At 41.3% G+C, this 144,179-nt stretch overlaps 1 long non-coding RNA gene and 1 pseudogene across 1 annotated transcript; one reads left to right on the top strand and one right to left on the bottom strand.

The window, feature by feature from the left end:
* Positions 1–58,482: 58,482 nt before the first annotated feature.
* Positions 58,483–125,928, top strand: LOC134730168 (uncharacterized). The gene is made up of 5 exons (XR_010111838.1): positions 58,483–59,322; positions 61,335–61,393; positions 64,342–64,401; positions 123,892–123,993; positions 125,384–125,928. It is a non-coding gene; the product is annotated as an uncharacterized LOC134730168 (long non-coding RNA).
* A 3,365-nt stretch (positions 125,929–129,293) lies between these two features.
* LOC117978877 (ankyrin repeat domain-containing protein 18B-like) lies at positions 129,294–133,652 on the bottom strand (annotated as a pseudogene).
* Positions 133,653–144,179: the final 10,527 nt, after the last annotated feature.

Genomic DNA, 144,179 nt, shown 5'->3' with positions numbered 1-144,179 from the left:
CATCAGGAATTAAAATTCAGAAGAGGGTAAATGTATCTAATCATTTGAAAGTTAAAAATTAGAGGATGGAGGCAATATGGCTGAATAGGAACAGCTCCAGTCTACAGCTCCCAGCGTGAGTGATGCAGAAGACAGGTGATATCTGCATTTCCAACTGAGGTACTAGGTTCATCTCACTGGGGAGTGCTGGACAGTGGGTGCAGCACACCATTCATGAGCCAAAGCAGGGCAAGGCATCACCTCACCTGGGAATCACAATGGTTCAGGGAATTCCCTTTCTTAGTCAAAGAAAGGGGTGACAGATGGCACCTGGAAAATCAGGTCACTCCCACCCTAATACTGCACTTTTCCAACAGGCTTATCAAATGGCACACCAGGAGATTGAATCCAGCACCTGGCTTGGAGGATCCTACACCCACGGAGCCTCACTGTTTGCTAGCACAGCAGTCTGAGATCAAACTGCAAGGTTACAGTGGGGCTGGGGGAGGGGCACCCGCCATTGCTCAGGATTAGGTAAACAAAGCAGCCAGGAAGTTCGAACTGGGTGGAGCCTAACACAGCTCAAGGAGGCCAGCCTGCCTCTGTAGGCTCCACCTCTGGGGGCAGGGCACAGACAAACAAAAGACAGCAATACCCTCTGCAGACTTAAATATCCCTGTCTGACAGCTTTGAAGAGAGTAGTGGTTCTCCCAGCATGCAGCTTGAGATCTGAGAATGGGCAGACAGCCCCTTCAAGTGGGTTCTTGACCCCTGAGTAGCCTAACTGGGAGGCACCCCCTAGTAGGGACAGACTGACATCTCACATGGCCGGGTACCCCTCTGAGTCAAAACTTCCAGAGGAACGATCAGGCAGCAGCATTTGCAGTTCACCAATACCCACTGTTCTGCAACCACCACTGCTGATACCCAGGCAAATAGTGTCTGGAGTAGACCTCCAGTAAACTCCAACAGACCTGCAGTTGAGGGTCCTGACTGTTAGAAGGAAAACTAACAAACAGAAAGGACATCCACACCAAAACCCCATCTGTATGTCACCATCATCAAGGACCAAAGGAAGATAAAACCACAAAGATGGGAAAAAACAGAGCATAAAAACTGGAAACCCTAAAAATCAGAGTGCCTCTCCTCCTGCAAAGGAATGCAGCTCCTCACCAGCAATGGAACAAAGCTGGATAGAGTATGACTTTGACGAGTTGAGAGAGAAAGGCTTCAGAAGATCAAAGTACTCCGAGCTAAAGGAGGAAGTTCGAACCAGTGGCAAAGAAGTTAAAAACTTTGAAAAAAAATTAGACGAATGGATATCAAGAATAACAAATACAGAGAAGTCCTTAAAGGACCTGATGGAGCTGAAAACCATGGCACAAGAACTACATGACAAATGCATAAGCCTCAGTGACTGATGTGATCAACTGGAAGAAAGAGTATCAGCGATGGAAAACGAAATGAATGAAATAAAGCATGAAGAGAAGTTTAGAGAAAAAGGAATAGAAGAAATGAACAAAGCCTCCAAGAAATATGGGACTATGTGAAAAGACCAAATGTATGTCTAATTGGTGTACCTGAAAGTGACGGGGAGAATGGAACCAAGTTGGAAAACACTCTGCAGGATATTATCCAGGAGAACTTCCCTAATCTAGTAAGGCAGGCCAACATACAAATTCAGGAAATACAGAGAATGCCACAAAGATACTCCTCGAGAAGAGCAAATCCAAGACACATAAATGTCAGATTCACCAAAGTTGAAATGAAGGAAAAAATGTTAAGGGCAGCCAGAGAGAAAGGTCGGGTTACCCTCAAAGGGAAGCCCATCAGACTAACAGCGGATCTCTCAGCAGAAACCCTACAAGCCAGAAGAGAGTGGGGGCCAATATTCAACATTATTAAAGAAAAGAATTTTCAACCCAGAATTTCATATTCAGCTAAACTAAGCTTCATAAGTGAAGGAGAAATAATATACTCCACAGACAAGCAAATGCTGAGAGATTCTGTCACCACCAGGCCTGCCCTAAAAGAGCTCCTGAAGGAAGCACTAAACATGGAAAGGAACAACTGGTACCAGCCACTGCAAAAACATGCCAAATTGTAAAGACCATCAAGGCTAGGAAGAAACTGCGTCAACTATCGAGGAAAATAACCAGCTAACATCATAATGGCAGGATCAAATTCACACATAAGAATACTAACCTTAAACGTAAATGGGTTAAATGCTCCAATTAAAAGGCACAGACTGGCAAATTGGATACAGAGTCAAGAACCATCAGTGTGCTGTATTCAGGAAACCCTTCTCACCTGCAGAGACACACATAGGCTCAAAATAAAGGGATGGAGGAAGATCTACCAAGCAAATGGAAAACAAAAAAAGGCAGGGGTTGCAATCCTAGTCTCTGATAAAACAGACTTTAAACCACCAAAGATCAAAAGAGACAAAGAAGGCCATCACATAATGGTAAAGGGATCAATTCAACAAGAACTAACTATCCTAAATATATAGGCACACAATACAGAAGCACCCAGATTCATAAAGCAAGTCCTTAGTGATCTACAAAGTGACTTCGATGCCCACAAAATAATAATGGGAGACTTTAACACCCCACTGTCAACATTAGACAGATCAACGAGACAGAAAGTTAACAAGGATATACAGGAATTGAACTCAGCTCTGCACCAAACAGACCTAATAGACATCTACATAACTCTCTATCCCAAATCAATGGAATATGTATTCTTTTCAGCACCACACCACACCTATTCCAAAATTGACCACATAGTTGGAAGTAAAGCACTCCTCAGCAAATGTAAAAGAACAGAAGGTATAACAAACTGTCTCTCAGACCACGGTGCAATCAAACTACAACTCAGGATTAAGAAACTCACTCGAAACCACTCAACTACATGGAAACTGAACAACCTGCTCCTGAATGACTACTGGGTATATAAGGAAATGAAGGCAGGAATAAAGATGTTCTTCAAAACCAACAAGAACAAAGACACAACATACCGGAATCTCTGGGACACATTCAAAGCAGTGTGAAGAGGGAAATTTACAGCACTAAATGCCCACAAGAGAAAGCAGGAAAGAAATAAAATTGACATCTTAACATCACAATTAAAAGAATTAGAGAAGCAAGAGCAAACACATTCAAAAGCTAGCAGAAGGCAAGAAGTAACTAAGATCAGAGCAGAACTGAAGGAAATAGAGACACAAAAAACCCTTCAAAAAATCAATGAATACAGAAGCTGTTTTTTGAAAAGATCAACAAAATCGACAGACCACTAGCAAGACCAATAAAGAAGAAAAGAGAGAAGAATCAAATAGATGCAATAAAAATTGACAAAGGGGATATCAGCACCGATCCCACAGAAATACAAACTACAATCAGAGAATACTATAAACACCTCTACACAAATAAACTAGAAAATCTAGAAGAAATGGATAAATTCCTTGACACATATACTCTCCCAAGACTAAACCAGGAAGAAGTAGAACCTCTGAATAGACAAATAACACGCTCTGAAATTGACGCAATAATTAATAGCTTACCAACCAAAAAAAGTCCAGGACCAGATGGATTCACAGCTGAATTCTACCAGTGGTACAAGGAGGAACTGGTACCATTCCTTCTGAAACTATTCCAATCAATAGAAAAAGAGGGAATCCTCCCTAACTCATTTTATGAGGCCAGCATCATCCTGATACCAAAGCCTGGCAGAGACAAAACAAAAAAAAAGAGAATTTTAGACCAATATCCTTGATGAACATTGATGCAAAAATCCTCAATAAAATACTGGCAAACCGAATCCAGCAACACATAAAAAAGCTTATCCACCATGATCAAGCGGGTTTCATCCCTGGGATGCAAGGCTGGTTCAACATATGAAAATCAGTAAACGTAATCCAGCGTATACACAGGACCAAAGACAAAAAACACATGATTATCTCAATAGATGCAGAAAAGGCCTTTGACAAAATTCAGCAAACCTTCATGCTAAAAACTCTCAATAAATTAGGGATTGATAAGACGTATCTCAAAATAACAAGAGCTATCTATGACAAATCCACAGCCAATATCATACTGAATGGACAAAAACTGGAAGCATTCCCTTTGAAAACTGGCACAAGACAGGGATGCCCTCTCTCACCACTCCTATTCAACATAGTGTTGGAAGTTCTGGCCAGGGCAATCAGGAAGGAGAAGGAAATAAAGGGCATTCAATTAGGAAAAGAGGAAGTCAAATTGTCCCTGTTTGCAGATGACATGACTGTGTATGTGGAAAACCCCATTGTCTCAGCCCCAAATCTCCTTAAGCTAATAAGCAACTTCAGCAAAGTCTCAGGATACAAAATCAATGTGCAAAAATCACAAGCATTCTTATACACCAATAACAGACAAACAGAGAGCCAAATCATGAGTGAACTCCCATTCACAATTGCTTCAAAGAAAATAAAATACCTAGGAATACCACTTACAAGGGAAGTGAAGGACCTCTTCAAGGAGAACTACAAACTACTGCTCAATGAAATAAAAAAGGATACAAACAAATGGAAGAACATGCCATGCTCATGGGTAGGAAGAATCAATATCGTGAAAATGGCCATACTCTCCAAGGTAATTTAAAGATTCAATTCCATCTCCATCAAGCTACCAATGACTTTCTTCACAGAATTGGAAAAAACTACTTTAAAGTTCATATGGAACCAAAAAAGAGCCCACATTGCCAAGTCAATCCTAAGCCAAAAGAAGAAAGGTGGAGGCATCATGCTACCTGACTTCAAACTATACTACAAGGCTACAGTAACCAAAACAGCATAGTACTAGTTCCAAAACAGAGATATAGACCAATGGAACAGGACAGAGCCCTCAGAAATAATGCCACATATCTACAACTATCTGATCTTTGACAAACCTGACAAAAACAAGAACTAGGGAAAGGATATCCTATTTAATAAATGGTGCTGGGAAAACTGGCTAGCCATAGGTAGAAAGCTGAAACTGGATCCCTTCCTTACACCTTATACAGAAATTAATTCACGATGGATTAAAGACTTACATGTTAGACCGAAAACCATAAAAACCCTAGAAGAAAAACCAGGCAATACCATTCAGGACATAGGCACGGGCAGAGACTTCATGTCTAAAACACCAAAAACAATGGCAACAAAAGCCAAAATTGACAAATGGGATCTAATTAAACTAAGGAGGTTCTGCACAGCAAAAGAAACCACTATCAGAGTGAACAGGCATCCTACAGTATGGGAGAAAAGTTTTGCAACCTCCTCATCTTACAAAGGGCTAATATCCAGAATCTACAATGAACTCAAACAAATTCACAAGATAAAAACAAACAACCCCATCAAAATGTGGGCAAAGGAAATGAACAGACACTTCTCAAAAGAAGACATTTTGCAGCCAAAAGACACATGAAAAAATGCTCATCATCACTGGCCATCAGAGAAATGCATATCAAAACCACAATGAAATACCATCTCACACCAGTTAGAATGGCGATCATTAAAAAGTCAGGAAACAACAGGTGCTGGAGAGGATGTGGAGAAATAGGAACACTTTTACACTGTTGGTGGGACTGTAAACTAGTTCAACCATTGTGGAACTCGGTGTGGTGATTCCTCAGGGATCTAGAACTAGAAATACCTTTGACCCAGCCGTCCCATTGCTGGGTATATACTCAAAGGATTATAAATCATGCTGCTATAAAGACACAAGCACATGTATGTTTATTGTGGCGCTATTCACAATAGCAAAGACTTGGAGCCAACACAAATGTCCAACAATGATAGACTGGATGAAGAAAATGTGGCACATATACACCATGGAATACCATGCAGCCATAAAAAATGTTGAGTTCATGTCCTATGTAGGGACATGGATGAAGCTAGAAACCATCATTCTCAGCAAACTATTGCAAGGAAAAAAACCAAACACCACATGTTCTCACTCATAGGTGGGAATTGAACAATGAGAAAACATGGATGCAGGAAGGGGAACATCACACACTGGGGACAGTTGTGGGGTGGGGGGAGGGGGGAAGGATAGCATTAGGAGATATACCTAATGTTAAATGACGAGTTAATGGGTGCAGCACACCAACATGGCCCATGTATACATATCTAACAAACCTGCACGTTGTGCACATGTACCCTAAAACTTAAAATATAATAATAAATAATAAATTAACAGGAGACTTTTATACAGATAAATTTGCTTTGCATCATGATCAGCACTAAAGAGCATCATAGATTTAAACCATATTTACACAGTTAAAACAATGTAACCAAATATGCAATATATTATGTAACATTCTACAAGATGCTTTCAAACATGCAAACTGACCTTTAAAACAATTTTGCAGAAAATAACATTTCTAGGTAAGAGAAAATACAGACATGTGGTTAGGGCAAAATATTTCTGTTCAAATTACAAAACACTGAATGACAAATCACAGGATAGAAAAGAAGTATATTGTACCTGGAATTTGAAGTCTTCAAATTTATTTAGATATATGTATCTATGTGTATTAATAGAGACATATTTAACTGATTATAAGTTTAGAACATTTATATTTTAAAGATGTCATTCTTTAGAAATTATTAATATCTACAGGATTGCTGCAGATATTTTAATTTTAAACAAATATTTTTCACTAATGTGACCAGTATTTATGTCCTATTTCATTAAACAGACATTTCAAGATTTTTTAGAGTTAATTTTTAAAAATTAAGTATCGCAAATATTTCTGAAGTACTACCTTAAAAATAAAACTCTTTCCTAGCTTTTCATATAGTTAAACATTTTCATAATGACTAAAAAGATAAAAATAAATTAACAACCATAATTAAATTAGAATTCTACTTTTTATATCAGATGAAATACTATATAAAATGTCCAGAAAATCTAGTGTTAATGAGGCTGTGCAGCCTGGACATTTGATGTCTCATCTGTGGGAATTTGAACTAACCCAACCATTCTGAATAATTATTGGCTCTGTGTGTTATCAGTCTAGAGTCCTGAAACAAGGATCTTAATTCTAAAATAAAATCCTATTCTAAGAATATACCAAGGGTTGATAATCAAGGAAGTTTCAAAGTTATAGAGAAGAACCTTCATCCTAGCATTATATATGTAATCATCCATATAAACCAGATAGTGTTGAATGAAACTACAGAAAAACAAAGAGCCTACAGAATATGTTTCCCTTTGTGTACAACAGTAAATGTACACATCTATCCATGTAAAATTTTACATCTCAGGAGGATAGGTACCAACATGTTAACATGCTATATCTATAAGATAAGAAATTTTACTTTCCTACAATTTCATACACACACACACACACACACACACTCTCTCTCAAACACACATACACACACACCGAGGATACATACACACACAAATATATATATAAACATACATGTTTATATAGGTACTCACACACATACATATACACAGATGTTCAACAACTTATAATGGTTCAATTTATGATTTTATTTACTTTATGATGAAGCAAAAGTGATAGCTTTGAATAGAATATAACCATTCTGCTTTTCACTTTCAGTACAATATTCAACAAATTACATAAAATATCCAATACTTTATTATAAAGTGGGTTTTGTATTCAATGATTTTGCCCAATTGTCAGCTGATGTAAGAGTTCTGAGCACATTAAAGGTACGCCAGGCTAAGCTGTGATATTCAGTAAGTTAGGTATTAAATACATTTTTAACTTACTGTATTTTCAATTTATAATCAGCTTATCAAGACTTAACCCCGTTGTACATTGAAAAGCATTTGTATTGCATTAAACATGTTATATAATATTTTTAATTGAAATTACTGGCAACTTTTGAAAAAATGTAATGAAATAATGTGCTTTGCTATTGGTTAAAATGTTTTTGGGCAGGGTCAGTGGCTTACACCTGTAATCCCAGAACTTTGGTAGGCTGAGTTGGGCAGATCGCTTGAGGTCAGGAGTTCGAGACCAGCCTGGCAAACAGGGTGAAACCCCATCTCTACTAAAAATATAGAAATCATCTGAGTGTGGTGGCATGTGCCTGTAATCCCAGCTACTAGGGAGGCTGAGGTGTGAGAATTGCTTGAACTAGGCAAGCAGAGGTTGCAGTGAGCCAAGATCATGCCACTGCACTCCAGCCTGGGCAACAGAGTAAGATTCTGTCAAAAAAAAAAAAGAAGGAAAGAAAAGAAAAAAAAGTTTTTAGCTTCAAGTAACAGAATAGTCAACTAATTGAAGAAAAAAACAAGGAGCAACTTTGACCAAATCGCACAACAAATAGATGGTATCAATGCTTAGTTAATTCAACATGATCCACTTCTTTGTGATTCTCTTATCTTTCTACCTATGTTTTCAAGATGGCTATGGCATTCCCAGCCTTACAACTTCATGTGACAAAATCCAATGGCAGGAAATAAGTGACGGCATTTTGGAACTTTAAGGAAAAACTTTAAGAATTGGAAAACAGGGATGCCATATGTCCAGTAACATGGGATAGCCATTCCTAATTAAGGATTGCTGTATGTCCTGAATGACTTTCTAATGTAATGAAGGTGAATAACCTGCTTTGTTTAATTATACAATCCCAAATGTAACTGCCTAAGTGCCAAGTACTTTTGCATGGTTTTAATATGCCATGAATTTTGCAAGAATGAAACTACTATGTATATGAGAAAAGATGGTAGATTTTTTCATTTAGATACTCATTTCAGAGTCTCAATAGGAAAAACAGAACACACACACAAACTAAGATAATTTAACATGGGTTTATTTCCAAAGAGACTACTTACGAAAATGTCAGGGGAGAAGGGTGAAGGAATCACAGAAATCACACCCCACAATAACTCTGGGTTAGTAGCAGCAGGCAGAGTTCTGGGGAGTAAACTGCCCTGATCACACAAGGAAACACTAATTTTCTTATGAAAAAGATTGGTCAAGGAGACCTAGCAGAGAGGGAGTTTAGGCAATAACCCCCAACCCCATTTCCTCTTTCCCTTTAATCTCATGAACATGCATAGAAGGCAATGAGCAAGGGAACAGATTGAGATATTCAATATGGACCATTCCACTTGGACAAAAGCCAGTAAATAGGAGAGTATAACAGGGGACAAGGGCCAAACAGAAAGTATCTATTACATTTACCAATGCAGTTCAATCATGTCAAAAACAGAAATGGCAGTTTTGGCATTTGGTTATTCAATGAAACTATATTTCTAGCTTTTTATTTACAATGTTTCAAGTTATGGGTGAAGAGATGAAAACTTCATTATGTTCTATTGTATTTGATATGTAAATGTTCTGGCACAATTATATACATTTTGGATCATATATTGACAGTAAATTATTTCTCCTTTTTTAGCTTCAGCATAACATTAATATTTTCAACAACTTGAATGCATACATTGTGTTCTCACTAATAGTTTAGAATAGTGAAGGGGTCTTTGAAGAATTTCTTATGAAGTAGAGGCCTTGGGTCAGACAGAGCCGAAAACCATTGGCTTAGATTAATCACTATTTATCCTAGGGCTGAAGAGGGCCAATTGAAGACACAAATGTCCAATCCCTCTATGACCTTGGAGTTCTATGAAACAGAGAAATAGAGACTGGTTCTTAAGGAGGTAATAAGTGTGCCTTCTATGGTTTATAATAATATGCATTGTCTTAACAATCGAATACTTAAAAGTTAATGCCCTCATAATATGCAAAATTTTTAATAAGCACATTGGTCCCTGTGTTCAAGTAGTTGGTAATCAAATTAGCGAAGTATGGTAAGTCTTTTGAAGAGCATTAAACAGCAGAGAATGTAAGAAATTTGTCTCTATAATAGTGTGGGCCTTCTGTGTTTCCTGAGGGCACATTCATATGATCTAATAACTGAGCAGAGACAAGCCTAAAGGATAGTTTATGGTTTCATTTGTTTGTTTTTGCCAATTAACATACATTTCTAGATTAAAAGTCAACTATCTTTTCCTTGGGAGTCAACTATAGGAGAAGATAGTGAAAAGGCAAGGAAAATTACAGCAGCTCAACAGCTTTACCCTGGAAATATCTGTATTGTGTACCGCTATAGCCTACCTTTATCAGTCAGATAACAATGTCAAAGAGGCAAGCTTGGCACCATTGCTCTTAGTGAATCCCTGCTGCCAGCCTTTTATCCTAAGTGCTCTCCAAAGACCCATTTAATGGACCTTCCTGAAATTGTGCTCAGGATCAATATGAGGCTCATTGATACAGCATTTTTGGAACTCACCATTTGCTTATTGATTAAACCTGGGATAGTTGCCCGACTTCTATCATCTGAAATCCTCTCCATGACTTTCAAAATTACCAACATTGGTTCCAACATCATTCCTAGAAAACATTTCAGTGGAGTATATTTATCTGACATTTGACTGTATTTATAGCAGTAAGAATCTATGATGATTCCTCCCAAAATAATCCCACAATTACCCATTTTGGGTCACCTTTGAGGGTCTTACTCTTAATATCAGAGATCTGTTCTATACATTTGAGTCTTAGAAAAAATTACTAGCTTCTCTCTGAATTTAACTGAAGTTCCTTACTTTTATTCAGCCTGTTACCCAAATTACATAATATATTGAAGGCTAAAAACTGTCCAAATTTCTGATTACATTTAGTTAAAAATGGGAATATGACTTTCTTTTTCTAACTTGGCAAAGATTATGTTTTTTTCATGAAGAAATATAGGCATATTTAAACACTCAGGATCTGAGAATTTGAAATACATGAAACTTAGCAAGTGGTCTTTAAGTAGTTTTCATTTCTAAATTATAGTACATACCATTGAATGCTACAGAAGGAAAGACAATGAGGGATTACTCATAAACATTGCCTTTATGATATCCTTCCAAAGAAAACCAAGTGTCCCTGTGCTTGGACTCATAAAGCAGAAATTCTTACCTTGCTTTTATGTCACTAACAAACAATTGTGCCTAGTCATTTAATTCTAACGCTTTTAAGCCATCTAGAGAGTGGAGCCCCTAGGGAAAACTACAAATGGAAAATTCATTGATTTTTGATTTTGCTTTCATATGGATTAAATTTAACACTTTCTTGTAAACCTCTCCCTTTACAGATCATATGTGATGAATAGTTATCCAACTTTCTAGATGTCCACCCAGAGCTGCTTCCATATGAAGAGGTGGAAACGGATTCTCTGCATGATACTGGTTAGGATCAGGAACTGTTTTTTTTAAAGGAGATTTTTAAAATTTGTTTTCCTTGTACACATAGTCTTAATATTGTGTTGCTAACTGCCCTCTGGGAACAAAGTCATACCAATCACAAATACATTGCCTAAAGCGGGAGGGTTATTACTCTGCTGTGAATTCCATCTCCTATTATGTTTTAAAGATGCTACAAACTTGAGACATTACTATGTAGATGACATTCCCAGCAAATCCCCAAACAACACTTAATGAGATTTCAAATACCAGGATCATGAAACAGTAAGAGATATAAGGAAATAAAGAAAAGCACAGTATATGTGTAGAAGGCATTAAAACACAAATTTTATAATTATGAATGCATATAATAAGGAACAAGTTTTATTCTAAATAGCAATTAAATCAGAACTACGATACAGGGAATAAAAGTGAATATTAAACCATTGTACTAACAATAACAGAGCCCTTTTTCTGCTGCGTGATGGAATTTAGTGTTTACTAAGGAAGAAAAAAATGCAAGATATCTTAAATTTGGTACTTTCCAACAAATTTAAGAAATGTGTACACACTTGAGGAGACTTAAGAAGTCTCTGACTAAAAGACTAGAAAAGAAAAGCAGTGAAAAGCCAAATAAGTATTACTCAACAATAACAACATTTGTTACTATTATATTAATATTAAACACACTATTAAGGAACAACATTTCAGTTACTCACTGAGCCCAGAGTCATTTTTCATGAACCATTCACAACACTGAAAACCTATTGAAAAATGATTGAAAACAAAAAAGCTTATTACTTTCCAAGTCCTTGTAATGCCTTCTCATGTGTCATTTCATATAATCCTTATAACGAATCTATGGAATATATACTGACTTTATCTCTGTACAGAAAAGAAAACTGAATCACATTCAGAATAAATTGCAAAGTTCCCCAAATAATCAGTGTCATAGGTGAAATATGATGTCATAGTGTACTCAAGAGTAATTTAGGGAAGCAGTACAAATGATGGTTGAAAGCACAGGTTCTGGGGTAAATAGCCTGAAGTCAAAATCTAATTCATATCCTCAGTGGCTGTGTGATCTTGGGAAATTTCCCATAACTCTCTGTGTCTTGATTTTATAGTTTCATCCATTTTTGCCTCTCATATGAGCTGGTGAGCATTACACTAGTTTATGCTTCTAGGACACTGAAAACAGTACCTGGCTCTTGATAAATATTAACAATTTTGTTTCATTTTCTTCACCTTGAGTATTTCATGGCCAGATGGAAATCAATGTCAATATGAAAAAATGTTCATAATTCAGCAGGAAGAAATACAAAACCATATAAACAATTTTGTTTTACTGGCAAGTGTATTTGGAAGCTATGTTAAATTGAGAAGGGGAAGGCAAAGCTTCTAAGGATATCGATTAATCAATGACCGAAAGCTGATGAGACTTGTCTGGAATTTTTTTTGGAGACTCTGAGACTTAAAATTTTGAAATAAGGAGATGAATTGAGTAGTGTGGAAGAGACATTTTCTGAAGTCAGCAGAAAAAGGAGAGACAAATATGGTAAGGGGAAAATGGTACGAAGTAATAATATGAATGAAGTGCTTTCTAAAGTATAACACATGTAAGTTGTGTTAAATGTAAACTATCATGATTATATCATTATTGTCTGACTGATACAACTATATCCACCTCAGTTAGCCACATAAGATCAATTTTCCTATACCTTAGAGAATACCAGTAACCTCCAGTTCAGAAACAGCATAAATATCTATCCACAGCTGAGCAGACACATACAGCTAGCTACCAGATGAAATGGGCTATATCTTCAAATACTATTGTTTTCCGTTTTTTAACTGTGGCAAAACACACTCAACAATTTGCATCTTAACCACTGTTAAGTATACAATTCAGTGTCATTAAATGTATTCACAATGTTGTGAAAGCATCGCCACCACCCATCTCAATAATTCTTTTGTCTTGTAAAATTGAAATCCTGTACCCATTAAAAAGTGACTCCCCATTCCCCGCCCTCCCAGGGCAACTACAGTTTTACTTTCTGTCTTGATGAATCATAGAATATCAAATGGAATTTTTAAGATATTTACAATCTTTTGTCTGGAAGCGAAGTGGAAGTTAATATCAATGGCTATGCCTTCAGTGAGTTCTCAGACCACATTGCAATGCAGTTAACTATTTATCTTTTATTACGTTCTAGACCTGTTATTTCTTTCTGGCACAAAAATATCTTCTTTGTAGATTATGGCATTTACCTCTATCTCCACACCTTTCTGCGTCTGTCATCCACAGATCATCCGCCTCTTGCTTAGTCTCCATTTAATGACAATTTCTATTTAGTATACAAGAGTCTTTCCCCCTGCAATGCAATTTCTTCACTCTGAAAAGCTCTGACTCTGGCTACTGGTCTCTGTTATGTACTCATCCCTAGAGCCATGTCTTCAAATATTTCTCAGAACTTCTTCACATCTAAAAATCTAGGATTAATTTATTGCTCTCTGATTATATTCTTCTGGTATTTCAAGTATCCTGTATAACTTCTTCATCTGCCCTTGCTTTTCTTCTACATCAAGATGTCAAGTTCATGGACTTCCCAATTAATCATTTTAAAAATTTATTTCAAGCCTTTATGAGTCACAACAATGTACATATGTTCTCAGGAATTATGGCCCTACAATTTGTATATGTGAATAGTTCCTGTGTCAGGCATTATGGACATAAGAGTAAATAAATTCTAGCCCCTGCCTACAAGGAGCTAATTCCCAGCCTAAGACAGATTGCAAGCCAATAATATGCAGAGTTGTAAGTCTAAGGAAACTGATTCGGATGTACCTAATTCGAGCTGGGAATATCAGAAGAAAAACTTTTTGAAAGTCATGAGACATGAGCTGTGCCTAAAAGAATAAAAAATAGAGAGAGAAATAAGAATAAATAAATTAGGGAATGAGATGGGTATAATAGTAGAAAAAGGAAATCTCTTTAGATAAAACAGGTTATGAGAGTATATAGGAGGCTTATTAACTCAGTGTGGTTGGAGAAAACAGGTTGAAAGGAGAAATAGGGGAGAAAGTTACAAAGGGAATCAAATGTGTTAGTAGTTGAGGGAAAGGCAAATATTGAATACGACCCATAGATCTTGGATAACCCAGTGTTTGGTAGTAGCTTACATAAAAGGTTGTGACAAAATAACCAGAGATATTCGGAGAAAATAATAAATGAGTGTTATATTTCCTCTCAGTAGAAACCTAAAAAAAAAAAAATGTAATAACACCCTGATCTTTTAACTGACCTCCACTTATCTTGCTGCCTGGATTGGTATACATATTCCTCTGCCTGAAAAATTGCTCAACACTTTTGAAATGTTGTTTCTCACTGTTACACCCAGGCATTTCTGCTAACACCAGCTGAGTTGTAAGGGGCCCTCCAGGAGGCCTAGGTTGTTCTCCTTATCACATATATTATTTTCATTTATCAATTTACCCAGAACATCTAATGAAATATTATGGACACCAATAACATGAATACAAATATAGCTATAGACCCTAAAAAGTAAATTGATGTCTCTTGAAAGGCTGTCATGTCTTAGATGCTAAATTTGGAGTATGTGTTTCTAATAAATAAATAGCTTTCTTTAATCATTCTGATTTATGAATGTAATATAGGGGAGCAGCTTTTATTTCGCCCTTAATCTTAAAAAACAATTAGCCGGGTGTGGTGGCGGGCACCTGTAGTCCCAGCTACTCAGGAGGCTGAAGCAGAAGGATGGTGTGCACCTGGGAGGCGGAGCTTGCCGTAAGCCAAAATTGTGCCACTGCACTCCAGCCTGAGTGACAGTGTGAGACTCTGTCTCAAAAAAAAAAAGATCATACAAGGAGTAAATGATGATTTAGCATAAAACACAACTTTAGCCTAAAACACAGATCATAGGGCTCAAACTTTGTTATTTTATGGGATTATATTAACCTGTTAATATTCAAAATTTACCATTTCAAATGAAGAAATATTGGTCTGGGAAAATTGCCATTGCTTATACAGAAGAATGGAGGAATCTTTTTGAGAACAACAATTCTAATGATCTTTCTCATCCCTGGTTCCAAAACCAAGCTCATGGAAGGCCTGCATAGGGATAATGTGGAGAACATGCAAAAGAAATACCCATCACCAGCTCCTCAACTCAGAGCTCCAAGGGAATGGCCAAGGAAGCTGTATTGTCCTAAGAAATTTGGACTGTTTTGACTTACAATAAATCCTGCTCAATCATACGTATGTATACACACACACACACACACCCACGCACACAGACGGTGTTGTCAGTGAAGCCTCTAACAATGCATCTTGACTGGACAGATTTGACAATTAAATTGGCTGGAAGAAAATAGGCTTCATAAGTGTCACTTACTATTCACATTACACATTAAAAGGACATCTCCTAAATTAAATCTTGTCTATGATAAAAAGGCAGAAAATCATGACCCAAGGCTCATTTATAACTGCAGAAATGTTCAAGATAGACCAACGCTTTCTATATTTAGGAACTGACAAGAAAGTACAGGTCTTTATAATCTACCATTTTGTCCCTTTTGATACCAGGTGACCTTCATAATGCAGCCTATAGAGAATTGCAAGATTTGTCAGAGATTTCAGGTCTTTGGAAAGCTATGCTCTTTCACAAGAACAGCCATGGAAACAGGAAGAAAGTCAATTCCCACTTAAGGTAATCAGAATTTACAAATATTCCTTTCTTCATTGAAATCTCAATAGGCACTTCGATATTATATTTAATTAATTCTTTTGTTACAATCATGCATCACATAACAACATTTTGGTCAAGGATAGTGCACTTGTATGACAGTGGTGCAATAAAATCATAACACTGTATTTGTACTGTACCTCTTGTATGTTTAGACATGTATAGATACACTTACTGTATAGATATAAGTAACTATAGATATACTTAACTGTTGTGTTACAATTGCCTACAGTATTCAGTACAGTAACATGCTGCACAGGTTTGTAGCCTAGGAGGAATAGGCTATACCACCTAACCTAGATATGTAATCAGCTATAGCATTTAGGTTTGTGTAAGTAAACTCTGTGATGTTCATACAATAATAAAATTGTCCAGCAATGCATTTCTCAGACACACCCCTGTCATTAAGTGACACATGACTGTATTAGTTAACACTATGGGAACTTCATGGGAAATGGACACTCTAGCTCCACCATAAATATAAACGGTTTATGTCAAAAACACATAAAAACATAGTTGCAAGATTACAATTCCTTCCAGATATTTCATTTAGTACCTCCACAGATCACTAACTTCCTGAATAATATTCTTGTGTCTCCACTGCCTCCCATTTGATTTCAGGTCATTCGATCAATTGTCAAAGACGCATCCAACATTAACTTTCCAACTACTGGTTTGGATTGTGTCAACATTGTCATTCTGGGCCACAACAACACAAAAGGCTAACTCAGTGAGGTATCATAGACACTGATCAGTGAGATTTTGCTGATGGGTGGTACCATTTTTTAACAAGATCAAGGGTATTCATACCTTCAGGCATCTAGATAACATTGAAAAGGGCAGGTTCATAGATAAAAAGGGAAAGAGGAAGGGTTTTTGCAGTATACATGAGCTACCATGTCTCCTGTTTAACCTGAGTCTGAAGAGATTCAAAGTGCAGGTGCCATGAATGCCTCTTTAATAGCTCCATGTCGACTGATTTTCTGGGCTACACTTCCCAGCATTCAAATTGCTAAATGCATATAAACTACTAGTGAATATTTATTACCTGGATTTGTGCTTTTGAGTGACCTTATCTATAGTTATGTGCTTCAGAGATCCAACTTGGGGTACACTCCAAACTTTGATAAATTAAAGACCCTGCTTATTACTTGAGTAATGCTACACTGACAACTGATTTAGTGAATGCCACTGTGAAAATAATAAACCTCTTGGTGAATATATTTAGACATGTCTTGTAACCTGTACACATCTTAACCAGGGATGTTACTTGGTCTTTTTATGTTCAGGAGTGTGTGGAGATAGAAAAACATACAGGATTGTAATTGTTGCCTGTGAGACTAACAGAAAATTCCAGCTAGTGAAGTATGCTTATGCATGGCACACTTCTCACCAGCAATTTTAGGAAGTTCTACCCACAACCCATATGTCTTTTGATATGTGGGTTACCTTGGAGAGAGAAAAAGAAACTCTGAACACAAGCATGAAATACTTTCAAATTTTATCTAGAGTTGGATTTGTCCGAAAGCTTTTGTATAAACTTGCTTGATGAGCAACTGTTGTCCACTGGTACCTTCACTGTACAATCCACACACAACAAAACTTCACAACTGGACACCAAAATTTGCACTTTGTTTGGTAAAGTTGAATGAAAAATGTTGTCTTTTAAGCTTATGCTCTCTTATGAAAGCTGTTATTAGATTAATTTTACTCCAAGATATGCCAGTTGGAAATAACTTCCCATTTAATTTCACCAGCTCCCTGTGGGTGGACTAATTACTCATACATCACACTTACTCTGGTGGTGAAATGCCTCAAAAGAAGGTCTCCAGAGTGTTGCTCTACCTAGAAGGACAAGAATGAAGAGACATAAAAATCATTCATTAAGAAGGAAGAAGATTTTCCTTGCCTAGATTTTCACTTGTAGGATCCAATTTATTTTATCACTTAATATTTTGTCATGGTGGGCATTCATTTTACAAATTTGTAAGGTCAGTACAAATGGAAACTTTTGGAAATCAAACTGTAAATGTTCTGTAGACGTTGACAGAAATAGCTATTTGGAGCTGTGCTTTTGCCAACTAGACACTCTGAGAAAATCTGCTAGAGAATATTTTCAGGAAGTCATTGAACCCCCTAAAAATCAAGTTTATTGCTTTTACCATAAATATAAATAATTTATTTCTTATCAACCACTTTCAATATTCCAATAAGTAAACTTTATTGTTTATTTCATTGACATGATCTACATAGACACAAAATTTATCTTCTTTTTTGATTCATTCAGAAAATTTGCTGCCCGGAAAAGCCATGTTTTAAAATTACCACCTGTTTGATGATTTTTTTTTTTCATACTTTAAGGTTTAGGGCACATGTGCACAACGTACAGTTTAGTTATATATGTATACAGGTGCCATGTTGGTGTGCTGCACCCATTAACTCATCATTTATCATTAGGTATATCTCCTAACGCTATCCCACCCCCCTCCCCCACCCCACAACAGGCCCTCGTGTGTGATATTCCCCTTCCTGTGTCCATGTGTTCTCATTGTTCAATTCCCACCTATGAGTGAGAACATGCAGTGTTTCATTTCCACTTAAGTATCTATCTCTCATTGTCCTTTATTTTCACTTCCAACCTAGCTCTATCCCTTGTCTCCTTCGTGTGTCTCAGGATAAGTGCCCTATAACATTTTATATTTCTGGAAACCCTCCAATTTAAAGTTATTACATGTAAAAATAAAAAGTCTGTTTTAGTGAACTTTTTCTTCACAAATTATCTTTTCCTACTTCCCTATTAGACAATTTTTGTAGGCTCCATATGCTATTAATTTATATTCACTTTTAGAAGAATTTTAATCAAAAGCAAAATTCTTATGTAAATTGATTATATTCTATTTGGACTTCTATGTATATATACACACATAGCCACATACATATATGTAACTCCAGAGGCCTGCCTAGACTCTTTAATAACTGTATTGAACAAGAGCAAGAAAAAGCTGTTCAAATTTTAAACAAAAAGTTGAACTGAAGAGCTCACATCTTTGAACTAAATAGACACTAGTAGCCTTTAAAAATTAAACATTTCTACTGTTTTAAAAAATTATAGCCATCATAGTATGAGGCAAAAATGTAATAACCCGTTTTAATCCTTGCAATTTTGTTAACCACGGAGTCCTTATGCCCTAACTTCATTGGTACCCCTTTGAGATTAAACAGAACACTTAATTTAAAATTCTGATAAATAAATTAATTACACCATTTACTTGAGGTACTCTTTCACCTTTCAAGAAATATTTTGAGAATTCATTAGCTAAATATTGCTATAATGCAGGCTACTAATAAATGGAAATAATGAGTTCATTGTAAAGTTTAAACTAATGATGGCATGATCTGGAATTTTTGTTAACCTAGAAGACATAATTAGCTCTAGATGTGAAATGAAAGACAAAATCACTTCACATATTAGTAAAAAACAAATAATATAACTTTATAAGCTACTGCTGTTCTTTTGCTAGTAAGAAACAATGACACCTGTAATTAGGGAAGATTATGGAAAGGTTAAAGGTGAAACTACATGCAGTCTATCTACAGGAAACCTAAACTGTTTAGGTTAAGGAAAGGTCTGCGAAAGTCATATTAATTAGCAGGTTCACAGGAAACTAACATTTATTGTATAAATTCCATGGTAAAATATATTAGGGCTCCACGAACACAACTGTGCACCATCTGTGTTACCACACAGTGCTTACTTCTTTCAGTCTTTATTCATTTCTCTCCTAATGGTTTGTATGGTATTATTACGTAGTTCTAAAAACCTTCCATGAGGCAGAAATTTCATTTGATGATATAACTTCGAAAATAATGAAAAACAGTAGAAACTTTCCATTTTTTTATGAAGCAGAATTGTTGAATTTTCAGTTTCATTTATTTAATGTTACAAGATGACAAACATATTTCTTTATTTCCTTCTTGTTATTTTTGTCTAACATCAACCAAAGCCATTTCTTTCATGTGAAGGTGAAAACTGCTCATCAAAATCCAGTTTAAGCTGAGAAACAAAGAACTAAATTTTACATGAGAGATTATACACTGCATAAGTATAAAACAGGACCAGAAACAATGGTGGATTAGCAATTTTTAAAAAGACAAAAGCAGGTTATCATCAAATCAATTGTTACCAACACACCAATTCCACCTCTAGGCCAGAAAATTAGACACTTACCCACGGGAAAACAATGATTGAAGACAAAGTTCACCAGTGAAAGTTGGTTATTTTTTTCCATCCTTGCATCGACTAAAATGATATCTACAGTTCCTCTTAATACTTTTCTTACTTTCAAATATGTGGGTATGCTTCATTAGCTGAGGCCATGTTCCATATGTACATCTGGCTACAAGGGAAACTGGGAATGTGAGCCCTGATCCTAAAGTTTGTAGAGTATTTAGAAATTTGAGAATTCCCTCCAAATAAAGAGTTTTTAAAAACATTGTTAGACAAAAAGTTTGAATTACGAAATGTGGTAGTACCTCAGGTCTAACTCAAAAGCAGGGAAAAAAACTATTAACTCTAAAAAAAATTAAATACACATTTGATGGTAATGAGAAACAGAAAACAGGCAGAAATAGTAGAATATTCAACCACTGATGAAGTATTTTACCATTGAATAAAGAAAATTGCAATGATTTACATTTGCATCAATGCAACTTCACACCTGCTGACACTTCCCAGTCTGTGCAAAATTAGATGTCTATGAGTAAAGCGGTGAGTTTTACTAGCTTGAGGAATAAGAGCACAGAGTTCCAGGCTGACAGAAAAGAAGAAATGGGAAATTTGAATGACATGGGAGGAAATCTCACACAAATGATAGTCACAGAGGAGAATGTCACAGAGTAAAAATCTAAAATCAGCACTTAAACTTCATTCAGATATATGATGGCTGCTACATTTCACATTCATAAAAAGAGACTCCATAGAATCCAGCAGAAAACAACAGCTAAATTGCTAGTACAGAGCAGAGATTTCAACCATTGCATATAGCTCAGGAGTGAAAGTTTGGTGTTTGACTACAGAAAGAAGACTAATGTTAGAAAAGAGTCACTCTTCAAAGGAAAATAAAAGAGCCTATCTCTACAAAATATCATACACATAATCTAACATATAATTTAACCTGCCTAGACATAGAACCAGGAAAATATGACACATAACAAAAAAAGTAAACAATGGATTAAGACATTGAAATGGCCCACATGCTGGAATTAGAAGATAAGAAATTTAAAATAAGCTATTATAAGCATATTCAAGGATTTAAGAATAGATGGTCATAAGAGGGAATATATGGAGGATCTCAACAGAGAAGTAAAAATGATAAAGGGATAATAGGACAAATTTTAGAACTGAGAGACAGAATATCTTATATAAAAGTGTCATTTTATGCACATACCAGTAAATTAAAGATGGCAGAAAAAACTATCAGTGCACTTAAAAACAGATCAAGAACAATTTCCCAATACAGTTAATACAAAGGAGAAAAATAATAAAAATATGACCAGTCTAGCACTAATATAAATGGACTCCTAGAAAGAGTAGAGAAGAAAATGAGACAGAAAAAGCTACTTGAAAAAGTAAAGACCAAAAGTTTTCCTAATTGTCAGCATATATCAACTTACAGGTTTAAGAAACTCAAAGAACAGAATAAAAATATAGAGAACCATATGTAGACATACCATAGTCAAACCACTGGGCAAAAAAAGAGTAAATCTTGAAAGTAGCTAAAGGGAGGGAGAAAATAATTTACATACGTGGAAACAAATAGACAGATGACCTGTCATCAGAAATGACACTTTAAAAAGCAATGAAACTACATCTTCAAAATAAAAAAAAACTGTCAACTCCAAATTCTATAACTAGAAAAAGTAATTCTTGAGAAAATAAAGATTTATTCAGATAAAAGAAAGCTTCGAACAATTGTCATTACCAGACCTAGATACAAGAAATGCAAACGGAAATTTTTTAGACTAAAGAAAGATAACAACAGATGGAAATTCTGACCTACAGGAAACAAGGAGAAGCTCTAGGAATGGCATGTGGATAAACAGGAAAAAATAAGGCTTTTTTCTTTTAGTTTTATAACAAACAACTGATTGTTTAAATAAAAAATTAAGAGTACTATTGATAATGTATGTAGAGTAAAATATTCTAAATTAATAGCTCTGACAGGAGACTAAACGCAACAATTTTGCCACAACTTTTCTTTATGTTACATGAAAACGTTGACTATTATCAGTAAGTGGACTGCGATAAGCCCAGGATGTTTATTACAATCCCTAGAGAACCATCACATTATAAGACGATATTCTTCTAAAATGCCAATAAAGGAATTAAAATGGAACGCTGAATATTGTTCAGTTAATATAAAAAGGCACGAAAGAAAGAACAGAGGAGCAAAAAATGATGGAACAAATAGAAGATAAGAGCAAAATAGGCTGGGCGCGGTGGCTCAGCCTGTAATCCCAGCTCTTTGGGAGGCCGAGGCGAGTGGATCACGAGGTCAGGAGATCGAGACCATCCTGGCTAACACGGTGAAACCCCATCTATACTAAAAATGCAAAAATTAGCCGGGCATGGTGGCGGGCGCTTGTAGTCCCAGCTTCTCCGGATGCTGAGGCAGGAAAATGGCGTGAATCCGGGAGGCAGAGCTTGCAGTGAGGCGAGATCCCGCCACTGCACTCCAGCCTGGGCAACAGGGCCAGACTCCGTCTCAAAAAAAAAAAAAAAAAAAAAGCAAAAATAGTAGGCTTAACTCCAACCTTATCAATAATTATTTCAAATGTAATTTAAATACTCCAAATAAAACACAGATTGTCCAACTAGATAATAAAAGTACCTATAAGAGATGCATGCCAAATATTATGGTATAGATAAGTTGAGAGTTAAATAATTTCCAAGTGTACCAAAGAAACAACAAGCACAAGAAATCTTATGTGGCTATATTAATATAAGAAAAAGTAGACCTCCAAACAAGCAGTATTACAACAGAAAGCTATTTCATAATGATAAAATGTCAAGTAATTATGAAGATGTAATGCTGTATTGCTGATAGAATAACTAAAGAAAGTTAAGGTAAAATAATTTTGACAACACCTTGACCTAATCGATATTGACCAAGAAAACAGAATATATGTTCTATTATGCTACACATGAAACATTTATCAATAGGCTATAGACCACAAAATATCTCTCAAGAAGTTTCAAAACACTGTAATCATAGAAAGTAGGCTTTCTGACCATAATGAAAATGAGTTGAAATGGGTGAAAACAAGTTACCCAGGAAAGTCTACACTATTGGACGATTTAAATACACCTTAAAATGCCCTTTAGCTCAAGGAAGAAATCATAAGAAACACCTTAAAATACATTGAACTGAATACAAATAAAAATATACTATATCAAAATATGTGGGATAAAGTTAAGCAGACCCAGAGTAAATTTTTTGTATAAATGCTTATTCTAAAAAAGAGAAGTTCAAAACAAATGAACTAATTTTCTACCTTAAAAAGAAAATCTAAAACAAGAGAGCAAATTAAGTCCAAAACAAGTAGAAGAAAGAAAATAAAACAGAAATTAGAAATCAATGAGACAGAAAACAGACACAGGAGAAAATTAACATGGCCAAAAGTTAGTTTTGTGAGAAAGAAAGAAAACGCAAATTATAAATATCAGGGATTAATGAGATTGTACAGTTGTAGACACAAGAGACATTAACAAGATAATGGAATGTTGTGAAACATTTTATACTAATTTTCATTACTTGGATGAAAGGGTGAATTCCTTGAAAAAAAATTATAAAACAATTCACAAGATTAAATGGAATATATGAAGTAACTGACATTTATTAAAGTAATTAAATTGTCAAATACCTGCACATAAAAACATAAAACTAAAGAAATAAAAAAATAAGCAAACTCCACATCCAAAGAGTTTTGCTGGTGAATTCTTTCAAACGTTTTAAAAAAATAAAATGTTTAAATTATTTCAGAAGAAGGGGGAAATTCCAAACTTGTTTTATGAGTCAGAATCCTGATAGCAAAACTACAAAACGCAGGAATGCAAAATTAATTTCAACTTAAAGGGCTATCACCATTCTAATTTGTGATTCTAATGAATTTGGCTATCTTAGATACTTTATACAAGTGGAATCATACAGTTTGTCCTTCTGTGACTGATTTATTTTACTTAGCATTAATGTCCTCTAGGTTCATCCATGTTGCATATTGCCGGATTTTCTTGTTTTAAAGCTGAATAATATTCCGTTGTATGAATATACCACATTTTCTTTATCTATTCATCTGCCAATAGACATTAACCTTATTTCCACATTTTGATTAGTGTAAATAATGCTGCAATGAGCCTGAGAATCATCCCAATCTCAATTCTTTCAGATAAATAACCTGAAGTGGATTGCTAGATCATATGGTAGTTCTAGTTTCTTAATTTTTTTGAGGAACCACCGTACTGTTTTCCATAGAGGCTGCACAGTTTTACTTTCCCAGAAACACTGTAGAAGTGTTCCAATTTCTCCCCATTGTTAACACTCGTTATCTTTTTCTTTTAATAAGACCATTCTAACAGGCTTGAGGCAATATCTCTTTGTGGTTTTGATTTGCATTTCCCTGATGATTAGTGATGCTGAGCATTTTTTCATGTACCTGTTGGTAATTTGGATATTTTCTTTGGAGAAATATCTGTTGCTGATTAAAAAAAAACTCTCAGCAAGCTAGAAAAAGAAATTTTCTCGAAGTGGTGGAAAGCATCCACAACAAAACATATAAACAATATTATATTTAATTGTGAAAGTGTAAATGTTTAAACCACATAGATTAGGACAAGAAAAGGATGTGTGTGTTCATCACCTCTATTCAACATTGTACTGGTGATCCTAGATTGAGTATAAATATTTAGGGGATAACTATTGTCACTGAAGCCCAAATCTTGGTCATCCTTAGGAAAAAAAAAAAAAGTTGATTAGGTTGTATATAATCTAATTCTACTTGCTAATTTAATTTCTCTAAAATTACAGCTTGTATCAACTCTAGAATTTATTGGGCACCTCCTAGGACATAAACACTGGAATTTGGTGAGAGACATCAAATAGGAAAGAACCTGGCTCTGACATCAATTCAACACTCGGAGGGGGACACACGTTATGAGACTGACCTGGCCTCTTCATCTCATTAAAGGGGTTCTTGTTGCTGGTAACACAGATTAAAACTATTTCAATTACATTCAAGGTAAAAAAGATTAGCAATGATATGTAAGATGAAAAAATCACCCCGCAGGAAGACAAAAGTCTCACAAAAGGATATTTAAACTAGCCAACACTTTGAAATTCAGGCAGAGATCGTGCTTTCTGGGTGAACTAAAGTAGCAAGAACAAAGTAGAGGCTCCAATTCTAGGAAAAATGGACCCTAATAAGGTTTACAATCCAGAAACTCAAGATATCCAGACAGAAGGATGCAGTCTCCGCTTTCAAGGCCAATCCCCAACACAATCATAAACACAAATTTGATTGAGGAAGAAGCTTGCCCACCAGAAGATTTAGGTTATTACAAGGTAGAATGTGATAGAGAAAACGAGCATGGGACTGGAAACAAGAGGAGGTAGCCCCATGATTACAACTGGAATATATCTGTCAGAGACGGTGCGGAAATAAGACTGAAGAGAGAGATCCTTAAACCCCACGTGCCTTACATCAGGACTAATCCTGGACACAGGCTGGAAAGCATAGCCTACAGGTGGTGAGGGAGGAGGAGTGGGCTCAGCTGTGAGAAGGAGAAGGAAATATGCCTGAAAACCAGATACGGGTCTTGAAATCACACAGAGGATTTGGGCCTTTGCTGCTGTCTGCCAGCAGCTGCCAGTAGTTCTCACACTTTGGCTGGCATCAAAATCACCTGGGGCAGTGGTGGGGAAGCGGGGGGAGTGTTGTAAAACCACAAGTGACCAGGCAAAAAACACCTGTATGTTTTCCAATTCAGTAAGTACAGAAATATTAATTGGAAAAAGGTGGACGTCAGACATTGATAGTGCTGTGGACTGCTCCAGGGACATAAGCATGATCTTTAGAGAGGTGACTCTCATCAGTTGAGGGCAACCACTGGACAGAAAGAGGTCCAGACCAACCGTAAACAGAGACATCATACAAATACACTTTAGCAACCTCTCCAAATAACATGTCTCTTAGTGAAACTTAGGAGGTTGAAAGTTAAAAACATAAAATCCAGTGGCATTTATGTATCCTAGGCACTTACATTTGTCTGATTCTTCCAACTTGCCTTTGCTTGGTTAGAGTTTTGGGTAGACAAGAGGTGGATTTATATGTGCCATTGTGAGAACTTTGATACACTCATTTAGAAATTGACCTACTATCTTGATGTTTGAAAGCTAAAACCCAAAGAAATTTGTCTTTTTACATAAAACAAATTCAGCCCTTACCTTCCTTGTCGATTACATCTTCCACTAGCAGTAATAAAAAAGTAACAATATGCATAATCAAAGTATCTTCCTAGATCCTCTGTTGTGTTTTATTATTTTGTTGGGTTAAAGTAACTGTCTCAAAATTTCAAGGAATGCCTGAGAAGCAATTCATGTTCAAAGGCTGCCCTCTTGTGACAATGTGTTGTATGTTTTACTGTAAAAGTAACCTTATTTTACCTTATAACCTCTACAATCCAATTCATAACAACATAAAAAGGAAATAAAACCTTACATAATTTTGAATTTTAAAAAGTACCTTGTTTATATGGCTCCTTTAGCTAATGAATAGTCAATTTGGTAAATATTCCAGTGAGTTGAAGGTTTGAATCCATCTCACTTAACTAGCTTGATGGATGTATTTCTAATCCTATACAACCCACTCCTCTGCTTTTAAAAAATTAAAGATAGCTGTAGATTGAGATGTCAGTGACACAGTTTATAGAACATAACTTAGATTGTCATCTACATTACTGTAACTACAAATACCACCCTCAGATGGAAGAATAAGTTTTATCAGTGAACATCTCTAATTGAACTATAAATGGTGTATGTCTTCTGGCTTTTACAAGCTCTTGGTCTAACACAGGGGATATATGATGTAAAAATTACAAAGCAGGGTCACTCACGGTGGCTCATGCCTGTAATCCCAGCACTTTGGGAGGCCAAGGCGGGCGGATCACAGATTCAGGAGATCGAGATCATCCTGGCTAACACGGTGAAACCCCATCTCTACTAAAAATACAAAAATTAGCTGGGTGTGGTGGCACACGCCTGTAGTCCCAGCTACTCAGTAGGCTGAGGCAGGAGAATCACTTGAATCCAGGACGCGGAGGTTGCAGTGAGCCGAGATCGCACCACTGCACTCCAGCCTGGTGGCAGAACAAGACTCCAAATCAAAAGTAAATAAATAAATAATAAAATAGCAGTGACTATAATGTTTTGTGATGTTAAACTTTGGGAGCTTTTTTTTTCTTTCTTTTCCCAAGTGCCTTTCCCAGATCCAGGAGCAGAGTTATTCTAAGCTCACTGATGTAAAGGAATAGAAAGAAAAGGTTTGGTGGAAAACCTAATAACCTGCTATCTTTCTGTCTTTTGTTTTTTAAAAGCTTGAGCATTTGGGAGAATTTGGAAAGATTGTGGAGTAAGTGCAAAGAAGGAATTTGCTAACAAAAATTATATAGGGTAAAATGAGTTTTTTCCATGTTAGAAAATATCCACTCCCTACGCTCCTACACTCCTTTCCCACGGTTAAGAAGAGGAAAGAACAAAGGCCTCTTGGTGAGCAGTGGTGACTTAGGCAATTTCTTAGAAATATTCTAGAAGGCATAGTCATCTTTTTAAAAAAATAGCTACAAGGATATGTCTAAGCAGAAGGGACCATGGGCCAAATTACGTGTAGATTTTTGCATTCCAAATATGGCAAAGAAGAAGCAGGAAGCTGGGGGGCCTAAACAGGCCACACAGAAATGGACAAGGAAGAGGCCAGCAGCAGCTTGTGGGGACAAGATGTCAAGGCCCAAATGTTAAACCCACCAACCATCCTCCAAATTCTGGCTCTGTTTAACAAGGCTGCGGTCTGACACTAGATGCCGCCTCAGTGACTAAAGCATAATTTCCCGTCTCCTGGGAGTGTTGACAGCTCACTCCTGGCAACAATTCTCACAGCACAGTAAAGTTCCTTCATCCAAGTCCATGTCCCTTCTCAAGACATCCCACATCCGAGAACTGCTTGGTACAGAAATATAATGGCCTGGTTTTCTTGCTCCAATTCGAGGTCATTAGGTAAACTCACCAAGATCCCTGTAGAGTGGACTGCGGCCATGATAGTGATTGCATTCCAGCCGACTTCCTGCTCTGCCCAATCCTATTGCTTTCACTCTTCCACAGGTGTTGGGAATATCATTTCAACCTCCTTGCATGCAATTCTCCAACTCGGAGTCGGCTTCCTAGGACACCTGACTGGTGATATCTCTATCACTATCACGGTACTTAGAGGGGAGCATCTTAAAATGATTGAAGGCTAACTGCCCTAACAGCACAGGCAGATGGTGGCTTAAAATAGAATTTAAGTGGATTTAAAAAAACATGAAAAAAGTTGACATTGCACGCTCATATGAGCTTATGGATCAAACCATGTGTATGATTTCCAAGATCCCTCGTGCAGTATATATTTGCACTGTTTATAAATGACATCCCCTTGAATTGAATTCAGTGCAATTCAAAACAGTAATTTGTGGGAAAAATTAGATATGCAGATAGCCTGGACTCTAGAGAGGGACACATCATTTGGAGAATAATAGTGAACCGGCTGGTCTATGAGGGAAGAAAACAGAGTGAATATAGACTATCAGTGAACAACGATATTATCCCATGTATATTCAAATTAAGGTGAACTACTTTAGAGAATTGTGCCTTAAAAAGAAGAAGTATTTCCCTATATTTGAGTCCTCACAAGTTTTCCTACGATGAGTGCTTTTGTGATTATTTTGAATAACAAAGTAATATTTAAAGAAACTCTCTTGCCTTGAATGTACTTTACGTCAATTGATGTTGCATATAGAGAGCATCAGAGTCAAGCCACAAGAAAAGGAGGAACATAACTTAGCAAAGACTTAGAGGATTAGTCCTAATAGTGTGAAATCAAAAGTTCAAGTGAGGGAATAAAAGCAGCTTTTAATGATTACTTAAATGAAGTTTAACTCTGGCAGGATCTACAAGAAATTGGCAACCTTTGGCTTCAGTAACAGAAACTCAGGATATATGCCCTTCAGTGCCTTTGGATTCCACATCATATTGAGAGCGACTCCTTTAAACAAGAAATAAGAAACTTCCTGTGACAACATAATAAATTCAAAAAGTTCTGTAACTCAGACAATTTAGATAGAAGTGAGGACTTTGGCCTAGACAGCCCTGTTCACTCTAAAGATGGATTAAACAAGGAAAAAGATATTGATATCAAAAATTCAATCAGGAATTTGATTAAAGCATTTCATTAAATATGATAATTTCTTAGTATATTATCTTACATATGCAATATTCATGTGTAACAAATTAAATACAAGCAAACATTTGAGCATATTATCTGCAGCATAATTCACATATCAATTTACATATTCAGTTTTGCTCACATGAAAACTTCGATCTTCTCAATAAGAAAATTTGTGAAATCTTTAATTCCTCATCCCCAGGAATGTAAATAAATAAATATAAATATTGTAAGTCAGTGATTTTTTCCTAGGAAGACAGTAAAATTACTTTACACGCCTTCTCATTGTATACCTAAATAACAAACAGAGAAAGGTTCTCTAAAGGAAAAAGACACATCTTAGGGAGGAGAGCACTGCAATGGGAATATGCATGACAAAGCAAACTGTGTAGATTCAAATGGTAAAGAAGACAAGGTATTTAAAAGAAAAGCGATCAACCTGGAATTATGGGGGAGTAGAAAAAAATAAATAAAGGAAAAATGAAGAGGCTTATATAATTGTTTTGTTATAGTTATCTTTGACTATAAAGATCAACAACAAGGTCGATGTCAGTTGAAGTTTGAGCAGGTGGTTGCTGGATAGATGTCCTCACAGAAGTGTATTTTGTGTAAGGTTGCTATGGCCTTTGTGCAAGGTTGTGGATTTTGTAGTATTTTGTGATAGTTTGTATCAGACCTAGAAGCATGAGAACCCTCTCTTCAAGGCCTTCTCTGAATCTATTTGTCCAGGTTTTTTCTTTTCTTTTTAAAGATTAGTGACAGTTTTGATTCTGATAACTTTTATATCATGATCCCTAATTTCAAAAAAAATTAAACGTGTAACTTTTTTATGATGTATTTGATAGGCTTGGATTTATGAATCACCTCTACTATCTATAGTGGTAGATATATCTGAGCCTACTTACACAGCACTTCCATCAGATTTTCTCTTCAGTGGAATTGGAAGAGGGGGATTTTGGAGAACGGGATGAAGGAATTGTGCTGCATCAGAGGTCCCCACCTAACAGCACAGGGACTTTTTCTGTGCTCTTGCCAGGCCGTTGTATTAGGCTGATACAAAAGTAATTTTGGTTTTGTCATTGAAAGTAATGAGACCATCTGACTTACAATGTCTGTGCCATAACCAACTCCTAATAGCCTCCTAGGACAGCTTTGCCCTGACATACACTGTCCTGGAACCACGTCTGCTTTGTAACTCCTGAGGTAGCTGCCACCATGACCAATGCCTTCTCATCTTTACTCTACATGCAGGTAACAGTTATAATTATATATCTGTGTATTCACAGAACATTTAGTACATCTGGGACTTCTACAAAATTTCCCTAGCTGATTTTGGTGTTCTAGTGTCCTGGCAGCCCTAGCCATGAAGGGATGATGCTTTATCAGCATTACTGTTGAGTTTTTTGCTTTTTCTCACAAACTGATTCCACTTTTCCCACATACGTTTGACAATTCATTTGAACTCATTTATTCTAAACCCATTATTTTTTGTCTATTATTTAATAGGGTGGGGGGTGAGGGATAAAAGATAACAAATAAGGTGCAGTGTACACTGTTCGGGTGATAGGTGCACCCAAATCTCACAAATAACCAGTAAAGAAGTTATTCATGGAACCAAATACCACCGTACCCCAATAACCTATGGGAAAAAAAATAAAAAATACAATAAAAAAGAGTCAGAAAAAAAGAAAATAATCACTGTACTTACCATGACCCTTAGACATGGTGGCTAGCATTATTTGTGTCACCTAATAATATTATTATTTTTTCTTTATGCTAGAAACTAGCTCTGCTATTACAATCACTACTATTTGAAGTGTTACTAAATTAAATTAAATTTATTGTATCCTTCTGGACTCAGAAAGGGGGGTAAATGCTAAGACAATTTCAGAATATTATCACATATTAAAAGCATATTATATGGAGAAAATGTGATTTTAAAAAAATAGAAATTGGTAGAGAAACAGTTTTTGGGTCTCTTTAATTTCCGCACATTTTGCAAGTATGGACGCTGACTTTCTTGTTCCAAATGATTGTTTTCAAGCATGTTTGTATAGAAAACAGCCTTGGAATAGAAAGCCAGTACCTCCTTCTGGAACAAAGGAAAAGTTTATTTACTGTCTAGTATAATGCAGATAATTTCTCCCTCTTGGGAAGGGTACAGCCAAGTGAACTTCCCATAATACAAGTTGGGGTTTCTTGAGCTTGGGTTTTTCTTCCACAGTGTAATGTGCAGGTGCCACTTGGCTCTCTTTGTGTTATCCTGGGAAAGCTGATGGCTGTAGGTGCATGTTTATTTTGGGGTTCTCTATTCTGTTTCATTGGTCTTTGTGTCTGTTTTCATATCGCTACCATGCTATTTTGTCTATTGTGGCCTTAGGGTATAGTATGAAGTCAAGTAATGAGATGTCTCCAGCTTTGTTCTTCTTGCTTAGGTTTCCTTTGGTTGTCTGGGCTCTTTAAAAATCCATATGAAATTTAGAATATTTTTTTTCTAATTCTGTGAAAAACGACATTGGTTGTTTCATAGGAATAGTGTTGAATATGTAGATTGCTTTTGGCAGTATAGCCATTTTAACAATATTGATCTTTCTAATCCATGAGCATGGAATAGTTTTCCATTTACTTTGTCATCTATGATTTCTTTCTGCAGTGTTTTGTAGTTCTCCTTTTAGATATCCTTTACCTCCTTGCTTAGACATATTCTTCTTTTCGTTTATTTTATTTTGGGGGTTGCTGTTGTAAACAGGATTACACTCTTGATTTACCTCTCAGTTTAAACATTTTTGGGGTACAGAAATGATACTTCTTTCTATATGTTGATTTTTTTTAATCCTGAAAGTTTGCTGAAGTTTTTTTTTATCAGTTCTAGGAGCCTTTTGGCACAGTCTTTAGGGATTTCTAGGTGTAGAATCATATCATCAGTGAAGAGAGATAATTTGACTTCATTTCCTATTTGGATGCCTTTTATCGCTTTCTCTTGCCTGATTGCTCTGGCTAGGACTTGTTAAACAGGAGTGGTGAGAACAGGCATCCCTATTTTATTCCTCTTCATAAGGGGAATGTGTTGGGAGAAAAGTTGAGTGTTGGAAGAGAAGCTGAGGCAGGGCCATATGTTTCTCATTCACTTGATACACCATTTCCTTTCAACCCCTAAATCCTCACCACCTGTTTGTTTGAGCACCAACAAATAGCGTGGGCTCCCAGAGCTTGGGGACTTTGTAGACTCCACACTCGTGATGGTCTTCTGGTCCCACTTTCTCTCTCAAACTGTCTTTTACTCATTCCTTTGACTCTGCCGGACTTCATCACCCCCATGACCTAGTGTTGGGTCTGATCACCCCAACATTCCTGGCACCCAACATGGGGTGACAGAGACCCGGTGAAGGAAGGCTGGAGCATGTGAAAGCAGAGGACACAACATCAAAAGACACCCGAGGACATACAAAGATGGGGAATGAAATTTAGTACTTAGAATTTGTTATCACTCTTTAGTACAGTAAAGCAGTTTTGCCCATGGTTTCCAGAACAAAGGACTATGAAGTTGGATGAATGGGAGAGAATTGGAAGAGATTTTTTTAAAGGCATATAAAGATGGTGCAGAAATTCCAGTTTCTGTATGGTCAGTGTGGGCACTAATAAAGGCAGCCCTTGAGCCATTTCAAACAGATGATGACACAGACTCAGATGAGGAAGAGGAGGATGAGTGTAAAAACTAACTTCAAATTCTGAGTGTGGGGAGCAGCTACCAGAGGAGATTAAAGAAAAGAAAGAAAAACTTTAAAAAGTATGTTTTAGTAGCCCGTTGGCTCCACCTGCTGAATTAAGTGAATGGCCACCTCCTCTCTCTCCTCTAAATGGGTGAGAAAATAAATTAGCTGAAAAACTTACTGCTCCTGTAGTTACAACATTAAAACCTGGAGCAATTGGTGGTGGTAGACAAAATTCTATTCAAAAAGCTAAAGCCAAGGGAGACCTTGAAACATGGCAATTTCCCGTTACTATAATCCAGCAAGTAGGACAGAATATAGCTAATTAGGCTGCTTTCTCTTGTAAGTTACTAAAGAATTTAAGCAAGCCATTAGTCAATATGGACTGAACTCTCTTTTTGTGCAAACTTTATTTAAAAATATGGCTCTTGATAATAGATTACTACCATATAATTAGGATACTTTGACAAAACCTGTTCTCACTCCATCTCAGTACTTGCAGTTTAAAACTTGGTAGGCTGATGAAGCTCAAACTCAGGCAAAAGAAAACACACAAGTGCAGCCACCTGCACCTGTTTTCTTTGATCAGTTAATATGAGTTGGCCCTAACTGGCGTTGATTAGAGAATCAAGCACTAATGGAAGATGTTGCCATTGTTCAGCTGTGCTTCATGTGCTTACATGCATAGAAAAGGATAAATGTTACAGGGGAAAAGTATCCTTATTTCAGTTCTGTCTGACATGGACCTAAAGAACCATATATTAATTTTATTGCTCAGCTCCAAGAGGCTGTGTATAAAGTCGTAAATGATCAAAACAGCTCAGGATGTTGTAATACAGCTTCTTGCATACAATAATGCTAATGCAGAGTGTCAAACTGCTATTAGATCCCAGACAGAGAGGGCCCATTTAGCTAAATATATTAAGGCTTGCGATGGCATTGGAGATAACTTACATAAGGTTATTCTTTTAGCTCAGGCTGTGGCTAGATTAAGAGTAAGAAAAAATATGCTTCATTTCTCAGGCTCTTGCCTTAATTGTGGGCAAATTGGACACAAGAAAGGAATGTAGAAAGGAATTCAAATGACAAAAACTACTACCATCAATCAACAGAAAAGTCCCAATGTACGTCCCTGGTGTAAGAAAGGCAATCACTGGGCAAGTCCGTGTCATTCTAAATTTAGCAAAGATGGACAACCTCTTTCAGGAAATAGGAAGAGGGACCCGCCTCAAGCCCCTCAACAAACTGAGGCATACCCAGCACAGCCACTGCCCTTACAGCAATTGTCCCCCGCCTCAGCAAGCAGTGCTGCTGTAGACCTCTACAGCACAATTCCCATCTCCTTACTTCCTGGGGAGCCACCAAAGAAGGTCCCCACAGGAGTTAGGGCACCCTTACCCTGAGGAACTGTTGGGAACAAGCCTCCCCAAATCCGGCCATAAACTGGCCCCAAAACTGGCCATAAACAAAATCTCTGCAGCACTGTGACATGTTCATGATGGCCGTAACACCCACGCTGGAAGGTTGTGGGTTTACTGGAATGAGGACAAGGAATACCTGGCCCGTCCAGGGTGGAAAACCACCTAAAGGCATTCTTAAGCCACAAACAATAGCATGAGTGATCTGTGCCTTAAGAATAAGGGATACTTTTAGTTAATCTAATATCTATAGAAACAATGCTAATGACTGGCTTGCTGTTAATAAATACGTGGGTAAATCTCTGTTCAGGGCTCTGCTCTGAAGGCTGTAAGACCCCCCACTCCCCGATTTCCCACTTCACACCTCTATATTTCTGTGTGTGTGTCTTTAATTCCTCTAGTGCTTCTGGGTTAGGGTCTCTACAACCGACCTGGTCTCCGCAAGTGGTGCCCATTCATGGGGGCTCGAATACAGGTCAAAGGATCGCTGGAGCAACGATTGGAGAATGTGGAACTAGCTGGAGGACACCCAAGTACTCTTAAAGCAATCCCCGTGGTGAGTCAGAAGGGGAGCTCGGAAGCATCAGGGTAGCAATAGGACAAGCGTGGGCTGTGGTTCGTTCTACCTTGGAACTTTTTCACACTGATGATGAGGAGGAAGGAGAGTATAACAAAGTAACAGTAGAGGTTACAGACCAGGTTTATTTGTCACCTAAAGCTAAAGCAGAAAAGGAGGGAGAGGTTCATCCCTATCCTTCTGCACACCCTCATTATTATTTTGAAAAAACGACCCTCCAGATCTTTCTTTTCTGGAGGACACTGGGTGAAAAGTAGTTGCCCTGGTGACTGTTCGAGCAGGGCCATGAGCGACTGCTCTTAGTTCTATTCAGGCAGGAATACAGCAAGCTAGACAAAAGTGGGATTTAGAAGCTTGGCAGTTCCCTATTTGAATACACCCCCCAGATCAACAGGGAAATAGTATAGCTACATTTGAGCCTTTTCCTTTTAAATTACTCAAAAAAATTAAACAAGCTATAAATCAGTATGGACCAGGTTCTCCTTTTGAAATGGGACTGTTAAAGAATGTTGCTGTTTCCAGTCGGATGATTCCTACTGACTGGGACACTCTTACTCTAGCTTGTCTAACTCCTGCTCAGTTCTTACAATTTAAAACTTAGTGGGCAGATGAAGCTTCCATTCAGGCTGCTCACAATGCCTGGGCCCAACCTCAAATTAATATAACTGCAGACCAACTTTTGGGGGTTGGTGGCTGGGCTGGTTTACATGCACAAGTGGTCATGCAGGATGATGCCATAGAACAGCTTAGAGGAGTGTGCATTAGAGCTTGGAATAAATCACTTCATGTGGAGAACAATACCCTTCCTTTAGTGCTGTAAAACAGGGACAAAGAGAACCATATGTGGATTTTATAGCTTGGTTACAGGAGTCTCTTAAAAAGATGATTGAAGATTTGGCTGCTTAGGATATAGTGTTGCAGTTATTGGTTTTGACAATGCTAATCCTTATTGCCAGGCTGCTCTGCGACCTATCAGAGGGAAAGCACATTTAGTTGATTATAACAAGGCCTGTGATGATATCAGAGATAATCTACATAAAGCTACTTTGTTGGCACAGGCAATGGCAGGACTGAGAGTGGATAAAGGAAATACTCTATTTCCTGGAGCTTGTTTTAACTGTGGGAAGCATGGTCATACTAAAAAGAATGTAAAAAAAAAAAAAAAAATCACCGAGTCAGGCCACCAGATAGGGGAAAAAAACAAAACTGCTGATCCTGAAATATGTCCAAAATGTAAAAAAGGAAAACTTTGGACTAATCAGTGTCACTCTAAGTTTGATAAAGAAGGGAACCCGATTTTGGGAAACTCCCCGAGGGGCCCAACCCAGCCCCTGTTCTAAACCAGGGCATTTCCAGCTCAGGCCATTCCCTCACCCCCATACGTTATCTGTCCCCCACCACAGCCCATAGTGCTGCAGTAGATTTATGCTGCACAAAAGCTGTGAGCCTTCTGCCTGGGGAACCCCCGCAAAACGTCCCAACAGGAGTCTGTGGACCGTTGCCAGCAGGGACAATGGGATTACTTTTAGGAACGTCTAGTTTAAGTTTAAAAGGGGTACAAATACACACTGGAGTCATTGATTCAGATTACAATGAGGAAATTTAAATTGTGATATTTAGTTCTGTTCCCTGGAAAGCACAGCCAGGAGTGCGCATAGCACAGCTCCTGAGGGAGCCGTATGTGGGAATGGGAAAAAGTGAAATTAAATGAACTGGAGGATTTGGAAGCACAAATAAAAAAGGCAAGGCAGCTTATTGGGTAAATCAAATTACTGATAAACATCCTACCTGTGAAATAACTATCCAAGGAAAGAACTTTAAAGGTTTGGTAGATACTATTTTTTTTTTTTTGGTAGGAGTGGACATTTCAATTATTTCTCTACAGCACTGGCCGTCCATGTGGCCAATTCAGCTCACTCAATTTAACACAGTGGAAACTGCTAAAGCTCTAGAAGTGTATCAAAGTAGCTATACTTTGCATTGTGAAGGGTCCGATGGACAACCTGGGACTCTTCAACCAATTGCAACTTCTGTACCTATAAATTTATGGGGGAGAGATTTATTATGACAATGGGGAGCACAAGTTCTAATTCCATAACAATTATACAGCCCTCAAAGTCAACATATGATGCACGAAATGGGGCATGTCCCTGGTATAGGAGTAGAAAAAAAATTGCAAGATTTGAAAGAACTGCTTCAAATGGAAAGACAAAGTTCCTGCCAAAGATTAGGATACCATTTTTGATGGTGGCCATAGTTAAGCCTCCAGAACATATACCTTTAAAATGGTTAACAGATAAGCCAATTTGGATAGAATAATGGCTGTTAAGCAAAGAGAAACTGGATGCTTTAGAGAAATTAGTTACTGAACAATTAGAAAATGGGCACATAGCTCCAACATTTTCCCCTTGGAATTCTCCAGTTTTCATAATTAAGAAAAAATCAGGTAAATGGAGAATGTTAACTGACTTAAGAGCCATCAATTCAGTTATACAACCAATGGAAATATAACAGCCAGGATTGCCTTCTCCTACTATAATTCCAAAAAATTGGCCTTTAATAGTCACAGATTTAAAAGACTGTTTCTTTACTACCCTTTTAGCTGAGCAAGACTGTGAACGGTTTGCATTCACAGTTCCTGCAGTAAACAACCTGCAGCCTGCTAAGCGTTTTCATTGTTTCACAGATGGGTCTAGTAATGGTAAAGCTTCTTATTCTGGATCAAAAGGTAAAGTTTTCCAGACACCGTATACTTCAGCTCAAAAGGCGGAGCTTGTAGCTGTAATTGAGGTGTTGACTGCTTTTGATATGCCTGTTAATGTGATTTCTGATTCTTCATACATGGGTCATTCCACACAGTTAATTGAAAATGCTCAGTTAAGATTTCATACAGATGAACAACTGATAATAAAAACAAAAAAGGGGGAGAAACAGGGATTATGGTATAGCCCATACACAATTGAATCTTGCATTATTAACTTTCAAACTTTTGAGCCTGCCCAAAGGCCAGATGTGACCAGCAGCTGAACAGCATCTACAGAAACCAGCTGCAAAGACAGAAGCAGAACAACTGGTTTGGTGGAGAGATCCAATAACAAAAACTTGGGAAATAGGTAAAATTATAACTTGGCATAGAGGTTATGCTTGTGTTTCTCCAGGACCGAATCAACAACTGATTTAGATACCATCAAGACACCTGAAATTTTATCATAAGCCAGATGCTGAGGAAGAGAGAAAAAGCACAATCATCATTGAAATTAGAGCTTCTGGCTGGGCGCGGTGGCTCACGCCTGTAATCCCAGCACTCTGGGAGGCCGAGGTGGGCGGACCACAAGGTCAGGAGATCGAGACCATCCTGGCTAACACGGTGAAACCCCGTCTCTACTAAAAATACAAAAAATTAGCTGGGTGAGGTGGCGGGAGCCTATAGTCCCAGCTACTCAGGAGGCTGAGGCAGGAGAATGGCGTGAACCCGGGAGGCAAATCTTCAGGTTTTGCCAAGAATGACACTGTAAATGTAACAAAGCTTCTGTGCTTGTTAGTGAACACCAAATCAGCTACTCTCCTGTATTCGGAGATCAGGATGAAATGAAAAGAACAAGCAGGCCTGGCGCAGTGGCTCATGCCTGTAATGCCAACACTTTGGGAGGCTTAGGTGTGCGGATCACCCGAGGTTGGGAGTTCGAGACCAGCCTGACCAACATGGAGAAACCCCGTCTCTACTAAAAGTGCAAAATGAGCTGGGCACGGTGGCACAAGCCTGTAATCCCAGCTTGGGAGGCTGAGCAGGATAAGTGCTTAAATCTGAGAGGCGGAGGTTGCAGTGAGGCAATATTGCAACATTGCACTCCAGCCTGGGCAACAAGAGTGAAACTCCATCTCAAAAAAAAATAAAAATTAAAAAATGACCCCCAACCTTGTCTAGACTGTGGGGTTTCAGTTTCACCCCAGGGGGGTCCTGTTTGGGTTAGAACCCTGAATCTGGTTTGAGTTCATATCCTAAAGAATAAAGGGAATAAAGGCTGTAGCCACTGAGCTACTCAATCTGGTCTCGTTCTGGCTTTTGTTTGTCTGTCTGTATTTTTGGTCTAAATATTTGGCCCAATAGAGGTTAAAGGCTTTGATGTTCTCAGCAAAAGCCTTGTGAGATCTCTAGTTTATCTGTGTGCTCAACTGGAACAAAGAGACTCCATAAACTAGAAAAACCTAAAGAAAATGGCACGCGTGAAAAAATGAGAGCCAACTCCTGTTTCTTGTTCTGTCCACCTCCCTCTCTCACTCCTCCTTCTGCCTTTGCTGTGGTCCCATGGTGTTTCTGTCTTTCTGGGGACCTGATATTCAGTGTAGGAGTGAAGTCCATGATTTTAAAGCCTTCATGTCTCTGCTTTTTAACTCTGCCTGCTTTGCTGAGCTCTTATAATGAGAAATAAACCATTCAGAACAGAAACAACAGGGCATCAGAAAACCAACTTCAGGCAGCGCTCCGGCAAGTACCTCCCTAGAAGGGAAGGGCCTACTAAAGGAGATTTAATCTTGAAAAGGCCAAAATGAGAAGCTCTAACCTTAAGCTTGCTAGGTTTTCTGGGTCTCGAGCTGGCTATATATTATGGACCATTCTAGCCACACACACACACACACACACACACACACACACACACACACACACACACACACTTTTTTGAGACAGAGTCTTGCTCTGTTGCCCATGCTGGAGTGCAGTGGTGTGATCTTGGCTCACTGCAACCTCCACTTCCCAGGTTCGAGCAATTCTCCTGTCTCAGCCTCCTGAGTAGCTGCGATTACAGGTGTGCACCATCATACCCGGCTAATTTTTGTGGTTTTAGTAGAGATGAGGCTTCACCATGTTGGCCAGTCTGGTCTCAAACTCCTGATCTCAAGTGATCCACCTGCCTTGGCCTCCCAAACTGCTGGGATTACAGGCATGAGCCACTGTGCCCAGCCTATACATATATATATATATACTTTTTTTTCTTTTTCTTTTTGACACAGTGTCTTGCTCTGTTGCCCAGGATGGAGTATGGTGGTACAATCGCGGCTCACTGCAACCTCCGCCTCCCAGGTTTGAGCGATTATCCTGCCTCAGCCTCCTGAATAGTTGGGACTGCAAGTGCACACCACCACACCCAGTTAATTTTTGTATTTTCAGTAGAGATGGGGTTTTGTCACGTTGGCCAGGCTGGTCTCAAACTCCTGGCCTCAAGTGATCCACCTGCCTCAGCCTCCCATAGTGTTGGGATTACACGCGCACTTTAAACCTGATGGCCAAATTACATGAAAGAAAATTCAGAACTCAAATAGTTACTATTTTTAAAAACCCTAAAATGAAAAATTCTCAGTTCTTTTGCCTATCTATTTTTTTTCCCTGCCTACTTTGAATCTGCTGATTTGTCTACTGGTGTTGAGATAAGACTTACTGTCTGTGTTGTTACCAATTCAAGGTTACTTGGCTGAAGAAAAACAAAAGAATGAAACAATTCTTTATTTTTTTTCTCTTTTCAAAACAAGGTCTCACTCTAAGGTCTCACTCTGTTCCCCAGACTGGAGTGCAGTAGTGGGATCATAGCTCACTGTTATCTCAACCTCCCAGGCTGAAGCAATCCTCCTGCCTCATCCTCTCTAGTAGCTGGGACAATAGGCATGCACTACCATGCCTGGCAATTTTTTATCTTATTCTTAGCAGAGATTGGGTCTCACTATGTTGCCCAGGCTGGTCTCAAACTCCTGAGCTCAATGATCCTCTTGCCTCAGCCTCTCAAAGTGCTGGGATACAGGCATGAACCACTGTGCCCAGATAAAAGAGAGTTCTTTTATAAATACAAATAATTTAAAATGTATTGATAAAATAAAAATAGAAATGTCTTCAGAATTGTCAGCATACATTTTTGACTGTGTTTTATATTTACATTTGCTAGATATTTTAAGGTGCTAGGGTTTGGCATGAAGGTTATAAAACTATAAGCACAGGAAAAAAAGAATATTTGTTTATGTGATTTTTTTTAAATACATAAGACCAATTTAATACGGTTTGTTGAACAAAAATAATGGAATTTTCTGAGTTATTGGTAAAATACCCATGTATTTAACTTTGAAGTCCTCACTTACGTGAACACCTGATATTCACAGGCTATAACATGGTTAACAAGAGAAAAACCTAGAAATGATGACTAGCTTTGTCTAATACCTCAGTTCTCACAAATACTCTAGATAAACTGTCAAAAATAAGTAAATGTAAATGGATAAATGTCTATACAAGACATCTTAATGTATTTTTGAAATTTTTTTGAGACAGTGTCTCTGTCTGTCACCCAGGCTGAAGTGCAGTGGCATGATCACAGCTCACTGCAACCTTGACCCCCTGCGCTCAAGGGATCCTCCCACCTCAGCCACCCAAGTAGCTGTTAATTACAGGTATGCACCACCATGGTCAGCTAACTTTTTTTTTTTTTTTTGTAGAGTCAGCATCTCACTATTTTGCTCAGGCTGGTCTCATGATACTCCTGCCTTGGCCTCCTAAAGTGTTGGGATTACAGGTGTGAGCCACCACGCCCAGCCTATTTTTGAAATTTTACTTATGTTAAATTAAATAATAGATATTCATTAAATATCTGGGTTATTTCCAATTTAAAACTTATGTTTTAGCCCAGGCACTGTGGCTCATGCCTGTAATCCCTGCACTTTGGGAGGCCAAGGTGGGCGGCTCACCCGAGGTCAGGAGCTCAAGACCAGCCTGATCAACATAGTGAAACCCCATCTCTACAAAAAAATACAAAAAATTAGCCAGGTGTGGTGATGGGGTCCTGTAATCCCAGCTTCTTGGGAGGCTGAGGCAGGAGAATTGCCTGAACCTGGGGGACGGAGGTTGCAGTGAGGTGAGATCACACCATTGCACTCCAGCCTGGGCAACAAGAGTGAAAATCCATCTTAAAAAATATGTTTTAGGAACACATAATTCTAAATTATAAAATTATTCTCATATGTAAGATACTGCTATATGACAATTCAAGATTTCTTGCTTCCTAGGTTTTTTATTAAAATAAGGGTTACTAAGTGTTAATATCTTGGTAGATATATGTGATTAAGACTACTAGATACAAGAGAAACAATTCTGTATGCAAAATGTATACCGGTTTTTGTTTCAGAAAAAGTAAATTCGCTTAGAGATTTTTAAGGATTATTTTAAATTGAAGGAATAAAAAAGATAGATAAAACTAAATGTGTATAAAAAGTTGGGAAAGATGAAAAAATTATACAAGGTTATTAAAAGTTTATGTAAATCTTACATCGAGATCAAAACTGATTGAGATCAGATAGATTGTTTATAAAGTTTATTTAAATTAGCTGTAATATTAAAAACATAGTGATAAAAAACTAAAAATTTTGGTTAAAACAACAAGGTTTTCTTAAGGTATTTATTTGCTCATAATAAGAGGTAAAAAATATTGACTTTTAATCCTGAAAACTGTTACTATAAAAACTTTTCAGATTTTTATATCAGAAGTTCAACTTTTCCTGTACTTTCATGTTACACATGACTCACAGATCACATCATTTTCTCCTGTTCCTTCTTGAGAAGGAATAAAAGGCTTGGGTTTCCTGCTTGGATGCGATGATAACTCCTTCAGGTTTTTCATCAGGTCTAATTTTGTACTCTTGGCTTTTAAATATGTCTTAATTACTTCATGTAACCAGGAAACTTCCATGCTATCATTGTGAGCTATGGATCCCCACTGCTCTATGCTCTGGTTTTCCTGTTTACATTCCTTTGTAATATTATGCTCACTCATGACCATGGACACACTCTTTCTATGTCTAATTAAATTCAAGCCTCCTTATCATCGGAATTGACTTCCAAGTGATTTAAATTAGCTTCCTGTAAGAAGACACAGTTATGCCACAGGAGTTTTACCCTTTAAATGACTGGCCTGTAATAAAGATTTTAGGTTTTATCAAGATAATCCATGTGTTGCCTTTATTTTTTTTAATTACTTGGGAAAACTGAGGGTTTTCAGTTTTCACGTCCATGTAACATTCTATGTTGCTTTTGATGTCTTTTGGTTGTCATGCTAATTAAATGAATGACTGTACTTAAAAATGACATGTGGCTGTGTGCAGCGGCTCATGTCTGTAATTCCAGCCCTTTGGGAGGCCAAGGTGGGTGGATCACTTGAGCCCAGGAGTTCAAGTCCAGCCTGGGCAAAATGGCAAAACCCCATCTCTACTAAAAATACAAAAGCTAGCTAGGTGTGGTAGCAAGTACTCATAATCCTGGCTACTTGGGAGACTAAGGTGGAGGATCACCTGAGCCTGGGAGGTTGAGGCTGCATTGAGCCATGATTTCACCACTGCACTCCAGCCTGGGCAACAGGGTGAGACCCTGTCTCAAAAAAATAATAAAATAAAAAACAATAAACTGTCATTCTGTTTTGGTCAAATGTTTTCAATTTTTTTACATCTTTGCTAAAACTTAGTTGATAACATTGTATGGGAAGCATTGCCAAAAGATAAGTCTAAATCTTCTTTTTTTTTTCTCTGAGACAGAATCTTGCTTTGTCACCCAGGCTGGAGTGCAGTGGCGTGATCTAGGTTCACTGCAACCTCTGCCCCAAGGTTCAAGCGATTCTCCTGCCTCAACCTCCCAAGTAGCTGGGACTACAGACACATGCCACCACGCCCGGCTAATTTTGTATTTTTAGTAGAGACAAGATTTCTCCATGTTGGCCAGGCTGGTGTCGAAGTCCTGACCTCTGATGATCTGTCGAACTTGGCCTCCCAAAGTGTTGGGATTACAGGCATGAGCCACTGTGCCTGGTCTAAATCTTCTTTTGGTTACATTTATAGGTATATTATTAATATAAATATTTTAAATGTTATATAAATTATAAAAATCTAATATGGTATCAGTCATAATTTTGATGATGTTAAATATTCTCTAAAGTTGTATATGTATAGATATATTATTAATATAAATATTCTAAAGATTATATAAAATTTGTGGAAGTCTGATGGATCTGATGTGTTGCTGTCAGTCATGATTCTGGCTGTTATCTTAAAATGCTACATATAATAGAAATAACTAAATTTTCTCTCCAGTTGAGAACTTCCACTGGATTTTAACCAAAGGATATTCTAAGTTTTTTCATCCACGGTGATTGTTTAAAGTTCTTCTCTAAAACCCTTTACAGGCCGGGCACGCTGCTGGAGGCTGTGCAGGGTACGGTGCTGGGCATGGTGCAGGGCATGGTGGCTCACGCGTGTAAAAATCCCAGCACTTTGCAAGGCCGAGGTGGGTGAATTGCTTGAACTCAGAAGTTTGAAAGCATCCTGGGCAACATGGTAAAACCCTGTCTCTACAAAAATACAGAAATTAGCCAGCATGATGGTGCATGCCTATGGTCCCAGCTACTTTGGAGGCTGAGGTAGGAGGATGGCTTGAGTTTAGGAGGGAGAGATTGCGGTGAGCCAAGGTAATGCCACTGCACTCCATCCTGAGTGATAGAGCCAGACAATGTCTCAAAAAAAAAAAAGCCTTTACAATCAGCTATCATCTAAATTACTTTTAATGGAAAGGACTCTGACAAGGTCTCTTAAATATGGTTTCAGATAACTTTGGGGATCATACTGTTGGACTAGGAAAATCTTCCAAGACTGTAAAAAGCTGAATGAGAATTTCCAATTGAAATCAAGCAAAACACAAAAAACTGAATGAGAATTGCTATTTGAAATCAAGCAGAACAAGATTTAGTTACATGGGACTGAACTTATAAGAGAAGGAAAAGATTTTATTCATGGCCCTTCCATTGGAAACATTGTTGATTCTTTTTATGTTTTGTTTTCCAAAGTCAAGAATTTTTTTCTTTTCAGCTATTTTTAACTTACCATACATTAGATAAACTACATTGTGAACAAAAATTTGAGCCATTTATCTGTCTCTCTAACTGATTTCTCCAGAATTCAGAAGCCATTCGTGAGCATTCCTAAATTATGGCAATATAATTATTTGCATAATTTCAATAAGAATCTATTTTTGGTAACAGGATTCAATTGGAGACACTGTTTGTTTTATCAAGGCTTTAAGTCGAACGGCAGATACAACCAGCCCACTTTAAGGAATTGAGGTTGACTTTATAGCACCAATACAAAGCCCCTTAGAATGACTGGCTTGGTGTCCTGTCTACAAGGGTCCTTTAGAAAGTTGCTGTCCTTGTGGTAAGAAGCAAAGAATGTCACTTTCTGATGGGCCCAGGAACCTCAAGTTATTTGGTGACCTTGAGAAGAGAGGACTACACCCATTCATAAAAGTATTACAGGAGAGCTGGCAAGATGTCTGAATAGGAACAGCTCCGGCCTGCAGCACCCAATGAGATCAACACAGAAGGCAGGTGGTTCATGCATTTCCAACAGCTTCTACTGGGATACCCATGCAAACAGGGTCTGGAGTGGACCTCCAGCAAACTCGAGCAAACCTGCAGCAGAGGGACCTGACTGTTAGAAGGAAAACTAACAAACAGAAAGGAATAGTATCAACATCACCAATATCAAAGAGCAAAGGTAGATAAATCCACAAAGATGGGGAGAAACCAGTGCAAAAAGGCAGAAAACTCCAAAACCCAGAATGCCTCTTCTCCTCCAGAAGATCACAACTCCCCACCAGCAAGGGAACAAAACTGGACAGACAATGAGTTTGATGAATTGACAGAAGTAGGCTTTAGAAGGCGGGTAATAACAAACTCCTCCGAGCTAAAGGAGCATGTTCTAACCCAATGCAAGGAAGCTAAGAGCCTGAAAAAAAAGGTAGGACAAATTGTTAACTAGAATAACCGGTTTAGAGGAGAATATAAATGACCTGATGGAGCTGAAAAACCCAGCACAAGAACTTCATGAAGCATACACAAGTATCAATAGCTGAATCAATCAAGCAGGAGAAAGGATATCAGAGATTGAATATCAACTCAATGAAATAAAGCAAGAAGACAAGATTAGAGAAAAAAGAGTGAGAGAAATGAACAAAGCCTCCAAGAAATAGAGGACTATGTTAAAAGACTGAATCTATGTTTGATTCGTGTACCTGAAAGTGACAGAGAGAATGGAACCAAGTTGGAAAACACTCTCAAGTATATTATCCAGGAGAACTTCCCCAACCTAGCAAGACAGGCCAACATTCAAATTCAGGAAATACAGAGAACACCACTAAGATACTCCTCAAGAAGAGCAACCCCAAGACACAAAATCATAAGATTCAACAAGGTTGAAATGAAGGAAAAAAATATAAAGGGCAGCCAGAGAGAAAGGTTGAGTTACCCACAAAGGGAAGCCCATCAGACTAACAGTGGATCTCTTGGCAGAAAGCCTACAAGCCAGAAGACAGTGGGAGCCAATATACAACATTCCTAAAAAAAGAATTTTCAAGCCAGAATTTCATATCCAGCCAAACTAAGCTTCATAATTGAAGGAGAAATAAAATCCTTTACAAGCAAATGCTGAGAGATATTGTCACCACCAGGCCTGCCTTACAAGAGCTTCTGAAGGAAGCACTAAACACGGAAAGGAACAACTGGTAACAGCCACTGCAAAAACATACCAAATTATAAAGACCATTGACACTATGAAAAAATTGCATCAACTAATGAGCAAAATAACCAGCTAGTATCATAATGACAGGATCAAATTCATACATAACAATATTAACGTTAAATGTAAATGAGCTAAATGCCCCCAATTGAAAGACACAGACTGGCAAATTGGATAAAGAGTCAAGACCCATCAATGTGCTGTACTCAGGAGACCCATCTCATACACATAGGCTCAAAATAAAGGGATGGAGGAACATTTACCAAGCAAGTGGAAAGCAACAAAAGGCAGGGGTTGCAATCCTAGCTTCTGATAAAACAGATCTTAAGCCAGCAAAGATCAAAAGAGACAAAGAAGGGCATTACATAATGGTAAAGGGATCAATGCAACAAGAAGAGCTAACTATCCTAGACATATATGCACCCAATACAGGAGCACTCAGATTCATAAAGCAAGTTCTTAAAGACCTACAAAGAGACTTAGACTCCCACACAATAATAGTGGGAGACTTTAACACTCCACTGTCAATATTAGATCAATGAGACAGAAAATTAACAATAATATCCAGGACTTGAACTCAGTTCTGGACCAAGTGGACCTAAAAGATATCTACAGAGCTCTCCACCCCAAATCAACAGAATATACCTTATTCTCAGCACCACATTGCACTTATTCTAAAATTGACCACATAATTGGAAGTAAAACTCTCCTCAAGAAATGCAAAAGAATTGAAATCATAACAAACAGTCTCTCAGACCACAATGCATTCAAATTAGTATGCAGGATTAAGAAACTCACTCAAAACCTCACAACTACATGGAAACTGGGTGACCTGCTCCTGAATGACTACTGGGTAAATAACGAAATGAAGGCAGAAATAAAGATGTTCTTCAAAACCAATGAAAACAAAGACACAACGTCCCAGAATCTCTGGGACACATTTAAAGCAGTGTGTAGAGGGAAATTTATAGCACTAAATGTCCACAAGAGAAAGCAGGAAAGATCTAAAATTGACACCTTAACATCAAAATTAAAAGAACTAGAGAAGCAAGAACAAACAAATTCAAAAACTAACAGGAGACAAGACACAAATAACATCAGAGCAGAATTGAAGGAGATAGAGACACGAAAAACCCTTCAAAAAGTCAATGAATCCAGGAGCTGGTTTTTTGAAAAGATCAACAAAACAGACCACTAGCCAGACTAATAAAGAAGAAAAGAGAGAAGAATCAAATAGATGCAATAAAACATGATTAAGGGGATATCACCACTGATCCCACAGAAATACAAATTATCATCAGAGATTACTACCAAGACTAAACCGGGAAGAAGTGAAATTCCTGAATAGACCAATAACAAGTTCTGAAATTGAGGCATTAATTATAGCCTACCAACCAAAAAAATTCCAGGACCAGACGGATTCACAGCCGAATTCTATGAGAGATACAAAAAGGAGCTGGTACCATTCCTTCTGAAACTATTCCAAACAATAGAAAAAGAGAGAATCATCCCTAACTCATTTTATGAGGTCAGCATCACCTTGATACCAAAACCTCACAGGGACACAACAAAAAAAGAAAATTTTAGGCCAATATCCCTGATGAACATTGATGCAGAAATCCTGGATAAAATACTGGAAAACTGAATCCAGCAGCACATCAAAAAGCTTGTCCACCATGATCAAGGCGGCTTCACCCCTGGGATGCAAGGATTGTTCAACATATGCAAATCAATAAATGTAATCCATCACATAAAGGGAACCAACGACAAAAACTGCATGGTTAGCTCAATAGATGCAGAAAGGGCCTTTGACAAAATTCAACAGCCCTTCATGCTAAAAACTCTCAATAAACTGGTATTGATGGAACGTATCTCAAAATAGTAAGTGCTATTTATGACAAGCCCACAGCCAATAACATACTGAATGTGCAAAAACTGGAAGCTTTCCCTTTGAAAATCAGCACAAGACAAGGATGCCCTCTCTCACTACTTCTATTCAACATAGTATTGGAAGTTCTGGCCAGGGCAATCAGGCAAGAGAAAGAAATAAAGGGTATTCAATTAGGAAAAGAGGAAGTCAAATGGTCTCTGTTTGCAGGTGACATTATTGTATATTTAGAAAACCCCATCATCTCAGCCCAAAATCTCCTTAAGCTGATAAGCAACTTCAGCAAAGTTTCAGGATACAAAATCAATCGGCAAAACTCAGAAGCATTCCTATACAGCAATAACAGACAAACAGAGAGCCAAACTGTGAGTGAACTCCCATTCACCATTGCTAAAAAAAGAATGAAATACCTAGGAATACAACTTACAAGGATGTGAAGGACCTCTTCAAGGAGAACTACAAACCACTCCTCAAGGAAATAAGAGAGGACACAAACAAATGGAAAATCATTCCATGCTCATAGATAGGAAGAATCAGTATCGTGAAAGTGGCCATACTGCCCAAAGTAATTTATAGATTCACTGCTATCCCCATTAAACTACCAATGACTTTCTCCACGGAATTGGAAAAATATACTTTAAATTTCATATGGAATCAAAAAAGAGCCCGAAGAGCCAAGACAATCCTAACCAAAAAGAACAAAGCTGGAAGCATCATGGTACCTGACTTCAAACTATACTACAAGCTATGGTAACCAAAACAGCATGGTACTGGTACCAAAACAAATATATAGATCAAAGGAACAGAACAGAGGCCTCAGAAATAACACCACACATCTACAACCATCTGATCTTTGACAAACCTCAGAAAAACAATCACTGGGGAAAGGATTCCCTATTTAATAAATGGTGTTGGGAAAACTGGCTAGCCATAGGCAGAAAGCTGAAACTGGATCCCTTCCTTACACCTTATACAAAAATTAACTCAAGATGGGTTAAAGACTTAAACATAAGACCTAAAGCCATAAAAACCATAGAGGAAAACCTAGGCAATACCATTCCGGACATAGGCATGGGCAAAGACTTCATGACTAAAACACCAAAAACAAAGGCAACAAAAGCCAAAATTGACAAATGGGACCTAATTAAACTAAAGAGCTTCTGGACAGAAAAAGAAACTATCAGAGTGAACGGGCAACCTACAAAATGGGAGAAAACTTTTGCAATCTATCTATCCATCTGACAAAGGGCTAATATCCAGAATCTACAAAGAACTTAAACAAATTTACAAGATAAAACAACCCCATTGAAAAGTGGGCGAAGGATGTGAACAGACACTTCTCAAAAGAGGACAATTATGCAACCAACAAACTTATGAAAAAAAAGCTCATCATCACGAGTCATTAGAGAAATGCAAATCAAAACCACAATGAGATACCATCTCATGCCAGTTAGAATGGCGATCATTAAAGAGTCAGGAAACAACAAATACTGGAGAGGGTGTGGAGAAATAGGAATGCTTTTACACTGTTGGTGGGAGTGTAAATTAGTTCAACCATTGTGGAAGACAGTGTGGCTATTCCTCAAGGATCTAGAACTAGAAATACCATTTGGTCCAGCAATCCCATTACTGGGTATATACCTAAAGGATTATAAATCATTCTACTATAAAGACACATGCACATGTATGTTTATTGCAGGACTGTTCACAATAACAAAGACTTGGAACCAACCCAAATGCCCATCAATGATAGACTGAATAAAGAAAATGTGGCACATATACACCATGGAATCCTATGCAGCCATAAAAAAGGATGAGTTCATGTCCTTTGCAGAGACATGGTAGAAGCTGGAAACCATCATTATCGGCAAACTAACACAAGAACAGAAAACCAAACACCACATGTTCTCACTCATAAGTGGGAGTTGAACAATGAGAACACATGGACACAGGGAGGGGAACATCACACACTGGGGCCTGTTGGGGGTGGGGGAAGGGGGACGAATAGCATTAGGAGAAATGCCTAATATACGTAATGGGTTGATGGGTGCAGCAAACCACCACAGAATATATATACCTATGTAACAAACCTGCACTTTCTGCACATGTACCCCAGAACTTAAAGTATAATTTTAAAAAGTAGCTTAAAAAAGTATTACAGACACAGTCTGATGCAAATCTTTGACTTGGCTAGCTTCAAGGCTCTTAAAAGTCTAAGATTCCTTATTTAAAATGTCCAACAAAGCCAATTTTAAGAAGCCTATATGGCCAATAAATATTCTTGCTGCACTTTATGGAAATAATCAGGCCAGGTATGATAAGACTAAAACTTATTTTGCATACAAAATTGGTCCTACTATGATTTGTCTTTGATAAAATGATGGACTAGAGAGAAAATTTATGTTCCAAAATAAAACTATGACGTATGCTATTAGATTCCAACCCTGATCATTGTTTTAGAGTTTTTATTATTTGCCTATAATTTGGGCTGAATCCTGAATTATTTCCTGGCTCCAGGTGTTCCCTAGTGAATCTGAATATAATATATTTTTTAAAACTTGTTTTATCCTGTCAGGAATGAGATGTATTTTCTGAAGGACTACTTAAACTAGGAATTACAATTCGATTGTTATGATTATAGAATCTCGGGATTTCTCTTCCTTCTTGTCAAGGTCTTTACCTGATGTTTGTCTCATTAAAAAAAAAAAATGAGACTGATTACACTCCACTCAAGACTGAAGACATGTAATTTAACCTGTCTCTGTTACCAGTAAACCAAAGCCTTAACTTTCAGAATATGACAGGGACCCTGTGTGGTCCCTGGATCAACCACCCATGGGTTTATGAATGTGTTGACTGCTGGCATATGAGAAGTAATTGTCTATTAGGTTATGTGACTCTTCCTTTTTCTATTTATAACTCCAATGTTTCTGAACACTGAAGTAATTCATCGAAATTACTTTCCAGGATTAGACAAACCATACCTGCACAAAAAGGAGATGAATTTTGGCCTATGTTTGGCAGAAGTCATTTGCAATGCTGGGGAGTAACCTCTCATGAACGTATAATTAGAAATCTGTCAACCACTCTAGGTAACTTAGCAAATGAACTAGCTGAAGCCATAGCTACCAAACAAAGATCTTTAGACTCTTTAGCCAGGATAGTCATGGATGACGGAATAACTTTAGGCTACATAGTGGTGAAACAGGGAGAAATTCATATGGCAGCTTGCTAACACATCATGTTGTGTTTAGATCCATGCATCTTCTGAAGTTGAAACACATGTAAAAAAATAAGACAATATGAGAATTAATTATGACAAATCCTAGGTAAGAGGCTGAAAGAGCTGTAACACAAACAGGGCTGAGACATGCCCCTTGCTAGCCACATTGTGGGCAAAGAGAAGGAAAGAAGAGCTGTGACCCTTTGGGAAGCCCAGACCTGGGAGCTCCCCGAGCCAGGGCTGTGATTCCCTCTTTGGGGCCCTGTGGTTCCTGGTATCTCCAAGCTTCTGGGTGCCACTGTGTTCCCAGTGTGCCAGCTGTGGAAGCTGCTTGCGGTGCCCGTGGTCCAGCCACAGCCTTGTGGAGAGCTGGTACCCATGTTGGCACCTGGAGTTACCTGCCCCACTGCAGCAGCCAGGAAGTCTGACTGCACAGTGGCCACACCCCATGCTCGCTCACACACCCCTTGCCACTCCGAGCAGTCTCCCTTGGCAAACATGGGATCCAACCTGGTAGCATGAGCTGAGCACAGCCTGCCAGGCTGAGTGGGCGGGGCCCAAGCAAAACTCAGGTAAAGCTGCCACCAGCCATAGAGTTTTCTGTCCAGAAAAGTGACACTCCAAAGATCCCGTAACACCGCTACTCTTCCCAACCTCTGGAAACTCTCAGTCTACTCTCTATCTTGATGAGTTCAATTGTTTTAATTTTTAGCTCCCACAAATGTGTGAGAACATGCAAAGTCTTTCTGTGCCTGGCTCATTGTACTTAACATAATGTCCCCTAGTTCCATCCACGTTGTTGCAAATGACAGAATCTTATTCTTTTTCATGGCCGAAGAGTACTCCATTGTGTACATGTACTACATTTTCTTTATCCCTTCATCTGTTTATGCACACTTAGGTTGCTTCCAAATCTTGGCTATTATGAATAGTGCTGAAATAAATATGGGAATGCAGATAAATCTTTGATATACTAATTTTCCCTCCCATGGGTATATACCCAGCATTGCTGGGTTCCTGCATTGCAGGATTGCTGTATCATATGATAGTTCTATTTTTAATTGTTTGAGGGACCTCCATATTGTTCTCCATAGTGAATGTACTAATTTACATTCCCACCAACAGATAAAGAGGTTTCTCTTTTCCCCATATTCTTGCAAGCATTTGTTATTGCCTCTCTTTTGCATAAAAGCCATTTTAATGGGGGTAAGATGATATCTTATTGTAGTTTTGATTTTAAATGCTCTGATGATCAATGATATTAAGCATCTTTTCATATACCTATTTGACATTTATATATCTTCGTTTTTGTTTTTGCTCATTTTTTGAGACAGGGTCTCACTCTGTCACCCAGGCTGGAGTGCAGTGGTATGATGATGGCTTACTGTAGTTTTGACTACCAGGGTTCAAGCAATCCTCCCACCTCAGCCTCCTGAGTAGCTGGGACCACAGGCATGCATCACCATGCCCAGATAGTTTTTAAAATTAGTTGCTATGTTTTTCAGTTTGGTCTTGAATTCCTGGGCTCAAGTGGTCCACCTGTCTTGGCTCCCCAAAATGCTGGAATTACAGGTGAGAGCCACTGCGCCTGACCTGTGTGCCTTCTTTTGAGAAATGTCTGTTCAGATTTTTTGCCCATTTAAATAATTGGATTATTATTTTTTTTCTTATAGAGTTGTTTGAACTCCTTATATATTCTGGTTATTAATCCCTTGTCAGATATATAGTTTGCAAATATTTTCTTCCATTCTGTGGATTGTCCTTTCACTTTGTCCATTGTTTTCTTTACCATGCAGAAACTTTTGAACTTCATATGATACCATTTGTTCATTTCTGCTTTGGTTGCCTGGGCTTTTGGAGTATTACTCAAGAAATCTGTGCCCAGACCAATTTTCTGGAGAGTTTCCCTAATGTTTTGTTTCACTAGTTTCTTGTCCTTGATTTAAGTCTTTAACCCATTTGGATTTGATTTTTGTATATAGCGCAAGAGAGGGTTCTAGTTTAATTATTCTGCCAATGACTTTGGGAGGCTGAGGTGGGCAGATCATGAGGGCAGGATATCGAGACCATCCTGGCTAACACAGTGAAAATCTGTCTCTACTAAAAATACAAAAAAAAAAAATTAGCTGGGTGTGGTGGGGGCACCTGTACTCCCAGCTACTTGGGAGGCTGAGGAGGAGAATGGTGTGAACCAGGGAGGTGGAGCTTGCAGTGAGACCAGATCGTGCCACTGCACTGCAGCCTGAGCAACAGAGCTAGACTCAATCTCAAAAAAAAAAATTATTCTGCCAATGAATATCTAGTTTTCCCAGCACAAATTGTTGAAGAGACTGTCCTCTCCCCCATGTATATTCTTGGAACCTTCATTGAAAATGAGTTATTTGTAAATGTAAGGATTTATTTCTGGGTTCTCTTTTCTGTTCCATTGGTCTATGTGTCTGTTTTATGCCAGTATCATGCTGCTTTGTTTACAATTGCTCTGTAGTATAATTTAATGTCAGGTGATGTGATTCTTCCAGTTTTGTTCTTTTTGCTAAGGATGGCTTTGGGTATTCTGGGTCTTTTATGATTTCATATAAATTTTAGGATTTTTTTCTGTTTCTGTGAAGAATGTTATTAGTATTTCAATAGGGATTGCATTGAATCTGTAGATTGCTTTGTGAAGTATGTGTATTTTAACAATATTTACTCTTCCATTCAATGAACATGGACTATCTTTCCATTTTTTTTTGGTGTGTTCTTTAATTTTTTTGCATTGGTGTTCTATAGTTTTCATCGTAGAGATCTTTCACTTCTTTTGTTACATTTATTCCTAGATATTTTATTTTATTTGTAGCTATTGTAAATGGGATTACGTTCTTGATTTTCTGCTTTAGATTGTTCATTTTTGGCATTTAGAAATGCTACTGAGTTTTGTATTTTGATTTTGTATCGTGTGACTCTGAATTTGTTAATCAGTTCTAATAGCTTTTTGGTGGAGTCCTTAGGTTCTTCCAAATATAAGATCAAATCACCTGCAAACAAGAAAACAATAATAATTTTACTTCTTTCAATTTGGATGCCCTTCATTGTTTTTCACTTTTCTGGATTGCTCTAGCTAGGACTTCCAGTACCATGTTGAGTAACAGTGTTGGAAGTGGACATTCTTGCCTTGTTCCAGATCTTAGAAGAAAGGTTTTCAGGTTATCTCTGTTCAGGATGATACTGGCGGTTGGTCTGTTGCATATGGTTTTTATTGTGTTGTGGTATGTTCCTTCTAAATCTAGTTTTTTTTTAGGGTTTCTTTTTATCACAGGGATGTTGGATTTTATTAAATGCTTTTCAGCATCAATTGAAATTACCATTTTTTTTTGTTCTTCATTCTGTTGATATGATGTGTCACATTGATTGATTTGCATATGTTGAACCATGTTGGCATCCTTGGGATGAATCCCACTTAGACATGATGAATAGTCTTTTTCATAGAATGATTTTGGAAATACTACAGCGTTCTCTGTTTTTTGGAATAGTTTGAGTAAGATTGATAGTAATTCTTCCTTCAATGTTTGGTAAAATTAATCAGTGAAGACATTGGATCCAGGCTTTTCTTTGCTAGGAGATGTTTTACTATGGGTTCAATCTCATTTATCCAGTTCTTCTAGGTTTTTTTTTTTTTTTGAGATGGAGTCTTGCTCTGTCACCCAGGATTGAGCTTGATACAATCTCAGCTCACTGCAACTTCTGCCTCCCAGGTTCAAGTGATTCTCCTGCCTCAGCCCCAGGAGTAGCTGGGAGTACAGGTGCACACCACCATGCCTGGCTAATTTTTGTATTTTTAGTAGAGATGGGGTTTCACCATGATGGCCAGGCTGGTCTTGAACTCCTGACCTCAGATGATCACCTGCCTTGTCCTCTCAAAGTGTTGGGATTACAGGCATGGGCCACGGTGCCTGGTCATTACTTGCAGGTTTTTCAATTTATTGGAATATAATTGGTCATAATAGTTTCTAATGATTCTTTGAATTTCTGCAGTATCAGATGTAGTGTCTCCTTTTTAATCTGTGGTTTTATGTATTTGAGTCTTCTCTCTTTTCTCTTAGTCTGGCTAAATGTTTGTTGATTTTGTTGATCTTTTAAAAAAATATTAACTTTTCATTTCATTGATATTTCATATTTTTCAATTTCAATTTCATTTATTTCTGCTCTGATCTTTGCTATGTTTCCTTCTACTAATTTTGGTTTTGGTTTGCTCTTGCTTTTCTAATTACTTAAGATGCATTATTAGGTTGTTTATTTGAAGTTTTTCTACTTTTTTGATGTAGATGCTTTTTGCTATAAACTTACTCCTTAGTACTGTTTTTGCTGTATCCCATGGTTTGTTTTTTGTTTTTTTGTTTTTGTCTTTTTTTTTTTGAGACAGAATCTCTCTCTGTTGCTCAGGCTGGAGTGCAGTGGCACAATCTTGGTTTACTACAAGTTCTGCCTTCTGGGTTCATGCCATTCTGCCATCTCAGCCTCCCGAGTAGCTGGGACTACAGGTGCCCGCCACCATGCCCGGCTAATTTTTGTTTTTTTTTATTTTTATAAGAGACAGGGTTTCACCGTGTTAGCCAGGATGGTCTCGATCTCCTGACCTCATGATCCGCCCGACTTGGCCTCCCAAGGTGCTGGGATTACAGGTATGAGCCACTGCGCCTGGCCTGTATCCCATAGGGTTTGGTTTGACTTTAAAGCTTTTCTTTTCTCAAAAACTCAGTGTCGTGGTACCGGCTTCTAGTGCTTTGGGCAGTGAGACCTTTTTACTTGATAACAGTGGTAGCTGGGAAAACTTGGCAACATAAATAAATAAATGGCATCTAGATTGGAAAGGAAGAAGTACAGTTATCTTTATGTACAGATGACATGATCTTGCATTTATAAAATCATAAGAAATTTACTAAAAAGTGTTAGGACTCATGAACAAATTTAGGAATGTAACACTATGTAAGATTGGTATACAAAAATAACTGTATTTCTTTACCAAGAAATCAAGAATCCAAAAATGGAATTACAAAAATAAATCTTGTTACAATAGAATTAAAGCTGGGGTAACTTTAACATAAGAAGCTTAAACTTGAACACTAAAAACTACAATACATGTTTAGTGTTGGAAACACCCAGGTACCATCCCTGAGCCTTCTCTCCTTGGCTCTGAGGAATTTACCTTCATGGGGTGAGGAATTGGGTTGCATTCTTGGCTTTTACATTATATTAGGTGGGTTCAGGGTGAGGTATCTGCAAGTCAAATGAGTATTACAATCTCTACTTTAATGTATAAGAGACTGAGGACCACAAAGAGAGAGAATGACAATCCATATCCTGGGAGGCGAATTGTCAGGCACTGATTTCCCCTATGTATACCCTGTCAATCATCGTATATTCAAAGGATCCCCAGATACCTTACCAATAGGTGTTCAAGAGAGAGGTCTGTAATCTAGGCTTCTGAGAAAACAAGGCTAGAGATTCCAATATTGGAGACAACAGGGCTCTGGGAAGATTAAAGTTGAGTTTTCTGGATCTGCAGAATAGAGTCACTGAGGACCAGTTGCAAGATCAGAGGAGATGAAAGAACAAGTCAGGTCATGCTTAGAAAAGAGAATACCAGGGATAGCTTTTAGGCAAGAGTCACACTGAGGAAGGGCAGGTTCTTGGCATCGCTCAGGAAGGAATCCAAAAGCAAGCCTGTAGTGGAAGAAAGCAGCTCTACGGAGGCACTGGCGGTGTTACAGCCCTGCGTCTGCTCCTGCAGGGCAGGGAGCCCTCCGTGGGTTGTGCTCCCAGAGTAGCAGCCTAGGGGTGGCTTGCAGTCCTTTTTATATTTCACTTTTAATGGCATGCTAATTAAGGAGCGGGTTATTCAGAAAGAGCTAGAAATGGGCAGTAACTTCCAGCTGTTTCCATGGCAAGGGTTGGGGACTTCCCGTGCTGCCATGGCATTGGCAAACTGTCATGGCACTGGTGGGAGCATCTTCTGGTGATCTGAGGCTTGAGGTGCTTTCGCTGCCTCTCCCAGTTTCATGCGTGCCTCTTACCTGAAAGCCCTTCACACCCCCATCTACCCACCTACAAAGTTCCCTGCCCTTTCACCCCACCCCCATTTCACACGCACTCCCACATCAACCCTGAGCATTCAAGCCTGCGTTTCCCTGTTAGGAACCTCGGTGGTAGCCAGGGCTCTGAGAAACCCCTAGGCAGAAAGCCTTGCCTAGTTTGTGGCAGAAATCAGGGAAGGATACAAATTTCAGGTCTTTCTCACAAATAAATAAAGATAGGGAGATTTGATTGATTGATGGATGGATGAAACGTGGGAGTTTACGGGCAAATATTTATCAGACACTGGAAGGGTAAGTTGTCACAAAGATTATGGAGTGCACCTGTCTTATGACCCTGTTAGCACTAGAACATATTTTCTAACTGTGTAAATTGAAGGCTCACAAATTAGTTTAGTGAGAGAAAAGATAACGGATTAGAAGAGAATTACCATATTCATTAGTCGTGTTTTTAAAATTTTAAAGTAAAATAGAGACATGATTTTTTTCACACTTTCGAATGCATCTATAAAAAATAGACTTGAGGGCTGGGCGCAGTGGCTCACGCCTGTAATTCCAGCACTTTGGGAGGCCGAGGAGGGCAGATCACGAGGTCAGGAGTTGGAGACCATCCTGACCAACATGGTGAAAACCCGTCTCTACTAAAAATACAAAAATTAGGCGAGCGTGGCGGCGAGCCTGTAATCCCTGCTACTCAGGAGGCTGAGGCAGGAGAATCGCTTGAACCCGGGAAGCGGAGGTTGCAGTGAGCCGAGATCGCACTATTGCACTCCAGCCTGGGCGACAGAGTGAGACTCCGTCTCAAAAAAAAAAAAAATATGTTACTCATTAATAGCATAGACCAATTGGCCTCTATTGAAATTTCTCCTTTATTTTCACAATGTCCCAGGCTGTGAAATCAGGATTTAATAAAGAACCAGAATGCCACATCTGTGTCACCTGGGTAGGGACCAGTCCAGAACAATTAAGTCCGGGTCTCTGGGTAACTGGACTCAACTGCTGGGCTAAACAGAATGTCCGGCGTGGGTTCCTAACGGGGGACCACAGAGCCTCATGGGAAATGTAGTGTCACCTTCCAATGATGTTACCATCAAGGACTTTGGGAACCAGCTTTTCTCTCTGCGCTTGCGCCGCCCGGCCCACTCCGCCATTTTCCTCCGGAAGTGGGGCACACAGAGGCGGTCCTGTAGCTGGGCCGGCTTGGGGCTTGGTTCTATGTCCCTGCGGGTCGGTGCGAGGGCGAAGAGGAACCCGTGGGCCTCGGGGGATCCCGGGGGGCCGGATCAGTTCCCCTAGTTGTGGGAGCAGACGCGTGGGTGCATCGCGGGAGGGCAGGGCCTGAAGTGCAGGTGCGGGCCGCGGACGTGGCGGGGGCTGGGAGGATAGGCGTGGGGTCCCGGCAGTGAAGCGGGTTCTAGAGGCGCAGGAGCGGGTAGGCGAGGCCGGTGGCCCTAGGCCAGGAGTCTGCAGGCCGCGCTCCTGTCCTGCCGCTGAGGGACCCGGTTACCAACCCCATGACGCTCAGTTTGCCCATCTGTCCCAGTGCTAACACACAGTTCTCGGGAGACGTTCCCCATTCCCAGAGGAGTAGTGTGAAACGCGTGTGCCTCTAGTCTTAAACTTGGCGTTTGTATTAGTTGGGTTTCCTGGTGTCTCTTTAGCAAGTGAAATTTCTGGTTCCCTCCTTCATTGTGTGACCTGCCTAGTCCTCCTGGGTTGCATTTACAGAAGTTTATATGAGACCTAGTTTCCAGGGAAGAACTCACTGATTCCGCGAGGGAGATGGCGTAGTGGATAATGGTCTTCAGCCTTAAGGGTACTTCAGTCTTAACTGTGTGTTACAAAGTTTGAAAGGGAGGGTTCCCTATGAATAAGAAGCGCACTTGAAAGAACAGCTGTCTGGTCTAACCTCTCACTGGTGCTTCAGAGGAGGAAAAAAGGTCACAGGTGAGGATCCCAGTTTTCCTCGCTCAGGAAATATTAATTCTACTCCCTAGAATGCACAAGATTTGCAAAGACTAGGTGATAGTAGAAGGTTTGGATGAACTTTCAGAAGGTTGAGGTGAATTCAGCTGAGAAGAACAGGCAAGGACCTAGGAAATATTTCTTATTTGAAGGGGCCTGAAAGTGTAGTCTGGGGTACAGGAGTGACCTTTCATACTTGAGAAGATTAAAATACTCTCCAAACACAGTCCCATTCCTTCAACCTTAGCTCGTTTTTCCCAGCGTATGAGATATATTAAACCTAGTCCATCACCAAATTTAGCATTAGATTGTGAAGTTCTATTGATTGTATTTGATTTGTAATTTGTAAATTTTCTCCCCCTCCGTAATTTTGTTAAAAACACAGAAGTGAATTCTGTTCACTTAGGTGTAACAGTTAATACTTGCTGTTTAAGGAACTAATTAAACCTTACTGGCTTATAAAAAACAACCACCATTTTATTTGTTTGAAGTTCTGTGGATCTGCATTTTGGTGTGGTGGGTTCAGCTGGGTAGTTGATATATTTGTGTTGCCTGGATCACAAAAAGTCCTTAGTCACCTGGTACCTTGACTGAGCCTGGTTGGTTTAAGATAGTTTCCTTCACAATCTGGTGGTTTGTGGTGACTCTTGGCTAGGCCCTGTGTCTCCAACAGGGTAGCTCCAGACCTCTTCACAATATGACTGTGTCCAAAAAGGGAAGAACCAATGGATATTTGCATCACATTTTCCATTGTCCATTCACTGGACAAGTCAGATGGAAAAGCCCAATTTATTGTCAGAGCATAATATGAGGGCTTGGATAGAAGGAAAGGTGTTATTGGGAAACATGAGTACAATGGTGTACTGTAGGAAATACATATTATGTACATTTTAAAAAATGTAATTGTAGGCCAAAATTGCTGGTTTGCAAGATGCACTTTCCATGATGTTGAGGTATAGAAAAGCAAGATGTACTGTCATGGGAACACTCATATGAAGTTATTTGTGGAATCTACATATTAATAGGAAAATAGTTAATACAGCCCAGTATATTTCTATAACACTTACTTTAGTGAACTTATAATGTTTCTTTGCATTAAATTTTTAGATATCTTTAGATAATATTGTTACTAAATTAGTAGGTAATACATATTTTTATTCAAAAATAAATTGTGCATCTAATGTCTACCAATTAATGTACTTGTAGATGTACCTTATCTTGAGTCTTTCCTGCCCCTAATGAGGCGTGAAGGACTCTTCTCCTATGGGGAAGTTTTTCTTTTTCAGGAGGGAGGAGGGCTTTCCCAGGTAATGTGTCTAGAGTGTTGGGCAGAAGAATCTGGGACCACACCTCACCAGTTCTCTCCTTAATCCACGTCATTTGCCTTCCATCCCAGCTATGTTTCCAGTGTCCTCTGGGTGTTTCCAAGAGCAACAAGAAATGAATAAATCTCTGGTGAGTTGTTTATTTGTTCTTCACTTTGTTTTACACTGTATTTTCTGAGTTTATGGGTGTCTGTGAATTAAAAAGGAAAAGTAGAAATAAGGAAAACTCAGGTTGAAGGAAATATGCATAAATAAGATAAACTGACCTGTAGATATAGGCAGGTTATAAGAGCTTAGAGTTGTCTAAGTTGGGTGCAAATTTTCCTCTGATCTTTCTGATGCCAAGACAAAAAAGGCAGTCATATTTGTTACGTGATTGGAATGGAACCTGAGAAGAGAGCATGCTGTGTTCTTGTGGGACAGGAATGTTTGTGTGCACCAAGTCTAAACCACGACCTTCATTGGTAACATAGATTATGTGCTTAAACATATTTCACACCGGCCTGGCAGTTAACACTTGTAGTGTTGTGCAGTGGAAACGGTCATCTTCCGCTAAAGCATGGCATGTTGTGCAGTGGAAATGGTCATCTGCCACTAAAGCACAGCTTCCATCGTAAGGTATGCTCCTTGCTCAAAGAGTGTGGTCCCAAACAGCTTTTGGGAGGTTCTCCTTGATTCATGGATGAAACCTGGAACATCTTGAGGACTGAGTTAACCATAGGTCCTTAAATAACTCTCCACACCTTTTTCTTAGTTTATCTCTACATGCAGGGTGTGCAGCAGCCTGTTCAAAGTCATATTTTCTGGGAAATATTTCCAGTGTTTATCTGCAATTTAGCCCACTCTGTGTAGTCTTAACTTATTTCTTCTAAACTCACCATTAACCTAAATAGTAATCAAATTTAGGGGGGCTGTATTTGTCTTACTCGAGTCTTCTACCATAGTTGAAACTGTCGTACCCAAGCGAGTTAGAGAGAAATGCCACACTTTGAGACGAATTCGGGAGTCCTTTATTAGCTGGTGACTGAGAGACGGCTAACACAGGAAATACTCTCGGCCCTAAAGAATGGGCTAGATTTTCTTTTATACATTGGTTTAGAGAGGGGAGGGGGGATTCCAGCTGCAATAAACTTACAGAAGAAAAAACAGACAAAAAACTTAAAAAGACAGATGGTTACAGGAAAACAAACTGTTCCAGGTGCAGAGGCTTTAAATTCACCACAAAGTAATGAGTGAGGGGGCTCTGGGCATTATCTGCCAGACAAATGTGGGGGCTTTATGATATTATCTCTGGGTAATTTGCTGGGAACTGCGGACATCACTTGCCTCAGCACTTTATCAGTTAATTGCACTCTTTGATATGTTGAAAATCAGCTTGCACAAGTTAAAGTCCTTGAGGAAAGGGGGTGGGTAAGGAGCCCTTGATGTCTTGTAAATGAAGGAGCCAAATGGAGTTTGTCTGGTTTTCTCAGCTGAGGGAGAGTCTATTCATATTAAAAACAAGGTTAGCTATCTAAGGAAGAGTCTATTCATGTTAATACAACGTTGGGTATTACAAAACGTCTGTTCATGATCTGGAAATTCTTCCGTGTTAGTTCTGTTAAAAGAAAAACTTTAAAGGAGTTTAATTGAGCAATAAACGATTCACGAATCGGAAAGTCCCCAGAATCACAGCAGATTCACAGAGACTCCAGCACAGTCATGTGGTGGAAGAAGATTTATAGACAAAAGGGAAGTGGCATACCGAAATCGGAAGTGAAGTACAGAAACAACTCAGCGTTTGCCTTATTTGAGCACAGTTTGAACATTTGGCAGTGCCTGAGTGGTTGAAGTTTGGCCATTGGGATTGGCCAAGATGTAGCTGTTGTTTGAGGTGCATACACTCAAGTTAGGTTTTCATTCTTGTTTACCTATTAAGGTAGGTTGCAGGTCATCCACAAGGACTCATATATATAATTACGGAGTCCTTCTCAGGACATACTTAGTTCACTTTAACAATGCCTTCCCTTTGGTTATTTTCTCAATTTTGAGAGTTTGGCTAAAACTTCAGTCACTGGTGTCACTATTACCATTGCAAATGTACTTATTTGGTTTAGAAACCCACTGGGAAATAGAACAGTGAGATTTGAAAAGGTGGAACAAGGACTTGAGTAGAAGGTGTCTTCTTATGCTGGAACAACCTGTTTACAGGAGAAAAACAAAACCTGGTTTGTTCTAGGATTTATGTGTTCCCTTAAAGTCTTAGTTTGATTATGTTCCATTTAGCATGAGTGACTCCATTTTGGTTTGGTTTGTTCTGTTGGGACCTATTGCATGAGCTTAGTTCAAAACAATTGCCTCCCATAATTTTGCTTAAAAAATTCCTCCTTTTGGCTGGGCGCGGTGGCTCATGCCTGTAATCCCAGCACTTTGGGAGGGCGAGGTGGGCAGATCACGAGATCAGGAGATTGAGACCACCCTTGCTAATACGGTGAAACCTCATCTCTACTAAATACACAAAAAAATAGCCAAGCATGCTGGCGGGTGCCTGTAGTCCCAGCTACTCAGGAGGCTGAGGCAGGAGAATGGCCTGAACCCGGGAGGCAGAGCTTGCAGTGAGCCGAGATCATGCCACTGCACTCCACTCTGGGGGACAGAGCAAGACTCTGTCTCAGAAAAAAAAAAAAAAATCCTCCTTTTCAGTCAAGTTCTCACTTAGTTGAGAGTGTGACCAAAATGTAGGGCCTTAGCCTCACTCTTAGTTACCATTGTTTTGGGTTTCCGGTTTAGCACATCACTCCCATTGTTTTGGGTAATGGTTTTAGCACGTCACTCCCATTGTTTTGGGTTCTGGTTTTAGCATGTTACTCCCATTGTTTTGGGTTTCTGGTTTAGCACCTCACTCCCATTGTTTTGGGTTCTGGTTTTAGTACATCACTCCCATTGTTTTGGGTTCCGGTTTTAGTACATCAGTCCCATTGTTTTGGGTTTCTGGTTTAGCATGTCACTCCCACTGTTTTGGGTTTCCGGTTTAGCATGTCACTCATAGGTTACGGTGTCCTTATGGTTGCACATTTTTTTAATCTGTTATCATTCCAGTTGAAGAGATACCATTTGACATTTTAGAGATGGCTGCATGCAAACTCTTAAAACATTTGAGTAAGTACAGTGCACCAGGGAGACTCTTATGACTATTGGGATAACACCAAGAATTTGGTATATGCTCCTTACTCAGGGTCCCCATAAATCAAACCACCTAAAATCAAATAGATTAAAGAATGAATTAGATAAAGAGTTTACTTGCTTAACTAAGTGGGTTTTTTTGTTAACTCCCTACAACCAAATCTTTATAATACCCGATGTTTTCTCCATATGGCATGTTAGCAGCTGCACAGATACTTAAGATCAGAGTCTTATGATAGTAGAGAAGTCTTGATCTGTGATCTTGGGAAAAGCTGTTCACATTAAGGATGCCATCTTCTTCTGGGGGGGAACTGTCCTTGTTAGCTTTACCTTAAGGGTTCCAAGGGGTGTATGGTTCCGAGTGTGGAGGGACCCTTCTGAGTTGTAAGACTATGAACCCAAAGTTTAAGGTTTTAAAGTTTTGCTGTCATGTGGATGGCAAGGGCAGTCCTCTGATGTTCTCAGAAGATCCAGTCATCAGATTCTAGATTGTGAAGGGGTTGGCTGTCCTCTGTGAACCATAAAAGGCTTTCTTTAGCTGGTGAAAATACACTTCAGCATAGTAATCTACTGTTTTAACATCAACCCTCTTGCATGGAAGAGCTTCTATACAATCAGAAAACATGCACTGAAAATGACAACTGAATGAAATCCCTTTATAAAATGTTTAAATGGCCCATCAGGTAACCAAATGTACCTGAAGTTTTGATTGTTTTCCTAGAAATATAGGTTTGACAAACCAAACATTGATTATAAACTATTTTAGCAATTTAGAGATCACCACAGCAATATGTTTAATTTGGATCATTTTCTCTTTCCATGATGAGTTATGGAATGCAGAACTTTTAATAACAAAAGTTTTAAGGACTTAAGACGGACCAGGTGGCCATCCTGGTTCTTCATAAGTCCGTGCTTAATTAACATTGGACTTACATCCTCTTGAATACCAGCTGTTTCTTCAAATTAGGTGCATGGCACTGGTAACTGATGAGTTATAGGTAATTTGGCTTAGACCATAGAGTTTATTTAAATTATATATCTAAACAATTTCAATATTGGAGATTTAGCATGCAAATCTGGCAAAATATTTCCTTGATATTCAATTTTTGTTTTACTTGGGTTAGCAGTTTTATAAACCAGTTGGTCTTCTTATTAAACTTTAGGATTTTTTTTTTTTTTTTGAGACAGAGTCTCACTCTGTTACCTAGGTTGGAGTGCAGTGGCACAATCTTGGCTCACTAAAACCTCCGCCTCCTGGGTTCAAGTGATTCTCCTGCCTCAGCCTCCCGAGTAGCTGGGATTACAGATGCATACCACCACACCAGGCTAATTTTTGTAGTTTTAGTAGAGGCGGGGTTTCCCCATTGGCCAGGCTGGTCTCAAACTCCTGACCTCAAGTGATCCACCGGCCTCAGCCTCCCAAAGTGCTGGGATTGCCAACATGAGCCACTGCACCCAGCCTAACTTTTGAGAATTCTTAACCAGTCCAATTATTGGGGGATCAGGGAACTTATGGGGAATTTTTACCCTTGATATTAAAGTTATTAGAAACCTGTGTTCCCGAGTGTTTTTCATGGTCCTTTTCATTCTTTCATGAATCTTCTATTCTAGAATTTTGCATGCTTGTGAAGTTTTTAGAAACTGCATCACCATTAAGCAATTAACTGTGGAAATGACTTTAAATAGTTATAGTTAAAGACAATTGATAAGGAAATTTGGTTATTTCTGTGGTCTACAATAACTTAATAACCATAATTAGGGTGGATGTGGTGGCTCATTCCTGTAATCCCAGCTCTTTGAGAGGCCAAGTTAGGTGGATCACCTGAGGTCAGGAGTTTGAGACCAGCCTGGCCAACATGGTAAAACCCTGTCTCTACTAAAAATAAAAAAATTAGCCAGATGTGGTGGCAGTTGTCTGTAATCCCAGCTACTTGGGAGGCTGAGGCAGGAGAAATGCTTGAACCCAGGAGGTGGAGGCTTCAGTGAGCCTAGATCACACCATTGCACTCCAGCCTAGGTGACAAGAGCGAAACTCTGTCTCAAAACAAACAAAACAGGTAATTATGATAGATAGCATATAGGCATATTAGAATTTTAGAATCCTGGCCAGGTGCAGTGGCTCACGCCTGTAATCCCAGCACTTTGGGAGGCCGAGGTGGAAGGATCACGAGGTCAGGAGATGAGAACATCCTGGCTAACACGGTGAAACCCCATCTCTACTAAAAATACAAAAATTAGCTTGGCATGGTGGTGGATGCCTGTAGTCCCAGCTACTCGGGAGGCTGAAGCAGGAGAATGGCATGAACCCAGGAGGCGGAGGTTGCAGTGAGCCGAGATTGTGCCACTGTACTCCAGCCTTGGTGACAGAGCAAGACTACTCAGAAAAAAAAAAAAAGAGAATTTTAGAAATCCTATACAATTTTAGAACGGGTTGATGACATAAACTAAATATAACCTGTAGAAGGTTCAACATTATGTTTTATTTTGACAGTGCTACCCATGTGACTTAACATGTTAAATAGTCCTGTTTACCTCTCTTTTGGGTGCTTCAAGGGCCTCTGTAGTATCCCAAAGTTAGAGGTCAGAAAAGACAATTTTGAAGTTGAAATTTGATTTTGGGAAGCCTATTAAATATATTAAAAGTTTAAACACTTGATGTTATGAAATAGAATTCCAGGTCACCGTAAGTCATTCATTTACTTAAAATCATGACTTAAAAAGTTTTAAAGGGCAAAAATCTTTACTCATTGATAGAGGGAAGACTTATCTTCACAAATGATCTGCCTCTTGTTTTTCCTTTTTTTTTTTTTTGGTAGTTTATTTAAAAGACAAACAAATTTTTCATTATTTTTTAATATTACCTGAACATCTTCTTTAAAGAGAGAAAGCCAAATGTCACCCACTTTTTCATAAAACCTTATAGACAAACCTATTATTCTTTCTTTTTTTTTTTTTTGAGATGGATTTTCCCTCTTGTTGCCCAGGCTGGAGTGCAAAGGTGTGATCTCGGTTCACTGCAACCCCTTGCCTCCCAGGTTCAAGCGATTCTCCTGCCCCAGCCTCCTGAGTAGCTGGGATTAGAGGCATGTGCCACCATGCCCAGCTAATTTTGTGTTTTTAGTAGAGACGGGGTTTTTCCTTGTTGGTCAGGCTGGCCCTGAACTCCTGACCTCAGGTGATCCACCTGCCTCAGCCTCCCCAAGTGTTGGGATTACAGGCATGAGCCACTGCACCTGGCCATTTTTTTTTTAAAGATTGCGTCTTGCTCTGTCACCCTCCTCACCACATTATAGCTCTGGGGGCCAAGCTGCATCACAATGGAAAATCATGGAATCACAGGAAGAATCCACTCAGCTTTGCAAGATGATGCCCAAGGGGTTGCTTGGAGTATCCAAATTAACATTTTTCATTCTGCCCAGAGCAAAATACATGTGACAAAACATAGACACGTGCCACTTTGCTCAGCACCCAGTATCAAACTTGTAAGACTCAAACTTGCTCCCAGATGGGCCGTGCCATCTCTAAATCTTTTTAGAAGCTTCTGCATATTAATAGGCATCCCTAGATGAGACTAATTTGGGAGCCCTCATTTTTAAATGCACTTCAGGGCATTATTCATTTGGAATGTTCCACTGTAAGTTATCTTAATAAGATTTTGCCATTTCTGTAAGACTTTGCTGCTTCCCAGGCCTAATGTATTAGCCAGAAGGAGCTTAGTTTTCCAGAAATTAAGGATCCTATTTTTACCTAAAATATTGGCTTTACTCCCAGGTTCCCTTCATTAACTTAGCCAATGATTTTTTTTTTCCTGCCTAAGCGTGCGAGAAAAATGAAACAAAGGGGTAGAACACAAAAATCCCTGTGAATTTTCAAAAGCCAAATGTTACAACCTTCCAATATTATCATTTACTACCACTTTCCTTCTGACCCAGTCAGATGTAGGAGGCCTCTAACTGGAACTGGATTCAAGCCACTTAACTACTGGATCAAATCTGATCCTGGACCCGGTCCCTTTTCTGTCATAACTTCTAAAACATCCAGCCAGTCATGGCTGGATAGCAGTTTGGAACAGAAATTTGCTCAAAGAAACTCAGAGCTCAAAACACAAATCCATGGAGCTCTGAAATCCGAGAGAAAATTTACCATGATCCCCAGCTGCTCTGAGAGATCAAAGGACACAATTGTTACAGAATCCTGAGGTGTCACTTTTCTGCCTGAAACCTCTGGCTGGTGGAGCCTTTACCTGTGTTTTGCTCGGGCCCACTGGGTTAGTTCTGTCCACTCAGCTCATGCTAGTGGTCTGGATCCCACACCTGCCAAGGGCGATCTGTGTACAGAGCAGTGAGGGGTGTGTGAGCAAGCGAGCATGGGATCTGGCCACTGCACACAGCCAAGCATGCCAGCTGCAGTGGGGTGGGCAGCTCCAGGCACAGGTGCCAGCTCCCTGTGAGGCTGCAGCTGGACCAGGCCGACTGCAAACAGCTTCCACTGTGGGTATCAGGGAATGCAGTGGCACCCAGAAGCTTGGAGATGCAGGACCTGCAGAGCCCCAAAGAAGGTGTCACAGCCCTGGCTGGGGGAGCTCCTAGGTCTGTGTTCCCTGAAGGGACACAGCTCTTCTCTCCTTCTCTCTTCTCTTCTTCTTGCCTGCAATTTGGCAAGCAAGGAGCGCGTTTCAGCCCTGTTTATGTTACACCTCTTTCAGCCCTGCTAGTTGGCAGGTCCCGAGTTCTTGTCCTGAGTCCAGGAAAAATGAGGTATGTGGACAAGTAGAAGGTGAGCAAGGTGAAGAGGTGCTTTATTGAGCCACAGTACAGCTCAGAGGAGACCTGCAGTGGGTAGCTCCTTTCTGCAGGCAGGTCATCCCAACGTCTGTTCAGCTCTCAGCAGCTGAGAGGAGACACACGGTGGGTAGCTGTGCCCATAGTGCCCAGGCCTTCAAGCTGAGGAGGGCCTTCCGACCACTGCTGAGCCACTCTTAGCCCCACCTCAGCCTCCCTCCTGTGCTTGCCAGTGCCCAAAGTCTGGAGGGGGCCGAGGTGGCAGGGGGCTGGCATGTCAGCACTGCCCTGAGCTTGCACAAACTGGGCCGTGTTGTGACTGTGCCCGGGTTTGGCCTCAACTTGGATCCGAATTTGGAGTGGGCTCTGGAAGCAGAGAGACGCCAGGTGGCAGGACCAGGTACAACTGAGCCTGCAGGGCAGGGGGGCTTGCTGGGCCTCTGAGAGTGCAGAGATGCCCGGGTTTGCAGTCATGGCTGGATGGCTGCAGCTGTGCCTGGGAGGGCGCGGCTCCTGCCTGATAATTTAGAAGGGGCAGGTCTCCCACCCATTCCTGGCTCCCACCAGCTTTGAGGAGCGCACAGCCCCAGCCACTCCTCTCCATTGCAGCCAGTGTCTCCATAGCAACTGCTCCACGTGGGCCACTGCTGCCATCACAAACGGGTCCTTTCAGGTTCCTTCCTTGTACCTCAGCACTCTGGGGGTCATTAGAAGCCTTAGCAACACTGCTCACCACAGTATAGCTCCAGAGGCCCTAGCAGTCCTGCTCCCACAGATCCCACTTCTGACACCATCTATTAAAAGAAAATCTTCAGCTGAATTAAATTTAAAGGAACTTAATTGAGCAATGAATGATTCACGAATCAGGCAGCCCCCAGAATCACAGCAGATTCAGTGAGACTCCAGCACAGACACATGGTGGAAGATTTATAGACAATAAAGGGAACATGATGTACAAAAATCTGAAGTGAAGAGTGAGGTCCAGAAACAACTGGACTGGTTACAGTGCTCAGCATTTGCCTTATTTGAACACAGCTGAACACTCAGCAGTGTGTGAGTGGCAGAAGTTTGGCTGTTGGGATTGGCCAGGACTCAGCTACTGTTTTAGGCACATACTCCTAAGTTAGGTTTTCAGTCTTTCTACCTATTAAGTTAGGTTGCAGTTTGTCCACAGGGACTCAAATCTAGAAGTACAGAGTCCTTCCCAGGCCATATTTAGTTCACTGTAACAGTTCCTATTATGACCTCACTGACAGTTCTTTTTCTCTGAATTCTCCTTTCTTCTCAACAGCTTATCCAAATGTTCCATTGGTCCCTGTTCATCTTGCCCTGCAGTTCTCCTTAACTGATTCAGCCCTTTGTGGTTTGCAGTCCTGTTTCTCTACAGCTTGGACCTCTTCAGTCTTTCCATCATAGGTTTAACTCTCTGTTGAATGCTTCTTTGTAGCTATGCAAAAGTTACCTTAAGATCAAAAAATTCGAAGTGAAAGCCACATCCTCCTCTTCCCTTATGTGTATGGCATTACTACCATGCAGCCAGTGACCCAAAATGGGATTTCTTCTGGGCTTTTCTTGCTTAGATTCAGGCTCATCTGGTGTCAAGCCTTGTTACTTTTGTTTCCTTGTTCTTTTATTTTTATTTTTTTTCTTTTGAGACAGAGGTTCGCTCTTGTTGCCCAGGCTAGAGCACAGTGGTGTGATCTCAGCTCACCGCAGCCTCCACCTCCTGGGTTCAAGCAATTCTCCTGCCTCAGCTCCTGAGTAGCTGGTATTACAGGCATGTGCCACCACGCCCGGCTAATTTTGTATTTTTAGTAGAGATGGGGTTTCTCTGTTTTGATCAGGATGGTCTCGAACTCCCGACCTCAGGTGATCCACCCGCCTCGGCCTCCCAAAGTGCTGGGATTACAGGCGTGAGCCACCGTGCCTGGCCTGCTTGTTGTTTTCATCTCATCCTGATTTCCGAATACAGGAGAGAAGCTGAGTTGGTGTTCACTAACAAGCACAGAAGCTTTGTTATATTTACAGTGTCATTCTTGGCAAAACCTGAAGGGTGTGTTTGCGGGGTGATGAGGTTCAGTCACCTGTGACCTGTGCATCTGGCCAGCACTGTGGTGACATCCTTAGGAATCCACGGGGAGAGAGAAAGCATTCAGGAGTTAGTGGGTCACGTTTGACAAGGGCCAATAAAGAAATATGCAAAGACAAAAAACAAGAAGAACATTGTCATATTTTCTACCTTTTGTTTATATAAATTTATGTCAATGATTTTAGCTTATGTTAATATGCAGTGTATACAATATGCTAACATTTACAATATATGTTTATAGTTTAAACATTTCTGTCATATTTTCAGATTCTTTAAAGATTATATTATGCTTCCTATTTCAGATAGCTGCTTAAAATGAGTAAGGAAAAACGGATGTGTGCATCAGTTCCAACTGTTTATGGACTAAAACTAGTTGATTTCTTGGTTAAGAACAAAAAGTGACAACCTAATTAACTGAAAATTTTAAGTGGGCAATTATAGTTTCAGCTTTAACATAAAATATTAACTATGCTCCATTCTTGCATTTTTAACCTAATACTCAATATAAATCGCCACATGCCATGTTTCAGATCAAGGTTTTACTTGGGATCTCTCATGAGTTTTTCAAAGTTTTAATTATCTTCAATGTAACAATGTACCAGTAACCTTACTGACTTAAACCAGGAATTTATTCTTTTTACATGTCACAATTTTCTGGGTCAAGACACTGGACAGGGCAGTGTGGGTTGGCTGCTTCATGATGTCCCTGGTCTCATCTGGAAGGACTCTAGTGGCTGGGGACGTGAAGCAGGCACCCAGAAGGACTCTAGTGGCTGGGGACATGGAGCAGGCACCGAGCCCTCTCTTTGTGGCCAGCACGGACTTCCTCCCAGTCTGGCAGTGTCAGGTAGTCAGGTTTGTCTGGCTTCTCCCAGGGTGTGTGTCCAAGAGGCCCAGGCAGAAGCTGTAAGGCCTCTCGTGATCGCCCCTCAGAAGTCCCAGAGCATCTCTCCTGCCACACTGTCCAGTCGTACTCATCACTGAGACCAGCCATGATTCAAGGGGGGAAGGTGATTAGATTCCACCTCTTGATGAGAAGCATAGTAGGAACCTGCAGCAGTCTTTAATAAACCACAGTTTGTCCTATGGCCACAAACTATTAACGTTTCTCCCACAGGCAAATTATGCTTTACCCCTCTCAAGAGTCCCAGGATGGTTTTCCTTATGGCACTGGCTGGTAGCCCAACTGAATCCTGAATCAGGTTGTGGTGGCCTGTCACCTGCACCCACACACACTCAGCCGCAGTGAGGACTGAATCAAGTTGTGGTGGCCTGTCATCTGCCCCCACACACACAGCCACAGTGAGGACTGAATCAGGTTGTGGTGGCCTGTCGTCTGCCCCTGACGCACTCAGCCACAGTGAGGACTGAATCAGGTTGTTGTGACCTATCATCTGTGCCCACACACTCAGCTGCAGTGAGGGGACTGGTGTGAAAACAGTCGGCATTTCCCTTTAGAAGCTGTTGGTGGGAGGCAGGAGGGAGGTGCTGCCCTGCAGGCCCCCTCTAACAGTTGGTCATTCCCATGGGGCGCCTGTTACAGTTCTGTGATTAGTGCCCAGTCCGGGTCCCTGAGAACGGCGCCCAGTCCTTGTCCCTGAGAATGGCATTTGTGTCCTTTTACTCCTCCCTCTGGGCTTTTGTCATTCTCCATGTTCTTTTTCCTTCAGTGCCTGGGTTGCCTTTGACCAACTTTCTCTGCCTTTTTCTTATGGTCAATAGGGTATTCAATGGCTTCTTTTTAATTTTTTTTCCTTTTCTTTTTTTTCCTTTGGCCTTTTGAGACAAGAAATTATTTCTTTATATTTTCTCTAAATTTTGTGTGAAAACTGAACTTCCTTCTTTAGATCATGTCCCTCTGCTGTCATATTTATTCAGTGACAGTTAGGGTAGGCTGGTAGCACTTTCCATGTTCTTCCCAGATGTCTCCTTAGGCAGATCCCTGAGATGGTGCAGTGCCCTTTCAGTTTCCATGTTGTGGCCGTAGTTTTCTCACAGTCCCTCAGCACATAACTCTCAGGCCTTTTCCCCAGTTTCCAATGACATTTTCTCACCGTCCTTCAGGCCCTGACCAAGAGTCTTGATGCCCTTCCAGGTTGCATGAATGGTCTCCTTGTGGCCCAGTTACAGGTCAGCCTCACAGTCGTGGCACATATGGTAGCTTCTGATTACCACAGCGGCTCATTTCCAGCTACCATATTCTGTTCCAGTTATCTATTCTGAAGAAACCACCCCAAAACTTGGCAGCTTAAAACAACTCATTATTACTTGTTTTTTGGCTTAGAGAGTCTTGGTGGCCAGCTCATCTCACACACAGTTGCAGCCAAGCTGGATTGTGTGAAAGCACAGCGGGGTGGTATGCAGGGTGGCTCACTAGTGGTTGGGAGTGTATGTTACTGAAGGCTCACTAGTGGTTGGGAGTCGGTGTTGCTGGAGGGTCAGTGGGGGATGTCAATGCGTGTAGCTAGTCATGGACTGGCCGTGTGGTTTCCGTCATGGGGTCTCAGGGGAGTGGGATTTCCTGCCTGGTGACTGGCTTTCTCCTGGATAAGTGTTCTGTTTTCTCAGCCTGGCTTCTGAAGTCCCCAAATACCACCTTTGTCACCTTCTGTTGGCCAAACAAGTCAGTAGTCTGGGCAAGGTTTAAGGGGAATTGGTTCTCACAGAGAGAGGAGCAGGAAAGAAGTTGTCACGTTTAGTCTACCAGAAATATGATTTTTATAAAAAGTTTGTTCCAAATACATTCCAGTTCCACTTGTGAATACTTTTTTGACTCAGGGTATTTCAAAGTTTATTACTTGGTTTTCAGACATTTGAGGCTTTTCTGGATATCAATTTGTGGTTGGTTTCTAATTTAATTTCAGGTGTTCAGACAACATACTTTGTGTACTATTTCATGCTGGAACATTTTCTCAATTGATTGACATACAGTCTATCTTGGTACTGCCAAGTACCATTTGGGTCAGGATTGTGTCATTTAGATCCGTATTTTTCCTATATTTTTATCTGGTTGTTCCATCAGTTACTGAGAGAGCAGTATTAATTCACCAGCTATAATTTTGGATTGTCAATTTCCTGCTTTTGTTCTGTTGTTTTTGATTCACATAATTTGAGGCTCTGTGTGTGTGTGTACTTTGTGTGCACTTTGAGGCACAATTTATAATTGTAACATCATCCTCTCTGATTATTTTATTTTTATGAAATTACCTTGTTTATTTCTGGTGATATATTTTGTTCTGGAGCCTCTTTCACCTAGTGTTAACATCTCCGTTGAAGCTTTTTATGATTAGTGTCTGGATAGCATATTTTATGATTAGTGTCTGCATAGCATATTTTTTCTCATACTTTGTGTCTTTGTATTTAAATTGTGTCTCTGTGGATGCCATATTGTTGGGTCTTGCTTTCCTCTCAGGTCTGGCAGTCTCTGTCTTAAGTAGAGTATTTGTCCAGTTACATTGTAACTAATCATTGCTAAGGTTGGATTTAGGTCTGCCATTTTTCTACTTATTTTCTATTTGTTTGTTTATTTTTTTTTTAAGACAGGGTCTTGCTCTGTCACCGAGACTGTAGTGCAATGGTGCAATGTTGGCTCACTGCAACCTCTGCCTCCCAGGCCCAACCAATCCTCACTGGAGCCCACTGAGTAGCTGGGACTACAGGCGCATGGAAACACACCTGGCTAATTTTTATATTTTTTGTAGAGATAGGGTTTTTCCATGTTGCACAGGCTGGTCTTGAACTCCTGAGCTCAAGCAATCTACCCACCTTGGCCTCCCAATGTGTTCGGATTACAGGCATGAGCCACCATGTCTGGCCTTCGTCTGTGTTTTGAGCTTCTATATATTCTTTCCTAACTTCTTTTGGGTTAAATATTTCTAAATATTCCAGTTTGATTAATATTTTGGCTTTTTGAAATAATTTTTTATAGGCTGGGCATGGTGGCTTATGCTCGTAATCTCAGCTCTGTGGGAGGCCAAGGGAGGTGGATTGCTTGAGCCCAGGAGGTTGAGACCAGCCTGGGCATCATGGCAAAACCCTCTCTACAAAAAAACCAAACCAAAGTTTAGCCTGACTTCTTGGTGTGCACCTGTAGTCCCAACTATTCGGGAGGCTGAGGTGGGAGGGTTGCTTGAGCCTGGGAGGTTGAGGCTGCAATGAGCTGTGATCATGCCATTGCACTCCTGCCAGGGCAACAGAGTAAGACCCTGTGTCAAAAAAGATCATTTTTTATAAATAATTTATTATTTAGAATTTTGGTAACAAACACATACCTTAAAATTTACCGTCGTAACCAGTTGTAAGTATACAGTTTTGTAGAGTTAAGAATGTTTACGTTGTTGTGTAGCAGATTTCTAGATTTTTTTTATCTTGGAAAACTCTATACCCATTCAACAACTATTAATTTCCCCCTCCTTCCACCTCCTGGCAAGTACTATTCTACTTTGTGTTTATAAAAATTTGGCTTATATACCTAGTGTTATATAATATTTGTTGTTTTGTAAGTAGGTTCCATGTTATGTGTCAGATGTGTCACGATTTTCTTCCTTTCTATGGCTGAATAATATTTCTTCATATATATATAATATATATATTACATATATATTATATACATACATTATATATAATATATATATAATATATATCATATATATATATATGCTTTTGTTTATCCACATATTCCTGGACGGACGTTTTGGTTTCTTCCACCTTGTGGCTGTGTAATGCTGCTGTGAACTTAGGTGTGCACATATCTTTTTGAGGTCCTGCTACTAGTTATTCTGTCTCTGTAGTAGTTGGATGGCTGGATCATATGGTCATTTTATTTTTATTTTTTTTTGAGGAGCCAGTTCATATTTCCACCAACAGTGTTCAAGGGTTTCAGTTTCACCTGCGCTTGTTACTTTCTGTTGGGTTTGAAGTGATGTCCCATTGTGGTTTCTTTTTGCATTTCTCTAATGACTAGTGATGTTACACATCTTGTCATATATCTCATGTATCTGTTGGCTATTTGTATATCATCTTTGCATCTTTTGATAAATGTTGTTTGTCCATTTTTTAATCACTTTATTTTGTTGTTGGGTTGTAGCGGGGTTTTTTGTCATGATCATTCATTTATCTCACAGTTCCTTCTCATTACTTGGGCCAGGGTCATGATGATTCATTATCTCTCAGTTCATCCTCCTTACGTTGGGCAAACAGTCATGCTGCAGGGTACAGATTATATTATTCTGTTACTTTCAGGTAGAATTGGGGTCTAGGTTATAATTGTTTCTAAGTTTAGATTCTGAATGAGAATCAGCAGAGGTAGACCACCGCTGCTGGGGCCTGGGGATTGCTGGGAAAAAGGCAGGAAACAAATACAGACCTGACCATGGAGGGTTTGTGTTTCATTGCTCCCATCTGGGTACCCAAGGAACCTACATGTAGCTCGTGTGTGGAGAGCCTACATTGCCCACTCAAAGCAACTGAGGATGGAACAGTCTTGGGGCTGGAGCTCATTATTTGGAATGATAACCACATCTGCACAGAGAGGACCTGATAAGATGTTGTCCTTCCATGTATATCTGGGAATCCTCTGTAGGGTCTCTCTGTAAGGATGGGGACAGTGTTGGCTCCTTGGCCTCTAGTTAGCCTCACAAGTAGTCTAGTAAAGGCTTTGCAAACTTATCACCATCTGTGGACATTCTGGCCAGCTCTTGTTTTCACCTTACTGACTTCTTCAGACACTAGGCTTTTGCTTTATACCATTCATGGTTTTTCTTCCTCTTCAAATCAGTAATCAATAAATCCTCTTCAAGTCAATAAATTTCCACTCCTATAGGAAACTGTGATCTTCTGGTCATGCCAAGGTTTAATTAACTGGTTTGATTGTTTTTCTGTTTTCTTGGTTTTTTTCTTCCTTCTTCCTGGGGGTTTCTAGTAATTCTAGTTTGATGTCTCCCTTTCTCCATTTTTTATTTCTTAGTTTTCTTCTGTGATTATTTTCACTGCAGCTGCAGGGCCTTATCCTGGGTTGGCAGAGAACTAGCACTTACTCTGCCCTAATTGGAATCCAGGAGAGATAGGAGGTGACCTAGTGTGAAAATGTGTTTGCTCCTCTCTGCTTCTGGTAGTCTCTCTGTAGGAGTTCTTTACGTATTCTGAATGTTCACTTCTTATGAGATACATGATGAGCAACTATAGGTTGAATGTCTCTGATCCAAAAATCTGAAATCCCAAATGCTCCAAAGTCTGAAACTTTTTGAGTGCCAACATGACACTCAAAGGAAATTCTTATTGGAGCATCTCAGTCTCAGGGGATTGAATTCGAGATGCTCAACCAGTAAGAATAATGCAAATATTACAAAATCTGAAACACATCCCAAGCATTTCAAATAAGGGACACTCAACTGGTATTTTCTTTTATTCTACAGTTTGCCTTTTACCCTGTTGGTTGTGACCTTTGAGGTACAGATGTTTTTAGGTTTGATATATTTTTGCTTTTACTGCCTGAGCTTTTAATGTCATATCCTAAAAATTATTGACAAATTCATCATCATAAAGCATTTTCCAAATTTGTTTTCCCTAGGAGTTTGATAGTTCTAGTTTTACATTTAGGTTTATAATTCACTTTGAATTAATTTTAACGTGGTGTAAGGTAAGAGTCCAACTTCATTGTTTTGCATGTAGATGTACAATTTTCCCAACACCATTTGTTGAAGAAAGTGTCCTTCACCATTGAGTGGTCTTGGCATCCTTGTGGAAGATCATCGGACCATATATGCCAGGGTTGGTTTCTGAGGTCTCTGTTGTGTTGGTCCATAAGTGTGTCAAGAGTGTCTTTATGCCATGACCAAATTTTTTTTGGCTTATTGCAGTTTTGTAATTGTTTTGAGACCTTTAATTTCGTTCTGTTTCAAGATTGATTTGCCTATTCATGGGCCCTGGAGATTCCATATGAATTTTAGGATAGGTTTTTCTGTTTATCAAAAATGTCATTGGAATCTTTATAAGGATTGTATTGAATCTAGGTCACTTCGAGTAGTGTTGACATCATTCCAAGATGAAATCATCTAATCTGCAAACCCAGCTTTTCTTTTCATTTATTTGTGTTTAATTTCTTTCAACAGTGTTTTGTAGTTTTCTGTGTCCAAATCTTTTGCCCTCTTGGTTAAGCTTATTTCTAATTTTTATAATGCTGTTCTAAATGTAATTCTGTTTTTTTTTTTTTTTGAGATGGAGTCTTGCTCTGTCTCCCAGGCTGGAGTGCAGTGGCACTATCTCAGGTCACTGCAACCTGCACCTTCCTTATTCAAGCGATTCTCCAACCTCAGCCTCTTAAGTACCTGGGATCACAGGTGCGCGCCACCACGCCCAGATAATTTTTTGGTATTTTTCGTAGAGACAGGGTTTCTCCATGTTGACCAGGCTAGTCTTGAACTTGTGACCTCAGGTGATCTGCCCGCCTCGGCCTCCCAAGCTGCTGGGATTGCAGGCATGAACCACCGCACCCGGCCAAATGTCATTCTTTTTAAAAATTTCTTTTGTTTTCTGTTTCTTTTCTTTTCTTTTCTTTCTCTCTCTTTCTTTCCTTTCTTTCTTTTTTTTTTTTTTTTTGAGACTGTGTCTCACTCTGTTTCCTAAGCTGGAGCACAGTGGCACAATCTCAGCTGACTGCAACCTCCACCTTCCAAGTTCAAGTAATTCTCCTTCCTCAGCCTCCCAAGTAGCTGGGACTACATGTGTCTGCCACTATGCCAAGCAAATTTTTGTATTTTTAATAGAGATAGAGTTTTACTATTTATATTAGAGATAGGGTTGGCCCAGCTGGTCACGAACTCCTGACCTCAGGTGGTCCACCCGCCTTGGCCTCCCAAAGTGCTGGGATTACAAGTGTGAGCCACTGCACCTGGCCTCTTTTTAAAATTTTATTTGCAGATTGTTCATTGTTAGTTTATAGAAATGCAACTGACTTGTGTGTGTTACTGTATCCTGAAACTTTGTTGAATTTCATTATTCTACCAGTATTTTGTAGAATTTCAGGATTTTTACACATTATATCCTGTTGTCTGTGAACAAAATTTTGTACTTTTTCCTTTCCAATTTGAATGCTTTTTATTACTTTCTGTTGCCTAATTATTCTGAGTAGAAATTCCAGTACTGTGGTGAATAGAAGTGGCAGGAAGAGATGTTGCTATCTTATTCCTGATCCTAGAGGAAAAGATTTTAGTTTTTCACCATTGAGTATGATGTTAGCTGTGAGCTTTTCATGTATAATCTTTATTTACTGAGGAGTTTCTATATATTACTAATTCTTTGAGTGTTTTTATTAAAAAAGGTGTTCATCTGGCTCTGGAACCAGATAAATGTTGACCTGATAGAATGGATTGGAATGTCCCCTTCTGGTTTTTGAGCATTTTTGGAATATTTTGCAGAGGATTGGCATTAATTCTTCTTGAAATGTTTGGTAAAATTCTCCAGTGAAGTTATCTGGACCTGCAATTTTCTTTTTGGTGGGGTTTTTGATTACTGGTTGAATCTTCTTACTAGTTGCAGGTCTCTTTGGATTTTTTATTTCTCCGTGATGCAGTATGGTGGTTTGTGTTTCTAGGAATTTATAAATTTATTCTAGGTTGCCTAGTTTTGTGGCACATGGTTGCTCACATTAGTCTCTTGTAATCGTTTTCATTTCTGTGGCATCTGTTGTACTGTCACCTCTTTTATTTATGATTTTGGTATTTGAGATGTCTCTTTTTTTCTTAATATAGCTGTGAGTTTTAAAATTTTTATTGGTCTTTAAAAAAACAAACTCTGTTTTTTTTCCCTTTTTTTCTGGTCTTATTCTGTTTATCTCTGCTCTAATCTGTTATTTTCTTCCTTTTGCTTGGTTTGTCACTAGTATTTTTTTCCCCTTCAGGTGTAATGTTAGGATATTGATTTGAGATCTTTCTTCTTTTTAATTTAAGCACCTGCAGCTATAAGCTTCCCTTTAGCATGGGTTTGAGATCTTTCTTCTTTTTAATTTAAGTATCGGCAGCTGTAAGCTTCCCTTTAGCATGGGTTTGAGATCTTTCTTCTTTTTAATTTAAGCATCTGCAGCTGTAAGCTTCCCTTTAGCATGGGTTTGAGATCTTTCTTCTTTTTAATTTAAGCATCTGCAGCTGTAAGCTTCCCTTTAGCATGGGTTTGAGATCTTTCTTCTTTTTAATTTAAGGATCTGCAGCTGTAAGCTTCACTTTAGCATAGGTTTGAGATCTTTCTTCTTTTTAATTTAAGCATCTGCAGCTGTAAGCTTCCCTTTAGCATGGGTTTGAGATCTTTCTTCTTTTTAATTTAAGGATCTGCAGCTGTAAGCTTCACTTTAGCATAGGTTTGAGATCTTTCTTCTTTTTAATTTAAGCATCTGCAGCTGTAAGCTTCCCTTTAGCACTGCCTTTGTTGCCTCCTCCTGAGTTTGGGTATGTCATGGTTTTGTTTTCATTTGCTTAAACATTTTTTTGTCCTATTGTAATATAATTGTGTTGTTTTTAATAAAGGTAATTAATGAAACACATAATGAATTGTACTTCTGTTTTTATAATATTTTAAGCATTCTTAACTCAGAAATGTAAATTTTAGAAAAAAATTCCAGGCCAGGCAGAGTGGCTCACACCTGTAATCCCAGTAATTGAGGAGGCCGAGTGGGGCGGATCATCTGAGGTCAGGAGTTGGAGACCAGCCTGGCCAACATGGTGAAACCCTGTCTTTAATAAAAATAGAAAAAAATATATAAAAGTTAGCTGGGTGTCGTGGTGGGTGCCTGTAATCCCAGCTACTCTGGAGGCTGAGGCAGGAGAATCACTTGAATCTGGGAGGTGGAGGTTGCAGTGAGCTGAGATTGCACCACTGCACTCCAGCCTGGGTGACAGAATGAGAGTCCATCTCAAAAAAAAAAAAAAAAAAGAAAAAAGAAAAAATTTCAGACATATTTATTTGTATTTCAATTTAGAAACTATGATCTCCTAAGTGTATTGACACAGCAACCTGACATAAAGATAAAGAATAATAAGCATATAACAAAACGGAAACTTGCAAATACCGTTTTTTATTAATTTTTAATTATATATATTTAAAAATTGCCAGGTGAAGTGGCATACACCTGTAATCTCAGCACTTTGGGAGGATGAGGTGGGCAGATCACATGAGTTCAGGAGTTTGAGACTAGCCTGGCCAACATGGTGAACCTCATCTCTATTAAAAATCAAAAAATTAGCCAGGCGTGATAGCATGCATCTGTAGTCCCAGCTACTAGGGAGACTGAGGCAGGAGAATTGCTTGAACATGGGAGGCAGAGGTTGCAGTGAGCCAAGATAGTGCCACTGCACTCCAGCCTGGGTGACAGAGTAAGACTCTGTCTCAAAAAAATAAAAATTGTCTGGGCGCAGTGGCTCACACCTGTAATCGCAGCACTTTGGGAAGCTGAGGCAGGCAGATCACGTAAGGAGATCGAGACCATCCGGGCTAACACGGTGAAACGCCATCTCTAGTAAAAATACAAAAAATTAGCCGGGTGTGGTGGCGGGTGCCTGAAGTTCCAGCTACTCCGGAGGTTGAGGCAGGAGAATGGTGTGAACCTGGGAGGTGGAGCTTGCAGTGAGCCGAGATTGCACCACTGGACTCCAGCCTGGGTGACAGAGCGAGACTCTGTCTCAAAAAAATAAAATAAAATAAAATAAAACTAAGGTGTGTTTGACATACAAAAATTACACATATTTAATATATACCGTGTGTGTGTGTGTGTGTGTGTGTGTGTGTGTTACAGAGGTTTTACTCTTGTTGCCCAGGCTGGAGTGCAGTGACACGATCTCAGCTCACTGCAACCTCCGCCTCCCTGGTTCAAGCAATTCTCCTGCCTCAGCCTCCTGAGAAGCTGGGATCACAGGCGTGTGCCCCCACGCCCAGCTAATTTTTGTATTTTTTTAGTAGAGACAGGGTTTCACCATGTTGGCCAGGCTGGTCTTGAACTCCTGACCTCAGATGACCACCTGCTTCGGCCTTCCAAAGTGCTGGGATTACAGGCGTGTGACACCGAATGTATACATCTTAATGAGTTTAGAGGTAAGTATTCGCTCCAGGACTCATCACAACAAATAATGCCATAAACTTGACCATCACTCCCCATATATTTCTCATTCTCACCCTTTTTAAAAAATGAGACCGGGAATGGTGGCTCACACCTGTAATCCCAGCACTTCGGGAGGCCGAGGCAGGTGAATCACGAGGTCAGGAGATCAAGACCATCCTGGCTAACACAGTGAAACCTCGTTCCTGCTAAAAATACAGAAAATTAGCCGGGCGTGATGGCGGGCACCTGTAGTCCCAGCTACTCGGGAGACTGAGGCAGGATAATGGTGTGAACTCGGGAGGCAGAGCTTGCAGTGAGCCGAGATCATGCCACTGCACTCCAGCCTGGGCAACAGAGTGAGACTCTGTCTCAAAAAAAAAAAACCAAATTAGATGACCATTTCACCTAAAATATACCCTCTTAAGTTTTTTTTTAAGTGTACAATACAGGATGACCATGCATCAGAGATATATGTGGGTTTGGTTCCAGACCACTGCAATAAAGTGAGTTATACAATTTCTTTTGGTTTCCCAGTGCATGTAAAAGTATGTTTATACTGTGCTGCATAAAGTGTGCAATAGCATATGTCTACAAAGTGTGCACACTTTAATTTACAAATACTTTATTGTTAACAAGTGCTAACAGTCATCTGAGCCTTCAGAAAGCTGCAATCTTTTTTTGTGTGCGTGACAGGGTTTTACTCTGTGGCTCAGGCTGGAGTAATTGCAGCCTCAACCTCATGCTCAATCAAACCCCCACCTCAGACTCCTGACTACCTGGGACTACAGGTGCACGCCACCATGTCCAGCTAATTTTTGTATTTTTTTTTTGTAGAGATGGGGTTTTGCCATGTTGCCTTGACGTCCTGAGCTCAAGCAATCCACCCACCTTGGCCTCCCAAGGTGTTGGGATGACAGGTGTGAGCCACTGCACCTGACGAAATTTCAGTCTTCTTGCTGATGGAGGGTCTTGCCTTAATGTAAGGTGGTGGTTGCTGAGCTTTGGGGTGGCTGTGGCAATTTCTTAAAATAAGACAACATTGAAGTTTGCTGTGTCAATTGATTCTTCCTTTCACAAAAGAATTATCTGTAGCATACAATGTTGTTTGATAGCTTTTTACCCACAGTAGAACTTTCAAAATTGGATTCAATCCTGTCAAACCTTCGTACTGCTGTACCAACTAAGTTTATGTATTATTGTAAATCATTGGGTTCAATCCTGTGAAGCCCTCCTTCTGCTGTACCAACTAAGTTTATTCTAAATCTGTTGTCATCTCAACATTGTTTACACTGTCTTCACCACGAGTAGATTTCATCTCAAGAAACCACTTTCTTTGCTCATCCGTGGAAGCAACTCATCCACTCACGTTTTCTGCGGAGCCTGCTGCAGTCTCGCCAGATCTGCAGGCTCTGTCTCTGATTCTAATGCTCTTGTTATTTCCACCATATCTGCAGTTACTTCCTCCACAGAAGTCTTGAACCCCTGTGTCATCTGTGAGGGTTGGAATAATCTTCCCAACTTCTCTCTCTCTCTTTTTTTTTTTTTTTTGAGATGAAGTCTTGCCTGGGCTGGAGTGCAGTGATGCAATCTCAGCTCACTGCCACCTCCACCTCCCGGGTTCAAGCAATTCTCCTGCCTCAGCCTCCCAAGTGTTTGGGATTACAGTCACCCCCGACCAGGCCCAGCTAATATATTTTGTGTTTTTAGTACAGACAGGATTTCACTATGTTGGCCAGGCTGGTCTCAAATTCCTGACCTCATGATCAACGTGCCTTGGCCTCCGAAAGTGCTGGGATTACAGGCGTGAGCCACCAAGCCCGGCCCCAACTTCTCCTAATGTTGCTATTTTGATCTTCTTTTTTAAATCATCAATGTTCTCAATGGAATCTAGAATGGTGAATCCTTTCCAGTAGGTTTTCAATTATTTTGCTGAGATCCATCAAAGAAATCACTTTCTACAGAAGCTATAGCTTTATGAAATATATTTTTTAAGTGATAAGACTTGAAAGTTGAAATTATTCTTTGATCCAAGGGCACCAGAATGAATGTTGGGTTAGTAGGCATGAAAACAATATTCAGCTCTTTATACATCTCTGTAAAAGCCCTTGAGTACCAGGGGCATTGTCAGTGAGCGGTAATACTTTGAAAGGAATCTTATTTCTTGAGCAGTAGGTGTCAACAGTGGGCTTAAGATATTCAGTAAACCATATTTGTAAACCGATAGTCTGTCATCCAGGCTTTGTTCCCATTTGTAGAGTACAGGCAGAGCTGTGTTTTATCATAATTCTTCAGGGCCCTTGGATTTTCAGAATAGTAAATCATCATTGGTTTCAAGTTAACATCACCAACTGCATTAGCCCTTAACAAAAGAGTCAGCATGTCCTTTGAAGCCTTAAAGCCAGGCATCAACTCCTCTATAGCTGGGAACATCCTAGATAGCATCTCCTTCTAGTAGAAGGCTGTTTTGTCTCTATTGCAAATCTGTTTAGTGTAGCCATCTTAATCAATTATCTTCTAGATAGCTTTCTGCAGCTTTTCCAACAGTACTTACTGCTTTATCTTGCGCTTTTATGTTATGGAGATGACTTTTTTCCTTAAACCTCAAGAAACAAGCTCTTCTAGCTTCAGACTTTTCTTCTGCAGCTGCCTCACCTCTCTAAGTCTTCATAGAATTGAAGAGAGGCCGGGTGCGGTAGCTGTCACACCTGTAATCCTAGCACTTTGGGAGGCCAAGGCGGGCAGATCACCTGAGGTCAGGAGTCCGACACCAGTCTGACCAACGTGGAGAAACCCCGTCTCTACTAAAAATACAAAAAATTAGCCAGGCGTGGTGGTGCATGCCTGTAATCCCAGCTACTCGGGATGCTGAGGCAGGAGAATGGCTTGAACTTGGGAGGCAGAGGTTGCGATGAGCCAAGATCACGCCATTGCCCTCCAGCTTGGGCAAGAAAAATGAAACTCTGTCTCAAAAACAAAGAAAAAAAAGTAAAAAGAGAGTTAGGCTTAGGCTTAATGGAATTTTTTTTTTTATCTTCTATCAAGACCAATTAAACTTTCTTCATAACAGCAGCAAGATTGTTTAGCTTTTTATCATTCATGTGTTCACTGGAGTAGCACTTTAAATTTCTTTCCAGAACACTTCCTTTGCATTCACAACTCGGCTAATGTTTGCTGCATGAGGTCTAGCTACTGGCCTGTCTTGCTTACAACATGCCTTCCTCACTAAGGTTAATTATTTCTTCCTTTTGGTTTAAAGTGACAGACATGCAACTCTTCTTTCACTTGAACATATAGAGGCTATTGTAGGGTTATTAATTGGCCACATTTTAATATTAATAAAAAGAAGCCTGAGAAAAAGAGAGAGAAAGAGAAATGGCCCGTTGGTGGGGCAGTCAGAACAAACGCATTTGTCAATTGTTTGCTGTCTTATCCTGGTGTGATTTGTGGTTCCCAAAACAATGACAACAGTAGCATTAAAGATCACTGATTACAGATCACCATAACGATTCAATAATAAAATGCTTAAAATACTGTGAAAATGACCGAAATGTGACACAGAGACGTGAAGTGAGCACGTGCTGTAGGAACAATGGTGCCAGTGAGACCTGCTTATTGCAGGGTTCCGACAAACCTTCAATATGTAAAATACATGGTCACAAAATACAATAAAGAAAAGTGCAGTGAAACAAGATGTGTCTGTCTTTTGATAGACTCTGACAATCTCTATCTTTGAATTGGTACATTCATAGCATTAACATTCAAAGTGATTATTGATATCATTGGATTAATATCTACTACATTTGTTACTGTTTTCTATTCATTCTCCTCAGTCTTCATTCTTTTGTCTACCACTCTTTTTCTGCCTTTTGCAGTTTTCATTGATGATTTTAGATGACTACATTTTCCCTGTCTTTCTTAGCATGTACTTCTATTTTTAAAACTTTTTTTAACTAGTTGCCACAGAATTTGCAATATACATTTACAACAAATTCAAGTCCACTTTCAAATAACACTATCCCACTATCCCACAAATAAGACTACCTGCTTAACAAACAAAACAACTAATTCCTCAGTAACATTTACAACCAATTCAAGTCCACTTTCAAATAACACTATCCCACTATCCCACGAATAAGACTACCTGCTTAACAAACAAAACACCTAATTCCTCAGTAACATTTACAACCAATTCAAGTCCACTTTCAAATAACACTATCCCGCTATCCCACAAATGAGGCTACCTGCTTAACAAAGAACTCATCTAATTCCTCAATATACATTTACAACCAATTCAAGTCCACTTTCAGATAACACTATCCCACTTCAAGGGTGACTACCTGCTTAACAAAGAAAACACCTGATTCCTCCCTCCCATCCTTCCATTCCATTCCTTGTATTATTGTTCCTTATTTCACTTGTGTAAAAGCATACACAATCTATCTGTGTGTATTTATTATTATCTACAAACTTATTGGTCAGATCAATTATGAATAAATACATGTTTTTATTGTACCACAATGCCTCCCTCCCATCCTTCTATTCCATTCCTTGTATTAGTGTTACTCATTTCACTTGTGTATAAGCATACATAATCTATCTGTGTGTATTTGTTATTGTCTATGAACTTCTTGGTCAGATCAATTAAGAATAAATACATAGGTTTTTATTGTACCACAATTCTTTCTTTAATGCTCTTTTTTAAAAAATGTTGATCCAGGTTTCAGTTATATATCTTTCGTTTCCCTCTAAAGAATTTCATTTAACATTTCTTGCAAGACAGGTCTCCTGGCAACAAGTTTCTTGAATTTTTATTTTTCTGAGGAAGGCCTTAATTCTCCTTCACTTTTGAAGGGTGTTTTCAGTAGGTACAGAAACTTAGGTTGGTGGGTTTTTTTCTGTCAATATTTGGAATTTTTCATTTCACTGTCTTCTTGCTTTCACAGTTTCTGCAATGTTGAATGCAGTTCTTATCTTTGTGTCTCTGTAGGTAAGGTGTTTTCTGCCCCACCTCTGGTTTCTTTCAGAGTTTTCCATTATCTTTTATTTCATATAGTTTGAAAATTATATGTCCAAGTGTAGGTTGCTGGCATTTATTCTGCCTGGTGTTCTCGGAGCTTCCTGGATCTTTGGTTTGGTGTCTGACATTAATACTGGAAGTTCTCAGACATGGTTATTGCAGAACTTTCTTCTATTTCTTCTCCTCCTGGTATTCTCATTACTCTCTTTCACCTTTTGTAGTTGTCCCACAGTCTTGGATATCATCTTCTGTTATTTTCAGTGTTTCTTTAGTTTTCAAAGTTTCTGATGATAAATCCTCAAGGTCAGAGATTCTTTACTCAGCTGAGTCCAGTCTACTAATAAGCCATCAGAGGTATTCTTCAGTTATTTACCACATTTTTTATCACTACATTATGTTGAAGGTTCTTACGATGTCCATCTTTCTGATTACATTACCCATCTACACTTGAATGCTGTCTACTTCATTCATTAGGCCCTTAGCATATTCTCCAGAGGTTTAAAAAAAAATTCCAAAATCATATCTTTGTCTGTTTCTGAAGCTTGCTCTGTTGACACAAATTGTATTTTTTTCTTTTTTTGTATTTTAGTATGCCTTGCAATTTTTTCCGTTTATTCTCATGCATGAAGCACCCACTAAAAGTGACTGTTGTTAGTATAGCTTCAGTAATGCGGTGATGAGGTGACAGGGCAGATGATGCTCTCTTAGTCTCTTTAGGCTAGTATAACAAAATACTTTAGACTGAGTAATTCATAAACAACAGAGATTATTGCTCACAGATCTGGAGGCTGGAAAGTCCAAGACTAAAGGGCCAGGATATTTGGTGTTTTGTGAAGGTCAAACATTCAGACACTCGCAACGACTATAGCGACAGCAGCAGTCTTCAGGAATCCTATGTGAGGGACAAACACTCAGAAGCCAGCTGGAGTGTTCTAGAATCCAATGTGAGGGCCAAACATTCAGACCCCAGCAGTAGTGTTGTGGAATCCTATGTGAGGGACAAACTTTCAAACCCTTGTAGCAGTGTTCTGGAATCCTATGTGAGGGACAAAAATTCAGAACCTCGTAGCAGTGTTCTGGAATCCTATGTGAGGAACAATCAGACCACAGCAGGAATGTTCTGGAATCCTATGTTAGGGACAAACATTCAGAGCCCAGCAGCAGTGTTCTGGAATCCTATGTGAGGGACAAACATTCAGACCACAGCAGGAGTGCTCTGTAATCCTATGTGAGGGAAAAACATTTCAAAACCTCGTAGCAGTGTGCTGGAATGTTAGGTCAGGGACAGACATTTAGACCCTCGCAACAGTGTTCTGGAATCCCATCTGCGGGACAAACATTCAGACACTCGCAGCAGTGTTCTGGGATTCTATGTGAGGGACAGACATTCAAACCCCAACAGCAGTGTTCTGGAATCTGATGTGAGGGACAGACGTCAGACCCCAGCAGCAGTGTTCTGGAATCCTATGTGAGGGACAAACTTTCAGACCCTCGTAGCAGTGTTCTGAAATCCTATGTGAGGGATAAACATTCAGACCCCAGCAGCAGTGTTCTGGAATCCTATGTGACAGACAAACATTCCGATCACAGCAGGAGAGTTCTGGAATCCTATGTGCGGTACAAACTTTCAGACCACAGCAGGAGAGTTCTGGAATCCTATGTGAGGGACACACATTCAGACCCCAGGAGCAGTGTTCTGAAATCCTATGTTAAGGGCAAGCATTCACATCCCAGCGTGAATGTTCTGGAATCCTAGGTGAGGGACAAACATTCAGACCACAGCAGGAGTGTTCTCAAATCCTATATGAGGAACAAACATTTAGACCAAAGCAGGAGTGTTCTGGAATACTATGTGAGGGACAAACATTCAGACCCTCTTACCAGTGTTCTGGAGTCCTATGTGATGAACAAACTTTCAGACCACAACAGGAGTGTTCTCGAATCCTATGTGAGGAACAAACATTCAGACCACAGCAGGAGTGTTCTGGAATACTATGTGAGGGACAAATATTCAGACCCTCTTAGCAGTGTTCTGGAGTCCTATGTGATGAACAAAATTTCAGACCACAGCAGGAGTGATCTGGAATCCTATGTCAGGGTCAAACATTCAGACCCCAGCAGTAGTGTTCTGGAATCCTGTGTGAGGGCAAACATTCAGACCCACGTGGCAGTGTTCTGGAATCCTATGTGAGGGACAAATATTCAGACCACAGCAGGAGCGCTCTGGAATCCTATGTGAGGGACAAACATTCAGAACCTCATAGCAGTGTCTTGGAATCTTATGTGAGGGAGAGACATTTAGACCCTCGCAGCAGTGTTCTGGTATCCCATGTGAGGGACAAACATTCAGACCCTCCCAGCCATACATTCAGACCACGGCAGCAGTGTTCTGGAATGGTATGTGGAGGACAAACATTCAGACCCTTGTAGCAGTATTCCAGAATTCTATGGGACAAACATTCAGACCACAGCAGCAGTGTTCTGGAATCCTATATGACGGACCAACGTGCAGACCCTTGCAACAGTGTTCTGGAATACTAGGTGATGGAGAAATATTCACACCCTCGTAGCAGTGTTCTGGAATTCTATGTGACTGACAAACATTCAGACTCCAGCAGCAGTGTTCTGTAATCCTATGTGAGCGACAAACATTCAGACCCCAAGAGCAGTGTTCTGAAATCCTATGTTAAGGGAAACATTGAGACCCCAGCATGAATGTTCTGGAATCCTATGTGAGAAACAAACATTCAGACCACAGCAGGAGTGTTCTGGAATCCTATATGAGGGATAAGCATTCAGACCCTCGTAGCAGTGTTCTGGAATCCTATGTGAGGGAGAAGCATTCAGAGCACAGCAGGAGTGCTCTGGAATCCTATGTTAGGGACAAACATTCAGAACCTCGTAACATTGTGCTGGAAACCTATGTGAGGGACAGACATTTAGACCCTCTCAGCAGTGTTCTGGAATCCCATGTGAGGGTCAAACATTCAGATCCTCGCAGCAGTGTTCTGGAATTCTATGTGAGTGACAAACATTCAGACTCCAGCAGCAGTGTTCTGTATTCCTATGTGAAGGACAAACATTCAGAATCCAGGAGCAGTGTTTTGAAATCATATGTTAAGGGCAAAGATACAGACCCTAACATCAATGTTCTAGAATCATATGTGAGGGACATACATTCAGACCCTCGCAGCAGTGTTCTGGAATCCTAGATGGGGGACAAACATTCAGACCCCAGCAGCAGGCTTCTGGAATCCTATTTGGGGACAAACGTTCAGACAATGGCAGCAGTGTTCTGGAATCCTATGTGAGGGACAAACACTCAGAGCCTTGTAGCAGTGTTCTGGAATCCTATGTGAGTGAGAGTGCCTGGAGTCTACCCAACCTGACACCCCCAAAGCCCTCAAAGGGTCTGACCTCCCAGCATGCACCTGCCTCTCCCTGAACCCCAGCTGCCCACCCTGCCTGTTCCCTGGCCTCCTCCATCCTGTGCAGCCCATAGACTGTGACCATATCTCCAGCCACTCTGGCCCTTCTTTACCTTTGTCCTGTCAGAATCTCTGAGCAGGATCTCCCAGGTCCATCCAAACACGGGCTTTTTCCACTTTTGCCTAGGCCCTTGGGCATCACTGCGCTATCCCAGCTGTCCACAGGGCCTTCAATAATGCACATTGCACCTGGCTTATCCAAGCAGTGCTCAGCAGCCCACATTGACCAGGTCCCTGCTGACCAGACCCTGCACATCAGGTCCTCCCTGACGACACCCTCACTGATTAGACCCTCATGACCAGGCCCCACTAACAAGGCACCCACTGCCAGGCACACAATGACAAGGACACAACTGACCAGGACCTTACTGACAAGGCCTCACGGACCAAGTCCTTACTGACAAGTCCTCACGGACTAGGTCATTATTGACAAGGCCTCACTGATCAGGTTCCACTGATCATGACCTCATTCCCTGGCCCCAAAGATGAGGCCCCACTGACCAGACCTCCAGGGAACAGGTTGCCACTGATCAGACCCCTAATAACCAGGCCTAAGGTCACCAGATGCCCCTGACTGGGACCCTAGTGAGTAGACCCCACTGAACCGGCACCAAATGCTGAGATCCCCGCTGACCAGGTCACCCTGTAGACCAGTGCTACAAAAGTCACCCCTGACCAAGTCCTCTCTGACCAGGACGCTATAGATTAGGTCCCACTGACAAGGCTGCCCTGACCAGTGCCCCACTGACAAGGGCCTCACTGATGAGGACACGCCCACCAGGGTCTGCTGACTAGGTCCCATGTGCCCAGTCCTCCACTGAATAGCACCCCTTGACCTGGTCACCAGTGCCGCAGCCCATGCTGACCAGGCCAGCACTAAGCCCCAGCTGACCAGGTCTCCACTGATCAAGCCCCACAGCCCAGGTTTGCACTGACCAGACACCAAACAACTGGCAGCCAATAGGTCCCCACTCACCAAAACCCCCACTACTAGACCCCACTAATGAGACCCTCTCTAAGCAGACCCCTGCTGACCACGATCCCACTAAATAGTCCTCACTGACCTAGGTCCACTGACCAGGCCCACACTGATCAGGCCCCTCCTAACCACACTGGAAATCCAAGCGGCAATGACATATTTCATATGGCAGAAGTTGGAACAAGACAGAGAGAGGAAAGAGGTTCCACAGCCTTTTAAACTACTAGATCTCATGAGAACTCACTCACTATCAGGAGGATGGCATTAAGGGCTTGGTGCTTTGCCATTTGTGAAGGATCTACTCCCACCCCTTTATGATTAAAGCTTTTTCCACCTAGGCCCCGACTCTAACATTAGGGAGTGTACTTTCACATGAGTTTTGGAAGGGGCAAAGAGAAAAAAACGTATTATTCTGTCCCTGACCCCACAAATCTCATATCCTTCTCACATTGCAAAATACAGTCATGCCTTGTCAGCAGTCTCCCAAAGTCTTAACTCATTTCAGCATTAACTCAAAGTTACAAAGCCCAAAGTCTCATCTGGGTCAAGGCTACATTCTTTTTTGCCTACGAGTCTCTGAAATAAAAAGCAAGTTCACTGCGTCTAAGGTACAATGATGGTAAAGGCATTGTGTAAGCTTTCCATATCCAAAAGGGAGACATTTTCCAGAAAGCTTCTTATTTTTATCTGAGGCCCCCTCAGCCTGGCCTTCTCTGTCCATGTTTTTGTCAGCATTCTTGTCACAGCCATTTAACCAGTCTCTAAGATGGTCCAAAAATGTTCTCATCTGTCTGTCTTCTTTGGAGCCCTCCAAACTCTTCCAACCTCTACCCATTACCCACTTCCGAAGTTGCTTCCACATTTTCAGGTATCTTTATAGCAATGCTCCAGTCCTCATTTGCCATTTTTGGTAAGATTTATTTTGAAAAAGAGGTTTAATTGGCTCATGGTTCTGCAGAGTGGACAGGAAGCTTAGTGCTTCTGCTTCTGGGGGGCCTCAGAAATCTTTCAATCATTGTGCAAGGTAATGAAAGAGTGAATTGTCTCACATGGCAAGAGGAAATCACGGAGAGTAGGGAGTGATATAGAGTTTTCAGTGGCCAGATCTCAGGAGAATTCACTCATGATTGTGAGGACAGTACCAAGGGGATGGTGCTGAACCACTCATGAGAAATTTGCCTTCATGATCCAATCACCTTATACCAGGGTCCACCTCCAACATTAGGAAGCATAACTCAACATGAGATTTGGTGGGGACACATATTCGAATTGCCTCATCAGTCTGAGTATAAAGACATCCATAGTAGGCTTTATCCAGCCAGCTTCTTTGGGATTCTTTATAGGGTTTCAGGTCTACAGCATATCCACTAAAATATTCCTACTTCAAAAGGCAATAAAGTAAGTGGTATTATCATTCTTCAAAAAGTTATAATGGTAGTTTAGGCATTCATAGTATATTTTAGTTCATTTCCTACTGTTTCTATTCTATCACCATATTAACACTTTCCTACACAATTCTATATTCAGCTGGGTTTCAGTTGAGCACAAAGTCATCCTTGTACTAACACCGATAGCTGGCACTAGCTCTTTGATACTGTTATCATTCTGCTGTAGAAAGTACCCGTGAACTGGAAAAAGTCCACAATCAAATAGCTAGTCATTCAACACTATCAAATTTTAGGTGACTTTTAGAAAAAATAGTATCTCTTGTTGCAAGAAATGCTCCACCTGTGATTTCCAGTCTCTCACTTGAGTGAATTGGATGGAAGTGGTGAATTTCAGCCAAAGTGGCCAAAGAAATCCTGTTCCTGTGATAGTGACGCCATCAGCCTCTGCACCTCTGTCTTCCCTTCTGCCACATGTTGCCTGTTCTCCGTGACTTTGGTAAGAACTTCCTTGTGTATGAGGATGATGTCCAGGATGTTGGTCTGGTGTCCCTGAGACAGCACTAACAGGTCCATGGCTGGGTCCAGATCCTTCCTGGACTGATTGGCAAGGAGGTCACTGATGTTCTTGAAGGCATCTCTGGTGAAGTGGATGGCCTAGTCAAGCTCCAAGGCCTGGCTTAGGCTGAAGAAAAACTGGCCACCTTTTGATGCTCTTTCTAAAAGCCTGTCACTGTCATCTACTTGCTTGTCAACTCATTGGCTGTGAGGTTGAGCTGAGTGGCCTGTGTCCATCTTCTTGGGGAAGCATTTGAAGCCATCAGTCTTGCTCTCCTACCCCTAAAGGTTGATGGTCACCACCTGGGGGTGTGCTGAGGGTCAGAAAGAAGCCGGCACTCACTATCTCATCCTTCTCAGCCTTCCTCTTGCACTCTCTCCAGGCTGTCTCTTCAGTGCTGGTGGGATACATCAGAAAGTGATGGAAGATGTGGCACTGTGCCCACACCCAGAAACTGGCCATGTGGTTGGCTCATCCACCAGAATGGATGCTCTGGGTGCTCTTTGAGCCAGCTTGGCCTTGCCTGGCATGCACAGGCCCCAGGTTCCGACATGTTGCTCTGAGTGAGCTTGTCCTGCCTTGGGCCAAATTCTGTCAGGCCAGGGCCACAAAAGGCTGAGTCCCATGGGTGGTAATCCTGGCTGCTTTCTGCACTTCCACATAAAGACCTCCTGAAGATGGCCTGTGGTCTACCTCTTTGCAACCAAGAAGCCCGCAGTGCCATATGAACCCTCAGGCATGGACTGGAGCCCCCGAGGAAGCACACACCCTGCTCCTGAGCCTGCTGCTCATTTTCTCTGTGTGGCTCCATTTGTGTCACAGTTGTTGCACAGACTTGCGCATGCCAGGCAAGGCCATGCTAGCTCAAAAAGCAACCGGCCATCTCTGCAAGGTTGTGCCAGGAGCCGGTGGACCGGCCACCAACCTCACTCGCTGCCAGTCAGGTTACATCAGTTCTTCTACCCTAGAGGTAGGGCCCCAGTGCCATATGCTTTTCCTCAGGCCTCTGCTCTATCAGTCATCAGGCGGCAACCACTCAGGCTGTGGGAACCTGGCCATCCCTCCTTCCTTGAGTAGCTGAGGTTGCTGGCTTGTCCGCCTGCTACAGGCACAGCCTTGCAGATGTGGCTATTTGCTCTGAGCCAGCTTGGCCTTGCCTGGCATGCATAGGCCCCAGGTACTGACACTCTGCTCCGAGTCAGCTTGTCCTGTCTTGGGTCAAATTCTAAGTCTGGCCAGGGCCACAGAAGGCCCAGTCCCCTGGGTGCTAATCTGGGCTGCTTTCTGCACTTGAACATAAAGTCCTCCTCAAGACAGCCTGTGGCCTGCCTCTTGGCGACCAAGAAGCCTACAGTGCCATACGAGCCCTGAGGCATGGACTGGAGCCACAAAGGCAGTGCACGCCCCGTTCCTGAGTCTGCTGATCATTTCCTCTATATGGCTCCATTTGTAGCACACTTGTTGCAGTGAGGCTTGTGCATGCCAGGCAAGGCCAAGCTGGCTCAAAGAGCAAGCAGCCACCTCTGCAAGGGTGTGCCAGGAGCAGATGGACCAGCCGCCAACCTCACTCACTGCCAGACGTAGTACATCAGTTCTTCTACCCTAAAGGTGGGGCCAAGAGGCAGACCACAGGCCATCTTGAGGAGGACTTTATGTTCAAGTGCAGAAAGCAGGCAGGATTACCACACTGGGGACTCGCCCTTCTGTGGCCCACAGTGCCATATGAGCCCTGAGGCATGGACTGGTGCCATCTCCTTTATACAAAAATTAACTTAAGATGGATTAAAGAGTTAAATATGCCACCTGCTTTTCCTCAGGCCTCTGCTCCATCAGCCATCAGGAGGCAGCCACTCAGGCTGTGGAAACCTGGCCATCCTGGCTTCCTTCAGTGGGTGAGGTTGGTGGCTGGTCCACCTGCTCCAGGCACACCCTTGCAGAGGTGGCTGCTTGCTCTTTGAGCCAGCTTGGCCTTGCCTCGCATGCACAGGCCCCACCTACTGACACAGTGCTCTGAGTGAGCTTGTCCTGCCTTGGGCCAAATTCTGTCATGCCAGGGCCACAGAAGTCTGAGTCCCCTGGGTGGTAATCCTGGCTGCTTTCTGCACTTGAACATAAAGTCTTCCTCAAGACGGCCTGTGGTCTGCCTCTTGGCAACGAAGAAGCCTGCAGTGCCATAGGAGCTCTGAGGCATGGACTGGAGCCCCAAAGGCAGTGCACACCCTGCTCCTGAGCCTCCTGCTCCTTTCCTATATATGGCTCCATTTGTAGCACGGTTGTTGCACCGAGGCTTGTGCATGCCAGGCAAGGCCAAGCTGGCTCAAAGAGCAACCAGCCACCTCTGCAAGGGTGTGCCAGGAACAGGTGGGCCAATCACCAACCTCACATGCTGCCAGTAATGGTACATCAGTTCTTCTGCCCTAGAGTTAGGGCCCCAGTGCCATCTGCTTTTCCTCAGGACTCTGCTCCATCAGCCATCAGGTGGCAGCTACTCATGCTGTTGGAACCTGGCCATCTGGGCTTCCTTGAGTGGGTGAGGTTGCTGGCTTGTCCGCCTGCTACAGGCACAGCCTTGCAGAGGTGGCTGGTTGCTCTGAGCCAGCTTGGCCTTGCCTGACATGCATAGGCCCCAGGTACTGACACTCTGCTCCGAGTCAGCTTGTCCTGCCTTGGGCCAAATTCTAAGTCTGGAGAGGACCACAGAAGGCAGAGTCCCCTGGATGGTAATCCTGACTACTTTCTGCACTTGAACATAAAGTCCTCCTCAAGACAGCCTGTGGTCTGCAGCTAGGTAACCAAGAAACCCGCAGTGCCATAGGAGCCCTGAGGCATCGACTGGAGCCCCAAAGGCAGGGCACACCCTGCTTCTGAGACTGCTGCTCGTTTCGTCTATGTGGCTCCATTTGTTGCACAGTTATTACACTGAGGCTTGTGCATGCTGGGCAAATTGTAAGCCACTTAGAATTTGGTCCAAGGCAGAACAAGCTCACTGGGAGCAGCGTGTCTGTACCTGGGGCCTGTGCATGCCAGGCAAGGCCAAGCTGGCTTAAAAAGCAAACAGCCTCCTCTGCAAGGGTGTGCCAGGAGCCGATGGACCCATCACCAACCTCACTCGCAACCGGTCAGGGTACATCAGTTATTCTATCCTAGAGGTAGGGCCCAAGTGTCATCTGCTTTTCCTCAGGCCTCTGCTTGATCAGCCATCAGGCGGTGGCCACTCATGCTGTGGGAACCTGGCCATCCCTGCTTCCTTGTGTAGCTGAGGTTGCTGGCTGCTCCACCTACTCCAGGAGCACCCTTGCAGTGGTGGCTGGTTGCTCTTTGAGCCAGCTTAGCCTTGCCTAGCATGTACAGGCCCCAGCTACTGACACACTACTCTGAGTGAGCTGGTCCTGCCTTGAGCCAAATTCTAAGTCTGGCCGGGGCCACAGAAGGCTGAGTCCCCTGGGTGGTAATCCTGGCTGCTTTCTGCCCTTGAACATAAAGTCCTCCTCAGCTGGTCTATGGTCTACCTCTTGGCAACCAAGAATCCTGCAGTCCCATACAAGCCCTGAGGCATGGACTGGAGCCCCAAAGGCAGTGCACACCCTGCTTCTGAGCTTGCTGCTCATTTCCTCTGTGTGGCTCCATTTTTAGCACAGTTGTTGCATTGAGGCTTGTGTATACCGGGCAAGGCCAAGCTGGCTCAAAAAGCAACCAGCCACATTTGCAAGGGTGTGCTTGAAGTGGTTGGACTAGCAATCAACGTCGCCCACTCAAGGAAGCAGGAAATGCGTGTTTGTACCATGCATTTCACTACAGGTACATTTCCCCTGAGGTTGGTGGCTTAGGTTTTCTTCTAGATTTTTTACGGTTTTAGGTCTTACTTCTAACTCTTTCATCCATCTTACTTAATTTTTGTTTAAGGTGTATGGGTGTGGCCAGTTTCAGTTTTCTGCATTTGGCTAGCCAGTTTTCCCAACACCATTTATTAAATAGGGTATCCTTTACCCATTGCTTGTTTTTGTCAGGTTTGTCAAAGATCAGATGCTTTTAGATGTGTGGTGTCATTTCTGAGGCCTCTGTTCTGTTCCATTGGTCTATAGATCTGATTTGGTACCAGCCCCATGCTGTTTTGGTTACTGTAGCCTTGTAGAATAATTTGAAGTCAGGTACTGTAATGCCTCTAGCTTTGTTGTTTTTGCTTAGGATTGTCTTGGCTATGTGGGCTCTTTTTTGGTTCCATATGAAATTTAAAGTAGTTTTTCTAATTCGGTGAAGAAAGTAACCATAGCTTGATGGGGATAGCAATGAGTCTATAAATTACTTTGGGTGGTATAGCACTCAGGCACAGAAATGTTCTTGTGTTAGGCAATACCATTCAGGACATAGCCATAGGCAGAGCCTTCATCACTAGAACACCAAAAGCAATGGTTACAAAAACCAAAATTTACAAATGGGATCTAACTAAACTTAAGAGTATCTGCAGCACAAAAGAAACTATTATCAGAGTGAACAGGCAACCCACAGAATGGGAGAACATTGTTGCAATCTATCCATCTGACACAGGGCTAATATGCAGAATCTAGAAAGAACAAATTTACAAGAAAAAAAAACCCATCAAAAAGTGAGCAAAGGATATGAACAGACACTTACCAAAGAAGACATTTATACAGCCAACGAACATGTGAAGCAAAGCATATCATCACTGGTCATTAGAGAAATGGAAATCAAAACCACAATGAGATACAATCTCACACCACTTAGAATGGTCATCGTTAAAAAATCAGGAAAGAACAGATGCTAGAGAGGATGTGGAGAAACAGGAAAGCTTTTACACAGTTGGTGGGAATATAAATTATTTCAACCATTGTGGAAGACAGTGTGACAATTCCTCAAGGATCTACAACCAGAAATATCATTTGACCCAGCAATCCCATTACTGGGTATATACCCCCCAAATTATAAATCATTCTAATATAAAGACACATGCACCTGTCTGTTTATTGTGGCACTGTTCACAACAGCAAAGACTTGGAACCAACCCAAATGCCCACCAATGATAGACTGGATAAAGAAAATGTGGCATATATACACCATGGAATACTATGCAGCCATAAAAAAGGGATGAATTCACGTCATTTGCTGGGACATGAATGAAGCTGGAAACCATCATTTTCAGCAAACTAACAGAAGAACAGAAAACCAAACACCACATGTTCTCACTCATAACTGGGAGTTGAAAAATGGGAACACATGGACACAGGAAGGGGAACATCACACACCAGGGCCTGTGAGGGTGGGGGGCTAGGAGAGGGATGGCATTAGGAGAAATAACTAATGTAGATCATGGGTTGATGGATGCAGCAAGCCACCATGGCATGTGTATACCTATGTAACAAACCTGCATGTTCTGCACATGTACCCAGAACTTAAAGTATAATTTTAAAAAAAAGAAATGTGCTTTTAATTAAGCTTTTAATCATAGAACTTGTGAAGAAAATCCTTTTGAATCTTTTATTACCACATCATAGCTGGGACAAACTGCTGACGCTTTAAAAGTAACACAAATATCAAACAGAAAGAACTAGACTTAGGAACCAAACTCAGGTTTCTGTAGTGAACAGGGCAGAATCTTCACATTGGGACACCACCACTACTCCTTCAGTTTGGCCTTGGCTAGCAAAAGGATGACCTTTTTATGTAGATGAGACCACTTATGTAAAAAAAAAGGTTTAAAAAATAATTTCTGCTAACTGGAATGCTTTTTGTTGTTGTTTATTTGTGTACTTCGGTGCATTTTTGTAGTGGCTGGTGATGGTCTTTTCTTTCCATATTTAGTGCTTCATTCAGGAGCTCTTGTAAGGTAGATCTGGTGATAATGAATTCTCCCAGCATTTGCTTGTCTGAAAAGGATCTTGTTTCTCCTTCACTTATGATGCTTAATTTTGCTGGACATGAAATTCTGGGTTGAAATTTCTTTTCTTTTTTTTTAACCATTTAACTCTCTAGCTCTCATTTTAACCATTTTAACTCTCTAGCGGCCTTTAACACTGTTTCTTTCATTTTGACCTTGGAGAATCTGATGATTATATGTCTTGGGGATGATCTTCTCGTGGCATATCTTACTGAAGTCCTCTGGATTTCCTGAATTTGAATGTTGGCCTGTCTGGCTAGGTTTCGGACATTCTCATGAAGGATATTCTGAAGTATGTTTTCCAAGCTGGTTCCATTCTCCTCATCTCTTTCAGGTACATTAATCAGTCACAGATTTGGTCGTTTATATAATCCCATATTTCTCGGATGTTTTGTTCATTCCTTTTCCTCCATTTTTGTCTGCCTGTTTTATTTCAGAAAGCCAGTTTTCAACCTCTGGGATTCTTTCCTCTGTTTGGTCTATTCTGCTGGGTGGTCTTGCACACGAGATGGAGCTGGTCTGACCTCAGCCCTCCTTAGTCTGCTTGCCTCTCCAAGGACCCCAGCCTGGCCACACCTGCCTACAGGACAATCTCTGGTGCCCACACACACTACAATAATTTTCATAATGCAATCACACATAATCACCATGTGACTCCATTATGAAAATTCTTGTAGTGTGCTTTTCAGCTCTGTTAGGTCGCTTATGTCTTCTTTATACTTGCTATTTTGTCTGTTAGCTCCTACAATGTTTTACAATGATTTTTAGCTCACTTGTATTGCATGACAACATACTTCTTTCACTCAGTGAACTTTGTTCCTACGCATATCCTGAACCCTGCTTGTATCATTCCAGACATCTCAGCCTCAGCCCAGTTTTGAACACTTGCTGGAGAGTTGATGCAGTCATTTGGAGGAAAGAAGGCATGCTGACTTTTTGAGTTTTCAGTGTTCTCACACAGATTCTTTGTCATCTTTATGGGCTTATCCACCTTCCATCTTTGAGGTTGCTGACCTTCGGACAGGGTATTTTTGTTTTATTGTATTTGATGATCTTGAGGGTTTCATTGTGGTATAAGGTGGAATCAACCAACTGGCTTTGTTTTTGGAGGATTTTGGGGGGGCCAATGTGCAGCTCCCAATTCCTGGACTGTGTGCTTTAACTCTAGGGAACTTGTCTTAGGCCCCAACTTTGTTCTCTGGCTCCTCGAGGTTTGGAGTCCACTGCACTGAGGGGACCGAAGTGTGGCAACTGTGGCGGAATGCTAGTGGATGCAAAATTCCCTGCCTCCCTGCGGGCGTTCACCCAGTGGTGGAGGCAAGACAGCTGGGGTGTGGGCCAGGGCTCCCCTGCTGTGTGTGTGTTGCACTGGAGGTAGTGTTGGTTCAGGGTGAGCTGCTGGCCAGTGCAGACCATGGTGCCTTCTCTGTGCCCCTCAAAGAAACAGTGGTCGCTCAGGGTATAAGAAGGTCCCTTTCTCTCTGCACAGCATTAGCTCAAGGGTGAGGTGCTGGCAGGGGTGGGGTTCTTGGTTCTGTGCCCACCAAGGCTCTGTCTTCAATGGCAGTTGGTGTGGGTTGGTGTGTGTGCTGCACTCCCGTGTGCTGTCAGGGCAAGTACAGCAAAACCCACCTGTGTAAACACACACAGCAAAGTGAAGTAGGAAGTTTCCATATAAAGGGCTGCAGTATGGAGAGGTAATGTGCAGACTGGTGCGTGGCTGTTGGGGCCACCTTGCTGCAGCTCTCCACTGATCAGCTACTGCCCACTAGCACGGAAGCTATGCTGTGGGCATCCGAGAGTGCCCTGTAAGCAGGTGTGGCCAGGCTGGGGTCCTGGGAGAGGCAAGCAGACTAAGGAGTGCTGAGATCAGACCAGCCCCATCTCATGGGCAAGACTGCTCAGCAGAGATCAGGTCTCAGAGGAGAACTCTCTCAAAAGTGAACCCCCAGCACAGCATAGCTGCTTTACACAAACATGGCCAGGCTTCTTTTCTAAGCAAGTCCCCTTTTTTAAGAGGGGAACTCTCGGACCTGATCTCTGCTGGGCAATCTTGAACATGAGATGGGGCTGATCTGAGCTTAGCATTCCTAAAGTGCTGGGATAAAGTGTCTCACAAGGGCAAGTGGAGCCTAGAGAGATAGCTGTCCCTGCCCTCTGGGCTCCACATCACCTGACTTGCTGCTCCACCACTCTGCTTGTCTCCTGGGTGCTCCATCCCAGAGAGATGTGAGTTAGCAATCACTTAGCGTAATCAGCCCAGGATGGAGGGTCTGTGTTGTGAGGCCAAGCCAGGGTTCCCTCTCTGGTGATGAGCAGTGTGGGGTGTGTGGTACCCGTGGGAGATGGACTGGCTTGTTCGTTGGGTCAACTGCAGCTTATTGGAGGTGTCGATATGGCACTTAGGGTCTTTGCTCCCTTTATATTCTGAGGGTAGCAAGGGCAGTTCCACTGCAGAGACAGTGGCAGAGGGAATTTCATTTGCTCCTGGAAGCTCTGTCCAGGGAATTGCTGAGTTGCTACTGGCTTGATAGCTCCAATGGTGGACTGGCTGGAGACCCAGACCAGGAGGACTTGTCCATCAAGTAGACTGTCCGGCCACTTTTCTGTCAGGCTGCTGTGGTATGTTGGGGGTCCCTCCAGTCCCTATTTGCCTTGTATTTTCCAGGGAAGATGATAGCCTGCCCCTTCCTCTGGGAGCTCTGGGCCACTGAGGTACGAACTTGTTGCCGATATGAACACACCTATAAGATGTGACTGGAGGCAAGTTGAGAAGTCTTATCTAGTCAGGAGGAACAAGAACAGGGACTTGCTTAAAATAAAGTCTGGCCACGTTTTTCTAGAGCAGCTGTGCTATGCCGGGGTTCACTTCCACTCCTTGTCGCCTCAAACACTCTGAAGCCCTAAGGCTGAAATGGCTGAGTTGCCCCAAAAGCAAAGATGACAGTCTGGTCCTCCCCCTGGGAGCTCTGACTCAGGGAGGCCTGAAACCTCTGTCAGCCAGAGAACAGCAGTGAAGACAGCTGGAGACCCTGGTTGAAAGGCTTCACTCACTGATTAGAAATGTGTTCGGGGACTGACTTAAACAAGAGTCTGGCCACGTTTTTGTAGTGTGGCTGTGCTGTGCTGAGGTTCCTCTTCCACCCCTTGTCACCTTGGGCTTTCCAAAGCCCGCAGTCCAGAATGGCTAGTCACCCAAACAGCAAATGTGGTGGCCTGCCCCTCTCTCTGGGAGCTCTGTACCGGGAACACTTCAAATTTCCATTGGCCAAGGAATGCTGGTGGCCGTAGCTGGAGACCCCAGTTGGGAGGTCCTTTCCAGTGACATGCAACAGGGTCAGGGGCCTGCTTACAAAAGCAGTCTGGCCATGATTTGGTAAAGCAGCCATGCTGTGCTGTGGGATCTCTTCTGCCCCTGGTCGGTTTGTACTCTCCAAAGCCCTCAGGCTGGAATGACTAAGTTGCCTGAACAGGAAAGATGGCGGCCTGCCCCATCTATTCTCTCAGAGTTCATCTTGTTTGATGGAGCTTAATTTTTAGCCTGTTAATTTTACTGTCTACATTAGACTTGTTCTGAAAGAATCTGTTATCTTTTAGGTTAGATATATGAGAATTCATTGTTTTCTGTAAATAAATCTGTTCATGTCTTGTTCTCTGGAAAGAAATCTCTTTCAGCTCTCTGACTTTGGTCACAATCATGTAGAGCAGTAGCCAGTCTACAGTGACATAATTGAATTTCCATTTCCTGTGTTTCGTTTTTGTGTCTTACATTGTACAGTTCAGAACTGTGCACTTTATTCCCAATTGTCAAAATGCTAAGCTGTCCACTGTACTGAAATTCTGTTTTTGTTAATTCTTCGTCATTCAGTTTTTTTTAAGATGTGCACTTTTATCCAACTTTTCTCAAGGCAGAGTACAGGTAAGCCCTGGCTGCCTCGAGCCACTCTCAGGGAGACCAAAACCCTTCATACATTCCAAGTTGGGGTACAAAAAAGTGGGGCCATGAAGGCTAGTCATTCAAAATAAAACAAAATTTAAAAGTATTAAGGCAAAGATTTAAAAAATTTTACATTACATAATTTACACAAAAGCAATGCTATCGCCTACCATGTGTGAACTCGGGAGAGGACTGGGCCATTCTCCTTAGAGAGAAGTAGGGAGGCTTTTAGGAGGGCAAGGGGCTTCCTGAAACAATGTATCTCACAATATTTGGAATGACTATTGAAAAGAAAAACATTGTACAATCGAAGTCCTTGGCGACATTGTAGAACTAGCAGGTGCTGACCCCTGAGCCACAACCACAGTTCTGGGTTTGGGGTTTGGTAAAACCACCCCAAGGACAGAGTTCTGGGGCCGGGCTTTGGAGGAACCAAGGCGCCTCCCAGGGATGGTGTGTCACTCCTGCTTGCCATGAAATGTGCACACAGGCTGTCCCCCTGCCCATCCCGTCCTGCTGGACAGGATGGAGGAAGTGAGGGAACAGGCAGGGTGGACAGCTGGAATTCAGGGAGAGGCAGGTGCATGCTGGGAGGTCAGGACCTGTGAGGGCTGTGGGGGCATCAGGTGGAGTGGGCTCCAGGTGCACCCTCAGTGCACAGGGCAGGTCTCAGGCCAGGCTCCCTGGACCCCGGCTGGGTGATGTGGTCACTCCCTGGTGACTGCTGTCAGACCCTGGCCACCCTCCCTGGGCAGCACCGTCCCATCCCAGAACTGGACTTTCTGAGTCCTAAAACAGGACAGTGCTGCCCAGGCCTGACAGACTGGGAGGACCTGTGAAGTCCTAAATCCCTAGACCAGCCTCCCAACAGCAGGGACAGTCTCCTACCTTTACCTTCAGGGCACTGACTGATACATCTCATTCTAAGGCAACCAAGGCAGAGCTGAGGACCTGTGCCAGGCTGGGAGCCAGTCCTCTCCCTAAATGGGCCTTAGGGAAGCCTCATCCCTGTCCCAGTGCACTGCAAGTTTCAGCCCAGGAGACACATAGGGAAGGGAGGACGGGGCCTCCCTACTGGCTGACCCTGGAAAAGCGGGACCTGGGAGAAGAGGGAGTGCAGGGCTGGCAGGGGATGCTCCAGGCCCATGGAGAGCTCAGGCTGCACCAGGGGGCTGCCCCTCCTGGGCTGGAGGCTGTGCCCTCTACAGTATCTGAGGAAGTCCAGTCCTGAGATGGGACAGTGCTACCCAGGGTGGGTGGCCAGCACCTGACAACAGTCTCCCAGCAAGTGACCACATCACCCGGCCAAGGTCCAGGGAGCCTGGGCCAAGACCTGCCCAGTGCGCTGAGGGTGCACCTGGAGCCCACACCACCTGACGCCCCCACAACCCTCATAGGGTCTGACCTCCCAGCATGCACCTGCCTCTCCCTGAAACCAAGCTGCCCACCCTGCCTGTTCCCTGGCCTCCTCCATCCTGTGCAGACCATAGACTGTGACTATCTCTCCGACCACTCTGGCCCTTCCTTTACCTTTGTCCTGTCAGAATCTCTGAGCAAGATCTCCCAGGTCCATCCAAACACCTGCTTTGTCCACTTTTGACGGGCCATTGAACACCACTGGGCCACCCCAGCTGTCCACAGGCTCCTCGATAACATGCATTTCCCCTGACATCTCCCAGCAGTACTCAGCAGCCCCACTCACCAGGTCCCTGGTGACCAGATCCAACATATCACTTCCTCCCTGACCACACCCTCACTGATTAGAGCCCCATCACCAGGCCTCACTAACTAGATTCCCGCTGCCAGGCCCACAATGACCAGGACTCCACTGACGAGGACCTTACTGACAAGGCCTCACTGGCAAGGCCTCATTGACGAGGTCCTTACTGACAAGGCCTCACTGATCAGGTTCCACCGATCATGACCCCATTGTCTGGTCCCACAGATGAAGCCCCACTGACCTGGCCTGCAGGGAATAGGCAGCCAGTGACCAGGCCCCTGCTAACCAGGACTGAGGTGACAAGATGCCCCTGACTGGGACCCTAATGACTACGCCCCACTGAACAGGCACGCACTGCTCAGATCCCCGCTGACCAGGTCACCCCGTAGAGCAGTGCTACAAAAGCCACCAATGATCAAGTCCTCTCTGACCAGGCCCCCACTGATTAATTTCCACGGACCAGCCTGCCCTGACCAGGGCCCCACTGACAAGCGTCTCTGCTGACTAGGTCCCAAGGTCTCCACTGACCAAGTCCCACAGCCCAGGTTGGCACTGACCAGACACCAAACATTTGTCTACCACTATCAACCCACTCACCAAGACATGCACTACTAGATCCCTCTAATGGGACCCGCTCTAAGCAGACCCCTGCTGACCAACCCCCACTAAATAGGCCTCACTGACAAGTCCCAACTGACTAGGTCCACTGAGCAGGCCCACACTGATCAGGCCCCTCCTAACCATATCAGAAGACCAAGAGGCAATGAGATGTTTCATATGGCAGGAGTAGGAGCAAGACAGAGAGGGGAAAGAGGTGTGACATCCTGTTAGACAACCAGATCACATGAGAACTCACTGTCAGGAGATCAGCATCAAGAAGACTAACCAATGGTGAAGGATTCTCCAACCACACCACTGCCCACTTCTTCCAGGCAGAAGCCTCCTGCAGAGGCAGAACCTCTTACGAAACTTCCACTATGGTAGTGCAGAAGGAAAATATAGGCTTTGAGCCCCCACACAGGAGGCCATGATCCTCCAGACTCCAGATTAATAAGCCCACCAACAGCTCACACTCTCAGTATGGAAAAGCTACAGGCACTCAACACCAACCCAGCCCATGAGAGCAGCCATGGGGGCTACACCCTGCAAAGCCACAGGTGCACTCTCCTAGTAGAGGTTTCCCATGAGCCTCTGCCTCTGCAGCAGGTTACTCCCACCCTCCCACCACCCTACTGCCAACCTACTCCTCCCCACACTACCACCCCTTTTCCTTCCACCCAACCCCCTCCCATCCAAGATTAAATCACCTCCCACCTGGTCCACCTCCAACATTAAGGATGACACGTGAGTTTTATACGGACACACAGCCAACCCATATTATTCTGACCCTGATTCCCCAGAACCTCATGTCCTTCTCACAGAGCAAAACACAATCATGCCTTTTCAAAAGTTTCCAAAAGTCTTAACTCATTCCAAATGTAAAAATTTCAAAATCTCATCTGTGACAAGGTTACAGTCCCTTCTGCCAATGAGTCCCTGAATTTAAAAGGGATTTCTTTTCCTTCAAGGTAGAACAGGCATTGGGTAAGGTTTCTCAATCCAAAGGGAAGAAGTTGCCCAGAAAAATAACACAAATGCAAGTCCAAAACCCAGCAGGACAGTATTCACTCAATCTCACAGCTCCAAAATCATCAAGAGAACTCACTGTCGTGCGGACAGCATTAAGGAGATAGTGTTTACTCATTTGTGAAGAATCTGCCCCCCACCCTCACCTTTCACTCCCACCGACAAAATAATCTCTCCCATTCTCCCCACACCCCTACCTCCAACACCCACTCTTCTCCATGATTAAATCACCTCCCACCAGGTCCCACCTTTAACATTCCCCACTACAATTCCACATGAGCATTGGTAGGGACACAGAATCAAATCATATTATTCTGGCTCTTGCTCCCCAAATCTTGTATCCTTGTCACACTGCAAAATACACTGATGACTTCTCTACTGTCCCCCAATGGCTTAACTCATTCCAGCATTTACTGAAATGTACAAGGACTTACAGACCCCATGCAAGTCAAAAACCCAGCAGGCCAGTCATTGAATCCTACAGCTCCAAATCATCTTTTCTGAATCTACATCTCACATCTAGAGCACAGGTGTGTGATGCCTGGGCTTCCAAGGCCTTGGGCAGCTCTGCACCTGTGGCTGTGCAGGGTCTATACCCCACAGCTGCCCTCATGGGCTGGGCTGATGTTGAGTGCCTGTAGCATTTCCATACTAATGGTGCCAGCTGTTGGTGAGTCTATGAATCTGGAGTCTGGAGAATGGTGCCTCCATATTTAGGGACTCCAGCCCTAAATTCTCCTTCTGTACTGCCCTAGTAAAAGTTTCCCATGAGGCTCTGCCTCTTGGAAAAGATTCTGTGTGAACACCCAGGTTTTTCCGTACATACTCTGGAGTCTAGACAAAGGCTTGCAAGCGTCTAGTTTTGTGCTGTGTGCAGCTGCTGGCTTAACACTATGTGGAAGCCACCAAGCCTTGAAGCTTGCACCCCTGAAGCAGTGATGCAAGCTGTACCTGTGCATCTTTCAGCCAAGGCTGGAGCTGGAGCTTCAGGAATGCAGCCAACAGTGTCCTGAGGTTGGACATAGCAGCGGGGCCATGGGGCTGGAGAAGGAAACCATTCTTTTCTCACAGGCCTCAGGGCCTGTGATAGCAAGGGCTGCTGCAAAAGTCTCTGAAATGCCTTCAAGTCCTTTTTAATATTGTATTGGCTATTAGCACTGAACTCCCTTTTATGCACATTTCTGAAGACTTTTTGAACTTTCCCACTGATAATCAGCTTTTCTTTTTGGCCACTTGGCCAGGCTTCAAATTATCCAAACTTTTAAGCTCTCCTTCTCATTTAAATACAAGTTTCACTTTGAGGTCATTTCTTTGGTCGCATATAGGACCATAGGCTGTTCGACACAGACAGGAAACCTCTTAAGCTTTGCTGCCTAAAATTTCATTCCACCAAATACACTCTAAATTATCACCCTGATGTTCAAAATTTCACAGGCCTCCAGGTTAGGGGCATTGTGCAGCAACATTCTTTGCTAAGGAAAAAACAAAAGTGACCTTGACTCCTGTTCCCAGCAAGCTCCTCATTTTCATGTGAGACCTTCTAAGCCTGGTGATCACTGTCCATCCTTCTGTCACCTTTTTAATTATAACTATTTAACAAGTCTCTACACTGATCCAAACTTTTCCTCATCTTCCTGTCTTCTTCCAAGACCTCCAAACTCTCCAACCTCTGGCCATTACACACGTCTCAACCTGCTCCTACATTTTCAGCTACGTTTGTCACAGCCTGGCAATGTGGTAAAGGAAGAAAAGTCCATTTCAGGAGAAAAATTAATGCAGGCTTCAGACATTTGCCTGAAAAGAAGCTGAGTGCTGATTGCCAAGAGAATAGGAAAAAGGCCTTGAAGGCATTTCATAGTTCCACTTTATAGCATTATTTTTCTGCATAATCAGAAAGAAAAGAGGTTGAACTGGCTCATGGTTCTGCAAGCTTTAAATAAATCATAGAGGCTTCTGCTTCTGGGAGGACTCAGGAAGCCTCCCAATCATACCAGAAGACCAAGCAGCAATGGGATGTTTTATATGGCAGAAGTAGAAACAAAACAGAGAGAGGAAAAAGGTGCCACACGTTGTATAACCCTGTTATACAACCAGATTTCCTGAGAACTCACTATCACAAGGTCAGTATCAAGAAGATGTTGCTTAGCCATTGGTGAAAGTTCTGCCCCCTACCACCCACACCCCTCGCTGTTTCCAGGCAGAAGCCTGAGGAAAAGGCAGACCCACTAGGAAAACCTCTAATAGGGCAGAGCAGAAAAAGTATATGGGCTTGGAGGCCCCACACAGGAGGTTACCATCCTCAGACCCCAGATTCATAGACTCACCAACAGCTTGCACTCTCAGTATGGAAAAGCTACAGGCACTCAACAACAACCCAGCCTATGAGGGCAGCCATGGGGGCTACACCCTGCAAAGCCATAGGTGCACTGCCCTGGTGGAGGTTTTCCTTGAGGCATTGCCTCTGCAGCAGGCTACTCGCCCTTACTACTGCCCACGAACCTCTCACCACCCTACTGCCAGCCTACTCCTCCCCATCCTGCCCATTTGTTTTCCCTTCCACCCCTACCAACCTCCCGTTTGTGATTAAATCACCTCCCACCAGGCCCAACCTACAACTGTCAGGAATACAATTCCCCATGAGTTTTTGTAGGGAAACACAGCCAAACCATATTATCCTGACCCTGACACCCCCACATCTCATGTACTTCTCACACAGAAAAATACAAACATGCCTTTTCAAAAGTTTCAAATAGTCTTAACTCATTCCAGCAGTAACTCAAATGTAGTAAGTTCAAGTCTCATCCAAGACAAGGCTGCAACCCCTTCTGCCTATGAATCCCTGAATGTAAAAGACAATTCTTTTCTTTCAAGTTACAATGATGGCACAGGCACTGGGTAGGCTTTCTTAAACCAAAGGGAAGGTTTTCCCAGAAAAATAACACAAATGGGACACAGGCCCAATCCGACTCCAAAACCCAGCAGAACAGCATTCATTTATCACGAGAACTCACTATCACACAGACTGCATTAAGGAGATAGTATTTAACCATTTGTGAAGGATCTGCCACCCATCCCCATGTTTCACCCTCACCCACACCATGAACCTCCATTCTCCCACATCCCCCTTCCAACCCCCATTCTCTACCATGATTAAATCACCTTCTACCAAGCCCCACAGTTAACATTCCCCATTATAATTCCACATGAGTTTTGGTAGGGACACAGAGCCAAATCGTATTATTCTCCCTTTGGCCCCCCAATCTCACATCCTTCTCATACTGCAGAATACAATGATGCATTCTCTACAGTCCCCCAATGTCTGAACTCATTCCAGCATTTACTCAAATGTCCATTTGTGAAGGATCTACCCCCTACTCCTGCCTTTCACCCCCAACCCCACCACAATCGCCCCCAACCCTCCCCACCCCTTAATCCCCCCAACCCTCCCCACCCCCCAACCATCTAACCTCCACTCTTCACCATGATTAACTAACCTTCCACAAGCCCCCACCTTTAACATTTCCCATTAAAATTCTACATGAGTTTTGGTAGAGACACAGAGCCAAAACATATTATTCTGTCCCTGGTCCCCCAAAGTTCATGTCTTTCTTACATTGCAAAATGCAATGAGGCCTTCCCTAGAGTCCCCCAAATCTTAACTCATCCCAGCATTTACTCAAATGTCCAAAGGCCAAAGTCTCCTCTGAGACAAGGCTGCCATATCTTCTGCCCTGAGCCTCTGAAATACAAAGCAATTTAACCACTTCCAAGTTACAGTGGTTGTACAGGCATTGAGTAAGCATTCCAAGCCAAAAAGAAGAAATTTCCCAGAAAGAAGCACAAAACACAGATGGGATTTACAAACCCCCTGCAAGTCAAAAACCCAGCAGGCCAGGCATTCCATCATACAGCTCCAAATCATCTTTTTGGAATCTATGTCCACATCCAGAGCACAGGGTGGTGTGATGGCTGGGATCCCAAGGCCTTGGGCAGCTCTGCACATGTTGCATTGCAGAATCTTCCCCCTACAGCTGACTTCATTGGCTAGGCTGGCGTTGAGTGCCTGTAGCTTTTCAACACTAAGGGTGCAAGCAGCTGGTGGGTCTATGAAACTGAGGTCTGGAAAATGGTGCCTCCCTGTATGGGGACTCCCACCTTATACTTTCCTTGTGTACTACCTGAGTAGAGGTTTACCATGAGGCTCTGCCTCTTGGAAAAGCTTCTGGCTAGACACTCAGGCTTTCTGATATATCCTCTGGAGTCCAGACGAAGGCTCTGAAGCTTCTAGTCCTGTGCTTTATGCACCTGCTGGCTTAACACTATGTAGAAGCCACCAAGGCTTGGAGCTTGCATCCTCTGAAGGAGTGATGCAAGCTGTACCTGTACATCTTTCATCCATGGCTGAAGCTGGAAAAGGAGCTGCAGGGATGCAAGCAGTAGTGTCCTGAGGCTGCACACAGCAGTGGAGCCATGGGGCTGGGCCAGGAAACTATTCTTTTCTCCTAAACCTCAGGGCCAGTGACAGCAAGGACTGCTACAAAGGTCTCTGAAATGCCTTCAAGGCCTTTTTCCCATTGTCTTGAATTACTAGCATTGGGCTCCTTTTTATGCAAATATCCTAAGCCTTCTTGATTTTCCCCCTGAAAATCAGCTTTTCTTTTTGACCACTTGTCCAGATTACAAATTTTCCAAATGTTGAAGCTCTGTTTCTCATTTAAATATAAGTTCCAACTTATGGTCATTTCTTTCATCACACATAGGAGCACAGGCTGTTCGATGTAGGCAGTACAACTCTTGAGCTTTGCTGCTTAGAAGTTCATTCCACCAGATACACCCTAAATCATCACCCTCGAGTTCAGTTTCACAGATCTCCCGGGAAGGGTCACTGTGTAGCCAATTACTTTGCTAAGTCAAAACAAAAAAACCTTGGCTCCTTTTCCCAGTAAGTTCCTCATTTTCATCTGAGACCTTACAAGGCTGGTCTTCACTGTCCATCCTTCTGTCAGCCTTTTACTCACAACTATTTAATAAGTCTCTGCAATGGTCCAAACTTTCCCTCATCTTCCTGTCTTCTTCCAAGCTCTCCAAACTCTCTAACCTCTGGCCACTACCCAATATGGAACCTGCGTCTACACTGTCAGCTATCTTTGTTGCAGCCTGGCAATGTGGTAAAAGAAGAAAAGTCCATTATCAGGGGGAAACATCAAGATGGCCTCCAATATTTGCACTGAAAAAAGCTCAGTGCTAATAGCCAAGAGAATGGGGGAAATTCCTCGAAGTCATTTCATAACTTCACTTCACAGCATTAATTTTCTGTATCTACATAAAGAAAAGAGGTCTAATTGACTCACAGTTCTTCAGGCTGTAAAGAAAGCATAGTGGTTTCTGCTTGTAGGGGGACTCAGGAAGCCTCCCAATTATACCAGAAGGCCAAGCGGCAATGAAATACTTCATATGGCAGGAGTAGAAGCAAGACAGAGAGAGGAAAGAGGTGAGACATCCTGTTATACAACTATATCTCATGAGAGCTCACTATCAGGAGATCAGCATCAAGAAGATTGTGGTTAACTGTTGGTGAAGGATCTGCCCACCTCCCCATATCCACCACCCACTGTTTCCAAGCAGAAGCCTGAGGCAGAGACAGATCCCCTTGGCAAACCTCTACTAGGGCAGTACAGAAGGAAAATATGGGCTTGGAGCCCCCACGCCACCATCCTCCAGACCCAAGAGTCATGGACCCACCAACAGCTCACACCCCCAGTGTGGAAAAGCTTCAGGTACTCAACACCAGCCCAGCCCATGAGAGCAGCAGCAGGTGCTAAACCCTGTAAAGCCACAGGTGCAAAACCACAGGTGCACTGCCTTAGTAGAGGTTTTCCATGAGCCTCTGCCTCTGTGGCAGGCTACTCCCTTCCTGCTACACACCACCCTACAGCCAGCCTACTCCTCCCCACCTTACCCACCTGTTTTTACTTCCAACCCCACCCCTCTCCCATCCATGAATAAATCACCTCTCACCAGGCCCCACCTGCAACATTCGGGATTACAATTACATGTGAGTTTAGGTAGGGACACACAGCTAAACCATATTATTCTGACCCTGATCCCCCAAATATCATATCCTTCTCACAGAGTAAAATACAATCATGCCTTTTCAAAAGTTGCCAAAAGTCTTAAGTCATTTCAGCATTAACTCGAATGTAAAAAGTTCCACGTCTCACCTGAGAAAAGGCTACAGGCCCTTTTGCCTATAAGTCCCTGAATTTAAAAGGGAGTTCTTTTCTTTCAAGGTACAATGATGGTACAGGCATTGGGTAAGTTTTCTCAATCCAAAGGGTAGAGGTTTGCCAGGAAAATAACACAAATGGGATCACAGCGCCAATGCAAGTCCAAAACCCAGGAGACCAGTATCCATTACATCTCACAGCTCCAAAACCATCACGAGAACTCACCATCATGAGGAAAGGATTAAGGAGATGGTGTTTAACTATTTGTGAGGGATCATCCCCCCACCTCCACTTTTCACCCCTCACCCCCAGCATAATCCACCCATCTTCCCCAATCTCCAGCTTCCAACACCCAGTGCCCTCCATGATTAAATCACCATCCACCTGGCCCCAATTTTAACATTTCTGATTACAATTCCACATGAGTTTCCATAGCGACACACAGCCGAATCTTATTATTCTGTCCCTGCCTCCCTAAATCTCATGTCCTTCTCACTTTGCCAAATACAGTGATGCCTTACTTACAATTCCCCAAGCCACTATGCTTTTTTTTTACAGCCTGCAGAACCATCAGCCGATTAAACCCCTTTTTGTTATGATCATACAGAAAATTAGTACTGTGAAGTGAAGCTATGAAACGCCTTCAATGACTTTTCCCCATCGTCTTGGCTAAGACCTCAAAGGTCTTAACTCATTCCAGCATTTACTTCAATGTCTGAAGCCCAAAGTCTCATCTGAGAGAAAGATGCAGTCCCTTCTGTTCCTGAGCCTCTGAAATACAAAGCAAGTTACCTATTTCCAAGGTATGATTGTCCAGGCATTGAGTAAGAATTCCCACCCTAAAGGAAGATTTTTGCCAGAGAGAACAACGAAACACAAACGGGACTTACAGGTCCCAGGAAAATCCAAAACCCAGCAGGCCAGTTACTCAAACTTACAGCTCCAAAGTCATCCTTTTTTAATCCTTGTCCCACATCCAGGGCACAAGGGCATGAGGGCTGGACTCCCAAGGCCTTGGGCAGGTCTGCACCTGTGGCTTTGCAGTTTTCAGTCCCCACAGCTGCCCTCATGGGCTGTGCTGGTGTTGAGTGCCTGTAGTTTTTACCCACAGAGTGTACAAAGCTCTTGGTGGGTCTATGAGTCTGGGGTCTGCATATGGTGGCCTCCAGTGTGGGGGCTCCAACCCCATATTTTCCTTCTGCACTGCCCTAGTAGAGGTTTCCCAGGAGGCTCTGCTTTTTTGGCAGCCTTCTGTCTGGACATCCAGGCATTTTCATACATCTTCCAAAATCTATATGAAGGCTCTGAAGCCTCTGGGCTAGTGCTCTATGGACTTGCTGGCTTAAGACTATGTGGAAGCCGTGAAGCCTTATAGCTTGTACCCTCTGAAGCAGTGATGCAATCTGTACCTGTGCATCTTTCAGCCAAGGTCGGAGCAGGAGCTGCGGCTGCTGGGATGCAGGCAGCAGTGTCCTGAGGCTGCACACAGCAGCAGGGCCATGGGGCTGGCCCCAGAAACCATTCTTCTCTCCTAGGCCCCAGGGTCTGTGACACCAAGGGCTGCTGCAACCATCTCTGAAATGCCTCCAAGGCTTTTTCCCCCCATTGTCTTGGCTATTAGCACTGGCCTCCATTTTATGCAAATTTCTGGAGCCTTCATGAATTTTCCCCCTGAAAATCAGCTTTTCTTTTTGACCACTTGGCCAGGCTGCAAATGGTTCTAAACTTTTGAGCTCTGCTTGTCATTTAAATATAAGTTCCAACTTGAGGTCATTTCCTCAGTCACACATAACCTCGGTCACACAAGAACACGGGCTGTTTGATGCAGACAGGATCCCCCTTGTGCTATGCTGCCTAGAAGTTCATTCCACCAGATTTGCACTAAATCATCACCCTCAAGTTTAAAGTTTCACAGATCTCGAGGGCAAGGTCGCCCTGCAGCCATGTTCTTTGCTACAGCAAAACAAAAGTAACCTTGGCTCCTGTTCCCAGTAATTTCCTCATTTTCATCTGAGACCTTGTAAGCCTGGCCTTCACTGTCCATCCTTCTGCCAGCCTTTTAATCACAACTATTCAACAAGTGCCTACGATGGTCCAAAATTTCTTTCATCTTCCTGTCTTCTTTCAAGCTCTCCAAACTCTCCAACCTCTGGCTGTTACCCACTTCTGAACCTGCTTTACATTTTCAGCTATCTTTGTTGCAGCCTGACAATGTAGAAGAAAATGAAGTCCATTTTCGGGGGAAACTTCAAGAAGGCTTCAGATATATGCATTAAAAAGAAGTCCAGTGCTAACAGCCAAGACGATGGGGAAATGTCATTGAAGATATTTCATAGCTCCACTTCGCAGTACTTTATTTTCTGTATGATCATAATGAAAAGGGGTTTAATTGGCTCATGGTTCTGCAGGCTGTAAAGAAAGCATAGTGGCTTCTGCTTCCGGGAGGACTCAGGAAGACTCCCAATCATACCAATAGGAAAACAGCAATGAAATATTTCATACGGCAGGAGTAGGAGCAAGGCTGAGAGAGGAAAGAGGTGCCACACCGTTATATAACCAGATCTCATGAGAACTCACTATCACTAGGTCAGCATCAAGAAGATGGTGCTTAACCACTGGTGAAGGCTCCGCCCCACAACACAGCTCCACCTCCTAGTGTTCCAGACAGAAGCCTGCTGCAGAGGCAGAGGCTCTTGGGAATCCTGTACTATGGCAGTGCAGAAGGAAAATAAGGGCTTTGACTGACTATGCAGGAGGCCACCATCCTCGAGACCCCAGATTCATAGACCTACCAACAGTTCACACCCTCAGTATGGAAAAGTGATAGGCTCTCAACACCAGCCCAGCCCATGAGAGCAGCCATGGGGGCTAAAGCCTGCAAAGCCACAGGTGCACTGCCTTGGTAGAAGTTTTCCATGAGCATCGGCCTCTGCAGCAGGCTACTCCCCATTCCTACTATCCATCACCCTCCCACCGCCCTACAGCCAGCCTATTCTTCCCCACCCTACCCACCCCTTTTTTCTTCCACCCCTACCCCTCCCATCCATGATTAAATAATCTCCCACCAGGCCCCATCTCCAAAATTTGGGATTACAATTCCACATGAGTTTTTCCAGGGGCACACAGCCAAATCATATTATGCTGACCTTGACCCCCCAAATATCATATCCTTTTCACAGAATAAAATACAATCATGCCTTTTCAAAGGTTTCCAAAAGGCTTAACTCCTTCCTGCATTAACTCAAATGTAAAAAGTTCTAAGTCTCATCTGAGACAAGGCTACAGTCTCTTCTGCCTATGAGTCCCTGAAGTTAAAAGGGTGTTTGTTTCTTTCAAGGTACAATGATGGTACAGGTACTGGGTAAACTTTCTCAGTCCAAAGGGAAGAAATTTCCAAGAAAAATAACACAAATGGGACCACAGGCCCAATGGACATCCAAAATCCAGTACGTCAGTGTTCATTCAATCTCACAGCTCCAAAATCATGAAGAGAACTCACTATCAGAAGGACAGCATTAAGGAGATGGTGTTTAACCATTTGTGAAGGATCCACCCCCACTCCTGCCTTTCACCCCCAACCCTACCACAATCTCCTCCAACCCTCCCCACCCCCGATTCCCTCCAACCCTCTCCACCCCAGAATCCCCCCCCACCCTCCCAGTGCCCCCAGCAATCCAACCTCCACTCTCCACCATGATTAAATCACCTTCCATCAGCCCCCACCTTTAACATTTTGCATTAACATTCCACATGAGCTTTGGTAGAGACAGAGAGCCAAAACCTATTATTCTGTCTCTGGTCCCCCAAAGTTCATGTCTTTCTCACATTGCAAAATGTAATGATGCCTTCCCTAGGGTCTCTCAAATCTTAACTCATTCCAGCATTTACTCAAATGCACAAAGCCCAGAGTCTTATCTGAGACAAGTCTACAGTCCCTCCTGCCCATGAGCCAGTGAATTATAAAGCAAGTTTACTACTTCCAAGGTACAATGATTGTACAGGCAGTGGGTGACTCATAGGATACATAAGTGTCCAAAACCCAGCAGGCCAGTCACTTAATGCTACAGCTCCAAAATCACCATTTTTGAATCCTTGTCCCATATCCATGGCACAGGGCTGTGAGGGCTGAGCTCCCAAGGCCTTGGGCAGATCTGCACCTGTGGCTTTGCAGCGTTCAGCCTCCGCGGCTGTCTCTCATGGGCAGGGCTGTTGTTGAGTGCCCATAGCTTTCCCACACTGAGGGTGCAAGCTGTTTATGGGTCTATGAATCTGGGGTTTAGAGAATGATGCCTCCCTGTGTGGGGGCTTCAACCCTATAGGTCCCTTCTTTGCTCCTCTAGTAGAGGTTCCCCATGAAGCTCTGCCTCTTGGAAAAGCTTCTTCCTGAACATCCAGGAATTTCTGTACATCTTCTGGAGTCTAGACGGGAGTTCCCAAGCCTCTAATCTCTTTCTCTGTGCACCTACTGGCTTAACACTATATGGAAACCATCAAGACTTTGAGCCACCTCTGAAGCAATGACCCAAGCTGTACCTGTGCATCTTTCAGCCATGGCTGGTGCTGGAGCTGTACGGATGCCGGCAGCAGTGTCCTGCGGTTCAGCACAGCAGCAGAGCCATGGGACTGGCCTAGGAAACCATTCTTTTCTCCTAGGCCCCAGGGCCTGTGACAGCAAGGGCTGCTGCAGACATCTCTAAAATGCTTTCAAGGCCGGTTTCCCACTGTCTTGGCTTTTTGCACTGGGTTCCTTTTTATACAAATACCCTAAGCCTTCTTGAATTTTCCCCCTCAAAATCGGATTTTCTTTTTGAACACTTAGCCAGGCTCCACATTTTCCAAACTTTAGATCTCCACTTGAAGTTCCAACTTGAAGTCACTTCTTAGGTCACCCATAAGAACACAAGCTGTTCAATGTAGGCAGGACACCTCTTGTGCTATGCTGCCTAGATGTTCATTTCACCAGATACATCCTAAATCATCACCCCCAAGTTCATAGTTTCACAGATCTCCAGGGCAGGGTCCCCATGCAGCCAGCTTCTTTGCTAAGGCCAATCAAATGTAATCTTGTCTCTTGTTCATAGGAAATTCCTCATTTTCATCTGAGAACTTTTAGGTCTGGACTTCAGTGTTTACACTTTTGTCAGCCTTCCTATCACAAGTATTTAACAATTCTCTATAGTGGTCCAATATTTTCCTCATCTTGCTGTCTTCTAAGCTTTCCCAACTCTTCTGACCTCTGTCTTTTACCCACTTCTGAACCTGGTTGTACATTGTCAGCTATCTTTATCACAGCCTGGCAATGTGGTAAAACAGAAAAGTCCATTTTCAGGGGGAAAGTTCATGAAGGATTCAGATATTTGCATGAAAAGAAGCTGAGTGCTGGTTGCCAAGACAAAGGGGAAAGGGCCTTGAAGGCATTTCATGGCTCCACTTCATAGTACTAATTTTCTGCATGATCATAAAGAAAAGAGGTTTAATTGACTCACGGTCCAGCAGGCTGTAAAGGAAGCACAGTGGCTTCTGCTTCTGGGAGGATCAGATCAGGAATCCTTCCAATCATACTAGAAGGCCAAGGGGCAATGAGATGTTTCAAATGGCAGGGGTAGAAGAAAGACTGAGAGAGGAAAGAGGTGCCACCCCCTGTTATATAACCAGATCTCATGAGAACACACTATCATGAAGACAGCATCAAGAAGAAGTTGCCTAACCATTGGTGAAGGATCTGCCTCCCACCCCCACCTCCCACTGTTTCCAGGCAGAAGCCTGCTGCAGATGAAGCATTCTTGGGAAACCTCTACTAGGGCAGTGCAGAAGGAAAATATGGACTTGGAGCCCCCATGCAGGGGGCCACCACGCTCCAGACCCCAGATACATAGACCCACGAACAGCTTGCACCCTCCGTGTGGAAAAGCTACAGGCACTCAACACTAGTCCAGTCCATGAGAGCAGCCATTGGGGCTCAAACCTGCAAAGCCACAGGTGTGCTTCCCTAGTAGGGATTTTCCATGAGACTCTGCCTCTGCAGCAGGCTACTACCCCTTCCTACTACCCACCACCCTCCCACCACCACCCTCCCACCACCGTACAGCCAGTCTACTCCCTCCCACCCTACCCACCCCTTTTTCCCTTCCACATCCACCCCCACCCATCCATGATTAAATCACTCCCTCCCACTCCCTGTCATAATCTAATCCCTCCAAACCCTTCCAATCTTTGTTTGCTACCCACTACTGAGCCTGCTTCTACTTTTTCAGAAATCTGTATAGCAGGTTGGCTATGTAGCAATAACAAAAATCCCATTTAAGGGGAAACATTCAAGAAGATTTCAGAAATTGGCATATAAAGAAGCCCTGTGCTAATAGCCAAAACAAAGGGAAAAAGGCCTTGAAGGCATTTCACAGCTCCTCTCTGCAGTTCTACTTTTCTGTATTATTGTAATAAAAGAGGTGTAATTGACTCATGGTTCTGCAAGCTGTGAAGGAAGTATAGTGTCTTCTGTTTCTGGGAGGAATCAGGAAGCCTCCTCATTATATCAGAAAGCCAGGGGACAATGAGATGTCTCCTAAAGCAGGAGCAGGAGAATGAGATCTGTTTAACAACCAGATCTCATGGGAACTCACTCATTATCAGGAGGATAGCATCAAGGTGATGGTTCTTTATCATTCGTGAAGTATCTACCTGCACCATTTTATGACTAAATCTTTTTCCACCTAGATCTTGCCTGTAACATTACAAAATATAATTCCACATGAGTTTTGGTAGGGACATAGACAAAAACCGTATTATTCTGTCCTTGACCCGATGAATCTCATGTCCTTCTCACATTGCAAAATACAAACATGCCTTGCCAGCAGTCTCCCAAAGTCTTAACTCATTTCAGGATTAACTCAAAGTTACAAAGTCCAAAGTCTCATCTGGGTCAAGGCTACAGTCTCTTTTGCCTATGAGTCTCTGAAATAAAAAGCAGGCATTGTGTAAGCTTTCCATATCCAAAAGGAAGACATTTTCCAGAAAGCTTCTTATTTCTCTCTGAGACCTCCTCAGCCTGGCCTTCACTGTCCATGTTTCTGTCAGGATTTTTGTCACAACCATTGAACCAGACTCTAAGATGATCCAAAAGTTTTCTCATCTGTCTTCTTTTGAGCCCTCCAAACTCTTCCAACCTCCATCCATTACCTGGTTCCAAAGCTGCTTCCACATTTCCAGGTATCTTTATAGCAACGCTGCAGTCCTCATTTGCCATTTTCTGTATGATTTATTTTGAAAAAGAGGTTTAATTGGCTCATGGTTCTAAACACAGTGCTTCTGCTTCTAGGCCTCAGAAATCTTTCAATAATCATGGAAGGCAAAGAAAGAATCAATTGTCTCACATGGCAAGGGGAAAACACGGAGAGTGGGGAGGTGATATAGAGATTTCAGTGACTACATCTCATGAGAAGTCACTCATTATTGTGAGGATGGTAGAAGGGGATGGTGCTGAACCATTCATGAGAAACTTGCCTTCATAATTCAATTACCTTATGCCAGGATCCACCTTCAACATTAGGAAATATAATTCAACATGAGATTCGGTGGGGACACATATTCAAATTGCATCATCAATCTTTGAATATAAAGACATCCACAGCAGGCTTTATCCAGCCAACTTCTTTGAGACTCTTTATAGAGTTTGAAGTCTAGAGCATATACACTAAAATATTCGTACTTCAAAAAGCAATAAAGTGGTATTATCATTTTTCCAAAAGTTACAGCAGTAGTTTAGGCATTCATAGTATGATTTAGTTCACGATTGCTACTGTTTCTATTCTATCACCATATTAACTGTTTCCTATACAATTCTGTATTCAGCTGGAGTTCAGTTGAGCACAAAACCATCCTTGTACTAGCTCTTTGCTAGTGTTATTATTCTGCTGTAGAAAGTATCCTTGAACTGGAAACCGTCCACGATCGAGTATCGAGTCATTCAACACTATCAATTCCTGGGTGACTTTTTGAAAAAGTAGTATCTCTTGTTGCAAGAAATGCTGCATCTGTGAGTCCATGTCTCTCACTGGAATTGGATGGAAGTGGTGAATTTCAGCCAAAGTGACCAAAGAAATCCTGTTCCTGTGATTCTGACGTCATCAGCCTCTGCACCTCTGTCTTCCCTTCTGCCACGTGTTGCCTGCTCTCCATGACTTTGGTAAGAGCTTCCTTGTGTATGTGGATGATGTCCAGGATGTTGGTCTGGTGTCCCTGAGACAGCACTAACAGGTCCATGGCTGGGTCCAGGTCCTTCCTGGACTGACCGGCAAAGAGCTCACTGACAGAGTGGAAGGCATCTATACTGAAGTGGATGGCCTGGTCCAGCTCCAAGGCCTGGCTGAGGCTGAAGGAGAACTGTCAGGCTTCTGATGCTCTTTCTCAATGCCTGCCACCACTCATTGGCTGTGAAGTTGAGCTGAGTGCCCTGTTGTCCATCTTCTTGGTGAAGCACTTGAAGCCATCAATCTTGCTCTCCCACTCCTAAAAGTTGAGTGTCACACTGGGGGTGGGCTCAGGGCCAGGAAGAATCTGGCACTCACCATCTCATCCTTCTCAGCCTTCCTCTTGCCCTGTCTCCAGGCTATCTCTTCAGTGCTGGTGGGGCACATCAGGAAGTGACAAAAAATGTGGCACTGCACCTGCATCCAGAAGCTGGCTGTATGCTTCATCTACAAGATTGGGCCCTTTCTGCACTTGAACATAGATCCACTTCACCATAGATGCCTTCCACACTGTCAGTGAGCTCTTTGCCCATCAGCCCAGGCAGGATCTGGACCCAGTCATGGACCTGTTAGTGCTGTCTCAGGGACACCAGGCCAACATTCTGGACATCATCCACATACACAAGGAAGCTCTTACCAGAGTCCTACTCAAGATGGCCTGTGGTCTGCCTCTTGGCACCCGAGAAGCCCACAGTGCTGTAGAAGCCCCGATGCTTGGACTGGAGCCCCAAAGGCGGCACACACCCCAGTTCTGAGCCTGCTGCTCATTTCCTCTATGTGGCTCCATTTGCAGGACATTTGTTGCACTGAGGCCTGTGCATGCCAGGCAAAGCCAAGCTGGCTCAAAGAGCAACCAGCCACCTCTGCAAGGGTGTGCCAGGAGCCAGTGGACCAGCCACCAACGTCACTCCCTGCCAGTCAGGGTAAATCAGTTATTCTGCCCTGGAGGTGGAGCCCCAGTGCCATCTGCTTTTCCTCAGGCCTCCACTCCATCAGCTGTCAGGTGGTGGTCACTCAGACTGTGGGACACTGGCCATCCCTGTTTCCTTGAGTGGGTGAGGTTGGTGACTGCTCCACCTGCTCCTGGCACACCCTTGCAGAGGTGGCTGGTTGCTCTTTGAGCCAGCTTCGCCTTGCCTGGCATGCACAGGCCCCAGGTACTGAGAAGCTGCTCCGAGTAAGTTTGTCTTGGGCCAAATTCTAAGTCTGGCCAGGGCCACAGAAGGCCGAGTCCCCTGGGTGGTAATCCTGGCTGCTGCAGGGGGGCCCATTGTGCCCCTCCCCTCCCAGGGCTCAGGATGAGGTCCGACTGGGACAGGATGCTTTAGGTATGGGACTTGTGCCCCAGGAGGGGACCTCTGTCACACACGTTGGGTGAGAATATGTATGGCATGCTGCTGGCTGCCAGGGCTGTTGGGATGCACGTTCACCCTTCCCTTCAGGGACCTCAAAGTGACCAGCTTCCCCTTTATGAATGACTTCCCAAGGCCCAGGAGCCATTTGGGGCTGCAGAGCAGCTGGCTGCATGCTGCCCTGGCTTCTTCCATGTTGTGCTGGTAACTACCTACCAAGCGGGGTCAGATGCAGGCACAATGTAGGACGATTGTCTCTGGACCTGTGTCTTGGTTATCATGGAGCTAGACTGGGCCTGGTGACAGGGCCCTGATGGGGTTGCCCTCTGTGGTCACGGAGGTGATCAGAAAAGATGCAGAATGGAATTGCTGCGAGGATGAATGAGATGACTGTCAGCACATAACAGGCAGCTGGTGAGTGTTCAGCGATTACCCTCAGTAGCTGCCCAGAGGCCAAAACCACCCACCTGATAGTGACTTTTCCCAAGCCAGGAGGAAAAGAGCAGGTCCCACTCACCTGAATCTGATCAGTGAGCTGTGTTGAGATGTGCCTCTCATCTAGAAAATGGTCCTTCACGCAGAGCTACTCACAGACACTGCTGTGTGTCTCTAACTGCTCCACAACAGAGAGGCAATGGGGACTCAGCAACAGTGACATTGTGGGGTGACACAACCCACCACTATGGGAGTCTGCTTGGGTCAACAGGGCCCAGAGTCAGTGTCCTCTATCCCCTGAACTGACATGTGTGTATGCAATGTATTTGTGTATGCATGTGTGCCTGTGTGTGTGTGTGTGTGTGTATGTGTGTGTTTGTCTTGCTTCTCTGGACAGGCCTAGCTTCTCCACTCATGGGTGCACCCAGGTCCTCATCACTGTCACCTTAGAGCATTAGAGCCTCTATAGGTGCTCCCCAATCTCTGCCCACCCCACCCATGGTGGTCCTGGGGATGGAGACAGAGGAGGGGCACTGCATAATGCTGAGAGGGCTGGCACCCTCTCTAGGTGGAACACAGGTCATTTGTAAAGTTGTAGGTTTGCCAAGCAGTATTGGATTCAACACATCTTCTCACCTTCTCTTTCCAGCCACCCTCCAGGGTGCCCTGACTCACTTTCCCTGCAGATGGAGGCAAGGAGGCTCCACAGACAACCCCCCTGCCTGAGGTCACATAGTGGCCAGCAGGCTAGGTACTGAGCAACTGCCCCTGACCAGGTTCCCAGTGATGAGTGATGAGGCCCCTAATGACCACTCCTCCATTGACCAGGTCCCACTGATCAAGTCCCCACTGACCATGTCTTCCTAACCAGGCCCACACTTAATAGGCCTCATGGGCCAGACCCCACTGACCAATTTTCCACTGACCTGGTCCCCATTGACAAGACCGGGTTCTCACTGACAAGACCACAATTTACCAGGTTGCTGCCCACCCGACCCCCCACTGAACAATTCTCCATGAATGAGTACCCAGCTGACCGAGCCCTCTCTGACCAGGCCCTCACTGACCAGGCTCCAAGCCACTAAGGCCCCACACTGACCAGGCCCGTGATATATTGTGTATGTCCCACCAACCAGTTTTTCATTGTTTATGTTCCAACAGATCAGACCCCACTAAAAAAGCCACCACTGACTAGGTCCCCCCACTGACTAGGCTTCCAATGACTAGGTCACCAGGTTCCCACTGATGAGGCCTTTACTGAGGAGGCCGCCACTAACCAGGCCCCTGCTGATCAGGTCCCAAATGACTAGGTCCTGATGACCAGGTCATCTCTGACCATGGTCCACTGACCAGGCCCCGGAGCAACGGGGTTCAAAGTCTCATTACAATGTCCCCCTCAGCTCATAGACCCTCCCTCCCTGCATGTGTGCCCAGAGGTCAGGCCCTGGGGTTTTTTTGGGACATGACCTTTCCTCCAAGATACAGGGAGAGACAGTTGGTCTCAGGCTCCAGGTTCCCAGCTCCACACTCACCCCAAAGGCCCTCTGGGCCCGTCTCAAAGGAGAAAGTGAGGTGGCCTGACACTGCCTGGACACACCATCTACCCTATTCCTGAGTGTCAGAGTGTGAAGAAGGGAGGGACATTTGGCAGATAAGGCACGCTGTGCTGTTGGGTCTCTCAGGGCCCTTCCCACAGAGCCCCGATCTAAAGACACAACACAGAGGCTACAGGAAGACTAATCCAGAACCTCTGAGACAGCCAGGGTCCACATGAGGACTCTCCCCAGACAGCCAGAAGGCCCTTTGCTAGTTTCTTGGTACCTCAGTGGATGTGGCAGTGGTTCTTCTGTTGGGGACCAGTGAGTACACACTGGGGAGGGCTCACCTGTGCTTCCTCAGTGGCTCCACCTCTGCTTCTAAAAAAAATTACTCATTCCAGAGCTGGCGCAGAGAAAATACAAGCTGAGCTTAGAACATCTTCTGCCAGAAAGTAAAAAAGTGCCGACAGAGTAATGGAGACAAATCAAAGAGACATAAAGTCAGCTTGGAATGTCTACTACTGGCCTAATCTTGGGGAATTGGAGCATCAGAATCATGAGCTTTCCTTCTCCCTTATTTATTGGTTTTATTTCTCCATGTAGAACAAAGAAGAGAATAAGGAAATAATCATCTGGTAACCATCATAGTAATAATTGTTCAAACACAAGTCATCCATGAAATGCTAAATCTAGTGGGTTCTGAGGAGTAACCAGATATTTACAGAGCCTCAAAGTATCTCCATACAAAATACAGTTGAACTACAGAAAGAAAATTGTAACATTAGCATGGACAAACCTGGCAGGTACTCCTTAACTCTCCTAAGTAATAAAAACTGTAAAATGCAAATAAGCCTTCGATGACCTTTACTAACCTTTACTAAAGTATCAATGATGACTTGGTTGTTTAAACAGCTGACATTTGGGCAATTTGAGTATGTCAAACTCAATAATACTGGTTTTCATTTGCAAGATCCACTTAAAACTTAAGGAGGCCAAAAAACATCATTTAAAATACCCTATAAATTATAATCATACATATGATACAAAAATATCCTACTTCAGTAAATATTGGAATGTTATATATTTTATGAGAAACAATTAAAATGTGTAAATAGCCCAGTAATAAAATTTTATAATCTTTTAAATCATCATACAATTTTTCCTTAAGACTTTATGGTTAAATATTCTCTTCATTAGATGTGGCTTACCCGTGGATTCTAGAGAAGAAAGTAGATGGGAGCAAGTGTCCAATACAGCAACAGCTGGAAAGAAAAATAAAGAATTTTGTTCTTTACCTAAAACACTTCAGTTAACTAAGTGTGAGTTTAAAAACTAAAGACTTGAGAACTTTATCAGAGTTAATAAGAATGAGAAATATGTATGTACCTTTACAATACAAAATTACTATTTAATAATTTACACATGGCATTAATTCTAATTGTGTTTAAATATCAGAGCTTTTTCAGTCTTCATTCATGTAATCAACAGCCACATGCTAAGGTACTAGAACCAGCACTGGAATTACAAGATGAAGATGGCATGGTCCACCTCTCAACAGTCATAAGCTATAACCTAAAAAACAGACAGGCAGGCAATGTCCATATAGAGTCATAGATACCATGACAGGTATACAGCAGGGCACTACTGGAACACAGAGAAGGGACATCTACCCACTTTTATGTCAATATCATGGGCTTTCTGGTGGAGGAGATAACATAGGTTGATACCTGAAGGACAAGGAAAAGCTTCCCAGATAGAGGAAAGAGGCAAAGGCAAAGAGCCTGAGGTGAGGAAGAGCCCTGCAGAGTTCCACTCCATCCAGTTTGGTGCTAGAGCAAAGGGCAGAGTGCAGTAAGTGGTGAGAAACAAGGCTGAGTAACTTGACAAGAATTACATTGACATGGGTGTTTTAATTTCATGGTGAAAAATTTGGAACTTTTCCTGAGAACAAATGTAAGCCAATGACACAGTAAATTAGAGGAGATTTAAAATGTCACCTGTCAAGTGACTGCTTATGAAGGGTTATTGCTCAGCTAAGTATTTCTGAATGAGTCTTAGGTCTGTTGGCCTTCAATCTCTACCGAAACCCTGAGAACTTGATGATGCTTTTGTTTTCTGAGAATCGTTTCAGTGTGCTGGCTGACAGTTCCATGAGGATGGCAAAACTTAAGAAAGTGTAGAGCCAGTGAAAAAGAGATGCACAGACTTCTTGGGAACTGTTTAAGCTTTGGAACATGATGAATTTATGGTGCATAAGTACAGTCTTCTCTGTGAAAGTTTTTGTTTTCACATCTTTCATTAGATGTGTGTAAGAAAAAAAATACTGATGTAGTATCTACTAACCCAAGAATGAAAAGGAATGCCATTTGCTATTTACACTTTATTTCTAAAATAAACCTAAATTTAATTATTAAATTTTGTCAACGTACTTCTCTTTTTTTCTCTAATTATTTATTCTACACAGTCCGGCCCCATCTAAAATAAGTAAAAATAATAATAATGTCTAAATTAAACAAGAAACATTATCATGAAAATCATGTATCACTTACAAAATGTGGCCTTTAGTATTTTTAGTGACTAGACATAACTTGAAGTTTGCTTAAATAGAAAAATAATCACATAAATAAAATAAAATTTCTACTCATTTTAAGTTTAGATAACAGAGGATGTATATGTGTAATGCTGTTTAGAGTAATCTGACAAAAATGCAGTTAATATTGATATATTGCATATACATGATTTTAGAAAGGTAGTGTTTTATTAGTACAAAGGTTAAACAATGACCAGGCATGGTGGTTCATACCTGTAATCCCAGCACTTGGGGAGGCCAAAGCAAGCAGATCACAAGGTCAGGGGAACGTGACCATCCTGGCCAACATGGGGAAACCCCATCTCTACTAAAAATACAAAAATTAGCTGGGCGTGGTGATGTGCACCTGTAGTCCCAGCTACTTGGGATACTAAGGCAGGAGAATTGCTTGAAGCCAGGAGGTGGAGGTTGCAGTGAGCCAAGACTGCACCACTGCACTCCAGCCTGGTGACAGAGTGAGACCCTGTCTCACAAAAAAAAAAAAAAAAAAGGCTGGGCGCGGTGGCTCACGCCTGTAATCCCAGCACTTTGGGAGGCCGAGGCGGGCGGATCACGAGGTCAGGAGATCGAGACCATCCTGGCTAACACGGTGAAACCCCGTCTCTACTAAAAATACAAAAAATTAGCCGGGCGTGGTAGCGGGCGCCTGTAGTCCCAGCTACTCGGGAGGCTGAGGCAGGAGAATGGCGTGAACCCGGGAGGCGGAGCTTGCAGTGAGCCGAGATCGCGCCACTGCACTCCAGCCTGGGCGACAGAGCGAGACTCCGTCTCAAAAAAAAAAAAAAAAAAAGATTAAGTAATTAAAGCCATCTTTTGCAATGAATGCATTGCTTTGAAATTCTTAGAAAACTCTGCCTTTATAAAAGTTTAATCCATTTTTGCTACAATAAAATTTATCTTAAAAAGAAATTTCTGTTCTCTACTTATAGTAAACTTTTCTTTTTTTTTTCTAGTTTGTATTCTAAATTAACGTGGTACCTCTGTAAGTTTCTTCCAAAGGCATATTGAGGGATACCGAGGTTTGCAGTACAATTAAACCCATCACACAGGTTGTGAGCATAGGACCCAAGAAGTAGTTTTTCAACCCTGGCCCACTCAGTCCCTCCCCGTTCTTATTTCCCAGTGTCTATTATTCCCATCTTTATGACAATGTGCACCCAATATGTAGCTCCCACATGAGTGAAAACATGAGATATTTGGTTTCTGTTTCTGCGTTGGTTTGCTTAGGAGAGTGGATTCCAGCTGTATTCATGTTGCTGCAAATGACATGATTTTGTTCTTTTCATGGCTGCATAGTATTCCATGGTATATATGGAATTTTCCAATCTACCTTGGATTTTCAAGCTACCTTGGATGTACCTGGATTGACTCCACGTCTTTGCTATTGTGAATAGTGCTGCAATGAACATACATGTGTATACATCTTTCTGTTACAATGATTTATTGTCCTTTCGGTATACCCCTAGTATAGTAATGGGGTTGCTGCATCCAACAGTCATTCTTAGTTCTTAATTTCCAAACTGCTCTCCATAGTAGCTGAATTAATTTACATTGCCACAAACGGTTTGTGTTCCCTTTTCTCCACAGCCTCCCCAACATCCTTTTTTAAGTTTCTATTTATTATTTGTTTTTAACAAAAGTCATTGTGACTGGTGTGAAATGGTATCTCATTGATGTTTTGTTTGGCATTTTTCTGATGATTAGCAATGGTAAGCATTTGTTAATGTTTGTTGGCCACTTACGTGTGTTATTTTGAGAACTGTCTGTTCATGTCCTTTGCCCATTTTTAATGGTCTTATTTATTTTTCGCTTGTTGATTTGTTTAGGTCTCTATGGATTCTGGATAATAGGCGTTTGCTATATCCATACTTTGTGAATATTTTCTTCCATTCTTTTAGGCTGTCTGTTTAATCCCGTGATAGTTTCTCATGCTGTGCAGAAGCTATTTAGCTAAATTAGATCACACTTGTCAATTTTTGTTATTCTTGCAATTGCTTTTGAGGACGTAGCCATAAATTAATTGACAAATATGATATCCAGAAGAGTATTTCCTAGGTTTTCTTCCAGGATTTTTATAGTCAGAAGATGTACTCTTATGTAAGGAAATCACAAACCTTTTCTTTTGTTTTGTTTTCAGACAGAGTCTCCATCACCAAGGCTATAGTGCAGTGGTATGATCTTGGCTTACTGCAACCTCTGTCTCCTGGGTTCAAGTGATTCTCCTGCCTCAGCCTCCTGAGTATCTGAGATTACACATGCTTGCCAACATGCCTTGCTAATTTTTGTATTTTTACTAGAGACAGGTTTCATCATGTTGGCCAGGCTGGTCTCAAACTCCTGACCTCAGGTGATGCACCTGCCTCAGCCTCCCCAAATTTTGGGATTACAAGTGTGAGCCACCATGCCTGGCCAAGCACAAAGCTTTTAACATAAAAATGGAAATGAATATTTTAGTGTTTTGTTTAATTCATAAAATGCAATTATTTTGGATTCTACTAAATAATAAACATCCACATGTGGCAAAGTGTTTGGATGCCAATCATTCAGTTGTGATTATGGGTGGGAAGAATTGAGACGGTGCAAATAAACTTTTTAAAATTTTTTTTTATTTTCAAGATGGAGTCTTGCCCTGTCACCCAGGCTGGAGTGCAGTGGTGCAATCTCAGCTCCTGCAACCTCCGTCTCCCAGGTTCAAGCAATTCTCTGCCTCAGCCTTCCTAGTAGCTGGGATTACAGGTGCCCACCAAAACACCAGGCTAATTTTTTTTTCGTACTTTTAGTAGAGATGGGCTTTCACCATCTTGGCCAGGCTGGTCTTGAACTTCTGACCTCGTGATACACCTGCCTTGGCCTCCCAAAATGCTGGGATTACAGGCATGAGCCACCACACCTGGCTGGTGCAAAGAAACTTTAAAAGTGGCATAGGCTGGGTGCGGTGGCTCATGCCTGTAATCCCAGCACTTTGAGAGGCTCAGGCAGGCAGATCACAAGGTCAGGAGTTCAAGAGCCTGGCCAATATGGTGACACCCTGTCTCTACTAAAAATGCAAACATTAGCTGGGTGTAATGGTGGGTGCTTGTAGTCTCAGCTTCTCAGGAGGCTGAGGCAGGAGAATCACTTGAACCCGGGAGGTGGAGGTTGCAGTGAGTGGAGATTGCATCAAGACACTCCAGCCTGGGTGACAGAGTGAGAAACTGCCTCAAAAAAAAAGAAAAAAAAAATGTGGTATGAACCACAGCTAAACTACAATCAATTAGAGAGTAAGCCGTAGCATCTCAAAGTATATCATCAGTTATCAGGCAATAACATGCAATTTCTAAAACCTAACTTAAATGCAGCTTTTAAAGACATTTCAAATGTGTCAGTTTAGTCACATTTATTGAATAAAGTTAGCAAATGGATATCTCTTGAAAATGAGAGCTCCAGGGAATTAAAAAATGTAAAGTTCCCATTTCCTTTCTGTGTTAACACAGCTAATTATGATCTTTACTTCACATGCAAAAGTCAACAGAACAACTCAGTATTTCACCAAATTATAAACAAGAATTACGCTAGAGAAATTAAACCCTAAAGAGAAACGGTCATATAACTAACCTCAGTCAAGTAGTTCTGGCAGTTATTTGAAGTCTGAGGTTTGAAGTAGGAATTCTTATGGGCATTTGGGGAATATATTTTCTGTTGAGTCCTATACTAGTAAGATTTTCAACAAAAGGTGACTCTCGACCTCGCCTTGTGGGAAGAGTGCTGAGAAAATATTTCACCTGCTCTTTCTCCATAAAGAGCTGATACTGATCATTGCTATTTTCTTATTCGATCTGTAAAGATAGCAAAGACAAATGCTTAATATTTCATTTTTCCTTAAATGATTCTTAATGACTTGCAGTTTTTAAAACCTTACCCTGAGAGTAAACCAAATTACCCACTAAATAGTGTTTTCACACAGAAGATGTGTAAGAGCATACCTGTTGTAAGGAATTATAATTTTAAAATCGTTCTAAAGAAGCACCATTGTTTCTAAGGTGATTTCTACTGAACAAGCAGTTCAAACAAAGTAGACAGGGAAGAGAAATGGCTATCAGTGATGTATGGCTCAACAGGTAAAACTTCCTGCCTTCTAAAATGGCTCTACTTGTAAGATTCTGAAGATTCCATTAGAAATACTTGTATTTAAAGGGTAATAATGTGGGAAAATGAATATGTTGATTTGCTTGATTATAAGAACCACTTCACTGGAAATAATTATATCAAAACATCATGTTGTACTCCTTAATATAGGTTAAGAAAACTAAAATGAACGAAAAAAAATCTAGGAATACTTGTGTTTAGTAAACCAGTTTTAGATTTCACTCTTGTACATTTCACCCATTATCTAGGACCAATTAAACATTTGGCACTGAGGAATAATTCAGAGCAACAACTCCTAGGGGAGAACTAGATTGTCTGGTTGGTGATCAAAAAGAACTAAAGCATCTCTGAAGGCAATTAGCCCCCAACACTGTGACCAAGGCCCAGGAGGTGGGGCATGTTCTTTCTGCCTTCCACACACCGCTTCAGGCTGAACAAGGTGTTATTTTTTAACCGCTTTGTGAATTACACTTCTTTAAATTCCTGTGATAATTATTCCCTATTTCACAAGGGTGCCTTTCTGTAACATCTTGAATATGTTACACAAATAGTCTTTCTTGAGGCACCCTTTGGTGATGATACTAAAGATCACAATCAAAAACAATTGTGCCCAGAGTAGCAGTACCACTTTGCATTTAGGTTGTGATCCACTGAAAAGTAAATTAAACACATTAATATTTCTATTTAGGGAAATTCTGACAAGTAATTTTATAACAAGATCACTTCATTAATTATAAAGCTTCAAAAATACTTAGTGAAAAAAACTAACAGATCAGGTTAATTACATGAGACTTTTCAGGGAAAAAAGCCATACAAAAGCAAAAAAAAAAATGAGAGGAGAGACAAAAACTATCTTTGACTAACATTTTAAAGGTAAAATTATTTACTAACATTATTTTTCAAAATTACATTGTCAAATTAGCATTCACTTCCTTCTAATCTCCTGAAGCCATCTCACTAAAAATTATGCTTTTGAAACAAATTAATGAGCTTAATTCATTTTCTATGAGTGTATGTTTTGACTTACTTAGTTAATTTTTTTGACACGGAATTGTTAGCTTTCAATGCTGCTGCAAAGGCTTCCTTATATTCTTCTAACTCAGTTGTAACCTCTTCATAAGCAGTTTTCATTTTGTAGAATTTACATTCCACATCTTTAAGTGTGAGTTCCTTCTTATTTAGTGAAGCTGTATTATATCCTTGTTTAACTGCTCTAATTGTTTTTTATATTGTGCTTGTTCCTAAAATGGAGGAAAAGAATACACTTTTAAAACAATTATAACCTAATTATTATGTTTGTTGCCTTTCATTTTGAGTCAGTGATTCAAAGAGTATTTTCAAATATGTTAAAAAAGAGGATGAAGTTTAAAATATTTCAGCAATATCAAAACTAATAACTGAATTCAGAATTAAGTCTGATTTGTAAAAATTTGAAATCATAATTATGCTAGTATTAATGTAATCTGGTCATATAAAAAGTAATAGAATCTATTCATAATTTTAAAAAGGAATCAATGAACACTGTAGCTTAAGACCAATTCATAATTATCACATAATTTCTAAATCACAATTTTTTCCTATGCCAACTGGTCTTAATCATCAAATGCCTCCATAATGAGAATCACTACTCTGAAAGATTGATTTTGTTATAATAATAATGGAAATTTAAATATTTAAAAGAAAAAACAGATACCATTTTTTTCTAGAACTCTACAAAGCAGATTGCTACAAGAGAGGCAGGGGAAACACTATATATATATATATATATATATATATATATATATATATATATATATATATATATTATAATTTGCAGTGAAATAAATGAAAGCACATTACAAGTAAACTTACCTGATTTAAACAACTCACCTGTAAATGGATTTCTTCTAATTTTTCTACTGCCTGCATTGCCCTTTCATCTAGCTCTGATTTATATTCTTGTAGTTTACTAAGTTCTACCATACTGTTTTCCATATGTGTCTTAGGATTTAATATTTCTTCTTCTAACATCTTTTGATCCTCCTCAAGTTTTTCACATTCCTGTTGTACTTTTTTCATAGATAATAACTCCTGTTGAAAAACTTGATTCTCTTTAGCCAAATTGACACATTTTGAGGATACAGCTTCCTTCTCCGCCATAAGATCATCAAGATGCATGAATAAAATAGTATAGCTTGATAATGAAGTAGGCTGAGAATAATCTAATACAAAACCAATAGCAAATTTTGAAATGCATTTACTTGCAATAAAATGTTATCTGTAATGCAGCAGATTCTTCAAATGTGAACCCTTAAATTACTCAGAATTTTAAGAACAAAGTTAAAGCTACCATGAGTCATAAAAATATATTCTTTACTATCATCATCTTTGCCACAGAATTTTTGTACTTCATTTTACTTTTATTTTTCTGATAATTCATTTTTGTTCCTCCTTAAATGGCACAAAGTTATCTCCTAGTAAAAAGTGTCTAACCCCCTTCCTTCATTATCATTCCCCACAGTATGTCAAAAAAAGTTTCAGAGATATCATATTGAGTTATTTAGGCCAAAGTCAATAAATGGGTCTAGGAATAAGACTTTGAAAATGATATTACACTCTATATTAGGCATGGTGGCTCATGCCTGTAATCCCAGCACTTTAAAAAGCTGTGGCAGAAAGATCACTTGAGGCCAGGAATTTGAGATCAGCCAGAGCAACATAGTGAGACCCCCATCTCTACAAAAAAAAAATTTTTTTAATTACCCGGGCATGGTGGCTCATGCCTGTAGACCCAGCTAGTTGGGATACTGAGGCAAAAGGATGGCTTGTATCCAGAGTTCAGGGCTGCAGTGAATTATTATCACTGCACTTCTGCCTGGATGACAGAAAAAGACCCTATCTCAAAAAAAAAAACACAAAATAATGAAATCTATGATTAAGGATTCTGATGCTATAAGCCTTTCCTTAAACTGCAAATGTTTCATGCTAATTTGAATTGCATTTTAAGAAGTAATGATTCTTGGGGTAAAGACCATAGAATATGGCAGCCAGAAATAAATCCACATATTTCCAGCCAACTGATTTTGGACGAACATGCCAAGAACATACGCTGGGGAAAGCCTCTTCAAATGAATGACACTGGGAAAACTAAATATCCATATGGAGAAGAATGATATTAGCTTCCTATGTAACACCATATAACAACATAAATTCAGAATCGATTGAAGACTGAAATGTAAGGCCCAAAATTATCAAACTACTCTAAGTAAATATAGGGAAAATGCTTGAGGACATTAGTCTGCACAAAGATTTTTATGGGTAAGACATCAGAAGCATAGGCAAACAACAAATCATAGACAAAAGACACTACATTAAGCTAAAGAGTTTCTGTCCAGCAAACAACTGAGTGAAGAGAAAACCTGCAGAATAGGAGAAAATATTGTCAAGCTATTCACCTAATAAGGGACTAATATACAAAATATACAAAAAAACTGAAACAACTTCACAGTAAAAAAAAATCTGAGTTTAAAATTGGGCAAAATATCTAACTATACTTTTTTTTAGAAAAAGAAATACAAATAGCCAATAAATAAATTTTAAAATGCTCAGTATCACTAATCCTCAGGGAAATACAAATCAGATCTACAATGTGATATAATCTTGCTTCAATTTGAATAAATTGCTGTCATTGAAAAGACAAAAAAAAAATCAAATGTGGTGAGGCTCCAGAGAACAGTAAACTCTTACATGCTGTTGGTGGGAAGGTAAATTAGTGCAGCCACAATAAAGAACAACAGGAGGTTTTCTCAAAAAAACTAATAATGGTACTGCCGAGGGATCCAGCAACCCCACTACCGGATATTCAGGCAATAGAAAAGAAAACAATAGATCAAAAGGATATCTGTCCTCATATGTTTACTGTAGCTCTATCCACAACAGCTTGTGTATGGAATCAACCAACATGTCCATCACCAAATGAATGGACGAAAAACTGTGGCACACAAACACAGTGGAATACTATTCACCGTATAAAGGAATTAAATCCTGTTATTCGTGGCCACGTGGATCAGTCTGACGGATGTTATGTTAAGTGCAGACACAGAAAGATAAATACTGCACATTCTTACTCATGTAAGGGAGCTAAAGGAAAATTGAAGGCTGGGCAATATGGCTGATGCCTGTAATTTCCTAGCTCTTTGTAAGACCAAGGCAAGAGAATCATTTGAGGCCAAAAGTTCCAGAGCTCCCTGGGCAACATAGGGAGATATCTCTACAAAGTCAAAAATCAGACATGTGCAATGGTGCATGCCCATAATGCCAGCTGCTTAGGAGGCTGAGGTGTGAGGATCAGATGGGCCCAAGAGTTTGAAGCTGCAGTGAACTATGATCAAACCACTGTCTCCAGTCTGGGAGACTACAGTTGCCCAGAGCCCAGACTACACTAGCAAGACCCTGTCTCTTAACAAAAAAAAAGCTCACAGAAGTAGGGGAGGGGAGGCTGGTTAATGGATACAGAATTACAGTTAGATAAAAGGAGTGAGTTCTGGTGTTCTGTGGCATTTTAGGGTGAATATGGTTAACTATGACTTATTGTATATTTTTAAAAAGCCAGAAAATTTTGAATGTTCACAATTCAAAGAAATGAAAAATGGTTGAAGTAGTAAATGTGCTAGTTAGCTTGATCATTACACACTATAAACGTGTATAAAAATATCACTCTATAGCCCATAATTATGTATATATGTGTCAATTAAAACAAAAGAGAAGCTACATTCATCCCATTTAAAAAACAGAATATGGGCCAGCCTTACTGACTTCCTTCTAATGAGTAGAATGTAGTGAAAGGGATACCATGTGGCTTCCCTATCTCAGACTGTTTTCCCTTGGAACCCAGCCCCAATTGTGAGAGCCATCAGGCCACAAAGAGAGCCTGAAAGTGCCTGTGTCAGTGTTCATGCTGCCTGTCCCAACCAAGTTTACAGCCGATGGCCAGCATCAACCATCAAACAAGTGGGTGACCAAAGCTTCAGAGGATTCCATTTCCCCAACTGATCAGCTGTTCCTAGGGAAGCTGAAGGGAGCAGAGACAAGCTGTCCTGGCCAAGTTTTTCCCAAACCACAGGTTCATGAGCAAAATAAATGTTTTTCTTTCAAGCCACAAGACTCTGGGTAATTGTTAGGAAAATAAGTTTTAAAAATAGACAACAGGAAACATAACTTATGCAGCAGAAAAGAGTCTCCTTTAAAGCAGGATCTAATAAATGTTGATATTTATTTATTGATGTCAAACATTATTGAGAAGCAGTAGATAACCAGGAGAGAGACATAAGCTGCTGAGGAGGAATTTTCCTAAAACTCCTTCAATTATGAACTCTGATAACAAGGCAAGGGTGTCTTCTTACAATTTCCCCTCAAGTTAGGAAGTAAGACTGGGAAGCAAGAAGATGTATGATTTGAAAAACACCTAGAAATACTGGGTGACATAGGCAAAATCAGACATTTACCTGATTTCAATTAACTAAAATTCTAAAAGAAGAAGTTTTGAGTATTTATTAATCAACCTAGTATTCAATTTTCATTTTCTTTTCTAAATGAGGAAATAAGGAGAATATTATGGAATGATTTTTATTCTTCACAGAAGTAAAATAAGCATAGTGTGTTTTTGAGTGTTAAGACACAAATGCAATTTCTCCTTTACCTTACTCCAAGCTTGTTTGTATGGAGAAGTTAAGACCATCCCATCTCTATGTTATGCCACAATGCTTCTCTATAGCACACAACTTGGCTCTGAAATTTTGAAAGTCAAAATACTAATCTACTATGTGTCTCTGATAAATTGCCTGAACATTATCTGATTTTGAAGTGCTGCACTCCGAAGACTTTTTCTTGGAATGAGTTAAACGTTTTATTCCAAGAATCCTCTACTGAGCTAGAAAGCAGAGCTGTGCATCTCTGTTTCAGTAAAGGGAGGTCAATACAGGGAACTGTGGTTTCTGAGAATGCAAGATCTGCACTAAGAAAAGGATTAGCCACAGTGCTACCCAAGAGAACCAGCTGCCAGGAGGAAAGAGGGTCTGTAAACTGCAAGATGATGACTTCACTTGATTTCCACTGAGAAAAGCTGGTGGCTCAGACTTAAACTTCTCCTTCCTAGATGGTAAACATCTATGGAAGGTTCTATGAATTATAATGAGTTAGTAAAACATAATGCACTGAATATTAGACTATGTCAGCAGATCCTGTAACCAAAACTTACTGAAAATATAACTATAGTGGGAGGCAATGGAAAAGAGACTAAAGGCTTGAATGGAGAAAAAAAGAAATTAAGTGTGTCTTGTAAGCCTGGCGTCTGATCATGTCTTAGAGGAAGTAAGGTATAAGCTGGCCAGAGACTCCTTTGTGACACAAAAGGTGAAGTTACAGACATTCCACTAAATTTAATTTTTATTATGACATAAGACAACTGGTAATATGCAACATGATTGAAAAAAACTTCTCATTCAATTCGATTGGGCCTTGACATAAGAATAGACATAAACAAGCTAAGAATTGACAATCTAAAAATAAGCCTGCACTTTTAAAGTCAATTGATTTTATACAAGCTTAACAAAAGAACAAAATGGGAAAAGAATAGTCTTTTCAACAAATGGTGCTGGGACAACTGGGTATCCATAAGCAAAAAATAAATAAAGTTCGACCAAATATCTTATTTAATAATTAACTCAAAATAAAATAGTTAACTGTAAAAGCTAAAACTATAAAACCCTCAGAAGAAAACACTGGCATAAATCTTCGTGACTGCATTTGCCAGTGTTTTCTTAGCTATGACTCCAAAGGAAAAATGGATTCAATGGACTTCAAAATTGAAAACTGCTGTGCCTCAGAAGACAGTATGAAGAAGTGAAAAGGTAAGCCGCCAAGTAGAAGAAAGTATTTGAAAAGCGTGTATCTGATAAGGGACTTACATATATAGGAAATATAAATAACTCTTGCAATTAATAAATAACAAGATAAGCCAATTTTAAAAAATGGGCAAAGATTTTGAATAGATATATCTGCAAAGAAGATATAAAGATGGATAAGCACATTAATAGATGCTTAATGTAATTAGTCATTAGGAAAATGTAAATCAAAACCACATGTGCTATCACTTCACACCACAGGATAAAATCTTTGTTCAAGAAAAAAGAGTGTTAGGAAAAATGTAAAGAAATTGAAACCCTTATCTAATGCTGCTGGGAATGTAAAGTGATGCAGCCACTTTGGAAAAAAAACTGGCAGCTCCTTAAAGGGTTAAGCATGAAGTTACCATATGACACAGAAATTCCAGTCATAAGTATATGTTCCAGAAAAGTAAAAACATACGCATGCACAAAAACTCATACATAAATGTTTACGGCAGCATTATTAATAGGAGTCAAAAAGTGGAAAGAACCAGAACGTCTGTCACCTTTGGGTGGGAGAGAACCCAAAGGTCCATCACCTGGTGAATGGATAAATGAAATGTTTGATGTATACATACAGTGGAATATTACTCAGCAATAAGAAGAAATTAAGTACAGATACCGTATTAGGAGGAGACAGCAAAATGCCTAGGCAGATACGGAAGGGTCCCCAGAGAATCTCCAACCAGCCCCACAAGTGTTTACACCAGATATTATGTGCAGATAAGGGAACCTGGACTTGTCTTGCCTGGACATGCCCACAGCAGAGCGGAGGCCCACATGCAGTGGGGGGATGGGGTGGAGTCACCAGGAATTCACGCCTTATGCAGAGGAGGAGCCTGGCCGCTTCAGCTCATGTGATCCTGGTATTAAATTGTGAGGTGGAAACCTCTTTGCAGGACCCCTCTCTTTGCTGAGAGCTGTCCTTTCACATAATAAATTCTGCCCTCCTCAATGTGTCTGCATGCTTAATTTTTCCTGGTCACGAGAGAAGAACCCAGATGTAGCTGAACTAAGGAGCAAAAACCCGGCATGAATACCTGCTACAGCACAGATGCAGCATGAAAAATTATGCTAAGTGAAATAAGCCAGTCCCAGCAGACCACTTGCTTTTTATTTCAGAGACTTATAGGCAAATGTATACAAAGAAGGTGGGTGGTTCCATAGGGCTGACGGAGGATGAGAAAACTGGTGAAGATGGCTAAATGATGTGGGGTTTGTTTTTCGGGTGATGAAAATGTTCTAAAATTAATTGTAATGATGACGGCATAACTCTCTGAAAATACTAAAGTTAATGAATTCTATACTTTAAATGAGTGAATTGCATAGCGTGTTCATTATTTCTCAATAAAACTGTTACCCCCCACCCCAAATTAATTTGGTACTAGAGATCTGGAGATAGGTACTGCTTGGTTTCAAATCACTGGCCAGGGTTCAAGGTCTAAGAGAATCAACAACATGTCCTTTTTATAGAAAAAGAGATTTATATTTTACAAGCTATCCTTTTCATTAGTATCAAGTCTGTAAAATTAAATGAAAAATCTTTCTTTCACTGCTTAAAGCACTGACAGGTTTATATAGAGGAATAAGACCTTGTTTACTTTGGCCCCAATTTATATCTAAAGGGTCTGGGAAACACACCCTTCAAACTATCAAATCTCATCAGATGGGTTTTATTAACATTTATAATGTGGCTTCCTTTCTAATCTGATTCTGGTGCAGCATCACAGAGAGAAGAAGCTGAAGGAAATCAAAATATTTTACCCCCAAATATATTTTTTGACGTATTTTGAAATGGCTGCTGCAGGGCCAAGAGATTGAAATGGCCCTCATTAAGGTAGCCCAATCTCTCCCCTTCTAGGTCTTCCCAGATCTGGGGAAGATTAACTAAGAGCCTGAGGCATTTAAAGTTTGAAAAGATATATTTACCCTCTATTTTCTCAACATATTTTGGCAGAATTTGGATTTTTCCATTATCAATATTTTCCAAAATGCATGATTTTTAATACCAAAACTGATTTAAAATTACCATACGTTGGAATATAAATTATTCTATTATAAAGATACATGCATTTGCATGTTCACTGCAGCACTATTCACAATAGTAAAGACATGGAATCAACCCAGATAGACATTATCAGTGATAATGGGATAAAGAAAATGTGGTATATATACACCATGGAATACTATGGAGCCATAAAAATGAATTAGATCATGCTCGCTGCAGGGATATGGATGAACCCGAAGCTGATATCTTCAGCAAACTAATGCAGGAAGAAAAAACCAAACACTGCATCTTCTCACTTATAAGTGGGAGCTGAACGATAAGAACACATGGACTCGGGGAGGGGAACAACAAACAGTGGGGCCTGTTGGGGTCAGGAGGGAGAGCATCAAGATCAATAACTAATGTGCACAGGGCTTAATATCTAGGTGATGGATTGATAGGTGCAGCAAACCATCATGGAACACGTTTACCTATATAAGAAACTTGTTGGCCAGACTGGTCTTGAACACCTGACCTCATGATCTTCTTGCCTTGGCCTCCCAAAGTGCTGGGATTACAGGTGTGGCCACCATGCCTGGTGGCTATTTCTCTTTTTAAATTCTCTCAGGACTCCTAAAATCTCAAAACTTTGACCTAGATTCCCTAATCTACATTTCCAGCTCTGACCATTTTCTTCAGGTCTCTTCCTTCTAGTACACATGTTATAGAAAATATTCTCAACCACATGCTCATACATTGCTAATTGGTGCAGATTACTTTTGTAGATAGTGAATGTTGTCTATTTTATGTTGGTTCTCATTAATGTTACTTTGAGTATACTGTTATTTTCTAATCTCAAAGGGGGACTATCTCACTGTTATGATAGTAACCAGTATACTTTGTCCTTTTTTTCTTGCTTTCTTCTTTTTTGGACCAGTATACTTTGTCCCTTTTTTGCTTTTCTTTTTTTCTTTTTTTGAGATGGAGTCACACTGTGTCATCCAGGCTGGAGTGCAGTGGCACCCTCTCGGCTTACTGCAACTTCCACCTCCTGGGTTCAAGTGATTCTCCTGCCTCGGCCTCCCAAGTAGCTGTGACTACAGGTGCACACCACCACACCTGGCTAATTTTTGTATTTTCAGTAGAGACAGTGTTTCACCATGTTGGCCAGGCTGTTTTTGAACTGCTGACCTCAGGTAATCCACGCACCTCAGCCTCCCAAAGTGTTGGGATTACAGACGTGAGCCACGGCACCCAGCCCTCTTTTTCTTTTATGATGAAAACTTTCCCATGAGAATCATATTATCAATTGTTTGCCTTTGTTTTCTTTTAAAGAAATTCCTTTTCCATAGAGATATGGCATGATGAAAGTCTTGTTCTAAAGTTTCTTTTGGGGGACACTTAACTATGTCATTGGGAAGCTTCAGTAAGTAGAGATCTCCCTTCTTCTCACTCAAGATTCTACATCTCAAAATGGTGTCCACCAAATGTCTTAATCCAGGTAGTCGCTTGTTTAGAAATTCATGAAATAAGAACCTTCTCGAGAAGTTGGAGGTTATTGATTGAGATGGTTTAACGCTGCCCCTTATTATATGTTTTACTCCCAAGGTAGACATCAAAGTGGCTAATAATTCTATGACTGATGTCTAACTCACTTCTATGGGAATCTATACAAAACGTTTTATTTATGAGACAGAGTCTCCCTCTGTTACCCAGCCTGGAGTGCAGTGGCTTGATCACTGTTCACTACAGCCTCAATATTCCAAGCTCAAACGACCCTCCTACCACGGCCTCCCAATGTAGCTGGGACTACAGGCGTGCACCACCATGCCTCAGATAAGTGTTTAATTTTTTTTTTTTTTTTGAGACAGGGTCTCACTATATTGCTCTGGCTGGTCTCAAACTCATGGGCTCAAACGATCCTCCTGCTTCAGCCTTCCAAAACCAGGTGTTTAACTGGGGACTAACATGAAACACTTAGAAGACTACATGGAACATAGTGAGCTACATAAAATATTTGCTATTAACATAATAATTTTATTGTATATCTTAACAAAATTGTGTATTTTAGGCAGGTGGCATGCCAATGGAAGTACTCTCCTATAGCTGCACTGAATCATTCTTACCACTGAGAGTTGCAGCAAATGGGGGACATAATTTATAACTTACTTTTCTCTCTGTATGACTCATTAGGCAATGACTATGTATGTACTACAATGTAAACAGCACCTCCTATATTGAATAGTACATAACTGACATGACCAGCAGAGACAGGCTAAAGACACTGAGCTGAAAACCCTGGACTCTATTGCTAAATCAAGGCTCCTGAATCCGTTCCCTCTGAGCAACTGTTGCTGTGGTGCTGCCTTCACAAGCACTCTGCTGAGCAATCAGATTGAGGTGCTCTGCTATCTGTCATCGGACAAGCTGCACCCAGAACTGTTCAGCTGACAAACTGGTAGCAGTCCAGAAATACAGTTCTGCTGCATAGTGAAAAAAGGCCAATTTAGATTCTTTTTCATAGAGAGAAAAACATAAATATGTGATTTAACAAGTCTCCTGTATTAAACTAATTGGTTTAGATTTGATATATAATTGCTAAAAACACACTTAGAATATAAACCTTACTGTGTCAAGGTCTCAAAGAAGAAATAATTGGTATGGTATAAAGTATTGAATTGTATGCTACAAACTTCTAAGCTAAAATATTTTCAATGTATGCAAGGATAGGTGGCATACATATTATATATTATTCCCCCATTAAGCAAATTTATAATGAGAGAAAATTATCTTCCATAAAAAAAGCCATGTAAAATTAAGAACTAAGTTTTTCTGCACAGACTAGACAATGATTGCTAACACATAAGGTCAATGAGAGAACAGTCAGAGAAAGCTTCATGAAAACAATAAATTGTCTGCCACGTCTGAGTGAATGAGGCTAGATGAACAGAAACTGAGAAGGTAGAAAGAATAGCATGAGCAAGACAAGTGCTGAAATCTGCCCAATTAACTCTGAGGATAAAGCCCAATGGCAGAGAAATAAAAACCCGTGTCCACATAATAACCTGTAAGTGAATGTTCACAGCAGCATTTTTCATAAAAGCTAAAAAGTGGAAACTAACCTAAAGGTCCATCAACTGATGAAAGAATGGAAAACCAGTGTAGCCATGGAATACAATATCATTTAACTATAAGAAGAAATAAACTACCAATGTGTGCTAAAACATTATGCTAAATGAATTCTGAAAATATTATGCTAAGTGAAAAAGCCAGTCACAAAGGACTACGTATTGTATAACTCTATGTATATGAAATAAGCAGAACAGGCAAACATATGGAGACAAAAGTAGATAGATGGTGGTCGCCTACAACAGAGGTAGGTGGAGGGACATGGAGGAAGGCTGCAGTCATGCCTAGGAGATGTGGGGTTGCTTTTCAGGGTGATGAAAATGCTGTGAATATACTAATAGATACTGAGTTGTACATTTTAAATGGTCGAACTCTCTGAAATGTGAATGATATCTCAGTGAAACTGTTTTTAAAATCCAAAGGTAGGATCAAGATAATTTTCTCAACTCTCAATTTTTGATGTACATGTTATCTCAAATTTAAATATTTCCACAGTTTTATAGTATATTTTAAATAAAAGATAAATAAAGAAAATGCCTAACTTTTCAAATAGTTTGTAAATTAACCTAAAACATGCACTTTTAAAAGAATAGTATAATGGCCTTTCTGTACAAGTTAACCTAGAATCTGTGAAATAAATAGACA

This window comes from Pan paniscus, chromosome 23 (assembly GCF_029289425.2).
Source record: "Pan paniscus chromosome 23, NHGRI_mPanPan1-v2.0_pri, whole genome shotgun sequence".
NCBI classification, from domain to species: domain Eukaryota; kingdom Metazoa; phylum Chordata; class Mammalia; order Primates; family Hominidae; genus Pan; species Pan paniscus.
The sequence above is the reverse complement of the archived record's forward strand: the minus strand, read 5'-3'. Positions and strand labels throughout refer to the sequence as shown.